This window comes from Corvus hawaiiensis, chromosome 23 (genome assembly GCF_020740725.1).
Source record: "Corvus hawaiiensis isolate bCorHaw1 chromosome 23, bCorHaw1.pri.cur, whole genome shotgun sequence".
In the NCBI taxonomy this organism is placed as follows: Eukaryota; Metazoa; Chordata; class Aves; order Passeriformes; family Corvidae; genus Corvus; species Corvus hawaiiensis.
In genome coordinates, this window is record NC_063235.1 from 3,772,062 (window position 1) to 3,887,843 (window position 115,782).

At 47.1% G+C, this 115,782-nt stretch overlaps 4 protein-coding genes across 7 annotated transcripts; 3 read left to right on the plus strand and 1 right to left on the minus strand.

Moving 5' to 3' along the window:
- Positions 1-46,083: 46,083 nt before the first annotated feature.
- POU3F1 (POU class 3 homeobox 1) lies at positions 46,084-48,838 on the plus strand. The gene has a single exon (XM_048327372.1). It carries the CDS (start codon positions 46,103-46,105, stop codon positions 47,216-47,218), a length of 1,116 nt encoding a protein of 371 aa, XP_048183329.1. The 5' UTR covers positions 46,084-46,102; the 3' UTR covers positions 47,219-48,838.
- Positions 48,839-73,090: 24,252 nt separating this feature from the next.
- Positions 73,091-78,401, minus strand: UTP11 (UTP11 small subunit processome component). The gene is made up of 8 exons (XM_048326777.1): positions 78,270-78,401; positions 78,069-78,130; positions 77,793-77,895; positions 77,432-77,545; positions 75,738-75,831; positions 75,358-75,488; positions 73,916-74,026; positions 73,091-73,348 (listed from the first exon to the last, which is right to left on the minus strand). Exons 1-8 carry the CDS (start codon positions 78,330-78,332, stop codon positions 73,265-73,267), a joined length of 762 nt encoding a protein of 253 aa, XP_048182734.1. The 5' UTR covers positions 78,333-78,401; the 3' UTR covers positions 73,091-73,264.
- Positions 78,402-78,563: 162 nt separating this feature from the next.
- Positions 78,564-103,834, plus strand: FHL3 (four and a half LIM domains 3). Of its 4 annotated transcripts, none has more exons than XM_048326775.1 (6): positions 78,564-78,941; positions 99,377-99,561; positions 99,639-99,813; positions 100,468-100,637; positions 100,799-100,985; positions 101,943-103,834. In XM_048326775.1, the coding sequence occupies exons 2-6, from the start codon at positions 99,406-99,408 to the stop codon at positions 102,092-102,094; spliced, it is 840 nt and encodes a 279-aa protein (XP_048182732.1). In that variant the 5' UTR covers positions 78,564-78,941; positions 99,377-99,405; the 3' UTR covers positions 102,095-103,834. The 4 variants fall into 4 exon arrangements, with proteins under 4 accessions (XP_048182732.1, XP_048182733.1, XP_048182730.1 ...); XM_048326776.1 differs by having other exon boundaries at positions 99,380-99,561; XM_048326773.1 differs by lacking the exon at positions 78,564-78,941 and adding an exon at positions 90,434-90,570.
- A 2,660-nt stretch (positions 103,835-106,494) lies between these two features.
- Positions 106,495-113,432, plus strand: SF3A3 (splicing factor 3a subunit 3). The gene is made up of 17 exons (XM_048327289.1): positions 106,495-106,670; positions 106,745-106,792; positions 106,919-106,971; positions 107,319-107,424; positions 107,839-107,911; positions 108,263-108,354; positions 108,506-108,588; positions 108,952-109,090; positions 109,424-109,492; positions 109,846-109,913; positions 110,255-110,362; positions 110,566-110,635; positions 111,554-111,718; positions 111,827-111,937; positions 112,359-112,449; positions 112,763-112,818; positions 113,150-113,432. The coding sequence occupies exons 1-17, from the start codon at positions 106,575-106,577 to the stop codon at positions 113,225-113,227; spliced, it is 1,506 nt and encodes a 501-aa protein (XP_048183246.1). The 5' UTR covers positions 106,495-106,574; the 3' UTR covers positions 113,228-113,432.
- Positions 113,433-115,782: the final 2,350 nt, after the last annotated feature.

The window sequence follows — 115,782 nt, forward strand, 5'->3', positions numbered from 1 at the left end:
ACCCTTGTCACAAAGACAAACCAGGCTGGGCGTGGTGCTGGCAAAACTGATTTGAACTTGAAGAATTTCAGAAATGCTAGAAGTGTGAAGCAAACTTTCTCCTCAAATTACTGTAAGATTGCATCACAACTTAAAGTTTTCTTAATTTCTGCTTTGAAGTTGTGATTCATATTTAGCATTTCTGTAGCATCTTTCAGTTTAAAATTGATTAGCAGTGTTTGCTCAAATGTTTCACTTGGGGGTTTTTTTGAAAATTCCTACATAGGTGTTGACTGGGGAGAAGCAGTAAGAGTGAGTAGAGTGGCAGCTGCTTATTGACAGTCTTGCTCTGCTGCTTTAGACCATAAGGTTGCATGTGGCTGGCAGTGTGACATTGTTCCTTGGTGTGCACCAATATGAGTCCTGCTCTAGAGATGGGTGTGACCTATGAATGCTCCAGGCTACAGCAGGGCCTTTGGCTAGTGGTCACACTGGTGGTCAGAGCAGAGGGGTAGTCCCTGGGCATGAGCTGGGAGCTTTCACTGTCACTTGGCTACAAAAAGCAGAAGCAGCAGCTTTGAGATGGGGAAAGTTCTTACCATCCACCCGCCAAGAGAACTACCATTGTACCTCTGTGGTTTCAGGCTACTTGTCATATTGACTGGTACTGTGCAGTTGTGGCTCATTATCATCTCATCTTGGGTTATTTTTTGCAGCCTGCCAAAAGGCAGTGTCTTGTGACATTATATCAATGTTATTAAACATATGTACCCTGAGACGGTATCACAAAATTACATCCTGTCTTGGGGTGATTTGATGATGATTAGTCTATTCCCTGATCATCTACTTTATGCCCCAAAAATGGTTGCTGTAGCTTTAAGGTGGGTCTGGGGGGAGGGGGGAGCCTTCGGGCTCTTCGGCAGGTTTTTTCAAAGCCTCACTCCCCAGGTGTCCGGTGTGCCGTGTGGTCGGGGTTTTTTTTTACTTGGCTAGCTTGGCTTTTTGTTCGTTTAAGCAAGAAGGTTTTTTTTTCCTTTCCCTGGCCTTGGAGAGGCTGCAGCAGCAATCCTTCGGCAGCTTTTTCAAAGTGAACTGGATGGCTTGGTTTTGGTCTGAGATCAGAGACCAGCGGGAAAGGCAAGGGGCTGCTTCCTTTTGGCCCCACACCTCGGAAAAGCCGAGCCAGCGAGAGAAAAGCACACCAAACCCACCTGCTTCATCTGCTGTGAAGAGGGGACCAACACTAGAGATTCACCAAGTTCCCATCTGTTTGCCCAAGCTGCTGCGTGAATCTTTTGGGTTTTGGGGGTTTTTTTCTCCCTGAGACAGGAGCCGGCACCATCTTTCTCCCCACAATCATGGCCAGCCGTTGTGGGTCTTTTTCTTTCCCTGGCATTTTGGGTTTTTCTTCCGGGGTGGGGGGAGGTAAGGCCTGACAGTTCAATATCTAGCATTTATTTACCTTTTTTTTTCCCGTGCTGTGTGGGGCACTCTGTCAATAAACGGTTGGGTTTTTTTCACTTTCATCCACTAGTATTCATTTCTTACTGGTGGAAAGGGGTTGTTGGAACCCTTTTTTTTAAGAGGAAACACTCATTCCAGAGTGTTTTTGTCCTAAACTTGTCTCCAAACCGAGACACATCCTCTGAGTAGTGAATTCTAAGACAGCCCAGACAAATACGTGAAAACACAATGCTGTAGAGCTTTTTAAGGTCATGTTAGATCCCAGACCTTGGGCAATGCTCCCAGACTGTCACACTTAAAACCAGGAAAGGATGATGCATGCAATTATACCAATGCATTGCTGTAAATCCAGTGGGTGCTGATGAGTTATCTGTGCAAGAAGCTACCTTAAAGCACTCTAATAAGAAGGCATTTGTCCTTTGCTTTGCCTCCCTTAAGTAAGTCCCATAAAGCTTTAGCAACATCTGTCTGAGCTTTTCAGCTCTGCCAGCGGCCCTTAGGGAGTTTGTGGTTGCTGGAAGGATACCTGCTCCCCTGCAAGGCATCGTGCACACACAGGGGTCTGAGAAGTCCATGCGTATTTGTGCACAACTGCCTTTCTGCCAGGTGATTTTCATGTCAGAAAATTCCATCTTGCTTAACTGTAACCTCATCACGATGGGGAAGTAGAAACACATGCTTGGTTTGATGTTCCTACAAATACAATATGATTTACTGTCTTGGAGAAACTAGCTAGGACTTATTTTCCTGCTGTGACTTCCTTCTTCCAGGGCTTCACAAGCTCTTGGCGCAGCTTTGAAATCAAACCTGGAGAGTCAGGGCACTTTTGAGAAAGGCAAAAACAATGGCAGAGCCCTTGAGCTTGCTCTTCCTTCTGATGCTAGACAGCCAAATAAAAAGGAAAAGAAAGCTGGGAGGAGTTCCTTTATGTCCTGACTTCAGAGATCACGAGAATGGTTTTGCTTCGGCATTGTTTACAATAGAACTGGGAATATCTTGGCAGTTGACTATTGATTTTGAAGGTGTAGTATAAACAAATGAGCCTTTAAAAATCAAGGGGACATTTATCCTATGACCATTGCTGCTACGTTTTCCTCAGGCATCATCATCTGAAACAAGTTTATTGTGTGAAACACTGTCTGCTGCCTGGGATATGTTACACATCAGCTGCAGCTGATGCCTGTAAGTAGCTATGCATAGCAGCTGCACGTGTAATTCATCTTTAATAGTATATTTATGATTCAAACTGGGTCTTTCTGTCTTTTTTTTTTCTCAGGCTATTTTTAAATTGCTCAAATGTCAGGGCATTATTTCTACTAGATGACTACATTGTTTTGTTCCCTAGTAGATGTTTCAAAAAGGAGTGTAGTGGTTTACTGTCTACTGAAAGTGGCTAATTAAGAATTATATTTCTCAAATTAGTACTTGGAGCAGTTTCCCTGGACTGTCATGTGAAGAAAATTATTTTAGTAATTTTCCCAGAAGGTGAGAAAGCTGTAACATAATGCAAACTTTCCCTGTAGTTTCCTATAGGTGAAGGTTGTTGGTAGATAAGCCTTGTCTTGTGATCTAATTAGTCTGTGCTTCAGGAGTGTCTTTTTGAAAGTCTGTGTGTCTCTGTGTGTGTGTATTATATATAAAATATATAATTTTATTTTTAAAGGTGAACACACTGTATGCCAGCTGAAGAACATACATTCCACTTAATGTTATGGAAATCTGTTGTGAACAAACTTGTTCAGGAGAAAAACATAGTGTGCTGGTGACTGAATAATGATTAATGTGTTGGCAAAATCACTGTTCTTGGGTAAAATCACTCAGCAAAGAACTACCGTGTTTAAGAACAGTCTTTACAATGGAATAGATAGATCATACTTTGACTTGCATTATCAATATGCTAACAACTGCTTTTCTTCTCACATTTTGTGATAAGAAAGCCACTGTGACCTAACCTCTGAAGTGTCTGCACTGTCTTTTAAAATATGAACTAAGACCCATAATTACACAGAAATTCAGTAAGTTTTTACAGCAAGTTTCCACTTCATTCCACACTTTATTAGTTATCATGAAAAACCCCTTCTCTCTCATCTGTACGTTTTCAGACACTGAGTGACAGCCTTCACTTGAAAGCAAATTATTTCCTCTGTCAAATAAAGGGAGAGTCCTGTGGGGAACTTTCCAGGATAAGCAGGACTCATCCCCAGCTGTGCCCTTCTTTCTTTGAAAAACAAACTTTGTTTCTTCAAACAAAATGGTAACACTTATGCTCCCAATTCTGCTTACCTCCTGGCCCAGGCTTTGTAAATGTAAGTGTAGATTATGAATGCATGTGCAGTGTCTGATATTTCTAGGAAGAATACTTTATAACTGAAATCTTTCTTCTCCTGGGGTTGAAAGCAAAACAAATTTAAGGATTAAATCACACAGAGGCATAATCCTCAAGGGAAACTTACTTTAGTTATTATGATTATATTACAATGTACACTTCAGTACAGCAGAAGCTGTGTGAATACCATTTCAGTGGGGAATAATTTTTAGTCTTACAGCCTATAGTACATTATAATGCATTTCTGGAAGCTTGATGAATCATAACTGCAATTCTCAGACATCTTTGCTTTCTGATATTCCTAACCTTCTCTTCTAAAAGAGAAAGGAAAAGAGCATGAGATTCTGTTGTGGTTTGACACTGGGCAAACACCAGGTACCCAAGAAAGCTGTTTGCTCACCCTCTCTTGCTCTCAGCTGGGCAGAGGAGGAGGAAAAAATATTAATGAAGGGCTCATGAGTTGAGATGAGAACTGGAAGAAAACAATCCAAGGACAAAACAGGTTCAAATTAAAAAGTATAAAGTAAATTTATTATTAACAGAGTCAGAGGAGGATAATGAGAAGTAAAAGAAGCCTTTAAAACACCTTTTTTTTTCCCCCAGCCCCTCCTTCCTTCCCACCAACAGCACAGGGAGACAGGGTGTGGGGGTTTTGGTCAGTTTGTCACTTGAGATCTTCTTCTGTTCGCTCAGGGAGAGGAGTCTTTCCTCTGCTATGCTGTGGGGTCTCTCCCACGGGAGACAGTTCTCCATGAACTTCTCCAGTGTGGCTCTAATCTCATGAGCAGCAGTCCTGCCAAAACTGCTGCAACGTGAGTCCCTCCCACGGGCGAACAGTCTTCCCATAATTGTTGTGGTGTGGGTCACTTGTCCATGGGGTGCAGTCCTTTAAGGATCACGGCTCTCCCTGGTATCCACCTGCTCCGGTGTGAGCACTTCTTCCACAGGCTGCCAGTGGATCTCTGCATCCCCCGTGGACTTCATGGGCTGCAGGGGGACAGCTTGCTTCACCATGGTACTTACCATGGCTTGCAGAGGAATCTCGGCTGTGGTGCTTGGGGCACCTCCTCCCCCTCTTTCTCCACTGACCTTGGTGCTGCCATGTTCTTCTTCACATGTTCTCACTTCCTCCTCTTCTCTGACTAGAAGAAAAACTGCTGCCTGTAGGTATCATTGCCAACAAGTTCCACCAATTCAAAGATTCTTGCAAGATCCCACAGCACTGAGAGGTTGATCTCGTCTAGGTGCTGCGAGGGAGTCGCTTGTTATGTTTCCACCTCTGGCCAGGCCACCCCAGCAGCACTGCGCAGGTGCTATTTAACACCTCTCTTTCATGGGTGTCATAGGTTAGCAAGGAGAGTCCCGGAAGGGATGTCCTTGCTAAAGGGTGCTTACAGTTTCCTCTGGGACCTGATAGAACCTATCAGCTGGCCAGTTTGAATATGGACAATTCTCTAAGCCACTTAAGGTTGTGACCGCCTCTGTGATCCACACTTAAGAATAGATGAACTCCCCCTCCAAGCTCTCTCTCGTTTCTGGCGCTGGGACAGGTGGCTGCAGGCCCCGTGTGGGGGCCAGCGGGCCCGGCCCAGGCCCTGCTCGGGCCAGGCCGGCCCGGGCCACGGCCATCCTGAAGCCATGGACCTGTTCCAGCCGTGGAACTCCCCCACCACTGCCTTGCCGTGGGCAGCCGGAGCGGCTTGGCTCTCCCCTCTCTCCACTTCGATAAGAAAAATTCAACATTCCAGCTGCAAAGCTGCAAGGCCGAGGTGAGAGTAACCCTTTTATTGCTGTGAAGAGCTGAAAACCTGAGGGAAGAGAGAGAGGAGATGCTTAAAGCTGAAAGTCTGTTGTGAAGCTCTGATATATCAGAGTATCCTGTTGTAATTTCATGAAGATATGGGGGGTGGAGTGTTCAACTCGTAAGCAAAAGCACCTGCGCCGAGATAGGCAGATGCTGATGCAGCTGTAATTTCATGAGAAGTTTGGACAGGGAGAGATGGAAGCGATGAGGACTTTTGCTCCAAATGGGAAAGGAGAAAACCTCAGTTCCTAGAGATGCTCCCAGAGATAGTCCTAACGATGAAGATGATGAAGACCCTTTGCTCCCAGGGAAGGAGAAGGGCCTCTGTTTTTGTTTCTGAACGGCTCAACCTTAAAACTGTACCCCAAAAAACTTCAAGAGTGGATCCTCGAAAGCAGTTGCGGGAAAAGCTGCAAGTGGGGGGAAGGGACTCACATGCGGGCAGAGAGACTCCTCTTCCTAAATGGACTGAACAATATTTGGAAGTGGGCGGCTGTCTCGTTGTGATAATGTTTTCATAGCATGAGCAAGAAGATACTTCTCTTTCTAAATGGACTGAACAAGGTTATTATGGAAGTGGTAAACAGACTGAACATCTTAAGGGTTGTCTTTTTACATTGTCAGTGGGAGAAGGGAGGAAGGTGGGGGGAGGAGGAGAGCTCTGAAGGTGGTATAATTTTTTTTTTTTTCCTCTTTTAGGTCTGTTAATAAACTTCTTTATAGTCTTTCAAGTTTGGTGCCTGCTTTGCATTTCTCCTAATTCTTATCTCACAGAAGATAAACAGTAATGAGTATTTTGGACCAAACCACTACAATGGGGGACGCTGGGAAGGAGAAGCTGCTGCTGCCGCCCCTGCCCTTCTGCCCGTGGCGCAGCTAGCTAGGGGCGCCCACGCAGGCAAGGCTCGCCGCGGGCCGCACCAAGATGGCAGCGGCCATGGCGCATCGCCGTGCGCTGCTCCGAGATGGCCCTGGCGGCGGGGCCTCACCACCCCCGGAAAAAACCTGCCCCTGTGCTGTTTTGATTTTCTTCTTAAATATGTCATCCCAGAGGTGTTACCAACCTCTCTAACTGGGCCAGCAGCATGTCCATCCTCAGAGCCATCAGAGACTGGCTCTGTCGGACATGGTGGAAGCTTCTAGCAGCTTCTCACAGAAGCTACTTCTGTAGCCCTCCCCTGCTACCAAAAAACCAGGCTGTGCCAAATGAACACAGATTTGTAAAAGAAAAACTTAAAACAATTTAGTTAGACAAGTTTTAATCATACATTAATTCATGATGCTTCATGGTATGCAGTGTTTATGCAGTTTATGGAAAAATAACAGGGTGAAGTATTTCAGAGAGTCTAGTGCTGCTATTTACTGGTGTAAGACCTGAGCGATCAATGCAGGTCAGCTTCTGTGCTTATGCTGGGGAAGTCGCTTGTGCAAGGTGTGAGACGTGGGAAATTAGGTCCTCCTGCACACAGTGGCTGAATGCTTTTGCATGCTGTTGCGCATGTGGTGTGCCTTGAGGCAGCAGATCAACCCCCAGAGTCTACTCTAGACCCAATACTGGGGTACAGGACTGTACTCATAGCTGTGTTAAGACTCTATTTTGCATCCCACTGTGCCAAATAAAATAAATATGCAACTAAACTGTTGGAGAACAGAAGTTCACAGATTTCAAATTACTTTATTTTTTTTGGAAGGTGCAATAGAAACTGGTCCTGATGTTTGAGTGAATATGCAATAAATGGGACTAGCTAAAAGTAAAACAAAATTATATGGTCACAATATAACAAATGCTACAAGTCCCATGTACAATAACTGGCAAGCCACTGCTGTCTGGTGGTGTTTAACAGCACTGTAGCAAGGAACAGCTACATGTCCTTCCATATCAATAGTGAATGAACTACACTAGAAGACTGCTATTTGGTTGAGTATTAGGGTTTCCTGTCTACACAGCCAGATCCTTATTCTGCCACACATACCATCTAATTTCACTGTTTGTGTGTACCAAACAATACATTGTTTATAGATGCTTAACTAAAGAAGAGACTAAATTACTAGCCCAAGGTCACACAAAGAGTCCCTCAGAGTAAGAACATGAACCCAGGTCTTCAAAACCCTAGTCTGGTGCCCTTACCATGAGATCAACCTTCCTGTGAAGACTGAAAATCCATATTGGTTGCATTGTTGCACTGTATACAGCTGCCTCTAGAATACTGTGCTCTTTACAGAGCACTTCATTACCAAGAAGGTATTGATTGACAAATTGAAGGGAGTTCAGAGAACAGCAAGAAAAATAATTAGAGAGTGAAGAGATTGACTGGAAAGATTGATTTAAGAGAGAAGATTAAGTGAGATAAATATGTATAGCTTGGCTTACCTGCAGCATGGTGCATAAGTCCACAAATATTTAAAGGATATAAACAATCAGGAGGAAGAACTACCAATAGTGGTCCAGTCTATTTGTAATTTGGTGATGCCACATGCTGTTGTTGTACAGAGCTTTCTCAGAGCATGACTGGATCACAAAGCCTGCCTCTCAACATCCTCAGGGGGAAAATGGCTATTGGAGCTATGGGACCAGTGTGACAATACAGTAGGATTCTCTTCTGGGCAATGGCAGGCACTGGGGAGGGGGCCGAGGTGTCACTTAACAGTCATGGACACTGTCCTGCCTAAGTTTGGAGGGTGTTTCTTGATCTAGAACAGCAGGACTCATACCAAATGTGTGATACACTGTAGAAGGAGACATTGTAGTTAATACCTTTGTATCAGTTAATGTCAGTTGCCTCAGTAACTATGAGACTTGATTACTGTGGAATAGCACAGCAAGAAGCCAGGTAAAGATTGTGGAAGTTCTTAGTAAGTCTGGATTGGACCATCCCAGCTTTGATCAAATATAGAATGAGTTGGAAACAAGCTACTTCAAATAAATCCTAAAATAACATTTGGGATTCAATTTTTCTTCAAGGAGAAAGTGGATTTCCTAATAATAATAAACCCTCCATGACCCTGTAGCTTTAATAGTTTCAGGTGGCATTCAGTGGCTGCCATTAAATAATCATGGTACAGAGTTTACTGGATGTCATTGCTTATCCAAGAAAGTTTCTACATCATTCTACAAATATAACGGGCATGTTGTCCTGTTGTCCTTGTAGCAGGACAGGGATGATGTTCCCATGTTCTGAGGCAACCCACACCCAGTTGTGCCCATTGGTGTTGGTGCACAATAAATAGATCAAGATGGGGATGGGGGAGGATGTTGTGTGAGATGCGGTTTTTTCAACAGCATATCGTTTTGCAAAGACAGAATGTGTTGATCTGTGAATTTATGCCTGGGAATTAAACATATCTACGACAGAATCACATTGATGTGTGCAGCTGTGAGAAGATGCCAATGCATAGTTGCATGTACAGAACTTTTCGGGTGAGCTTCCCTGCCCTCCTTTTCTTCCTATGCAAGTAAAAGAAAAGACACAGTTTGTTCTCCCATTACAACCACTGGCTTGTACATTCCCTTTTTCTTTTCTTTGCAGGCTCTGTTTGTAGTTATACAGTCAGGTCTCCACAGAGTAATTTACTGGCTGAATCTCTCCCAGAATCCAGCTTGAAACCAAGCTGTAAAAACAGCTGAGAGTGTAAATAATTCATGCAGACAATATGACTTTTTTATGTAAATTCGGTGCATTAACCCTCTATTATAATGATGGACGACAGATATGGGCGACGTTGCCTTGGTAAGAGCTAATGGATGGCCGCCATAAATTCACTGCACATTTTATTGTGTTGCTGGAAATTGTGCCTTCAGGCAATGCTGTTTACTTTTATGTAAAACTCAGGGTTCCCTAAATATTACAAATATTTTACATCCGACTCCTCAGCATTTGGGTACAGCACACAAATCAAGCCTTCTTCATCTGAGCTGTAATTAAAGGTTTGGGTTTTTTTCAGGAACAATTATCTAAAACTATAAAGAGAAATATGTTTTCCCCTTTAGATGTTCAGTCATTGATGTATTAACAAAACCTTTGAAGAAAGATACTAAATAGCTGCAACATAAAACTTTGCATTAGGCTATATGCTGTATGCATACATAACATATTTGGAAATAGTTTCTTGTTACTGGGTTTTATTTTTTACTATTTCTTGTGCTTAGTTATACATAAAAGATTCTTTTTTTCCCCACACATATGCTTCTCTCTATAATTCATATCTGTTTTATCAGTGTAATTCTCTGAACAGTGTCCTTGAGGAATTCTCTCAGTAAACATGGCAACTTCAGTTCATTTCAGGGAATTTTAAATAAAGAATTCCTGGTTACTTTTTGTTTCTACATGTTACTGTTTTGTACAGACCTTAAGCAAATTGGCATGACACAGGTAATTCTTCTCACAAAAAATTATCTCAGCAAAACAGAAACTTACTGTATACACTTAAGTATAATGTTTTCTTTATAAGATTTTAATACATAATTATTAATATAAGTATACAACTAATGCAGCTTAATCAAATGTTCAATTTAGTCTCATAGTACACTGTGGCTTTGGAAGATGAAAACAAGCAAAAAGCAGTCATATGTAGAAAAGGATCCTACTGCTTCTGAGAGTGTGAACAGGATCTCATTCACAAAGGTAATGCCAAGAACAATGGCATGTTTGTCCCTCGGCATGTTGGCTAAAAACCAGTTGGCCAGAGGACCCTGATGACTAGAGCAGTCTCTGGGAAAGGACCTATGTGAGAGTTTATTGAAATCTCTTTTGGAATTTTTGAGGGAAATCATGTAATCACTGCTAATCGCAGTGATAAAAGCATGTTCACACAGTCTTCGTCTTTCAATGGAATGTGCCAGTTTGGGCAGTTTTGTTTTGATATCTCTAGGAAAAAAATGCTGCACAAAGTTGACTGGGAGTGACCACAATTGAGCTAGCTCCAATAGAAATGCATTACACCTTCCAAAACACCCCAGTTCCCTGAGGACTAAAGAGAAGGCACACTGTAAGAGAGGTAAAAACCACTGAATAGAAGGGGAATGCAACAACTGTGCAGGGGAAAAAGGGCTAACAAAATTAATCACATGTAGTATTAAGTAAAGTCTAGCAGTTTAATTGTACATAAACCTATTTAATAATTGGGTTTATTTTGTATCCTGGCTATGCATGCTCCATTCAACTATATTAGGAATGTCATAAGATAAAAGGACAAAATCTGTTACCAAGGCCATTTACATATTCTTGGTCTTCAGTATTGACTGAGACTCCTAAATTTGGACTTTCAGATTTTGCACTTTATTCTTCTGACAGGCTCTGACGTGCTCTACTGCCCTGAAGCCACTTTGCAAAATTCATAGCAGCTTTCACATGCTCTGATGCTTCTTGGGACCAATTCAATCTTGAACAATAGATGTGTGTGCAGTTGAGCCAGGAAATGTTACACAGGAGATCATAGGCTTATTCCCCAATAACATTTTGATTTGTAAAGTATTCCACTACACAAAACACACACAGGAGACAGCATTAAAAAGCATTAGAGACCATAGCCAGCAAGACAGAAAGGTGTCTTAAAATACAGATTGACAGCAAGGCCTGGGATATGAGCAGGACACACTAATGAATCAGTGGAAATGTTATATAAAGAGTTTTCAATATTTTTCATTATTCAGCTATTTAAAAAATCTCTCCTGGGACAGAATTTGGCCTTCAAAAAAAAACCAAACCAAACAAAAAAAAAAAAAAAAAAAAAAAAAAAAAAAAAAAAAAAAAAAAAAACCAAGAAAACCCCCCAAACAAACAAAACTACAAAACCCAAAAAAACCCATAAAAAACCCACAAAAAAACCCAACAAAAGAACCCCCAACCAACCAACCCAACCCTGAAAACAAAAACAAAACCCCTGACTTTTGACTTTTTTTCCCTACTGTTTAAAATAAAGGTGTTTTTGTAATTCATATATCAAGAGAAGGCCAGTTTTCCAGTCTTGTTCCTTGTCCAGTGCATTTCCATGCAGAGCAGACACAGACATGGATTGCTGGGAGGAGTTATAGGGCAGGTTTGATCTGTTTGAAGGAAGTATTGTCTGTGATACAGGACATAACATTTTCCAGTGTGATCCCGCTTTCTCTTCCTTATGTACAGCGGAGTATTCCTCTAGTTAATGACATGTAGACCATAAGGCATCATACTGTCCAGGTATGCAGTTTAAATGTCAAATGTTCTGAACTCTTAAATAGTAATTTATGGCTGTCACCCTGTCTTGGATGGTTTGCTTCTATGGAAATTGTTGCAAGGATTACAGTCCTTGGTTGCACAGAAGTTTGGGGAAACAGTACTTTCTTTCCTGTGCTGTGGTACCAGCTGTGTCACTGTGTATCTCACAGGTGATAAAATGAAAGGGAAGTGTATTTTGAGATGGAAGCAGAGCTTGAAAGCATATGGGCTGCCTTGTAGAATTATGAAGAGAACATTTCTCTTCCTCATGGTGAACACATCCCTGGGTCAGTCCAAATACAGTCTGTAATTACAGATTGCTACAAATTGGAGTCCATAACGAGCTTCCTTAATTTCCTCTAGAATAGTAATGTTCTTATATTCTTCATAGAACCATGGTTTGTGTTGGAAGGGACTTTTGAAGATCGTCTAATCAGACACTGCTGCCATGGGCAGGAACGCCTTTCACTTGACAGTGGAATAGGTTTCACAGAGAAGTTGTGGATGCCCTATTCCTGGAAGTGTTCAAGGCCAGGTTTCAAGCAACCTGGTCTGGTAGAATGTTGGAACTGGGAGTTGGAACTGGATGATCTTTAAGGTTGTTTCTAACCCAAACCATTTCTGGATTCTATGAACAGAATGCTCCACATACTCTGTGGAGCAGGTTTCACTTTGGTTAATTTAGGGCTCATGAAAAGAATGAGGCCCAGATTGCCCACCCATTTCTCATGTCTAAATGCAGCATTGTCAATAAAAAGATTTTTGTTAGCCCCCTTCTTCTGTTTAATACATTTAAGTACTGCACTCTGCATATGAAGAATAGTGATGTTATCAGAAAGCATTCAAAAACATATGTTTTAATGAAATGTGTTGACAACTGCTGAAGTAAAGTTTTTGTTAAGTCTCAAGAGTTTATCCATGACAAGCAGTATTAATAAATTGAATTAATTAAAAAGCATTTCAAGATGAAACAGGACCTGTTCTATGTAAAATGCTCTATACATTAGACAAGCATTATGGAAATCACTGCTTTGTACTACACTGTAATGCAGCCATTTATAAAAGCTTCTCAAGATCCATGGATAGCAGTAATTTGGGTTTAGCATGTCTTTGAAATTCATTGAATACAGCATGTGCTATTTAAAAGCATGAAATCTGGATGGTTACACTGCTATCAACGTTTATTTGGCTTGGAGAGGGAAACAAGAGCTCAACATTACTGGAATGAGTGAGTGGGCATGGGAACAGGGTGAAACGATGGAGGACCTGGCAAGCCCTGGCAGAGGCTGGTGCTGACATTTTTAAGGAGCAGACTTGTCTGGCAATAACTCAGGGTCCTGAGCTGGTTTGAAATGGGAGTTATTTTACTAAAAGAGTAATTTCTCATCTCTGCTGTTCCTCTGCCGTAAACTCCTCTCCTTTATGGACCAGGCTTGTTCTTCACCATGTCTTCTTTTTACGTTGTCTTTGTGCCCTCTCTAAGAGTGATATCATCAGCAGTGACCACTGGCATTACAAAATAATCTGTATTCTACATCATGAATTGCTACAATGGGCAAAATAGCCTTATGAGTGTGTGCAGTGTGGTTTGTATGAGCTTCTGGCCATGACCCTGAGAAGCCAAGCATGAGCAAGGGTAGTGCAGTCCTACAACAGGACCACAGAGATGGGTGTGCACTGGCAGTCAGGAGTAAAGGGCAATTCTGCCTCACTGGGCCAAAATCAATCATAAAATGAGAGTTCTAGGCAGGAAGCTTACCTCAGAGGGAAATGTCTATCTGTTTGCACACAGGGAGAATTCTTACTTAGGTTGAGTTAGGATTGTGTCTTGGATTTGGATGAGTAAGTACCCACACACAGCACATTAAAACAATATATCTTTAAAATATCATTATGTAACATATTTGTAAATAAAAATATAAAGGGTGAAAGATGAAAAACAGTATGATTTCATACATGCATGGTGAAGTTTGTTTCACTTTATGTGTCTCAAGATTTGACTTGTAGGAGATTATTTCCAATGCATCCACCTTTAGCTATCTGTTTTGTAATTTCTCCAGATCTTAATAAAGGAAATTACATCCTTCAAGGAGAACTAGCCAAAAAACTGTTGGTACATTTGAAATATTGTAATATATTAATACTCACAATTCAATCAAGAATATGGCTGTGCAGTAGAGAAGAAAAAAATCCTAAATACAAAATGAAGGTCAGGTTCCTCAAGCAATGTACACAGGTATTTAAAGGATGGTAATATTTGCTACTTAGCTACTGCATATGCTTCTAAAAATTAATTTGAGACATTGCTTGGAATATCAGTAAACCTGACAGGCAGTCTCATTGGTTAGAAAAAGGGATAATTCATTTGGCCCTTAGTGTATTAGGAAAAGAGCAGCTAAAATTGCATCCCAAAATCCTTTGGGAGATTCATCCTATAAGCAGGTATGAATCTGCTCTGTAAAAAAAATAAGAGAGCTTGTTCTGCTACTTCACTATAACATGAGCAATATGTTTGCACTTGTCACAGGTAACGTTTGCATTTATTATCTGCATGTAGAGAACTTCTAAGCTTTCTTATACCTGCTAAACCGGCCTAGGTAGCATTTGGGCCTGACCAAAAGAAGTCTCTCGCCACCGGCTAGATGCTGTGCTACCTGTAGAGCAGTATCTGCTAAAATGAAGTCTTGCATTTCCTCTTTCCCTTCAGACTCTTCTTGCCAAGTAGATTCCAGGAAGGACCAAAAGGTCTTTTCTGTGCAATCATTTTTGAGGGCTGAAATAGCCTGGCTCCTCCTTAGTCTGTCTAGAGTGCCTGGCACACTCTCTGTCAGGCTGAGTGACCAGACAAGACCACAATATGCAGCACAGATGGGGTGATGGAAGTAAAAGTCTAAGATGCTGGGAAAAAACTGGTTACTGCTGACTGATGGTTTACATTGAAGTGTCTTATGGAGGTGGTGGTTGTGGAAGACCTGTGTTTGTAAGAGCCATACATTGTAAAATTCTGTCCATGAGCTCAACCATGAGCCTGGGCTCCCAGAAGACAGATTTTTTAACCAGCTACTTGCATAGCCAAATGGTCATCTCTGGGGTTACTTAACCAGCTGATCCTAGAAATTACTTGAAGATATAAAGATCAAGGCAAATTCTGTCTGTTTCTATTACCAGGAATATTTGCTAATTTTTAAATGATCAGTCTGTCTGCATATAGGTGCATGTTTCTTCTCTGTTGTTTTTCCACTTAGTAAACTGTTTTTGTTGTGATTCAGCTCAGTTCTGTGCTGTTGGACCAGCATGTTTAAGTCAAAATATCCAAATTTTTCCTAATCAAATTTTTACAGCATTTTAAAATCCAAATTGTGACTTGCTCTGTGCACAGGTGAGAAGGTAAATAAAATTGAAGAGGGAGACTTTTGTGGAAGAAACAGCAATAAGAAGGGCAAATAGATATGGTGGTAATGGAATAAGAAATATTGCTTGTGCCATTTCATTATAGAGGAAAATAAACATATTTAAACTAGACAAGATATGCTGTAATGAGAAGGAAAGAAAATTGGTGTTTGACTTCTTCTTATTGCCAGAAGTTCAAGATGGTATTGCAGCAGCCCTGAGACGCTTGGTCAGACATGATGCCTTGTATTTTCATTTACTTCTAAGAGTAGCAGAATGATTCTTGTTATTGGAAAATTATTTTCTCTGACTCTTGGGAAGGATGGCTGGCTTTGAAAAAGTTTCTAAAATACAAATTGGGGAACAGTCTCATGCACTTGATTTTTTTTTTTTTGTTACAGCTGAGAATAGTATCTGTAGTAGTTAAATGAATATGACTATTCACTTCAAATGATGCAACTTACCCAGACTATGTAAAAACTACTGTTTGAATTATGTTTTGCAAGTAGTGATATTGTTGGACTTCACCCTGAAATTGTCTGGAACCTATATCTAGTTGCAGGTGGAGTAATTTTGTATTCTCCGTTCTACATGAAGTAGAATGGTAATCAGAATTGTGATGTCATGACTGAACTGCTTATAAGGCACTGGAATTTAATGAGTGTTAAATAGAAACAAAATAAATCATTGTAGTCTTCTCCAAGGAGAAATTGCTCTATATAACAAGGCAAAAAGTAACACTTCAAATCCCAGGGCACCACCCAACCTGGCATGTTTGAGATGGGGCAAGTGGGTTCTCTAGACAGACACAGTCTCTCTCCTACACATGCAATGTACTCCTGAGAAGAAGGAAGGCTGATTCCTTGCTGAAATACTGGCAGGGAGGGTCATCTTAGGGGCTCTTTCTTCAAAGGAGCTAATAAGCAGCCTTGCCACACAAACTTGAAGGTAAACCACAGTAGAGTTACCAGTTCTAAATAGTCCACAGCCTCACAATAATACAACAAAAGTCTAGTCAACAGCCTTCAAAAGAGGGTGAAGATATTCATCAAACCTGATGAAGCTCCTATTAATTAGTGTTGTTAAGTGTTGTTACACTTTTTTTACTATTACTATTTTGAGATTTAACTAAGAAACCTAATGGGGCTACTTCTGCACAATGTTAATTAGATATGGCAATTCCACTTACTCATACAGCCTCGGCACAGAACCATCACATATCAATATTTAATTTCATTACTGATGTTGTGGTGCAAGTCACATCCGATTGAAGAGATAAATATGCTTAATTAATAATGAGATAAAATACATACAGTATGTCACCTTTTGTCATTTGAGCTTTATTAGGTATAGTAAAAAAAGACACACATGGACATTGGAGAGGCCATGACATGGTGCTCTGTGCCTCTGCATTATCTTTGTCCTTGGATTTACCTGAGCTCACACTGCACTGTAAATATGACAAAGACATCTGCAAGTGTCAAGGGCACCAGCCTACATAAAGTCACACTCGTGTCTTGAGTAATTCATCATTTGCTTCCATTTTTCTGCATAATTAAAAAACTGAACTTTCATCTTGGATTATACATAGCATCTATAGAAATTCATTTTATCAGATTTGATCACAGTATTCTCATCTGTGTTGAATGTGGCCTGGTACAGAGGCTGGGTGTGCAAGAATTCATTCTGCATCAGCATCCTTTGGAAGTGAGCCTTCTTCCCATTGGCACTGGACATCCTCTACTCAGAGCTTTCTGCAAGACCCTGTTGGGAATAGTGTATATGACTGTTGTACCACAAGGTAGAGTTCTGGATAGGTATATGCAGAAAGATTGCTTACCACTTTGTAAAGCCCGGGGGGAGAAGAGGACAGACAGCCAGGCCTTGAGGCTGTTTATGATGATGAACCATATTAAAGCAGCTTCCAGGCAGAACTAGGTCCCCATTTCATAAAGGGCTTTGTAACAAGTCTTAGCCTCAAAGACTTACAGCGAAATTCAAAACAGATGGATAAACAGGTACCACACAACCAGTGCACCAGATCTGCTGAAGTAAAGGAAACTACTTCTGTTCATTTTTGATAGAAGATCAAAGCCTTAGCGGGTCCCCCTCTGTTTGCAGTGTCCTTTGTAGGCCTGTGTTTCCAGGGGTTCACAAGCTAGCACTAGAAGTTTGTGTGGGCTGAAACTTGCTATGCAAGATCTTTACCTGGGGGCCATTTGGTTTGATGTTTTTGACAAAATTTTAAGAGCTCCTAAGTTAACTGTGCCAAACAAATGGTTTCCTAGAGGCTGAGAAGGTTTTTGAAACTTCCTTCAGGGAAAATTCCCAGTTGGCAGAAAACCTATGAAAGCAAAAGCAACTCACAACATTGTAACCTACTGAAACACATACTGCTCTCAGATCCGTTTTGGTCCTTTCCTCTATGTTATATATAACTATTCTTATATTAGTATTGATAGTAACTAGTACAATGGGAACCTGTTGGGCTATCAGGAATGATTAGGGAAGGAGATGATCTCAGTATGGTTTGAAAGCTTCCCTTAAAAACAAAAAGAGCCAACCAAAAAATCAAGAGTGGGAAAGCCTTCCACTGTCCAAGCCTGCCTTAAAACCCACTCATCCAAAAGAAAACACTAGAGAGGGGAAGACTAATGCATGAAACATCAGTGTTTTACTGCTAATAGGCAGGGAGAAATGGAAATGCCAGTGACTGCAAGTGAGGGAGACTCTTCTTCGAGGATAATAAAATAGGACTGCTGTTCTTTTCAGCACCATGACTGGTATTGTAGGTGGTCACCATGCCTGGCACTGTGATCTATTGGTATGATGGATGTACTGCAGAGTTTCCAAAGGGTGTGACTGAGGTGTGGAATTCAGCTGTGCTGAACTCACACCTTCTGTCAGCTGCCAGAAGTGGGAGAGGCATCCTGGGACCTGTTCCCTCTAATTAGATTCCCTGGTCTTGACAAGTAAATACATTCAGAATAGGAGAATGGGGGATGGATGAATTTGTGGAACCCATAGTTCCATCAGCCAAACGGAACAGTGAGAAGTGGTGTGTTAGGAACATTTTCCCCATGAGACCAGCAGCCTGGATGAGTACCTAAGAAATATATGGGAAATGAGAATTAATCCTCTTTGAGAAGAATCTTCCTCCAGAAGAGAAAGTGTGCCACAGCTGGAAGGGCAGGTAAGAGCAGCACTGCTTCCAGCTCTGTCTGAGCATACTGCTTGCACAGTAACACTGTGGCCAAACATCACCATAATGTACACGATAGTGTGTTCTTATCTGAAGAGAGAATGGCAGAGATAACGCAGCATCTCTAACAGTGATTGGCTTCCAGAGAATATGGAACACATGGTATTGGTTATACCAATACCATGGGTATACCCTGGGTAGAGACAGGATGTGGTAGTTGTACCAGGATCAGTAGCTAAAATGAAAGTGTAGCATAAAATTAAGTTCTTGTAATGGAGATACACAGGTTGAGGCTTTCTCCTACTATGTGCTTAGCAGTTGTATTGATATGTGAGGCACAAGCTTCCCATTCCATCTTCCTTACAGGGTGCTTTGGTAAACATTCATTTCTTCCAGGTTTATATTGTCATGGGAAAGTTTTCTAAGTTCTCTTGTGGCAGTGTGGATTCTGTGTGCTATGAATTACACCCATGAGCTGAGCGGATTAGAAAATTGGCTGCCCCTTCACAGAGCCAAAGGCATGCAGGAAAGTATTAATATTCTTAGTCTCTTCTTTCCTCTTCTTCCTTCCGAATTCATACCTGTCCTCACTGAGGAGCAGCTGAGAACAGTCTGGCCCAGACCAATGATTCCAGTAAGTACATGTAATGCCACTAGCACCTACACCAGTGAAATTCCCCTCTCCCTCTTTCTGCAGAGCACTCCTCCTGCACAGGGCCCATGACTCTGTTACGGTGTAGCAGCAGCAGCCACTTAGCACAGGCAATTGAAGTATTTCTCACCTGCCCAGCCTGCCTGAGTGTCCTAGGCTTGCCTGTGGGATATGAACTCGTGTCTCCAGATCTCCTTGTCATTCACATGCTTCTTTAAGGCTTGCTTTTGTATTAAAGTGCCTGAATCTGGTCTCAGGATTCATAAAGGCAGCATGTCACTGGTGGTTACTAATAGCAATTACTGCAAATTAGGATATACACCCACATGACATCCAGCAATATAGGCTGAAGCAGATTAACGATTAAAACAGTAATTTGACAAGGAAATAACAGTCACCCCATCCTTTCAGTACATAACTGTGTCTGGTTGCTGCACTTTAGAACACCTGCCCAAAAATCTCCCTGTTTTGGTCATTTATACTTGGACATGGTTTTGAGAAGCCACAACTTATTTAGCCCCCCTTTTCTGTGAATGAGTAGTTAAAAATTGTTTCTTCCGATATTCATTATTTTGCACTTGTCTATACTAGTAGGTAATGGAATTGTGTTGCAGAAGACTCACAGCTGGATATGACAGCCAGAACCAGATGTTCACACAACAGGCCAGACACAGCTGGTTCTCTGTAGCTGGCAAGGGATGTAGAACAAGTAAGTGCAGAGACAGCAAGCCTGAAAAAAATCTAAGGTAATCAAGCTGAATATGCCTGGAGTTTTAGGCCATCTGGAAGATTTCCAGAAGGCTATTTATTCTGATGTCTACACCTGCTGAATGGGAATGCTTTGTATGAACTCAGAGCTTGAAGTAATAGTGTCTCTCTCCCTTTTTCAGCACTCCACTCCCTCTAGGCAGTGTTTCTTGCTTGATAAATTGTGCTTTACAACTTAGGTTTGATTAAAAAAAAAAAAAAAAACCAAACCTTAAACTTATTTCCTGGCTATTGATGAGCATAGAAGGAAAGTAGCAACACTGGAGAACAGAAAGGGAGCACAGTGTCACAGATTGCCCCTTGGAGAGTTAAAGTCTATAGGGAGTGCAATCTGCTAGATAGGTTGAGAGCCACTGGAAAGATTTTCTTTGTCCATTTATAGTGAACTGGGAGAGAAATTCCCACAAGCACTTTTACTTACGGTTGTATGCACACTCACCTTTCTGTGCTCAGTGAAACAGATTGATCCAACAATGCCCCATCTGGCTCAGCCCTGCTGGCTGCAGTCTTCTCTTCACAGCCAAGCAGCACCTGCTTTGCTGTCAACATGAAAGCTCTTGGGACTTCCATTTTACAAAAAATTTTGGTGTTGATAGTGGTGATGAGCATGTTCCTACGGTGATGAACATTTGACTATGATGATTTCTCAGTGTCAAGGGAGGATTTTTGGATAAACAAGACCAGGAAGATCAGACATAGAAAGACCACTATTTTGAAGTTGCTGACAGGGTAGAGGTCTCTTTGAAGACACTGGTTTCCCCAAGCCTCTGTGCCTCTGTAAAGAAATGAGAGCACCTCACATGTGAGACACCAGTTACCTTAAGGAATGATGTCCACTGCTGCAATAGTAAGCTCTTATAAACACACAAAAATCTGTCTTTTCTTGTATTTGGTTTTTATCAATATTTTCCTGATCATTGTACTGATGCATTCAGTATAATTCAGTATAATTCTCTGAGAAACCTCGGGCTCTCACACTCTCCTCAGCAAGCAGCAACACAGATTTTGCCACCTCCCCACCTCAGTGTGTGCTGAGCAGTAACCATGCTATAGCTGACATGCAGCATATGCAGCTGCACTGGTGATGATTGTGCCCATTCCTGGTTCTCAGATGCAGAAAATGATCATTTTTTTTTTTGTTCATGCATGTGATAGTTCTTCCAGTGTTATTACTGTTCTGAACCAGTTTTGGTGGGACTAGAGTTAATTTTCTTCATTGTAGCTCATATGGTGCTGCCTTTTGCAGTTGAGAGGAAAAGAGTGCTGATAACACACTGATGTTTTAGTTATTGCCAAACATTGCTTACACAGCATCAAGGCCTTTTCTGCCTCTCAAACTGCTCCTTCCCTGTGAGGAGGCTGGAGGTGAAGGAGAAGCTGAGAAGGACACAGCTGACCCTGACTGATCAAAGAGATATTCCACAATATATGACATCATGCTCTGCAGTAAAAGCTGTGGGGAGGAAGGAAGAAGGGGGGACATTCAGAGAAATGGTGTTTGCGTTCCCAAGTCACTATTAGGTGTGCCAGAGAACTGCTGTCCTGGCGATTGCAAATACCTGCCTGCCCATGGGAAGTGGGGAATGAATTCCTTGTTTTGTTTTGTTTGCACATACACTTCTTGCTTTACCTCTTAAACTATCGTTATCTCAACACATGAGTTTTCACATTTTTCCTCTTCTGGATTGTTTCCCCCATCTCACTGTGGCAAAGTGAGTAAGCTGCAGCATGATGCTGAGCCGCCTGCCAAGGCTGAACCACAACATGTCCCAAAGGCATGATCAGTTCAGCAGGTTCTCTGTAAATGCACCATAGTTCTCTCTCAATTTCCCCGCCTTTGCTGAAGGATACACTGGACTTCCTAAAATTCTTATGGAATATTTGTTCCTTAACCTGACCCAGATAACTGATGTGTTATGCTATGATGCTTTGCCAGAAAGAAGTTACAGTTTTTCTTTGATTATTTGTTTGGTTTCCATTAGCAGAGAGGTGAACTACAGAGAGTACTCAAGCTGATACCTTTGAAGGACATGAGATTTAAAAACAAATAAAAGATTTACTGTGTGTTATAAGCAATAATCAATAATTTAAACCTTGTTAAAACATTGTTGAAGAGTATTTCAAAAGGAAAGTAGTTATACTGCATTTCATGCTTAATTCAATGTCAATTAGCTGATTGTTAACTTCCCTCCAGCTAAATCTTGTTCAGCACAGAGAAGAGAAATCAAAAGCATTCTAGCTTTAACAAGCCTAGTGTTTCAATCATTCATCTCTGCCCGCAGGCTCAAAATCAATGTCAACAGACGTTTCATTGCAATTTTATCAGCCATTTCTTCATGTCACTGTTTTCTTGGTTGCCCTGATTGTCCCTAAAAACCGTTTGTGGGAATCAGAATTCATCTTGAGCAAAAAACCAAACAGACCACACTTACTCTTACCTAACCCATGGTAGGGTTCGCTTTCACCGAGATAGTACGAGGGCTGCTGTACGCCCGAACTCCCTAAACGGTTCAGTGCATTCGGTTGACCTGGAAGGGCAGCCGGGCGTCGGGGCCGGCCCTTCAGCACCGCGGACAGCGCCAGCAGCGACTCTGCCCGACCCGGCGCTGAGCGGCCCTTGAATAAGCCCTCCTCCTCCTCAGCCCTACCCCTCCTCAGCCCTCCTCCTCCTCAGCCCTTTCTTTCCTCAGCCTTTCTCCTCCTCAACCCTTCTGCTCCTCAGTCTTCCTCCTCCTCAGCCTTCCTCCACAGCTCTCCTCTTCCTCCGCCCTGCTCCTTCTCAGACTTCCTCCTCCTCAGCCCTCCTCTGCCTCGGGTACCAGTCGAATTCACACACACCAGAATAGCTTTACGTGTGTGAACAACTCTTAAAAGACAAAGAAATTGAGGAGCTCTCAGGCACAGAAGTTTTTCTGCCTACATATGCTTGAATTGGCTGTAGAAAAATGTGTCAAAAAATAGCAGGTGACCGCATAAAATTTATAAAGCATCACAGGAATTCCTATTTGCTTCACAATGATATCACATCAATAAATTGTGAGATGCAGTTCTGTGAAAAGCATCAAGAACAAGAGCTAGGCTGAAGGCTGAATTCAGATGCCAGTGGTGTTTCGGTCTTGTCAAGCTCTTACAGAAATTGAATTGATAAAACCAGGGTGTCTGATTGCTGCACTTACACCGCAAGCAATGTAGTAAGGTATGTTACACTCAGGAATGACACGGGAGTGGTATTTCATACTTCTTGCTGTTTCCAGACCTGGTCCATGGTGCTTTGGCTTCAGCTCACACTTTTGAAAGAACTGATTCGCTTTTGGTATCTGTGGTTTTCTGCCTACTTGCTTCAGGAACAGGGTGCACTAGCCCAGCATCCGGTGAGAAGAGTAGATCCACCATCATTACCCTTAACACCCAAATTGGTTCTTCAGCCATTATCCTCATTCACCTTGGACAAATAACTTAGTTAAATGATGTGATCTAAATGTCTTCACCAAGACTAAGAGAAACTTGGTATCTGTCCAGGCAGCATTTGATCAATGCTGTTTCTGAGGTAAATGGGAGACAAGCCAAAAAAATTAAAGTTATTTCCATGGCTCAGAGATGTTTGCAAGCACTGACACAATGCCCATGGATCAGATAGAAATTATAGAAGTTCATTCATTTAAATAATGATCAGGAGCTTCACTCTGTTCCTCCAGTTCGTGTCATGTTGTTGTGGAGGCATCTACAGACAGGCAGAATAAAGTACAGGTTGTGACAAGCCCACGCTGTTTACCACATGTGGCTGAAGACCTGAATTCTACAGCTGATCTTCTGATAGTTTCAAGCATATTTGCCTTATGAGTTAATACTAAATTTCTGTTTCTGTTTTCCCAATTTTACTGCAGGTTTGATGACTACTTTTGTGACACTTCTGTTTCAACAGATGTGTTTTTTCTCTTCATGAAACAATGATATTCACTAGGTAATTTTACAAACATTCCTTCACTGGAATGGTATTACACCTTAGCTTGTTCCTGGGAGCATGTGAATCCTCTTTTAGTTTTTCTCATTTTTGTTTTCCAGTGCAGCATCTCATTTCAAACTGTGACTGCATGTTCTTTGTCAGGAGCTGCTTCTGGTGTTGACAGAATCATGTAGAACCTAGCAGGATGGGAAATGGATGGCTGAGGCTGACAAGTGCCACCGGAACACCAACAATACCAGTGATGTTACACAAGGTTGATTGTCAGAGTTCCAGTTCTCCTTGATTCTGTCTCAGAAACAGCTAAAATCAAGGCTTTTTATAAGAAGTTGTGTTAAGAGAAAGCTGAAAGTGCAACACTAACTACTAACAAAACTACTCCAAAATTCAAAAATGTTTTTCTTCAGGAAGATCCCAATCTTGCTGTCACCAGTGGAACCAGCAGTTTACTCTGAACTTGATACTGCATCGATCTCTCTGTAGGCACATATCTGTGCCCTCATGCAGAGACATCAAAATGAGTATTTGTTTTTCTAGTATAAACTTTTAAAAGAAAGAACCAGTCCCCTGTGAAGAGGCATTCATATGAGCTGGCAAGAGCCATCCTCTCTTTTCAGGTTCCAGGAAGTGGTGATTACAGTGCAAGAAGGTGAGCCTTGTTTCCAAGACCTTTTTCTCTTGGGGCTGCAGAAACAACAGCCAACTTTTTTTTTAGTCTAAATTAGCTGAGGATAAAGGAAAAGAAACACTCTGGGGAAAATTCTGAGAGAAACATAAAGGGGGAGAGAAAAAATCTTCATCTGAAAAAACCAAACATTTTAGAATAGAATAGATTTTTCAATTTCTGAAACTTTTAGGCTTTAAAAAAAGTGTCTTTTCCTATTCAGAAAATTGGTTTCACTTTCATGCAGTGAACAGAGTTCTGTTTCTAACGATGGAAGAACTTGAGTGTAGCTGCTGAGTAGCTGAACTGGAGATCCGACTACCAATGTGTCACCAGCTAAATGCGATCTGAGATGCAGTTTGCTTTTCTGTATCTCAGATCTCAGGGCTAAACCACAAACTGTACATGACACAACTAAATTAATATTTAAAAATAATTACTTGCTGCCTGAAGGTAAACAGAAAAAGGATAAATAATTGATAGCACTGGGACTGCCACACTGTAACTCTGCTGAGCGTTTATGATGTGCTGTGAAGGTTCAAAGGGATTGCTCGTCTGATGCCTCTGAAGAAGGGTTTTTGTTAATCATTCCAGGGCTTGTTTTGTCAGCCAGCAATGTTTTCAGAGTTTGAAGCCCCAGAATAGAAAGCCAGCTTAATTTAGGTGAATCTCTAGTTTAATTTACTAACTTTCATTCCAAGATTTGCATTGTAAATGATAAGGTGATTTTCATATAATTTTTTTTTTAATTTTTTTTTTTAGCCCATCAACATCTGAAGGGAAATTTTATGTGGTCTGCTGCCAAGAATGTAGAGTAGCTTGCATTTAAGGAGTTCTTAAATAACATGCCACCCTATGACAATACCTGTCTGCAGAGCCTGGTGATGCCTTGAGAGTGGGTAGCTCTTCTCTTTTCAGTGGTAAATATCTGTCCTCTTACAGCCCAACATGAGAATAATCAGTATTCAAAGTGGCAGATGACTGTTAAGAAAGGTCAGTGATTTCAAACTGATCAATTTTCTCCCTCAGTCAGAAAACTTCTCACACTGATTATTATGATTAGTTTTATTATTATTATATGTGCTGTCTCCACAAAGGACATCACTGTTTTTTGATGTTAAAGGAAAGCCTAAGCAAATACACCGGTAGTGTGTATGGGGAGTCAATAGTTACAGGTCTACAGTATATTTAGATACAGTGCCATGCACCTCTATGGGGAAACGATCATTAGGTGAAACTTCAAAAAGAGAACAAAACTGTGATCAATGCCAGCTGGGTTGGGTGAGCCAACCACTCACAAAGTTTTATTTGCAATAGATATCTTTGTGTTAGGGGTGGGAATGTGCGTTCTTGTCTTTGTATCCAGTCAGACCTTCAGTAATGGCAGCTTCTCTAATGCTTTGCTCTGCCTAACACTTTAGTTTCATTGCTTGAAAATTCAACCTAAGCTTTTGCTTAGATTTTGGAAAAATAAAAAAAAATCACATTCTGTACTCAGGTGCCCAAGCATAAGGGTCATGTGAAGGCACAAAGTAATTAATACACTCCACTGAACAGTAGCCAGTATTTCAGTGAAATCTGGGAGACTTTTTCCAGCTCCTGTGCATCTGGAAATGATCAGTAAGGATGACTAAATAGAAAACATGAAAACATATGGAATCTCTGTCACTGGAGATTGGCAACATGTTAAAAAAAAAAAAAATTGTCTGTTGTTTAAGAATACCTCAGTCCTCTCTCTCTTTCAGCTCCAGAAGCCCAGGTCTATATAATTGAGACACATAAAAATTGAGCACTGAGTCTCAAGTGGGACATACGGGTTTGTGTATATTAGGTCCAAGCTCAGTGTTTATAGCCAGAAAATCAGGTTGCCAGTTTTCATATTTTAAAACTATTATTGCAGCCTTTGAATAGTCCTGTATGTCCTAGCTCCACAGGTCCTCACTTACATGAGAACCCCCATTCTTGTTGAAAAAAATAATACTATTTCTAGTCCTCATTGTTTCAGAGGAAGGCCTAAAAGTGTGGCTGTCTACAGCCAGGGGGCTCATAAAGCAGAAGGTGACACATTGCCAGTATGCTTTCATTCCATTACTGCTAGGACAGGGAACTCCTGCATTTTCATGCTTGGGGTTCCCATTGCAAGGAAAGGCAAAACAAAAACAAACAAACAAAAAAAAAAACAACAAAAAAAAAAAAAAAAAACCAAAAAACAAAAAGGAAACCAAAAAAAGTCTGTTCTGAACTCCATTCCAACATTCAGGTCACCACCCTTCTCCTTTCTTCCCCACACCCAAGACCACACACTTGCACTTGCACCTCCAGGCACACGTCTGCCTGCCAACACAGTGGAGGTTACAATCTCATTGCAGTTCTGGTTATCTTTCAAAGAAAAATGTCCTAAAACAAACCCCAGGAGCTCAATGGTGCAGCCCCACCCCCTGCCACGGAGCATGACCACACTGGCAGCTCACAGGCTGTGGAGAGAAGGGCTTTCTTCTTGCTGGGAAAGTGGCCAGTGGGTGTTATAGGAAGCAGCTGTTTGGAGGCAAGTCATTGCTGTTAAAGCATTTGCTGCTGTGAGGGAATAAGAAGCATTGAGACAGACTGGGGCATCTCTGTCCAGTACAAGAATCACTGGGGAATTTCAGTTTTCTTCTCTGAATTTATGTTAACTGTAGGAGTGTTTCATGAGACCAAGGCCTTTGTTGTATTATCAGCTTGAGAAATAGGAAAAGGGGGATTCTTTCTTGAACACTGATGTCTTCATTCTGCAGGACTAGTAACATTAGTTTTAGTTTAAAAATCTCTGTGAATATCTACTGGGCTGACTGCTGTGTTGGTTTGTCTTAATGGGGGATAAATTGGCATGTCTAGAAACAGAGAATGGTATTGCTAATGTGAATTTTGTTTGATGAGGAGATTTCTGCCAGGGTAGTAATTTGGTGTATTATGAGGTTAGCTCTGTAGAAAGGACAGAAGTGAAAATAACTACTGAGCACTGACTGAACTAAAACCTAAAAGCTTTCACCTTAAAGAGAACTTGGCTTGAAAACATTTATTCTTTCAGAGGTATATGCCAGCAGCAGAGAAGCTGTCCCAGTGAAGCTTCCTGAAGAATGCAGTAATACGTGCAATAAAGAGATTTTGCTAGTGAAATATCCACTTGTGAACTGTTCATGAATATAAGAAAAATGGATCTGAGGTCTTGCCACCTGAGTTCCCTTCCTCTCCCTCAGTAGGTTATCAGCATGAAAACAGGAAATGAATTGGACACCATTAATAAAACATGAAGCCTTCGTGTTCAGGTTCTGTGCTCTGTCGTTCAAGTGTAGAAGACACTGTGTGAGAAGGAAACAGAGGAGTCACATCCACAAGTTCATTTACTCTTTGTAACTACACAGCAAACTTCAGCATAGACTTAGAACTAAACCATTCCTTTCTTCCCCTGAATTTATTGAAAAGTTTTTAAGCCCTCATACAGAAAACCTGAGGGATTGTTACTGAACTGTGAGTAGCCTTTCAGAACATAAAATGTTTTCCTAATAGATTTCATCAATAAGTAGATATTAGCAATATTGTTTTTTTACTCAGAAGCGTCTTTCACTGTGATATAACATTTTCGACTTTGTTTTCCTGCATTTGTTTTTGGAGCTGTTTGCATGGCACATATTTCTTTCACTGTGATAGATGTCCTTTATTTGCCAGTTGCTTGTTTGTGGTTTTAGCAACATCCCAAGATATGTACCTTGCTCTCTTTTGGCGGCTCATTTTGCTAGAGGAAAATGTATGATTCACCCATCTCATAAAATTGTTGTTTTTCACCAAAGAACAAATTATTAACCTCAAAGAATAGAGGCCTATATGAAGTAGACTGAAACACCCCCCCACCGCCAGCACTACCACCTTTTCTGTCTGTACTTTAAAAACATCCCATGAAAGCTTATGGTCCCAGCAACAATCTAGGGATGAGAGCTTGCAAACTTGTTAGGAAAAAGTCATGGGAACAGAAGTAGAAGACCCGGTTCAGCCAGACAAAGAAGCCTTCTGCAGCTGTAATAAAGGCTTGGTTTGCTCTATGGGGGAGTTTAATTGCAAAATACTTAACATAGGTGAATCATAAGAAGCCTAACTATAGGAAGAGGTTAACCACAGTTATAGGAAAGATTCAGCTGAGGCTACAATAAACAAGTTTTTTGGTGGGAAGGAACCAGAAGACTCTCCTCAGCTGTGGACAGGCCCACTCCCGAAACTCAAAGGTTGAGTTGTGAGTCCAATGCAGATCCTCCTGAATTTAGACAGTTCTTTTAGGAAGTTAGCTAAGTACAAGGTCAGGTGGAAAGATAAGATATTTCTTGTTAGTGGGAATTATTATCAGGTTGCTGTGGCTGGAACCACTAGTTCATCTCCCATGGGAGACAGTGCTTCTCATTAAAGCCTACCACAACTATAAGTGTAACCTTGAGATTATTAGAACTTCCATATTTTTGAACAAACTGGTATGTTCTCACTGTTAAATAAATATGGAAGCACTGCTTCCTGGATCCTGTCAGGAAAGGGAGGCCCCAGTCTCAGAGACTTTAGGCCAGGCCCAAATTCCTTCAATTATTTCTGTGTAGTCTTCTTCAAAATAACCCGTTTGCTAGATGTGCCTCTTGCTTAATTCCTGAAATGCAGAAGTAAGACCTCAAACTAGGGGAGAAACCTGGACAGTGAAACAATCCACAATCAGCAAACTTAAAAATTCAGTGTTATAGTTCAACTCAATTAAACATTTTTCTTTGCGGCCATCTACAAGTTTGATGATAGGAAATTGGATTTGACTCATTACATGCAAAGGGACAGTCTGGTAAATGTACATTCTCAGCCGAAACCATTAGTTCACTAACAGAGTAGGATTATGTTTTCACTGAAATTTATGTTACCATTTGGTTTACTTATTTTTGTTGTCTGGCTCCATCCACAACAAGTGCAGCCAAGCTCTAATTCTCAACTGTTTGAAGTTAGTCTCATGAGAGATAGGCCAGACAATTCACTGGAAAATATTCAAAGTATTACTAAGGTTGCTCCTAATTGCGCAAAAGGTTCTATATTAAGATTTTTATTTTAGCATATCTTTTGTTGCTTGGGGTTTGGGTCATACTATTTGTTTTTCTACATTATTTCATCCATCGTAACTAGGAGCCACCTTCTGTTTGCAGTCTGAAGTTATTGGAAACAAAAATTGTAAACATCTCTGGACACTGAAGAATAATGCAGTTGAAGGCTGGCTGTCTGGGATCGGCTGAGTGGAAGTCCGAGCGAACACGATCAGTTGAGTGGATGTCTAACTGGATGTGCTCATGGAGAGGTGCCTTGATATGATGGAGGGGATGTGAGACTGAGCATGATTTATGGAGAGTAATCAGTACTGGAGCTTGAACAGGAGTCCTTAGATTAAAACACAGCAGCACCTGGTGCTTGCTGCAAATACATTTTTCCCAGAAAAAGAGAGTGTTACCCTTCTTTCTAAAGAACAAATCTCTGTTCTTTTTTAAATATTAGTATGTTAAATGTCCAAAGAATTCTTGCTGAAAATGATGCTTTGGTTACCTGATCAAAGCCCACTCATTTTCGCAGTAGAGGCACTGAGTACCCAGGGCTGTTTGGAAGCCACTAGCAATGACTAGCTAGGGTGGACTGGGATGGACAACTGGGTCCTGCCAGAACTCTGAGCCAGGCCCTTTGCTGAATCATTCATGGAAACTTCCCTGCTCAAATTGCATCTGACTTTTATGTAAATATTTCCTGTGACTACATTTTTAGCCCCCTGCCTGTAGGAATGTCTTACACCAGTCATTTTTAAGGCCGTTTTTTTCCACTTGCATCTAGCCTGAACTTTCTCTTCCCTAGTTCCACATCAGTGCTTCTCATGCTCGTGTCTCCTGCCCCTCCCTGTCTTCATCCTCCTGCATATTCACATTAGCTGCAAGGTAATTAGGGACTGATCCTGTCCTCTGAGTCTTTGCTTTGCCAGACTATGACTTAAATTCCACCCTCCTGCAGCAAACTCCACTGAGATCTTCAGGACTGGTCCTTTTGGGGCTGCACTTGCTGTTGTATCTAGCTCTCAACAGAAAGTTCTTTGATATTATAATGTTGTAATGGCAGGAGACCCTGGTTAAGCTAAACCAGAACTGGCTGTCCCTCCCTCCCTTGGGGGTTTCAGGTTATTAACAGGGCTTTGCTCAGCTGAGCTACAGGGATCCGTCAGGTCTCTGCCCACATTCCTGTCTTGCAGCTTCACAATTCTTGTATTATTTTAAAAAGCAGGAACAAGGCAGCTTGTATGATCCCAGCAGATTCTCCACCTATCATAACCTTTGAAGTTAGAGGCTCACAAAATCCTGCTGTCCATCTCTGCCGCACAAGAGGAATGTGTCTGTGAACTAGATCCTCTGTGGGTTCAGTTTGCACCCCACTAGTGGCTTGGCAATGCCAGCTCCAAGGGTAGGCAGACCCTGATGATGAACCTGGATGCCTGCCTGCTCACCAGCCCCTGCTGCTCTGCCCCCTGGGAACTGTGCGCTGAGTTCTCTGCTTTAAGCTCATTATGCAGCATTACATCAACCGTTTTATTGCAATAAAAATTAATTCTAACAAAGTCGTTGTCCTGGGTGAAACAGTCTTTTGGAATTTCTTGGCACAACCTAATTTTAGTAAGCCCCTGTTACACAGGTGTTTCACACTGTTTACTCCACTGTGTAATGTGGAACTGATACCAGCATGAATGGTTTGCAATATCTTGCTTCTCCCTTTCCTGAGCATCCTCACAAGCAGCAAAGTTGCTTCATGTGCTCACTGAAAACCCTCCAAAACTTGTGTTGGAGCATTCCCTTTTCTGGAAATCTTACCAGACCTCCATTCCCATTCTGTGCTCTTCTTTTCAGTGTGCACACTGCTCTTTAAGTCACATCAACAAAAGCTAGCAGATCTATGATACTTCTCAGCCCTGTAGCAGGGAAAAGAAGTGGTGTTGGAGCCAGAAAAAGAGTTTGGTTCTTTAGAATCACGTCTTGGTTTGGGATCTTTTCATTTGCCTCTGGCAGTTTATGAGCCCTCCCCTGAGTTTTTCATCCTCTTTCAAGGTGCTGTTAAAAACCTCCTTTTCAGCTGGCTCAGCTTGTAGTCTGTGGTGGGTCTCTTGCACTGTGCACAGGTGTGCCCTGAGACTGGAACAAGCATCACCTGGCACACATGGCTGAGAGGCTGCTGGCCTATGCTGTACTGCAGCACTGAGTGGATCTGGCAGCAGCATCTGAATGACTGAAAGCTTCGTGTCCCAGATGCCACCCGCCACGCTCCTGCTCTGCTGGAGTTGTGCAGCACCAAGCCTTTGTAAGCAGACTGGGTGGTGACGCTCAGGAGTACATAAACTGGGTGCAGTCCAAGACTTCGACATCTGCAGCTGTAGCATAACCAAGAGAGGAAATTCAGGTGGCTGCATCTCCCTGCTCCACTTATAGCCTGGCCTCATATGCCAGGCTGGAGCCAGGGCCACAGGGCAGCACTCGTCCAGCACCAGGGAGAGGGCTGGGATCTGTTTTTCCAGTGTGCCTCAGGATTAGTCCACCACAGCCAAACATGCCCAGATCCTACTCAGTGGCATCTGTGCCCAGCACCATTCTGTGCTGAAGATAGTCTCTGCTGGGTGGCTCTTCAAGCTGGGGCTCAGCAGGGTCCCCAAGCCCTGGGCAGAGTCTGGAGTGGAGCAGTGATCAGAGCTACTTAAAAAGTCTCCTTGGAGAGCTTCTATATCGCTGTTTGTGTCTTGGTGTACCATATCTAGGACAGTGGCCTGCCAGGCACTGGGCATAATTTCTGGTGTAAACTTGAGATATCTGGAAAGGAGAGTCAGACTTCAGCATCTTCCAGACAATCCCAGTGGCAGAAAGTATCTGAGGAATCCCACAGACTCACACCCAATTTTCAAGGCCAGCATTTCTCCCAGCATCCACAGCCCTGCCCAGGAGGCTAGCCAGGCTACATTATCTGGAGTTTGAATCTGGACATGAGGAGGCAGGTGCTAGGAAAAACAGGCAGGCACATGAGTAGTCAAAGGCAAGAGCAAGTGTTTCAGGTCTGCACACTCAGCACATTGTACCCCATCCAAACTGGGCTGGGGATGTTGAAGCAGGGAAACAGGGAACAATAAGGAATGTTGCAGGGCTTCTGCCAGACTGAGCACAAGGCAGCACTAATGCTCTGTGAGATGGGAAAGGGAATTTGTAACAGTAAGATTCAAAGATCAAGAGGAAAATTATAGGGAAAAAGCCAAACACATTGGGCTGAAATTCCTGAGGGCTGTGATGAGAGACCCTCTGCCCCTTCAGTGGCAGGCCAAGGGGTCAGCATTCCACACCAGAAGAGGTGTCACTATGGGATGCCCGGCTGCAGCCAGTGCCTGGAGAGCTGGACTGGGACTTGGCACCCTTTGAGGCCTCTGTGAGTGAGTGTTCATCTTCCACATAGAGCCTCATCAAGGAGAAAAGTTGATAGAATTTTAATTGGAGGAGCTAAGGGCTGATCTGTGCTGAGAAGGGTCTCAGGCCATGGCCAGGAAACATCAGGTGCGTGGCAGGGGAGTTGGTTCCTGTGCTGGAAGGTGCCGCCAGCACAAATCTCTTAATAGTTTTTTAGTCTCAGCAAGGCCTTAAAATCAATCAGAGGATTAACTAAGCAAATCTGGTTTTGTGGTACATGATCCAGCTTTGTGCAATTGGATCTAGCATTGCTCAGACTCTCCGTGGTGACAAGGCTTGCTCCTCTGCCACCTGCAGCTGCAGAGCTGTGGAGGAACAGCTGCAGCTGGCAGGGAGCAGGGAGAGCCCTGGCCAGGGCAGCTGGAGGAGTGGGGTCCCACCACTGGCATAATGTGCTCAGGAGCTGGAATGCCGGAGCACAGCAGCACAGCATGGCTTGTGCCAGTCCATCAATCCCCTCCCACCAGTGTGTTCTCTTAACTCTGTGTTTCTTCCTGCAGAAGCTCTCAGAAGGTAACGTGAGCCACTGACCCCTTCCCATAAGCTACTAGCTTCATGTGGCTTCTGTAACACTTTATTCTCAGGGACATTGTGATCCCTATTCTCTTACAGTGGTGCCTCCCTGGCTTCAGAGCTGAGCTGTAGACAGGGAGCAGATGGACCTTTCTACCACATGCACTGGTAAGCCTCATCCCCAGAGGACTATTTTTGAGCTGCCACCAGTGAGGGAAACGACAAGTCTCCCTTGACATTCTGGCTCCTGGCAGATCAATACTTTAATTCATTTGATGACAACAGCAGCAATCCACCCAGCTGACACCTGGCAGCATCTGTTTCCAGCCTGGTATAGGAGTGTTTGTGTAGCTTCTGACAAAGCAGTTTGCTTTCTCTCAAGCTGAAAGTTACTCCAGGTGACAACATGAGACCTCAGCCCCCTGACAGGGCCTGAATCCCCCAAATACACTGTGGCTGCACAGCACTGGCAGATCTGGATGTGGTCACTGGACTTGCTAAGCAGTCATAATGGCAAAGTGATGTGAGGAATCATGACATATCGCCTCCAGAACTCAGTCTCAGTTTTCTGGCAAAATTTTCCACTGCCCCTTTTTTCCAGACTCTTCCACAATCTGTGGCCAGGTTGGTTCAGCCTTGGTGCAACATAACACAAAGTGATGCCCGGATTATCCCACTCCCTGTAACCATGCTGACTCGCAAGCCTCACAGCTCTGGCCTGTCATCTACTGGGAACTCATCTATGCAAATTTGCTACAAGAAAATGAGGTCTATAAATAATGGATACCTTGGGCCTGCATGTCGGTACAAGGTAATCCATTGCCTTGCTTGAAATATATCCAGCTATATTCCATGCTTCCATGTGAAAGTTACAAGGAATAAAAAGTACCCAGGACAAAATCGAACCTGTACTCACCTTCTGACCTAAAAAATAGAAGCAAAAAGTTCCTCAGTGCAAACTGGAACTGGTGGGCCAGGAGGCCAGTCCTTGGACTCTCTGCTGAGGGGGGCAGTGATGAACACTCCTGCTGCTTCTGCAGTGCCTGCCCACCTCCCCACTGATTTATTCAGAAGGAATGTGAGAAAGCTTATTGACACCATTTGCCCAGCAAAGGGGTAGTTTAGATGCTAAAAAACCCCACACTGTTCAGTTTTGTTGCCTTTAAATATTTTCAAATGGAATGTATTTGCCCCACAGCAGCCTTGACTCCTGAGAGACACTTCTCTCCTGACTGCTGCTTTGGGTGGCCCAGCGGTCTTGGAAATACAGGTCACAGAAATTCAGTTAAATTGTTCAATTCTTTCTCTCTCCTAGTTGACAAAGAATTTATATACACTGAAAATATTCAGAAATGTGCACCAAGGTTGATGTGGGATGTAGAACAGCATCCACAGGAGGCACAGCTCCACAGACTGTGATTCCTCAGCGTGAGAAGATGTGACTGCAGGACAAAATGTGAGCGGTCTCTGGAATTGTGAGTAGCATGAAGAAGTCACCCAGAGGTGACTTGTTCACTGGCTCTGGTTCTTCAAACAGAAGAAGGTGGCTCTTTGCACAGTGTGTCATTTATCTGCAGAAATCTTTGCTGCAGAATGTTGTGCATGCTGAAGGCTTATATAAACAGAAAACAAAATAAACTGGACAAAGTTGTGGAAGGATTAAAAAAAGCTAGTGGCTATTGAATAACAAACCTCACTTCTGTCATGGGAGATCTCTGCAAGCTGTCAGGCCCTGGGACTATTCTGGAGAGGCATTGGTGCGAGCTTTGTGCTGTCCTGACAGTCCTACCTACGCCTCTGCTGCTGGACAGAGTATCTTTCCTCTGACTTCCTATAGGTATTTGATGTTATGTTCCTGTGCCTCTCCTCACCCATGATTTCTACCCCGATTATCTTTTTCTAAAACTCACAGATTTAGTATTGCAATTCTGCACTGAATATATTTTTTACTTTGAAAAGTGTCTGGACAATTCTTTCTGAAAGCACCTTCTGGCTACCCATAGAGCATTCTGAAAAGGATGAGCCTTTAGATAGGCTGGCAAGTCATATAAATAGTAAATACTATTGGTTCTGAGAATTGAATTTTCCCTGGGAAGTCTGAATCTCTAGTTCTATAATGGTTTGGTTATCAAATAGATGATTTATATCTTATTAGGTATTTCCATCTGTGGATGGAAAAATGTTCTATTGCATAATGTTCCTTATGCTCCTGCTTCATCTCTCATCATTGCCAGAAGTGCTTTTGGGCCCCCACATCAGCCTATTTAAATAATCAGCTCAGAGCCAGTAGTGGCAGTTTGGGGTGCTCAGTCTGGTGGGTGTGCAGGGAGGGCCTTTGGCAGGACCACCCGCTCTGGGCCACTGTCATCAGGCACCGTCTGCACACCCCAAGGACAGCATCTGCCAGCCACTCAGCCCCAGAGCTCCTGCCTCTTCTCAGAATGTTTTTTTCCAAGTTTGGATACAAATCTCAGTTGCCTCTTTTTCAGCATATGTTTGTTCACTTTTGATCAAGTTTGACCAAACGACAGAATCTGGGTTTCTTGCAGTTGCGGGAGAGTTTTGCAGTGCAGTTGCCCGCAGATGTTCAACCTTGCAGGTGCCAGAGGAAAAGGATGGTATCTGCAAACCCAAGTGCATTCCCACATTGCTCTCCCCATGTTCCACGTTGTCTGTCTGCATGTGGACTGCTCTGCTTCTGGAGAGTGAACTGGAAAACAGCAGTGCCAGTGGTAATCATTTGTTGAGAGAAATTCACATTGCTAAAGAACCCTCAGAGTTTTAATTACTCACAACTACCACAGGATGCATTGCTTTGAGCAGTCACTGGGAATAGACTATCCTTACATGTACAACGAAGAACCTGGAAACTGTATTCACAGGCAGGTAAAACAGGCAATATTTAAAGAGTAAAATGAGGGAGAGTGTTGACATGAGTGAAAAGAGGAGGGAAATACTGGGCTTAGTGCCTGATTCCTAATCCCTAAATTGTCTTACTATAATATTGTGAAAGCAAGGAGGAATAAACCCAATACCACAGTTCTTTGCCATCAAGAAACTATGTATTAATACAGTACTGCTAAGGTAATTAACCAGATCAGGCTTAGTCCAGTGCTGAAAGGGATTTCTTCCCCCAGGGATAAGCAGATGTCTCAATCTAATTATACAAGTTATTTAATCAGAACCAGAGGTCGGGTATCTAATGAAAATACTACTTAGTGCTGGGGGGAGCTGTTGCAGCTCTGAAGCAGTGCAAGCAAAGGGGGTATATAAGCTTCCACACCAGTGCAGCTTCTAATGTTTTACCTTTAAGTTACTGTATGTAACTTCAGGATCTCAGAATAGGAATTTGAAAGAGAAAAGAACCCATTCTAGCAAAAGTCAGTTTCACTGCCTGGTATGGAAAGAAAATTCTTCTAATAATGTCACTGGTGCCCCACCCACCCACAGTGCGGACACAGGAACAAACAACTGTTTTGTTTGAGGCAGCTGATAGGTCTGTAGTACCATTTTGTGAGCCTTGCCTCACCCAGATAAGAACTGTAACAGGTGTCTAAACCTGCCCATAGTCCAATCTAGCCAACAGTGGGGGTGCAGTTGTTAACAGCGCAGGCTAACAGGAAAGTGCTCACTGTGTTCTCAGGAACAGGCAGAGCCCCGAACCCATGATTCCCAGGATATACAGGTGTCTGAAAAGCAAGTGGAGTATCATTCCCACTGGGAAGGCTGTATTGCTATCATCAGCACCAGTGTATAGGCTTACTGACAATCACAGAGTGGGACACATCCAAGCTGCAAACTATAGCAAGTAGAAAACAAGTCTTCAGTGTTGCTGCTGAGAATTTTGTTGAGAAGGTTGTAGGAAATGTTGACTCAAATAAGTGGGACTTGGAAGTAAAGAATTCAGAACAGCAGTCAGAGTGAAGTGATGACACATCATTGCACCATGACTGGAGAGAAAGACCAGATCCTGAGGGCCTGTTGACTGCAGTGGGAGTTTGATGGCCCACAATACAGTTAAACAAAATACAAGAAATACAAGTTGTGGCACTAGCTTGGATGAGACAGTCCTGTAACGAGTCTGAGAAGTACTGGGTCCATGCCAGTAAGCTACTTGCAACACACAGGAACAAAGAGAAATTTGACTTTGAACTCTGCTGTTCCATATCCACAGCTACAGAATCACAGAATAAACTGAGCTGTAAGGGACCCACAAGGACCATGGAGTCCAACTCCTGGCCCCACACAGGACCATCCCCAAGAGTCACAGTATCTGCCTGAGAATGTTGTCCAAATGCTTCTTGAACTCTGTCAGGTTTGGTGCTGTAACCAGTGCCCTGGGGAGCCTGTGCCAGTGCCCAGCCACTCTCTGGGTGAAGAACCTTCTCCTAATATCCAACCAAAACCTCCCCTGACACAACTTCAGGCCATTCCCTCAGGTCCTGTCACTGGTCACCAGAGAGAAGAGATCAGTGCCTGCCCCCCCTGTTCCCTTCCCAAGCAAGTTGTAACTGTGAAGAGTCTCCCCTCAGCTTCCTCCCACGGAACAGACCAAGTGACTTTAGTTGCTTCTCATACAGCTTCCCCTCAAGGCCCTTTACCTTCTTCGTTGCCCTCCTTTGGACGCTCTTTAATAGCTTAATATCTTTCTTATATTGTGGTGACCAAAACTGCACACAGACCAGTTGCATTTTCATATGCTGTATAAATAATATCACTTCTTCCATCACCTTGTACCTATTCCACACCAAAAACTAGCAGCTTATGCAGAGTACATATGGCTTCAGAACCCATGCAAAGACGTCTGTAGTGTTGTAGCACTAGGTGATGAACAACTTAAGTTGTTCTTGTAACACAGCAGGAACCACTCCTGTCTCGTCAACAACGTAGTCCAGTGGGACACAGACAACCTACATTCAGTCCTCTGCCTTCTTTGAACCACAAGTAGTTTATGAAAAGGAGATTGAAGAACAGTTCTTTTCTAAGATTTGCCCACCTGCCAGCTTTGTGGAGCTGTTACAGTCTCTGCTTCTGAAGATTTCTCTTGAGAAGCAAAACTGTAAGTGTGATATCTGTCATTTCAGATATCATGATCAATTAACTAAAAAATTCAATTAACTGAAGTCAGTTCAGTTGGAAAGGTGAACAGCTCAGGGTTTGTCTTTACAGGGAGCAGCAGAATGGAAGTTTGAGATCAGGCAGGGGAGCAAGGTTTTGATAGTAACTACAGTGTACGGCCACTTAGTGCATTGTCACTGGAACCAGCAGAAATCTTTCTCTGAAGGCAATGCATCTCCCTAAGGCAGGTGCTGATTTGGAAGAGGGGCTACATTCAGAGGCACAGCCCTCTTGGCAGTGCCATGCTCCAGGCTGAAAGCAAACATGGAATTCATGTCTCTTCCCATCCAAGTCTGTGGAGAGATTTTACAGGCGTCAGTGGCAACAGGATCAGAGTAGAATCTTAAGGCTCTTCCCCTTAAGCTTAGAGGAGTTTAATGGAATAAAGTCTAAGTTGTAATTAATTGGCTTCTATGTCTCCTACAGGAAAGAGTTAATGAAGGCAAATCTTGTCTGGCCAAGGGGCTGGTGCAGCTTCTGTAGAGCTGTGACTCACAGATAGAAGATCCTGTCAAAGCACTAAGCAGGCTCCTCATCCTCAGCTCCTCCTGAGCAGCAGGAGTCCCAACAGCAGTAGTGTGAATTTGTCCAGTATCATGGCTGGAAAGGTTTATCCCTTACAGCACCTGCTCTTCCCACTCAGTTCAATGCTGTTTGTTTCCACAAGAAAACACTGTCTTCCCGGCAGGACCCTACACATCCAGCTATGTTTTGATGTTTCCATGGTGCTGACCACCTGTAAGTACTCTCTATGGGACTGAAGGAAGTACAAGTTAATAGAAATATTTAAATGATTAAGGAAATGGCCAAAGGCAGAAATCTGTAGGTTGCTGAGAAGCAACACACAAAGAGAAGTTACTGGATGAGTTGGTCAAAGATGAACCTCAGAACTGGCTAGGTTTGATATTTCCATCTTTGAGCTTCGCTCAAAAAGAGATGAAAAAATGAAATTTGTTGGTGGCATCATCATTACAAAAGAGCACTTACTTAATGGGATGCTGTCTCAGGCATTATCTTCTACCCCAGTTGCTCACTACTTCCCTTTCTCTGAAGAGAATGGGACCAGTGAAGAGCCACCAGCAGCATCAGCTCTCTACAGCTGAATTCCAGGTCCCTGTTCTCAGTGTGAGAAGAGCCAGATACATGGGGTACTCGGTGTGCCGGGGTGCAGGCAGGAAGAAGCAGAGTAGTCTTGAAAGCTGGTGCCTAATTCCTGTTCTCCAGAAGCACATAATCACCCGAGAAGTTAATTTCATTAAAAATTTATGTTTTCCTTCCTTCTGAACTCACCTTCTGCCTCAGTTATCACAAAAGGACTGATGACAAGTCACCAAAAGTGCAAGAATTATGACACAGTGATAGTGCAGGCAGAAGATAGGAAGTAGGTCTTGACTCTTGGTCTTGACAATGAGCTGAATTATACCGCTTTAAATCCATACTAGCAAAGCATAAATATATGGAGTAGCACAACTATAGCAGATCAAAGCCTGAGGTGGAGAGTTTAAACGAGGCATAATTTGTAGTAACAACAAAATTACAGGGATTCATCCCTTCATCTCCCAATACTTGCACCTCAGCCTTGCCACAAACAAAATTTCTGCCTGTTTTTCTGTATCTGTACATTTCTCAAAACATCTCAGTTTGAGAAGCCAACCTGGGAAGCGTGGCCTGTCAATATGGACAGATCAGCTCTGGAACAGTGCATCATTAGAGGAATCAATGTGGAGTGGGGTGAATAAAGGAACACTCGTATCCTACACCAAATCTGATTGGAAAATGTAAAAATGAAGCATTCTCTGTACAATTTCCCTTCCTCAGCAACTCGTCTTTGCAGATGCTGTGCTGGCTGCAGAGGGACAAGGACAAGAGAATTCCTGAGTCTGACCAGATGCAGGTGTGGTGATTCCCAAGATCCTGTTACTGCACTGCAGTAAAATAACAGCTGCTTCTGCTCCATGTTCGAGTTGATACTAGATTGACAAGATCAAGTGATGCCACTTGACCCATAGACTTGAACCATAGACACCTTTTACTGCTGAATGCATAATCTTTCTTGCTGAACCCCCACCAAACACACCTCCAGGTCTTATCTGTTCTAAACTGAGTATTTATTCATGTGGTTGCTTTATGTAAAGTGCAAAGATCCTCATTAAATGGAAACCAAAAAGCTTCATTATTAAGGTGGAACTGAGCTGGGAACACACAGGGTGAAATTACCAACCTTCTGTGTTATTTTGGAAAGAAACACTTAGTGCCTCAGGCAGCTGGTGCAGTGTGGTGCTAAGGCCTCCTGTTACCCCTGACCTCACTCAGGGAATGACTCTGGGTTTAAGGTGCAGATTTTTTCTGGCCGTTATGCAGAGATAGAAGAGATGCCCCAGGCTGAGGGGAGCAGAGCTCTCCGGGAGTGGCAGGCAGGGACACCAGCAGCAGCAAAGGAGCAGAGAAGACACCAGACGCAGCAAACCAGAAAAATACCATTTGGCTTTTGGAGAAGGTCTAGGCCAGATGGGAAGAGGCTAGGGCATGCAGCTGCACACTGGCTATCACTCTTGTTTCTGCCTGCAGCACCACCACAGCTGGATGACCACACGGGAGTTCTGGGCAGGGATGAGTTTTGTGCACACAAAACTCCACAGCACTTGAATGCTGGCATTCACTGCAGGTAAATACAAATATTCCTGTGCTTCTATGTTCTCATTTATATTATAAATGCTACTCAAAGAGTTTGATGCAAAAGACATACAGAGAATTCAGAATGTACAGGCAGCAAAGGTATTTGTCTAAAGCTGGAAATTAACTCTGTTTTCCCTTTCTTATATTCACTGAATCCAGTAGAGATTTTACCCAACCACCAGGACTGCAAATCTCAGACTACACCAGACAAGACTCATAACATTTTGTTCCTAAGTAATAGGTGGTTGCAAAGACAAGGTAAAATTACAGAGGGTAAGAAATCAGTCTCCAAAATTCACACTTCTGAATAATCAGCTTTTCAGAAGCAGCTTGTTTTCCACAGTAAAGAACAGCTCTTTTTTTATTTCAAACCCTTCAGGAACATTAACATGCTTGGTGCAGATCAGTACCCTGACAGGTATGACATACCTCTTATCTCAAGGACAGCACCTCAAAGGCAAAATGCCACATCTGTCACATGGGAATATCAACAATTGTCCAGTCATCTTGAGTACGAATAAAGTACACAACCCACCAGTTCCATGTCCGATCAGCTGCTTTCTAAAGCTGCTACATTCACCTCAATACATGCGTTAAGACTGTTTGTTTCATTATGGTACTTACTGGGCATACAGGATGGACCAAGATTGTATTTCTGAAGGAAGACCAGGAAAGCCAGGAGAGACATAATGCAGAGAGACACTGCGGTACCATGCACATGCTCGAAGTCATGCAGAGCCACTTGTAGAGATGGGCATGTGCAGGTATTCATGTCTGTGCACATGCACAAATCCTGCTGGAGGTGGAGTGGGGTGAGGAGAGCTGGTGGGTTATCCCTGCCTCCTCCTGCGTGTGATAATTCTAAAGGCTGTGGTGCATGTTGGTGGATGTGTGTATATCTTTTTCCCTTTGTTTTGTTTATTACTTTTAATCCCCTGGGGCGTATCTCTGAGCTGAAGAACTCTAGAGCTGATATAGCTTTTTAAAGTGGGGATTATGTAAATGCATATTATGGGGCTTTCATAAATAGGGATTATTTTTTGACTACATTTGAGCGCTTCCTTTGGAGCCATTAAGGTCTGTTGTGTAAACAGGAATTTAGTGACTGCCTAATCTAAATTTCATTGATTCAATAAAAGATCACAACATCATTTTTTGCATTCATTTTGGTCTCATGAGAACACATTTCTGGACAATTTTCAAATAATTACAGGACTGCATATGACTACAGCTAATCACAGTGAGCGTACCTCGCACATTTATATTAACTGTTCTCTCTGATTCATTCTCTAGTTCTCTTCCTCTCTAGTTTTATGGCTAAATTCAGTTGTACCAGCCACTAACTTTTCTAACTGTCACTCACCAAATTAAGAATTCTGCAAGTTTAAATGAGCAAAGCAAAAATAAATTTTTGCCAAAAGGTACAGCCACCCAAAAAGTTGTAAAAATTTCTTATCTGTGCTCCTAGATGTCCTAGATGAAAGACATTTAGGCATCATGCTAAAAATTCTGAGAAATGCTGCCTCTTCTCAGGGCAGTTTCACACTTACAGACAGATTCTACTTTGACTCTTGGCCTCCTCTCAACTGACAGGTAATGCTGGTGTCTTTCCTTGATACAGAAATGGTGTGGAGCCCCTGTTCCAATGGTCAATCCAGTTATTTCAACTGGTGTCTGAGATGGGCCCAGACAGGAGCAGCAGCTGTTCACTGAGTGCAGGAGGCCCAGATGTTTCTGCCCAGAGGCAGTTTCCCAGTGACTAGATGTCCTGACACAACACAGCTGCTCATCGCAGACCATTCCCAAGCAATCCTGAGCCTCCCTGTTCCCTGGGCCTGGTCGAGGGAGCAGAGCATGCGCTGCACTGCCAGCAGATCCCTCGCTGTGCACAGCAGTCCCAGCTCTGCTCCCTCCATGCCGAGCCTCCTCGTTATTTCAGTCCTCCCACTGGCCTCAGATCCAGCTGCATTCAGCAGGTTCTGATGCTGTCACAGTCACACAGAGAATGAATAATATCGAACATTGCCCATGGGGTTGTTTATTCCTTGAAGAGGGAATGGACTGCATGCCAATATCCCTGGCAAGGCTTAATGAAGGAGCTAGCTTTTGCTAGGAAACCTGGATGCCCTCCTACAGGGATTTGCTGGATGATATGGCTCTGAAAAGCTATGTAAAAATAAGAACAGATCTAATAAAAATTTTTTTTCTAAAAATGGGAAGACACTTTCAACATAATGAAATCTTGGCAGGGTCTTTCAAGCGGCACAACTCCGCAGTCCCAGACCTCAGTGGAGACAGGGATACCAGAAACACAAATATGCAGGTCTGGCTCTTGAAATTAGTGCTTATGTTATTTAATAAAAGACAGAACTTTGCCACCCGGCTCTCACTTCTGGAGTTGGGAATCACTGAGGGAGGAGTTAAATGGGAATTTCTCATCTTCCTCTGCTGTTTGCTGTTCCCAGTCTTTAAGTTCTACTTCTATTAAGCAGAACAAGCCAAAAGCATAATCTAAGCACAATGCCTCGGTTTACAAAGATCATTTGATCAAACATAAACCATCACTACTGTGTAAACAGTCCATGATGGGGACCTCAGTTATCACACATGATGTGTTTTCCCCTTCGGTAATTTCTGAAATATATAAAACAGATGAAAGTTTGAAATGCAATCCAGTCTTCAGCCTTTGGAAATGATTTATTCTATTAATGATTTACTGATTTATATACAGCTTATTTTGCATAAAGTTAGAGCTGGGCACATTTATTCATTGTGATTCCCTTAAAAATGGATATAAATATCAAAAGCAATTGGCTACCAAAAATTTGAATATTACAGCACTGCATCATGGAGAGTTGACATGAATATGAGTCTAGGTCAGAAAAAATATACAGAAAAAGCTTAACCAAGTATGATATTTTGCAGCATGTCACTGAATAATTTGAAAGGCTTCTATTCATTACAAACGTATGCAGTGTGTGCAAAGGATTCCTCAGGAAAGTAAGAAAGATGGCATTATTCTCCTAATGACATATGCTCCATGATCTATTGGAACCCATCTCTCCTACAAAGTCCAGCCTTTCTCTAGGGCTGTATACCTGAAAAGAGACACTGGGTTCAGTGAAAGAACTAATTACACATAATTCCACAGCCAAAAATGCACATGTTCAGTCCCAAACTTGTCCCCAAGGACAGTGGATAGCTGAGACTGCCAGCAGCAAGGTGTGTCACTCTTGTAGCTGGTCTTTCCATTATTCAGCGAAACAAAGCCCATTAGCTACCCAGGCTCCTGACGGGATGCTGAGCTCTCGGCATGGACCAGCATCAATCCTGAGGCTGCAGTTTTGGCCCTTGACTGCTCAAAGGCAGGAGCAGTTCCTGTGGGGCCAGGTGTTGCCACCATCCCACTGCAAGCCTGGAGGAGGAGACAGACCTTTCCAGCCCTGTGTAATCCCACCCAGCTAGCTGCTCTAGAAGCTGGGTAAACCAGGACAAGGGTCAGTGTGCACCAAATCAGAGTGATCACAGGGTGGTTGTGGGCAGCACTTTCATCCTGTGGCACCAGGGGCTTGATGCATCACAGCCCACAGGTCCACCGCTGCACTGGGAGGTGGGCAGTGCAGGCAGAGGTGGGCACTGTGCTGTGCACTGAGCTGCACATGTGCTGATGTGGGGTGTTGCAGCAGCTGTACTTGGTCCCCTCAAGCCCAGAAGCCAACTAGTTCTTCTGTCTGCTGGCTCCAATAGTCCCAGCATGGAGGGCTGGAGTACCCAAGTCCAAATCAGTGCTTTGGTGCACAGAAATGACCAAGTGCCTCCAATGCAGAGGGAAGGGATGTGGGCCACCTCACGAAAAGCCTTTCAGGAGGCTGCAGTTAATGTCCTTAACAGCAGCGAGCCACCCTGCCCAGATGAGGAGATCTGTGTGTGGCCATTGACATGTTGTACTCGTACACATATTGATCCGACGGTTCATTGTTCACCCAAGCCCTTGGCAAAGGTCACTGTCTCTGCTCCCATTTTACAAATGGAGCACAGAGACAAAGATTAATTTTTAGAAGTGATTAATTTCCTGGTGCCCACCCTGATTCACTTTGGGCCTCAAGCCCCAGATGAAGTCTGGAGCTGGCTTAATTAAGACATCCCTTGCCCCTCTCCCAGCATTGCCAGACATGTCTGTTTCTTGTTGTCCTTGTCTTTTCCCACAAATTCCTCCACCCTTTATCCTGTGCCAACCCTCAAACCGGCTCAGAGACTTGCCTCTGAGGCAGCATCCAAGACCCACACTTCCCATGACGCCCGAACAATCTCAGATCCTCATTTTTTGGCCCTTGGTGCTCTAAACTGTGGAGTGCTTAGGAAGGAGGTCCCCCCTTTGCAGGGTCCAAGTTTACCATAAAGGTCATTTTTAATGTCCCAGGTTGGTCTTGATTACCACGCAGTCCAGTGGCTAAGGACTAACTGGCCACCTCCGCACACCAGCTGCAGGAGCCAACGTGCCCCACCTGCCTTACAGCAGCCAAAACCCAACGGGCAGAGGGGCCGAGCCGCCCCCGCGCCCGGCCCATGTGGCCGGGGGCAGCTCGGCATGAATGAACCGCCCTCCTCCAATCGGCGGCCGCTCCGCCGCGGGCTGCCCCGCCGAGCGCCTCCGCCGGCCAATCCCGTCGGCAGCGGCCGCCCGCCGCCGGCCAATGGCGACGGGGAGCGCGGGGCGGTGCCCCCCGCCGGCGGCGCCCTATGGCGGAGCGGCGCGGGCCACCCGCGGCAGCGGGCGGGCCAATGGGGCGCGGGGGCGGGGCCGGCGCGCGGCGGCCCCGCGCCCCGGCGCGCGGCTCTAAAGCGCGGCGCACACGGCGCGGCGCACACGCGATGGCCGCCGCCGCGCAATACTTGCCGCGCTCCGCCGCGCTCATGCACCCCGACGGGGACCGGCTGCACCAGGGCACCACGTACCGCGAAGTGCAGAAGATGATGCACCACGAGTACCTGCAGGGACTGGCCCCCGCCGCCGGGCACGCCGTCGGGCTGGCGCACCACCAGTGGCTGCCCAGCGCCGGCACGGACTGGGGCAGCGGTGGGGGTGGTGGGGGCGCGCACCTTCCGCCCGCCGAGCACGCCAAGGGTGGCCCGCCGGGGCCCCGCGAGGACCTGTCCGCCGCCGCTTTCCACCACCGCCCGCACCTGGTGCACCAGCCGGCGGCGGGCAGCGCGGCGGGTGGCTGGGCGCAGGGCGGTGCGCACCACCTGCCGCCCATGTCACCGCCGTCGGGGCAGCCGCTGCTCTATGCGCAACCCTATGCGGGCCTCAACGGAATGCTGGGCCCGCCGGCGCCAGCGCTGCACCACGGGTTACGCGACCCGCTGGGCGCCGAGGAGGCGGGCGGCCACGAGCTGGCGGCCTCGCCGCCGCCGCTGGGGCCTCCCGAGCCGTCGGACGAGGACGCGCCCAGCTCCGACGACCTAGAGCAATTCGCCAAGCAGTTCAAGCAGCGGCGCATCAAGCTGGGCTTCACGCAGGCCGATGTGGGGCTGGCGCTGGGCACTCTCTACGGCAACGTCTTCTCGCAAACCACGATCTGCCGGTTCGAGGCGCTGCAGCTGAGCTTCAAGAACATGTGCAAGCTGAAGCCGCTGCTCAACAAGTGGCTGGAGGAGACGGACTCCAGCACGGGCAGCCCCACCAACCTGGACAAGATTGCGGCACAGGGCCGGAAGCGCAAGAAGCGGACGTCCATCGAGGTGGGCGTCAAGGGCGCCCTGGAGAACCACTTCCTCAAGTGCCCCAAGCCCTCGGCGCACGAGATCACCTCCCTGGCGGACTCCCTGCAGCTGGAGAAAGAGGTGGTGCGGGTCTGGTTCTGCAACCGGCGGCAGAAGGAGAAGCGGATGACGCCGGCCGGGGTCCCGCATCCCCCCATGGAGGACGTTTACGCACAGGCGGACACGTCGCCGTTGCACCACGCGCTGCCCGGCGCCGTGCAGTGACTGCCCGGCCCCCCGCGGCCCCGACGGCGGCGCAGCGGGCGCGGGCAGCGGGGGACGCGCTTTAATTTATTCTCAGACTGGCCCGGCCGCCCGCTCCGCGCCCCGCGCTCTATTTATTCGCCCGCCGGAGCCGCAGCGGCCGCCGCAGCAGTAGCCAAAGGTTTGCGATCTCTAATTTATTCCCTTCCTCGCGCAGCCGGGGGGCGGCGGCGTCCCCGGCTCGGCCCCTCCCGCTCTGCCCGGCCCGCCCGGGGGGACACTTCCAAACCATTTCCCGGCCCGTCTCTATTTATTTCTAACCGTGCGCGGAGCTCGCACCCTCCCGTTGGTGGGTTCAGTCCGGTCCATTCCCTTGGGTTTCGGTTTTTGTTTGTATCTCTATTGCAAAACCAATGTAGACTGCGAGGGTACGTTTCTATTTATGTTATAGTAAATATTTTATTACTTACATAAACCATTTACCCAGGAACCGGTCTCGTGTCGTCTTTGCAGGCTCAGCGCCCGGCCGGGAGCGGTGCTGCCGGGGGAGGCTGGCCGTCGGGGCCGGTGGCGGCGCCGCTGCCTTGGCGGGGCCCCGCCGAGCTCCCCTGCGGCGGCCGCCGAGCCCCCCCGAGGAGCCCCATCCCGGGCGCGGGCGGTGCGGTGCGGTTCGCACCAGCGGTGCTCGGCGGGATTTGCCCGCCCGGTGCTCTTGTGCCCTGCCGTGTCCCCGCACCTTCTGCAGTGTTTTACCGATCCGAGCGTAACTCTCCGCAGTGTGAGCAGAAAACAGCCCGCACGTAACTTTTCTCCCACATATCGCAGCGGTAATACGTGCACACTGGTGTTGCTAAGTAGATTCCTTCTACTCAAACCACGCTCTCGGGTTTTCTGATGTCACCAGCTTTCCTTTTCGTGGTTTCATGCCCGAATATTTTGTGGTTATGCCAAGAAAGGCTGAAAGTACAGGGTTTTCATTCTCATTTCTTGGGGGGAATGGTCCTGCACCTTTACTTTAAACCTTCTCTTGCAGCACCAAGAAAAGTTGCATGTGAGGGTTGTTTGCCTTTGCAGGTCCTTGGATTCCTGCGGTGTTTTGTGTGTTGGGAGAACTTTTGAAATATGTTCCCATACAGAGGTCTTGCACTGATTAAATACTTCATTGAAATCTCATAGTAAAGAACCAAATTCTTTCTTTTTAGTTGGCAAAGAATTTACTAATGTTCTCGGACATCTGGCACTGGATAGTTTCCCCACTTTACTCAGTACAAATTATGTGCTGTGAAAATAGAAGCTTTAAAAGGGATTATTTTATCAAAAGCGCTGCATTGTGCATTGCAATTTGTGTATAATTCTTTTTAATATATATAAAAAATTCTAACATTCCAAATGTAACTTACTCTTGAAAATTTATACTTGAAAATTCTTGTCTTCGCAGCAGTTTGATTTTTTTGCATTTTGTGCCTTTGGTGGGGGTGTATATTACTTGTCTAAGCAATGTCACATTTGCCATTGATAATGTTATAATTTATTTCATTTTCAATGTTTCTTATAATGTAGCTATTCTGCATCAGCTAATATAAGACTATCAAGTTCTCATTCAAAATTCTAGTAAACTGATTTTTGAGATTTTAAAATAAAGTCACTTTGAGCAGTTATTTCATCAAATACCCTGTAAAGAAGTGGTTCACTTTGTGATACAAACAAGATAGTAAATGCTGTGGGTTAGGGTATTAATAACTTCCCTTGGCATGAAGAGCATAATATGAAATCTCGCTTAAAGGGTTTAGTGTGTGGTGTGTGTTCTGTCAGCTTTTGCTACAGCATTAGTTTCCTTTTTTTGTAATGGGACTGGTTTTTATGGAAGAGCAGAGGATGGTAGGGCTGTTGTAGAGATCCTGAATTCGAAAAGTTTTGCCGTTTTTACGGAATATTTACTAATTTCTAAATAGCCAAGCAGATGTAGTAGCTTAGATGATACACTCCAGTAAAAAAGTAAGAGGATGATGATTCAAGGGTTTGAGTCAATGTATCGTGACAGCATTTAAATTAATTTCCAACTCTGAGAATCTGTCCTTAGCTGTTACCTCATGTGTTCCCCACACATGTACCATTGTTTTTAGTGTTTGGTCATGCTGTAACTGGAGCCTTTGCTTCAGAATTTCTGTGTGACAGCCAGCCTTTAAGGGCAGAAGAAACAAAATCAAAAATGAACAAAAGACGGGTTTGGGTTTTTTTTTTTTTTTTTAAAGAAAACAAACTTGTTTGCATTGAATGTTTAATTGTGCTGATTTTCTATAGTAGGAGACATTTCAGTAACCTCTTCATTCTGAACTAACCTGGATGGCAAACAGGATTTATATTGATACTCAGAAGGGAAGGGTCAGTTTTCACATTGCGTTCTTCTAATGGATGAGATGTGCTGTGAGTGCTGGGGAGGATGAGCACCCTTGGGTTGTTTGGTGTGTCAGATTGTATAAGGTGCTGGCAGCCCCACTGCATTAGCTCTTTTTATGCTGTTGAGCAGCAAAAATAAAATACTCTTTGTATCTCTCATTTCTGCAGTGCTGCAGTGCTCAGCTGTTCTAAAAATCAAATGCCCCAAAGGTTTGCCTATCTTAGAATAACTTGTTAGTTTTCCTGGTCAGGGATTAAATAGCAATTACTAGAGGGAGACTTTTTTTGTTGTTGTTGGTTGTTTCTCACTAAGGTAAAAGCATTACCTCATACTACTACATCAATAGTAAAGCAGGAGTAAGGTAGGACTGTGCTATTGGTACATTAAAGAAAAGCAGATGTACAAATACTTATTTAACAATGCTCCAACAAAGTAAATATACAAAGTAGGAAGTGTAGATAAGGAACGGGAGCACTGCCAGTGTGAGAGGGGTTTAGGTCTGTGCTGATGGGAAATCCTTGCTCTAACCCAGGAGCACTCTGCTGCTGAGCAGTGCCTGGCCCCAGCAGATGCTCTAAAGAGCATTCGGGCTCTGGTCAGTCCTATGGTCGCACCGGGCTGTGTTTGTCATTCTTGGGGCAGGTGTCATCCATCACCAGGGACTGGGATGATCTGCTTGCCTTGCCCACAGTCCAGAGGGGCTGGTGACCCAGGGCTTATCATCTCAGACTGTTGAGGAGAGCTGAGGTAGTGACCAAGGAGTCTTTGGCCAGATGGCGAAGTTGGTACCCGGCAAATGCAGCCCTGGTGTGGGCTCTGCGCTTCTCACGCTCACAGAAGGGCATGAGCTGTGCTGTGCCACCCTTTGCCTGGGCAGAGAGACTGCCCGTGTGCTCCAGGTACATGGGGAGGGCAGCTGTGCTTCCCAAATGCTATTGCTAAAATTACTGATAACCCAAATGCTGTCATCTTATAAACTGGTTATTGGTAATTTTAGGACACTGCTGTTTTCTGTAAGGCAGACAACATTCAGTAGGGTATCACTTTTTCCCTTTTACTTGTAGAAAGGTGAACAGTTGCCAATTAGCTTTCCTGCGTGCTTAGGAAAAGTCGTAGTATTCCAGTATCCATTTTCTTCCAGATTTCTTGTATTAGACTATTATTGCTGCCACTTGCAAGAGCAGGGAGTGCTTGCTATATAACAACTGCAGAAGTGACTACAGCACAGCAGTTCGCCTAGTGAAGCACAGTCACTCGTAATTAGTAATGCCATGTTCATCTTATGCTTTCCACTGAAGCTGGTCTCTTCTGACTGCTGCCCAGCCAGAGCCATGCCTGATCCCAGCACAGTGCTGCGATGCAACTGGCCCCTAATGAGCTAAGGCAGCAGCTGAAACACTATAATCTCTTTACATGAAGATTCAGAGCATCAGCATTAGCGCCATAGTCTTGTTCCCAATTTTGCCCACTCCTGCTTGCTCTCTTCCCTAGAAGGAGAGATTTCAGTACCATTGGGTTAAGCAAATCTTGTAATTCTGTGATAATGTTGTTTGCATATATTTTAATTTTATGCTAATTATACCGTTGGTTGTTTGGAGCTGGATCAGCCCCAGGACAGCTCAGAGTTATCATTTCACAGGTACCAGAAGCAGACTTGGGTCCTGCCCCAGGGCAGAACTCCACAATTCTGGATTTACTTCTCCTTAGCTGCCTCATATTTTTCTTACAGTTGGGTTGTTTGAAATGAGCACATCCTGGCTGGTGACTTGGAGCTGATGCTTGCTGCTTGTCATGTGCTGAGGATGGGTGCTCAGTGGCTGTGGCTCCCATGGGGGCTCTGTCTACTGCCAGCGGCTGCTGCCCTCTTGTCCTCCAGAGCAGATCAGCCCCAGCAAGGGCAGGAGCAAGTGGAGGTGGTGTGGGGGGTGTTCTAGTTTTATTTTAAAGTGCTAAATGTCCGTAGATGACAGTGTCTGGTCTCATTAAGAGTAATATTGCTGCTCAGCAGGACCAAGACCAATGTACCTTCCTGAAATGGGCAGCTCCAAAAAAACAGGCTTTCTGTAGGCTTACACCAGCAAGTACAATGTGGGCTCTGAGCAGCATCATCCCTGTTTTGTGTGTATGTGCGCATATAGGAAACACACAGAGAAGGAACTCGTTAAAATCTCTCATGGGAACTGCCACTGCGCTTTGCCAAGCTGATTTATGGGCATTCAGCATTCCTCCCACTTGTGATTTGTTGCAAGTGTAGTTGCACACGCAGCTCTCACCTGGGCACAGCAGTAGAGATATGGCCAACTGCACTTCCTCAGGTGTTTTCCTCTGTCACTGAAGGAAGCTCTGCCAATGGAAGTTCCCCCTGGTTTCAGTTTGAACTAACACAACCCGGTGTCTGTGCCATGTGTGGGGATTACAAGATTGCAAAGGCTGTGTTAAAGCACATGATGCTGTACACATGATATAATGTGCATGTTAGATCAGACCTTATGAATATTTCATATTCCTTGATATTACATTATTTTTGGTGTTGGGCAAATTGAGTGTTATTTCTTGTAAGCCTTGCAAAGGTGTTCTGGTTACATTGTTTCCCTGGCTCATAAACTGCTGAGAGCACTCGCTGCAATGAAGAATGCTTTTCGTGCCAAACTTAAAAGACATTTCTTTATTTTCCTTTTTCCCACCTTTCTTCAGGAGCATTCTGCCTGGTCAAGGCATTTGTGTAGTACCACCAGCATCCAGGACCTGTTTCTTTGTGGGCATTGGCTTCTCTCAGCTCCACAGGGGCAATCTGCTTTCTATCACTGTACCAGATTCTCTAGGGCCAAAACTCTTAGCAGTTACCACAGCCAGAGAACAGTGTTTCCCACAGAATATCTCTAAGCTGGCTATTCTGTCAGCATGTTTAAGGAAGGTGGATGGCTCACTGAAGCTGCTCAGCTCTGTCTCAGGAGCTGCACCCCTAACAGCTGTGTCCTTCAAAGTAAATCAATGAACAAGTGCACAAAAGTCTTCTTCCAGATATCATATATATGCACAAGAGGTGTTGGATGCTCCATAGAAATACCAGCTCTGCAGTCAGGGATCAGTAGAAGGTATCAGAGAGCCAATAGGCAAATGGAGATCTTTAAATTTTACTGTACTTTTCTGGGTTTGTTTGGTTTGGGGTTTTGGGGGTTTTTTTGAGAAAATCTGTTCTGTAATTTTTATTACCTGGACTCGCTGTGTATTAGTACCTCTCAATCACACTAAAGGCTATGCAACTGAGATCATGCTGGATCATAAATTTGTAGCCAGACAAAACTCTAGGAAATGAATTTACACATTTGCATCTTTTGCAGTCATTTGCAGAATAAAGAGTCAGACTATTGCGTTAGATGTCTTTATGTTTGGGGATTTTTAAAATATATAATTAGTTTTAAATTGGAGATGGTTTTTTCAGTCACATTTGAGACTAACCTGGTTACGGACAAACCAACAGAAGGACGGGCAATGAGGGAAACGTAGTACACGAGGGCGATTAGGAGAAGTGCTACAACGCAGGCTTTCCTCTAAAATGCTATCAGAGCTCCTGAATTTTACTCCCAGATCCCCTGTTCACTTTCTTAAGGGTTATGAGAAATGTTTAGGATTTTTTTCCCCAGTGTTCTTACTTCTCATGAAGTGATATCATAAGATACGACATTAAGTTGCAAGATTTAATTTACATGGATTGCTGAGGCACTTCAGCAAAAAGAGCTGCAGCAGTGTGAGATGCTGCCTGTGCGCACAGTGAGGGATGCAGAGGGATTTTTCAGTCGCTCTAGTGGGAAGAGCATTCCTGTGTGCTGGGCTCAGTGGTGCGGTGCGGGCAGAGGTGTCCTGTGGGGACCAAACATCGCTGCCCTGCTTCCCACTCTCACTGGTATGGGTATGTTCCTGATCTGGGAAAAGTGCTCTTAACCCTGCTGCCCAGGGCTGTGAAAAGCAGGATAGGCTGCTTTGGGCATTGAGGATAAGTGCTGTGGAAGGGCATCACCTACTGCTGGAACACTCCCCATCAGCTGGGAGCCACATGGAGCTCCAGCTCATGCTGACAAGTGCAGTCGAGTGTTGTGTCTTCAGCTCCTGGCTGACTTGCAGCAGCATGGGGTTATTTTTATGCACATGGCCTGTGGTATGAATCTGGCAGAGCTGTCTGGAGGAGCAATGACATGCCGTGGTGTTGGACATTGTCCCCTGCCCTCATTCCTGCCAGGTGGGGGTTAGGGTGCAACTCTGAATTTCTCTTCTTCAGGATTAAGGTCCATGTCCCTTATGCCTTTGTGTCCTCTGCAGAGTGCCAGGAGCTTGAGAATACTCAGTGTTCAGGACAGTTTTCATCATGTTTTTTCCATGCCATGACATGGGCTGAGGTGTCAAAGCATTTGGGAGCAAAGGGATGAAAAGTGTTGTCAAACGTGACCTGACATCTTGCTTCCCTTGTACTCCCCCCATGGTGCTCCTCTCACTCAGTCCAGGTCTGTGCGACAGGCTCACAGGATGGGCCAAGTAGTGAGGCTCAGAGAGTGACTTGGACCTGACAGCTAAATATTGCCTGTCCCAGAACACTGTGCAGTTCTCCATCTGCCCAGGGCAGGGCTGGCTCTGCTGCCAGGAGGGCTCTCGCTTCCCCAACCCTGGCTGCTGGGAGCAACCTTGCAGGCTGGCCCAGCCTTGCTGGTGCTGGGGACAGGTGCAGGTCAACGTCATTAAGAGGGAGAGAATTTAATCAATATCTGGAGTGTTTGATATTCGTCCTAGTGGAACACTTGTTATGTCTTTAATTACTATTTCTAAAAGCACCATGGAATGGAAAGCAAAAGGCAGAAATAAATAGTGAGAGGTGATCAATTGGGCATGAAACCCTTGTTATTGATCACCTTTAACCTCTGCTTAAACTAATGACAGAGCTACCATTTAACTGTCCCCAGGCACAAAGCGCATCAATTGTACAAGTGCCACATAAATCATGGTGGGCTGCAGTGCGTTGTGAATGGCCCCTGGGGCTAGCCAGCCCATGGGGAGGGCAGGGTCCCCCAGGAGATGTAGGGGGGCACTCCCAGGGGAGTGCCACTGGAGCACCCGCTGCAGGTGTGTTTAGGTGAGGTGCTGCTCTGATGTTTTGCACAAAAAAGCTCCTGAGAGCAAAGCCACATCACAGCTCTGAGGGCAGTGCAGAGCTGAAGAAATGACAGTATTTCTCTTCCATACCTCTTGCCCCATGGAGCTAAAAGAAGATTTATGCTGTTGAGGATCCCCTTGATGCCTGCTCCTAACTTCCATGTGCCATGGCTGGGCCAGCGCTACTGAGGCTGGGTAAGTTTGCAGGAAGAAGGACAGACAGGACTCAAGTAAAACAACGATCCTGTGTCAGCAAGTGTTTGAAGCAGCAGAGTTCGGGGAGGCAGTGACATAGGCACAGAAAGAATCACCTTTTCCCATGTGTCTTCACCTGGCTTCCTGACTTACCAGCTGTGCTGGAATTGCCTATGCTGCTTGTTATGGGGGTAAAAAACGTAAAAATCAAGATGTGCAATGGGCAGCAGAGTGAAGTCACCACAGCCTTGCAAGATAACAACAATAATATTTATTAACATTCAATCTACAAATTATCCCTTGAAACTCCAGCCTGGAGATTTGCCAATTTTCAATACATGACAATGTTGTCTAATATGTTTCCAGCACAATGGCATTTCCAAGACTGTGCTGGATATGTGGCATCACAAAACCATCAGCTGTATGTCCTGCCACGCACAGGGCAAGGGCTGTGCCTGCCTTTTGAGGGGAATGTTTGTGTATGTTTAAGACAGGATGCCTGTTCTGCAAATTCAGTTCCCCAAAGAATTAGGAGGTGATTTTTTTCTTGATGTTCCCTACTCTTCATGTTAGTGAAAGCAGAGGGCTTTAAGGGCAGCTTTCAGAAAGCTGCTTGTTTCCAGAGCTGTTTAGGAAGCATTTGCACTGAGCCCTGGGAAGGAAAAGGGTGGCAGGAGTCCCATTGAGCAGTGTGTCTGTCTGTTCATCCGTCTTGGAACGCTCTCAGGATCACTCCTGTCTCTGCAGGAACAAGGAAAAGATCCTGTCTCATCTGCTGTTAAATGGGCTACATGATGCTGAGCACACATTTGGCGCATGCCTGGCATGGCTGCGCACATCCCTGGAGGATTTTCTCAGGAGAGCCTAGGTTAATACACATTTTGCCTTTGTGCTGCCATTTGGAGGGTTTCTACTGAAATCTTAAAAATCATTTGGGTGTCCTCATCCATCAGCTACTGGAAACATTATTGGTAATACAATCATTCCTTTTTTGGTCACTCTGTTTCGCTTTTTTTCTGCTGAGGATCCTGTAATTTGCCACTGCTGAAATTGAGAGATGATTGGAATCTGCCAGGTGCAGCACGGGAGCCTTGCAGAGGCAGTCCAGGGAGGGGAGGCCTCTTGCATCCCTCTTACAGCGAGGGCTGTGCTGTGCCTGCCCACAGCTGAGGGACAGTCTGACACAGCCCTGGGGAGACTGAGCAGGCTTGACATCTCAAGCTCTGCACTGGCCAGACTGGGGTTCTGGTCTGTACCAGGCAGTCTCCCTCTGGGGTGTCACCAGTTTGGGTCTCTGAAGCACCTTGTCCCATCAGCTGTGGGTATTTCACAGTGACCTGAATGATATGTGGTTTCCCAGGCATGTCTGCTGACCCCAGTGACAGGGCTGTGGTGGGGGAAGCATGAGCCAGCAGAACACCAGCTGCATTGCCCCCACAGCCTTCAGGGATGGTGACTCCACTGCTGCACTGAGCAGCCTGTGCCAGAACTTGTATTGATACAGGCAGTGCTGCTGCTCCTCCATGAAGGAATAAGCCATGGGTGCCATTAGCTTCAAGGTGGTAGCTAGCTTCCACTCTAGGGGCTTCTAAGACCTGGGAATCTTAGAGCACAGGGACAGTGAGTGTCATCCCACAGAACCTGTACTGGACCTTGCTTTTGCTATGGAGGATTCACCTGGATGTTTGTGGCCATGGAGGACACCAGAGGCTGCAGTCCCTGTGCAGTGAGTGGCTGCTGGTCTGGCAGAGAGAGCGTCTCAGTGCGCAATAAAATCTTCTTCCATGTCAGTCCAGAGGGGCAGAGCTCCCCACTGACAGCAGCTGCACTGAGAGCTTGGCATGGATTTGCATAGATGAAATTTCTCCTGCCATTCATGCAGTCTTTCTATCTGCCAGCTTCCCTGCTCCTCTCTGGAATCTGAAGTCCACACAGGGAGCATTCAGCTGGCCACGAGCTCTTTACTGAGCGTTTCTTTGCACAGATGTCCCCAAGCAATTCCATGAATTGTTGCTCTATAGTCACTAAGCTGTTTGGGAAAACATTTCAGATAACTGTCCTACGCATTGGGGTGACTGAATTAATGGCATTTGAACGGTCAAAAAGATAGTGTGAATTGAAAACAATGCTGTCCCTGTCACAGGCAGCAGGAGAATTCCAGCTGGTATTTTCATTGTTAATGAGCAAACCCAGGGCACTGTGTGGCCTTAATACCTTAGAGGGGGGCTGGAGAAATGCACAAACCAGCCTGTCACTTCCCCTTCTGGATTTTCCAAATGCCAGGGAAGGAATGCTTTTAAAATTGTCTTTCAGAGCTCCACAAGTGACACTGTAGCTTGGCTGTGGGGAGGGAAGGAAAGGGATGACAGTTGTGGTAGTTGCCCAAATGTGTGTTTGCCAGAGAACTGTGATGTACGCCAAGTTTGGGAGCTCCCCCACCCTTGGGTGGCAAGGTAGCACCTCTGCCTGAGGATGCCCACAAAGGTGGGAGCAAGTAGCCAGTGCATCCCATGAAGTGGCAGACAGCACTCCCAGAGGTGCTTGGCAGTCAGGAGAGCTTTGCTGCATCTGGGCTTGGCGGAGCACAGCCATCCTAACCATACATCATCCGGAGGAATGGGCACTTGGGTAACACATTAGAATAATACATCATTAGAGCACTGTTGCTATGGTGATGTATTAGGGCAATGCATCATTAGATACCTTCCATTGATGATGTATTACTCCAAACATGGCTCCTGCCAGCACCAGCACAAGGGCCACAGAGGAAGTCTTGTCTTTTTGCAGAAACTCTACCCTTTCCCTAAGGAAAAAAATCTGAGAGTAGTGGCTTCACTGAGGAGACACAGGGCAGGGGCTGGCCCATCTGTCCTGAGCCTCTTTACTATGTGACTTGCTCCATGTTGAGCCTTATGCTGTTTTCTGAGGACCCAGTACCTGCATTTTAGTGCATTGTGGGCAAAAGGATCTGCCAGTGCTGCTGGGCAGAGGGACAGGGTCTGTCCAGACCCTGCCTGAGCTAGAGGGTCTGAGACATTTGTGGGTGCATCCTGCAGTGCTGCTGGAGGGCTGGCAGTGCCTGCTGAGACCCTCCCGTGAGGGGGCTGCTCTGGGCTTGTGCTCTCCGTGTCCTTCACACTGTGCCCTCATGCAGGGACTGGATCACTCTGAGGAAACTCATCCTCTTCTGTTCCCCAGGCAGACAAACATGCTGGTGTCATGTGCTGGTGCCCAAGCCTATGGCAGAGGAGACAGATGGACCCAAAATGGAGCCCAGGGCAAGGGTGACTGCTGCTGCTCACCTTCCCATGAGCCTCTGTCAGGGTTTGATGCTAGCTAAGTGCCAGGCACTCACAAAAAACCCCCATTTACTTATTTTCCTCTGCTATAGCTAAGCAGAGGAGGGGAAATTAAAACTTCATTTTCATGAGTTGAGATAAGGATTATTGAAAAAAAAACCCAAAACACTTTAAGGCAAAACAGGTTTAAAACTTAAACCTTATAAAGAAGATTTATTATTAACAGAATTAAAATTAAAATTAAAATGAGAACCAAATCGAACTTTCAGAACACTTTCTTTCCCAGTCCCTCCCTCTTTCTACCAACTGCACATGGAAACAAAACATGGGGGTTTGGTCAGTATTTCACTTCTTAAAAACCTTTCTTCAGTATGCTTAAGAAAAAGAGTTTCTTCTGCTGTGTTGTGGGATCCTTCCCATGGGAGATAGTTCTCTGTGAACTTTTCTATCATGATTTTAACTTCCACAAGCAGCAGTCCCGCCCAAACCTGCTGCAATGTGAGTCCTTTCCACAGGCCAAGCAGTCTTCCCACAACTGCCTAGCGTGGGTCATTTTAGTTCATGGGGTTTAATCTTTTAAGGATGAGCTGTTCCAGTTTGGAAGCGAAGGCTCTCTCCCTCTATCTCTAAAAGCAAGGGTCATCTCTCTCTGTTCAAGTTCCTCACTAGATTACAGCTTCTCAGCACCCACGCACTCCAGCATGAGTACTCTTCTTCACAGGCTGCACGTGGATCTCTGCACCTCCCCATGCACCTCATGAATTACAGGGAAACAGTTTGTTGTATTATAGTCCTCACCATGGCTCACAGGAGAATCTCAGCTCTGGTGCTTGGAGCACCTCCTCCCTCTCCTTTTTTTTTTCATTGACCTCGGTGCCGCCATGTTGGTTTTCCTCACATGTCCTCACTTTTGTTTTTCCTCTGACTTGGAAGAAAGTTGGCATCTGTAAATTGTAGTTGAGAGGTTGATCTCGTCCAGGCTCCGCATCGGGGAATTGCTTGCCATGTCTCTCACTGCTGACCATGTGGTCCCTGCTGGCACTGCACGGGCGGCTCCGGCCTTGGGAGGGCCCTGGCCGTGAAGTCCTGGCCTCGGGAGGGCTTTGGCTGTGTGGTCCTGGCCTCAGGAGGGCTCTGGCCTCGCAGTCCTGGCCTCAGGAAGGCCTCCACCGGCCCCCGCCAGGATGGGCCCTGGTGGCCCCCCACCGGGATGGGTCCCAGCGGCTGCCTCACCCCCCCTCGGAAGAAGAAAGAGTTTCCCGTGGTTTTTCCTTTCTTAAATATGTCATCACAGAGGCGTTACCAACTTGTCTAATTAGGCTAGTAACCTGCCCATTGTCAGAGCCTTCAGCGATTGGCTCTGTGCCGGACATAGAAGTTTCGAGCAGCTTTTCTCCTGCCCACTAAAACCAGGCTGTGTAAAACCAACACAGCCTCGTTGTGTGCTATCAGCTGGGCTCAGTTCCCTTGGGATCACTTTTTCCTTGCTCTTCCCCTCAGCCATGGGCAACCCTGGCCCTAGCCTGGAATGAAACCAAAAAGTTGAGCCCAGGAGAATTTCCAGCCAGCTGGGTCCTCAGCATCCCTGGGGTCTTTGCAGGGCTGCACTTTTTGCAGCTCAGCGGGCTAAATAAATTGCTTCAGAGAGCAGACTGGGAAAGCAGGTTTCTTTCACTGCAAAGTATGCTGTGTGCATCAGATATAATTTGATTTTAATTAGTGGACAAGAAAGCAGCATAGTTAATAAAGTATGCACTGCCTTTTGCAGGAATGCCAGTCTTGAATTTTTGGAAAATTCAATCAAATCAGAAAGATCAGTGCAAGGTGAGCCAAGGCTGAGAATGTCTGGGCAGGAGCATTGTAAACAGAGTCCCAGGAGAGATCCCTGACCCCTGTAATATCCCATGGTCAGGATCACAGCAGAAAAGCAGTTTGTGGAGCTCGCGCTGTTATCTGGTGTGGAGATGCCCCAGTAGCCTCAGGCAGTGTGCCAGCTGCATCCAGGGACTTTTCAGCTGACTCCCCTGCCTGCTCTCAGCTCAGGCATGGGCAAAGGTGGAGCTGCCCATTGCTTCCCTCCCTGTTTTTTCCTGCATCTGGAGGGACCTCAGTGCCTGTCCCACTTCCCTCATAGGGGACAGCTGTGACAGGGCTGCTCCTGGGTCCTTCCATCTCTAGCACTGCTTGGGGGATGCAGGATCACAAGCAGCCCTGCATGCAGCTGCTCATACACAGAAGCTTGTGTTTGGGCAGCAGGTCTTCTGGGCTCCATTCCCAGCAGTGTGGGCTCGTGGTTAGACCACTTAAGAGCCAGGCTGCCCCCACATCGCCCTGCAGATGCACACTTCCTTCCCCTGAAATCTCTGTGGGAGCAGAGTCTGCCCACTGAGGGCAGAAGGGCAAGAATAAGAGGCTGGTTGTGCAGACTTGAAGTGTGATAAATAATATCCCCTGGAACTGCCCTGCTGCTGGTTACTGATCATCATAAAGTATGAGACACTTTAGGAGAGCAAGTCTGTGTCTGCCCTTGATGCCAATGCTTTTAAGGGTTCAGGATGCTGCCCTGCTCCCAGGCACCATCTGCAGTACTGTAAGCCAAGGCTGCTTTTAGCTTCTCAATCAATTGGATTCAATTAAGTGATAACATGAACCTATGGGTAGAGCAGTGATTGCTTATCCCTGTATCAGCAAATTATCCCCAGGTAGTGCAGAGAGGTTTGTGTGCCCTGGGCAGGAGTTGGGGTGTGAGGCCCTGGTGAACCCTCTGCCATTGGGGTTCCTGGGAGAGGGGACCCGCAGCAGGAGCCAAGGTGGGGCTGCCCAGCACTCCCTGACAGGAGCAGCCCCCGAGGAAGCCAAGGTACGGTTATTTAAAACACTGTTTTCACTCTGTCCTCAGCTCAGTGTTCCCACCAGGAGACTCAGCCAGCACGCACCCTGACATGTCTGGAAGCAAATGTTTTTGGGAGGCTGTGGGCATGTTAAAGAAGCAGAGCTGCCTCTGCCACTCTCCCCCTGCACTATGGCCATGGGGTGTGCAGGGCACCACAGCTCTCTGAGGCCAGACCTGGCTGTGAGGGATGTCAGACATCAATAAACATCACTGTCAAAAAGGACAGGAAAAGGTTATTTATCAAAAAACAGGCCAAAAAGTAGGACTGCAGCTGTGGTGACATGTGCTGTGGCCACGCTGCCAGGGCTGCATCCCGTGGTGGCTCAGAGGGGTCAGAGCCACCGCTGCAGTGCCACTCACATCCCCACACCACTGATTACCATGGCTCAGCTCAGCAGCCCCATGCTGTGCCTGTGGCCAGCCTGGTGCCACCAGCCATGAGAGCAGCCCAGTATTTCTCTCACTTCCCCTGGTGCAATTAGGACTGTGTAGGAGTGACAGTCTCCTCGGAGAAAGCCAGGCTTGGAAGGGGCTGAGATTTCGGACCAAGCACAGATGCCCTGTAGTGTTCCCCGGACTGCTGAGCTCCTGGGCTTGAGGAGCTTCTGTCTCTGTGCAGAGACAGGCAGCTCTTCATCTGCTGGGGCTGCAGGAAACTGTGTGCGCGCATGGGACTGTGCTTCTGTGTGACGTGCTGGGGATTTGAGAACAATGTTTTGCAAAACAAAACCAGACAAGGTTATTAATTTTCAAGATAACACAAACAAGAACAGTGAGTTGCTGTTGAGTTGGTGATCACTTGCTGGTGACTGCAGTGAAGACATCTGTATGCCATGTTCACATGTGGCCTCATCTACCTGCTCTGCCTCCACAGGTGATGCACAGGTGGTGCTGGAGCTGTGTGGGGCTGGGGCTGGTGAGAGCTGGTCTGAGCCTGGTGGGGCAAGAAGACCCAGTACCACAGACCTGGGCTCAGGAGCAGCGCCAGGGACAGGCACAGGACATCTGGTGGTAGTCCTGATGCCAGGGCTGTTCCCAGAGGAGTACTAAGGCCTCAGGGATGCCCTCAGCACATCCCTGGCACAGCTGGGAAGTTTTGCATCCTTCAAACCTGTCCTGACGTTGCAGTTCAAGGTACAGCCCCGGTGCTGTACCCTCCCTCTCCCCATCGCCTACCTCTGATTAGAGCCCTCAGAACAAACCTGCTAATGCCTTTCCCAAGCTCTCGCCCCCACACTTTTGCCATATAAATCACTATAATTAAAGTGTTTGGAAAATGCTTTGGGAGCCCAGACAAGCATCCCCACATGCTACACACCCAGCTTGGCAAGTCCAACTTCCTGCTGCACCCACCCTGCTGCCCCGGGCGCTGCATCCCTTCCCTCCCAAAACACCCAGCAGGACAGAAGAGAGTACCGTTCCCAGGCTGTGCTCGCCACAGGCTGCGAACATGCCTTCGGCTCAGCGTCTGGCCAAGGCAGTGCATTGAGCAGCCTCCCAGACAGAGAGAGGCCAGAGAGATGGGACAGGACCCCTGCCAGCCCCTGGCACCACAAGCAAAACCTGGGCAAGGCTGTCTGTGAGGGGAGACAAGGGTGCTCGTGGTGCTAGGGGAATCACTGCTGTTCACACCTCTCTGTCACCAGCTCAGAGAAACAGTGCTTTCTGCTGGCTGCTGGCACCTGGGTGTAGAGAAACTTGGGGAGAAAGCCACTTCAAGAGAGCATGGAGGGCACAGCACACTCCACCTGGCACTGGCCCTTCTGCTAATCTCAGGGGAATAAGCCCACAGGCCTGTCCACACCAATGCAGAGGAGGCAGTGGAGGTGAGCCCTGGTGGAGCAGGTGGGGCTGGTGGGGCCCAGGCAGGAGGACAGGGCTGCTCTGGGGACTGGCAGAGACTGCTGAGATGGCCTGGCACCATGATGTGGTGCCAGCTTTCCCCTCCAGCACAGCTCTACTGGGCAGGAGCAGGTCCCATCCTGCCCTAAACCAAGGCATGAAGAACCCAAGAGGTTTTGGCCTGTCTTTTTAACTTGGAGCAGAACAGACCTTCAGGAGCTGGTGTGAGCCACCACCTGCGGGAAAAAAAGCCATTTTTCAAGCCATGGGCAGCAACATCCATGAAACATTACTTTTTAACAGTGAACCCCTGGAGTGCAGATCAAAGCAACTGTGTGAACAGGCAAAGGCAAAGGGAAGGAACAGAGCAGCAGGTGAGGAGACAGAGCTGCCTGAATGGGAGTGGCGCAGGCATGCAGCGACTCTCAGGAGCCCTGTGGACGCGGCCAAGCAGGCACAGTGGCCCAAGCAGAGCAGCTCCTGACAGGGGGTGAGTCTCTCAGGACACCGGTGTCCAGGCAGAGTGTGGCTCCTCGTGTCACCGTTTCTGGACCCACCACCACCTGGTGCCCTGGCCCCCTCCTGGCCTTCCTCCAGTGACTCCCCGTGACCACTTTTGGTGGTGGCCCCTCATTCCCACTCTTGTGCTCCACAGTTCTCTGCCTAGACTCCTTCAGTGGGTCGCTGCCTGTTTGTCCTCCTCTCTCCCACTGTGCTCAGCTGGGACCCGCTGTGCCCTGTGACAGGAATATTTGAGTCACCTGGACTTTCCTGTTCTATTCCCAACAGCCATGCTGCTCCCTGGTGCCAGCACTGCTGGCCCTGCCACAGTAGCCCAGGTGCCAGCCCGCAGCAAGGGCACCTTCCCACCCAGCACACTGGCCACTGCAGCTGTTTGAGGCTGGGGAACTGAACACCCCAGTTTCTTCCTAGGGTTCGGCTCCAGAGCTGGGTCCCAGTTCCACTCCAGCCCTGTGCTGACTGGCAGGAGCTGGTGGCTCTGCTGCAGGCAGCACCTTCTGGCAAGTGGCTGCTGTCCCAGGGGTGCGGTGCCAGATGATCACTCCAGCCCCTGCCCACCTGCACCAGGATATCTGTGCAGGGGCATTGCTGCATCTCCTGCACCTTGACGCTCTCCCTCTGCTTTCCCAGTCACCCAACAAGACCAAGATCCACATGCAAGGATCTGCAACTGTCCTTGAACAGTGGCCATTGTGGGGATTTCACAGGCTGACAGAGCCTGTGACCATGGGAAGGTCTGTTGTTTCCTGCCACTTATTCTTCCTCAGCAGGGAGGGTTTGGCAGCCCTGCTCTCTGTGCAGACAGAGCTCAGTCCTGCTCCCAGCTCCTGCTCAGCATGTATTTTTACCTTTTAATGAAAGCAACTGATCTGCCTGAAATTGCCTCTCAACTCTTCTCTGGGGCTTGGATTGCCAAGAAATGATTGACGCATTTAATAGAGGCAGTGGGTGCAGAGGAATTTGGCAGGAGCCCAGGCTCATGATACACAAAGGATACTGCCGTTCCTGCTTAGGTTTTCTGAGTCCCTGCTCTCAGAACACACTGTCCTGTGGGGGGCAACTGCACTCCGGCTAAGTGAGCTCAGGAGCCCTAGGAACAGGGCAGGGGCTGAGCCATGGGGACGGGGAGAAGGTTTTGGGGCAGGGAGGGCTGTGTAGGGGCTGCAGTGCATACCCCTGAGTGCAGGCTGGAGAAGCCAAACCTCTGTCAGTGCCTATTTGGTTTTTCTACTGCTTTGAGCTGTACGGGGTTTGTCCCCACAATGTGGTTGAATGTGTACAGCAGATACTTGCCTGGTTTTGCATATACACGCTCATGAACCTGCATGTGAAAGGGGCTTTTTCTTACATTTCCTGGAGAGAAACCCCCCTGCCATGCATAGACTAGTTTGGTAACGGCCCACACAGATTGCATTTAGCACACATTCCTGTGCATGAGTGCTCCTAAACACTCACGTGCACACATATGAGCTCACCTGCACCTGCAGGTGTTCACCCTGCTCCCTGTCCCACACCTGAGCACTGGCATATGCCATGTGACACCCACATGCGAGACAGGTGTCAGTCGAAACAAACCCATCACTTGGCACTAAGTAACAGTTGCTACAGCCTCCCCTTCACACTGGAACACTGTATCAGCCAACTCCAAGGTTTAGACCAGTACAGTCTGAAGGCTTTTGTCTCTGCAGCCTTCTGGGAGGTATCAGAGAGTGACCCTTGGCCGTTTCCTAAGCTCAGGAGTGGGGTTAGAGGAACAAAGCCGCCTGTCAGTCCCTGATCATGGGGTCTGACCTCGGCTTAGCTTTGTCCCATTTGAAAGGCACTGTGAAGCCACCACTGAAGTTACTAATACCTCTCCCCTGGGTGTCTTCAGAGGGACACCCATTCCAGATAACTCTAGAGAGTGATTTCCAGGAGCAGGCTAGGTTCCTTGTATATTCAATGTATACATTGCTCATCCCCTGGAGCTTCCCTTGTCCTGCTGATATAAAGGGCAATTTGTAGAGCTTACAAAGTCTTATTAAAGTATCATTGTGAAAGGGTACCTGAACAGAAAAGAACAGAATATATTTGTCTCATTAACCAGAAACTTAAAAGTCGTGTTTCCTCTTCCTTGCATTTTCTTCCCATAGGAGGGTAACAGTCATTTATTATCATGCGTGGAGAGAAAAGCCTCACTCCTTGGAGGATGTGCTGATTTCTGCGAAGCCTCTGCACCTGGCTTGTGCTCTGGGGCGGGCAGGTTGGGAGTGAGCATGCCTGGTGCTCAGAGGCCTGGCACATTCTTTCAAATAATGCCAAAAGAGCAGCATTATCTGAAAGCAGCGCAGCCTGAGTCCTGTTTGTGTGGCCACAGCCAGTGTGGGCTGGAACACAGCACAGGCTATTAGCATGTAATGAACACAACAATTACTCTGTAAGGGGGAGAAAGGGTTAGGGCCAGACAGAGTTTTAAGAATAAAGGCTTGTTTAGGAGAATTATTCACTGGGTCCCTGCTGTAGGTGGACGGCAGCAGATTAGAAGGAAACATTATCTCTCAGGGCAAGTTCAGAAGGACAAATGAAGCCAAACTGGCACGGGTTGAGTCTCAATACATTATTCTCTTTGCTCTACAAATCTGTGAGAACAAAGTGCTCAGTGTAAGTGCTCACCAGGGCCATTTTTACCCCTGTAGGACCACAAAAGTTCAGCATGAGATGAAGTTGGCTATTAGTCCACTAAAAGAGCATTTGAGTTTAGAATTTAGAGTCTCATAAAAACATTATTGTCTGTATCCCAGGACATTTGTTTGTTAGGGCAACATGGACTGAAAAAATGTGCCCCTCTGTACAGCTGTGTGCCTCACCAGCCTCACCACGGCTAGCCCACCTCAGGGACTACCTCAGGCCAGCCTCCCAGCCCAGCATCACCCTGAGGACAGCCCCTGAGCCTCAGCCTCAACACCAGTCTTGTCATCTCTGCAGGTGAAGAAGGATCGTTGCTCCAAAGAACACTTGGCCTGATGTGTTTTGTTGCGGCAGGAGGTTGTATCTTGCTCACCCAACATGCAGTACAGCGCAGGTTCCCTGAAGCCTCCATTGACATTTCTGGCTCTGCTCTGCTCACATGTGTCTGTAGTTTATATGTTCACCTCACCAGGTCCAAGGCAAGGAAGAAGTTTATGTCCAAGTGAAAATGCCAAGGACCATAGAATTCTTGCCTTCCTCTGCCCCAGAGATCACAGTTTGGCTCTTGGGAACACTGAGGCATCTTTCCCCTCAGCACTCCTCTGCCATCAGGAAGCCCTCTGTCATCTGACAGGAGCCCTCCTTCCTGAGGCTGATGTGGCTCAGCCTGCTCAGGACCAAAACCCAGCTGGAGCTGCTGGACTTGGTCTTGGCTCTCTGAGTGAAGTGCAGTGGGTGGCAGCATAGAGACGATCAGAGCACAGGATCTGACAGTCCCTCCTGGACTTGCAGACTGGAATAAACAAAATTATGGACAAGCCATCACGAGTGCGTCTACGACACTTCTGGGTTGTGAGCTGCTTGCTGCCTTCCTGGTTTAGAATGATTTTGACAAAAAGCATCCATATGATTTTGATATATTTAAGCCCATGGCCAGGCTTTATAAGATGCTTGGCAATCTATGGGACAGGTTTTAGAAGCATTTTTTTTGCATTTGGATTGTCTTCCAGCTACCAAGATGATCAGCTTTGGGCTTAAGTCAGTAGTGGGAGGAAGGTTCTAAGGACTTCTGCAGTAGGAGACGTGGGACTCGGCAGGGCCACCCCAGGACTGCAGCTGCCCCAGGACACTGCTAGGAGCTGTGGGCAGGCAGTGAGCATGGCTCAGAGCAATCTCCATCTCCCCCAGACGTTTGTTCTCCCAACCCTCAAAGGCAGCCGGCACACATCCACTGCTTCCTCCAACTGCACAAGGAGCATGTGCTTTTAAAAGGCTAAAAAAAAGGTGGAATGTATTATCTGTTTACAAAGTCATTGTAAATATTAAAGAGCCAATGAGGGGAAATGTCCCTGATGATGTCTTTTCAGGAGTGCGGGAGAAAAATCCATGCAAAGCCACTATTGAGGGGTATGGCCAAAAGGCAAGTGATGCTTTGAACCTGATCAAAGCCACAGGGATCGGCCATCTTCCTGGCACTGCAGTGGGAAGGAGCTACCCATCTCTCCTCAGAGTCAGCTGAAAGGTCACTTCAGCAAATCCACAATTTAAATAAAAGATAGTAAGTCCCAGAGAGAGTTATTTGAAAATAAAAGGCATCAAAAGCAAGATAGATGCATCTATCTGAGCGGCAGAAGTCCTGGAGAGCTTTGGTTTAGTAACAGAGTGTCTGTGCAGTGCAGGGAAAGGACAGATACCCCAGGTGCTTCTGAGGGGTGCACCTGCAAGCACCTGTCACAGCAGGGATGAAAAGGGAGCCTCCATCCCCCTGTCTCCATCCCCCCTCAAGCCCCCTCTGCTGCACAGAGCAGCCTGGGCCCTGGGAGCCCCTCCTGCCCTGCCCCACCAGTACACCTGGGCTGGAGAACCGTGTCCCTGCTGCCACAGTGGGTGTCATGGCCAGGAGGAAAGAAGCATCTCTGGAGAGGCCAAGACCTGGGAGAGAGTTGTGGCTTTGGAGGACTTGTCTCCTGTGCTCCTGAGATGTCCCAGGAAAGGACAGGAAATCATTAAAAACTCTGAGGAGATACTTTGATTGGAAAGGCAAGCAAAGCAAAGCAGTCCATGGTGTTATGTAATGCAGCTCTGTTGAAACAGTGCAGGAAAGTTGCCTTGTGCCAATAAATCAGACGGCCATGGAGGAGCAGATGTGAATCACACCTTGCTTCATATGCCCTGCAGTGTTTTCACTTATTGTTCCAGTTTTAAAGATTAATGGCACTCAGAGATGAGTATTATCTACACTTCCATTTCATACTCATTATCAGAAGAGCTTTTTTCAGCATAATTAGCATGGATCAAATTTTCCAAATGGCTCGGCAGACTTGCTGCTGTTCCTTGGCTGCTAAGAATGCCTGGGACGTCCCACTGCTGCTGCTGGGTGCACTGGACCCTCAACTCCCCATAGCACCATGTAGCCTTTAAATGTGGAGAGAAGGGGCACTACTGAGATGACAGCTGCTGCGACCCAGAAACAGGGGTTCCCTGACCTGGCCTGCCAGGAACGCCCATGTTCTGACACAGCTGGTGAGGGTTGAGGGGCTGAGGGGCTGGCAGCCTCTCTGTCACTAAACAGGAGGGCAGGAGGCTCTGGCTGCAGTGGGTAAGCCAGGGGCAGGTGTTGGTGCTCACCAGCCCAGGCAGCAGCAGCCCTGAAGCCCCAGTGCTGGGGCATGGGCCAATCGCTGCTCCAGGCTGCTTTATATTATCTGGGCACTTGTGCCTGTTGCCCAGCATATCAGGGCATTAAGTATTTGATACCTGGAGAAGTAATGGAGGTGAGTTACCTGCACCAGGAGCCAAGCCTGGCTGTGAGGCAGGAGGTCTGGGAGAGAGTGAAGGTGGCGTGGAAAGGCTGAAGGAAGTGGTGGCTGGGGATGGGAAAACTTGCTGGCATCTTTCAGGGCTTATCTGGGACTGCCAGTGCATGTGTGGGGCTGGTGCACGCTGTCCATGCTGTGTTCCCCGCAGGGCTGTGTGTGAAGAGCGAGCTGTGGGTGCTGTGCCCACAGGGGAAGGCATTGGCAGTGTTGGGGGGAGATCAGTGGCAAGCAAGTAAGCTGTGGGTGCTTGTGTGGGCCTGCCAGTGGTCTGGAGAAAGCCAGGGAGCACAGTGCTGAGCTCCCTGCTACATCCAATCAATCTGTGATCGTTTCTATCATGAAGATAAACTGGCCATTGTTGCCAAAAATAAATGTTAGCATTCCAAATCCACACTTCAATAGCACCAGCTCATTAGAGATGCATATCATTTGGCTCCGGTCCCACACCTTCTAGCTCGTTATAAATATGCAGTTGCTGCTGGCTCTACCCCAATCATCTCTGCAATCAGAGCTTTTAATTAGGTTAATTAAATTGTATCAAACCTCGCAGGGACGCTGTTCACTGATGCTGATGAGGCAGCCAAAACAGACCTTAACTCTAGCTCTAATGAAGGCCCTGCTGCAGCTAATAACAATGCATAATAAATTAGTGCTTCCCTAGAAAGGTGCATCAGGGCTTGCATTTCAGTAAATGATGATCTATATGCACTAATTCACTATTGCAGTCTTTAGGTCTGCCAAGCCAGGGACATCCTGGGAATAGGTTCTCACTAAATAATGGGCTCCTGACTGCTTAAAGCAATGCTGCTCACCTGGGTTCTCTCAAGGCACTAACGGCTTCAGGTACAGAACTGGGAGATGGCAAAGCAATTATTTGCTGCTTTCACCTTGCCCAGCCCTGGGTCCACTCTTGATGCCTGGCATCTCCCAACAGAAGCAGCAGCAGGTATTTATTTACTTGAAACCTTCTGTAATGGAATTTGGAGAGGAACATTTTGTTTGGAGGGAAATGGGTGGCTGTGTCCAAATGTGGCAGCATGAACAGGGATGGTATCCTGTGCCCAGGCTCTTCCTAGACGTTAGCAGCCCCGTGTTGCTCCTAATCAGATGGGGAAAGGTCCGGGTGGCCAAGGAGCTGTGGAACAGAGAGGTTTAGGGCAGCCATGCTGAGCAGCAATTAGTCATTCCTGATTTACATTCTGCTCTTTCAACTCCCTGCTGTGAAGCTGCTCAGGCTTGAGTGGAGGAACTTCACCACCCTTTTCTCCTTGGCGCCCTTGGGCAAGACACCTCAGCTGAACCTGGCTGTAGGGTCCTAGGGAACAGCAGGGCCAGGGCAGCCAGTCCTGCAGCTGGAGACACCTGCAACCCTGCACCAGTCCACAGTCCCACTGGGGACCCTGGAATGGCAGCATCTGGAGGGTGAGTGGTGGGAGGGCTCATGGAGAGCAGACGGTAAAAAGCAGGGCAGCACCTGTGAGCAGTGGGATGGGTGGGATCAAGCCTCCCTGCTCTTCTCTGTTGAAAGAACACAGCCAGGGGGACCTCCAGAGGCTCTGGGGGGTCCCTCTGGCTGCCACAGCACATGGCCACTGATGGAGACCTCACAGTGGCTGTCCTGAGGGGGGGTCCAGAGCCTCCCCAAGCAAGTCAGCTTCTGTTGCCATGCCCCAGGCACCTCACTGTGGTCTCCAGTCTGGTTCAGACTTGGAAAATGGGGCCTACAGGAAAGCAGCTGAGAAGCCTAAGGGCTAGTGATGGTTCTTCTGCTAGTAAAATATATTGTTGCAGCTGCCTAGAGATAATCCTGCAAGCGTAGTCTGCTATTAATGTTTACAGACAATCACTATCAATTGAGTTGTTCAGGACTTGAACAAGGAATTACATGAAATTATTATACAGCACGATATTATTGAATCGCCTAAAACCTGAGCTGTGAATCTGCGGAGTATTTTGATATCTGTATCTTTCAAGCTGCAGGGAATCTCCTTGCTAAAGAACCTGTTGGTTCAGCTTTTGATGCTATAATTATCACAAACAAAAAATAGCTGTGGGCATTTTCTCGCTGTCCTTCCCCACGAGGGCCCAGCTAGAGGATGGCGATCCCACCCATGTCTCACTTTAAATCCTGTGCTGTGGCCAAGTGGGCTGGGGTTTTGATTCAGTTGTAAGGTATTGGCTCTTTCCAGACCCTTGCAGAAACATTTCAGTGCTTTAGGATGAGGATACCAAGCTAAAGGCTTTGGGAGTCAAAGAGCAAGGTCTTTGAGGTGTGGATTTTTTTCCTGGATACCATTGGGAACTCTGCAGGTGTAAGTCAGTCCTATCTGCTAAGGTAGAAGTTCAGAGATCAGCACCCACCAAATCCTTCACACCACTGCAGGCAGGAATAGGTGAAAAAAGTTTGTGGACAAGAGCTGGCACCTCCTTTTAGTCTGTTATGGCCACAAGATCATAAACCACTCCACAGGCTATGGGATTTGTACCCAGACTTTGGAGGTCAGGGTCAAGCAAGAAGCCCGATCAATGTGACCACCACAGATGTAACAATGCTCTGGTTTTCCTTTGTTCAGACCTTCATGGTTTCCCAGGGAAAAGTAAGTCAGAACAGGCACAGCTTTTGCTACCCAGACCCTATATTGTGATCACGAGACTGTGTCCTGGCTGGTACCTCAGCTCCCAGCAGACAACCACCACCCCTAGGACAAACAGTGTGGCCCTCAACCAGTGACTGCTCAAAGAAAGACTTGCAGCTGCCTACTGCATCCCATAATACCTCACTCCATACCGGGAAGAGATGCCTTTCTTCCAGGGAATAGGTCACTTGTGCCCATGCCAGCACTCGCTCTGCAGTGGGACAGAGATGGACAAGGCAAATGCTGGGCCTGGCCAGGTTGTTGCTTTTCAATTCCTACCACAGGATTCCTTGAGGGTCTCCCAGCAGAATCGCTGCTTTTCTTTCCCATCCTTTTCAGTAATGTTCCCGATGCAGGTAAAATTAATCAAGGGCAAGGATTAAATATTTACCTATCTAAATCTCAGTCTAAAAGAGGTTTCCTTTCACAGACACCGGCCGTTGCGCGGGGACGCCGAGGTGCGCCGTGAAACCATTGAAGGGTCCCGAACACCCAGGGCGGGCACGGGGACGCGGCCCCGCTCCCGGCCCCGCCGCGCGGCGCTGCTGCCCCCTGCCGGCCGGGCCCAGCACTGCGGCTGCTCCACTGCCACGGGAAAAAGGCTGCGCGCCTTTCTCTCGAGCGAACCGAACCGTTCTCACACACGGGGCTTTGTTTTCCCTCCTGCTCACCCGGCGGTTTACAGCCGTTACAGAATCTGCAGACTCCGGGTTCTGCAGACTCCGTGGATGCTCCCCTGAAAAATTTACCCCACGTTTATCTTTGCAATGGCAAGAACAACCTCTGAAGCTGCATTTAAGCATGTAAAAATATCGTGTTTCATCACCAAGATGCTGGAAAAGCTCCAAAGTAGGTAGGGCCTGAGAACAGCATCTTTTTTTCTTACCCCCTTGCAGACCATGTGCTTATTGCTGGCAGCGACAGGACGATGGAGAGAGATAAGAAAAGGAATGTTTACACGGAGGCTTCTCTGAACATGCCTGTGCCGCTCCAGGACACTCAGGATATGTCTGCACATCCCCCATCCCTGGCAATGCAACCGGCCCAAGGAAAACCCAGAAGACAAAACTCTTGTCTCACACTTGGTTGCTGCATTGTCCCTCCCTACAGAGAATTTTGGCACTGCCTCAATTTGAACTGAAGCAACTCTGGAGGAAAAGCACACAATGGAATAGTGCAAATAGGAAAATGAGAGGGATTTGGGGATGCTGGGGAAACGACTAGTGAGTAATTTACCTTCAACCTGCCTGAAAAGACAGCTGAAAAAGCTGACCTCCACTCCTGTGGACTTGGACAGGTCCTGCTCAGCCCCAGAGCTGACAATCCCCAATTATCTTCCCTGTCCCTGGGCTGTGCTCAACCCACCTCCCCCTAGCATTCCACTACAACCTTGACTGCTCATGGATTGCTTATGGTGCATCTTACCAGGACACTCAAGCAAATCTCATGGCTTCCCACTGTAAATATTAAGAGAACAAACTCTGATTGATTAATCAATTAATTAGATGAAACACACTGATGGCTGCCACAGGCCCACAGTAATTTGTTATAACAAAGTGCTGAGGTTCAGTCAAAAGCAGGCTGGCACCAGCCCTCCAAGGGAGATGCCTTCTCCTTTCTGAGCAAAGACTGTAACAATTATTCAATGAAATGGCTAACGTTTCCGCTGAAACTTGAATTTGTAAATAGCTGGACCAGTTGTTGTTTCTTTCTTCACCTTTACTTTATGAGTTTTGTCCTGGAAAAAAGAACAAGTACAAATATTTGCTGCCATGCAAGAAGGAGAAAAAACCCCACCCATGTAAATAAGAGTCCCTGTCTGGGTCTGACCATAAAAGAAAAACGGTCACTTTGCACTGTTTAGGTAGGGATTTTCATTTTATCTGCTCTTTTCCCCTTCAGGCTGTCAGGCATAATCTGCTTTGCTCACAAGCACCAGAGAACAGGAGTCCCATTCAGAGAAGTAATTACAGATTTTTAAGACGTTCTCATAACTTAGAGAAATGGTTCCCTGCTTCTGACTCCTAGTGACACTGTTTTGGAGAAGACTTGTGACCACCACTTCACAGCTGAGTCTTAGTCCTTGCTTACAAGGTGACACTTGGAATAGGAGATATCATTTACTGAAATGCTTAATTTCCTTATTTTTTCCATACTAAAAGAGGATTACTTATCTTCAGGCATTATCTGGAGGTGTCATTATAAAACCAGAATGAAGAAACAAATACAACATATACAACACATACAATACCAGACCTAATGACTTAACAGAACAGACTTGGAGAACCAGAACCAAGTCCCTCACCAGAAGATCTTTCCGTGTCTGGATTTTCTGTGTGATGACAAACATGGCCTTCTCTCTCTCAATGCGCTGCCTCAGGAGGTCATACTGGTTCTTCCTCTGCTGGGCTAATTTCTGGAAACAAAAAAAAAAAAAGCTGTATTAAGACAGAGATGAGTAAGACACTATGGTCTAAATCCTCTGAATTTCAATGTCGAATGCAAGAGAACATTTAACTCCCTAATGAAAATCCACTTTATAAAGAGGAGGGAAAACAAAAAAAGAGACAGACCAGAGATCAATTCCTGAAGTGCTCAGAGCCTGCAGAGGCCTCTCAAAATGCAACTTGTTGGGTCAAGTTTGCCTAATGAGAGTGGATAGCTTTCCCAGCACAGAAACAGTATTATTGCAGGTGTGATTTAAGTAATTAAATTAAGGAGAACAGATCCCAACATGCTTAAAATATGACTCAGACATTTAGGAGAAAACTAGTCAGTCTACGACTCGTCCAACTGCTTTACTGACAAGTCAAACTGAGACAGCTGGCAGGAGGAAAGGGACCACAGGGTGTTTATTATCTGACATCTGAGTCAGAAAAAACAGGTTACAAATTTACCAGTCGGCAATTTTAAGACAGCTATTTTTACCTTACACACAACCGACTCATACTCCGAACACTGTTCAACAGATCTGAATTACCCGAGCAGAATCTACAGCCGTAAAGCCAAGTGTAGTTACTTCTAGGACAAAAGTGCTGTGATACTAAAACATCAGAATCAAAGCTGATGGCATAAGCAATTCACGCTGAAGAATCATGAAACAACTCAAATTAGAAAAGCCAGGAAGTGAGACTACAGTGTAAATGGCTTTAAGAAGGAAAGCGAGGAGACAAATCTCAAGCCACTTTGGGCTCAGAACCGAACTGAAGAATACTGTAAGATCAGGAATACGGCAACAGAGACATCTGTGTTAGAATAAGCTTCTTCCTATATACCTAATTCAGGGGTGCAAGTGGTTTTGGGGAAGTGTGAGGGGAGACTTAACAGTGGGTGCTGAAAAAAATTACACTTGAAACTATAGCAGTCTAATGAAACAATAGTCCCATAGGTATATGTTCCTTTATAGAGGAGAAATATCTCAGTTTTGCAGGGACACTGCCTAATCAGATCCACACCACTCTTTTCTGGCCTGTACATCACAACTTATGGTGGTCTGCCCACAGTGGACTGGTATGCACTGAAAGAATACTCTGTGTTAGTCCAGGAAAAGATGTGACTGCAGGCTCACCAGGCACTTGGTGATTAAGTGCCTTCCACTACTGAATTAAGTACTTCCACTACTACCTTTAAAAGTTTTAAGAGAACAATTTTGTTCACCTCCACAATGGTGCAATTAATCCTTTTTAGTGCTTGTCATATAAAAGATGTAAAACATGAAGAACGCTGTAAGACAAACCGCAGCAGTACCTTTAGGTGGGCAGGATCAGTAGGTCCCTTCACCGTCTCTCTCTGCAACATTGCAATGGTAGGTCGGTTGTACACTCTATCTACAAGCTCAGGAACGGTGTCCAGCTGTGTGGCAATATCAAACTCCTGAACTATACATAAAAAAAAAGTTAGGAATAAACTCCCATGGACTCCTTTGATAAGCAAACCTTTCAAACATGTTGCTACAGTCAGCAACAGGAGCCCCAGCAGCACAGCTCCTGCAGAAGTGATGTCTCAGTTAGTAACCAATAGGGATTTCTAGAGCACCTGAATTCCTGGGGGAAAAAAGTGTCCTTCTTTTATGACAGTCCACATTAACACGTGACAGAACAAGTTCTGTCACCCGGTTCAAGCCTCACCTTCCCGCTCCGTATCCACGAAGAAGACATGCCGGCCCCGGCCGCTCCCCGCCGCGTCCAGCAGGTGGAGCTCTGCCTTCAAGCGCTCGATTTTCTGTGGAAAGTCCAAGTTTGGCCAAATTCGGACCGAGTAAAATCAAGTCTCCCCCGAGGACATTTCTGTCTGTTCCTCGAGGTTACATATAGCTGAACTCCTTCCTTTTTTCATCTCTGAAAACACATCTAGTCTATATTTATGACATGCCTTCACAACTTTTCCAGACAAGAGGGTCACGGTGACTGTTGCTGTTACCCAGACAAAGTGCACACATCCACCTGCAAAGCTCAGTTCCCTGTATGGCAAAGGGGAATGATTGCCATGGAACCACCAGCAAAAGCATGAAGGAAAGTTTAAAGCTGGCTTTGATTTTTTATCTGCAGTGATGATTCTGCTTTGTGAATCAACATCAGAGCATACAACATCTTCAGAAAAGGATCGTATTTCTGTGGATTGCCTGCCTACCATACTCCAACAACCCACTTCAGATTATTCTCCTCAACTGGGAGACCTTCTCATACTCTATAACTCCCTGACAGGAGAGCGTAGCCAGGTGGCAGTTAGTCACTTCTCTCAAGTAACAAGTGTTTTCCCCTGTGCTCAGCACTGGTTAGGCCACACCCTGAGTGATGCACCCAGTTCTGGGCCCCTCAGTTTAGGAAGGATGTTGAAATGCTCTAATGTGTCCAGAGAAGGGCAACAAGCCTGGTGAAAGAGTCTGGAACACAAGCCCTATGAAGAATGGCTGAGGGAGCTGGGGTTGTTTAGCCTGGAAAAAAGGAGGCTCGGGGGAGACCTGATCACACTCTACACCTCCCTGAAAGAAGGCTGTAGCCAGGTGGGGACAGTCTCTTCTCCCAGGCAACCACTGACAGAACGAGAGGACACAGCCTTAAGCTGCGCCAGGGGAAGTTTAGGATGGACACTAGGAAAAAATTCTCTGGGCACTGGAATGAGCTGCCCAGGGAGGTGGTGGAGTCACTGTCCCTGGAGGTGTTTAAAAAAAGTACTGGATGTGATGCTCAGTGCCATGGTCTGGTTGAGAAGGTGGTGTTAGATCATAGGTTGAACTTGATGATCTCAAAGGTCTTTTCCAACCTAGTTAATTCTGTGATTCTGTGACAGGACAAGAGGAAACAGCCTCAAGCTATGCTGGGGGAGGTTCAAGTTTGGTATTAGGAAAAATTTCTTCCCTGAAAGGGTAGTCAAGCATTGGAACAGGCTGCCCAGAGAAATGGTAGAATCACCATCCTTAGAAGTGCTCAAAAGGCATGTGGCTGTGGCACCTGGGAACACACAGGGTAGTGGTGACCATGGTGGTGGCTGGGTGAACAGCTGGACTTCATGAGAGTGCTCTTCCAATCTCAGTGATTTCATGATTTCTCTATAAACATGCTAAGCAGAAATACATGTTTAATGTCTTGAAATTTACATAAAAATCACTGCATTTTATAACAATACACAGTGTAATTTTTGATAGTCATCACACCTTTAGGCTCTATATCCAGCACTCCACTGACACTTCCATTGTCCTTTCCAGCATTGTACAAATCAGATTTCACTGAATGAACACAACAGCCAGCAGCAACAATAAGAACAACACAATAAAATAACTATTCTGAGCAAACTAGAAAACACTAAAAGTGTGAGTTATTACCTTGGCTTCTGCAACTCTTTTCATTTCTACATATTTAATATCCTGTGTCCTCATCAACTTCATCTGCTCCGGGGTCACTTCGTCCTTTGGCTGCTTTATTACATGGACTCCATCCTACAACCAGATGAACACGGCACTTACAGACAGCCCATCCCACCTGGAGAGCACTGTGGGGCCTGCTAACAGCAGAAGAACTTTGTTCCTTGTCCCTCATTTTCTTCAAAGCCTTCTACAGGCACCAAACCAATTTTTCTCATTTATCTAAAAATTCATAAATTTAAATAAAAACAAGGTAGGGGAAAAAAAATGTTACTTAGAGCAACAGAGTGTCATCCTGCTTGAAAGCAATGGAGGTTCTCACCTTGACCTCTGCACGTATCATTTTAAAGTAGAACTCATCGGGGTTCTTGTCCAGAGCTTTCTTCTGCAGCGCTCTGAGAGCATTCTGCTTCTTGTGGTAGTCACTGGGGAGGATAAAGCCAACAATCACGAGCTGTTCAGCAGCTTCTCCGTGTTCACCTCTACTGAGGTGCCGAGTCTTTTCCAGCGATGCTCAGCGCTCGAAGATAGCCCAAGGAAACCCTCTGGACGCGGGGAGACCCACCCAGCGCTGCCCGCCCCTCGCGGCCGCACTCACTGGGCGCGGAGCCGGTAGTCCTTCTTCTTCTCCAGCAAGCCCAGCTTCGTCCGGGCGGCGGGCTACGGGAGAGACGGGGCGCGTGAGCGGGAGAGAATGCGGGGAGGGAGCGCGCAGGGCCCCGCGAGGGGCCGGGGCCGGGGCCGGGGCCGGGGCCGAGGCCGAGGCCGGGGCCGGCGGGACCCAGCCCGACGCACTGACCTGGGCCCGCTCACGGTGCGGACGCTGCCGCGCCTTGGCGGCTTTCCTGAAGGCGGCCGACATGGCTGCGATGGCGGCTCCGAGCGCCGCTCCCGGGGCCGCGCGGCGACACGCGGGGCGCGCGCCGGAAGAGGCGGGGCCCGGAGTCAGAGGTCAGAGGACGCAACGCACCCCCGCCAGGCGGCGCCGTGTCCATAGCGACGGCGGGAACGCGCGCGCGGCCCCAGCACAGCCCCGCCCGACCCCGCGGGGACCCCGGGCATGGGCGGGTCCGGCCGCCGCCGCCGGGACAGCCCCACGGGGCGGGCACTGCCGGTCCCTCCGCCGCCTCCCGGAGCCCTCCCGCGGAGCTCCCGTCCTCGACCTGGGGAGGCGAAGCGCCGGAGCCGCCGGCTCGAGACAGGGCTCATCCCGCTGCCGGACGCACGGGGAGCATCGCGGGCGGGACCGTCCCGCTCCCCCGGTGGTGGCGGCGGCGCAGCGCCTCCCGGCGCCCGAGCGCTGTGCTGGGCGGGCACTGGCCGAGCCGGCCCCGAGCCACCTCCGGGCCGCCCCCGGCCCCGCCCCGGGCCGGGCTCCGCGCTCCTGGCTGGGGAGCACTGCCGAGCTGAGCCGAATCTGCCCATCGCCGGGGCACTGAGGGCGGCAGCGCGGCCCCGGGACGCCGACCAGGTGAGTCGGGCCGGGCCGGGCCGGGCCAGGCCGGGCCGCGGGAGCCGAGCCGGGACTGGGAACCGCCGCCCGCTGTGTCCCCGCAGCCCTGGGCGAGTCGGGCGGTGGCGGGGGTGCCTTGGGGGGCTGAAGGGAGGGCGCCGTATCCTCGGTGCCGTCTGGGGTCGGGGCATCCGCCGGGACCCTACCGGGGTCACGGTGGCGGTACCGGGACGTCTCTAGCCGGAGAGCTCTGCTCCGGCAGCACGGCGCACACCGCTTTTCAAAAGGAGAAAACCACAATCTTTGGGCCGTGCCCCTTTCCCAGACTGTGAAGTTGAGAGTTTGAGCAATGCTTTATGAAGAGACTAATGAGACTTTACCCAACCAACAGACCCGGGAGTAAACTATAATCAAATGCTCAAATGTAGCACAAGAAAATTTTCAACACCTCCGGACTGATTGCTGTTTTTCCAGACAATCTCAGGGTAGCTATGGGAAAAGGCTCTAAGCCTTGCTTTGTGTGTGTGTTAGACAAAGACTCGGAAGTCACAGTTTGAATCTCACATTAAAAAATAGCTCAAGATCCTTGCAATTTTCTTTCCTCCACACAGTTATGTTTCAGATTTTGTTCTCTTACAGGTAACTTCTTACTGTTTTCTTTATCTGTTTCCAGTTCTGTACCTGTGGTTATGTTAACCACTGACACTTTCATGAGAACTCATGGAGATGTTGGATATACTTTCCAGTTAGCCTGGGTGAAGCATGGTGGTAGGAATTTCTCTCCGCAGACTTGCAACACAAACAGATGGTGTGTGCCAAGGTTATGTATCTTCACAGGGCGGTATTTGATACTGAGGTCTCTTTACTTAAATCCGAACTTGCTATGTTCAGTGTTTCCCAGTTTTGAAAATGATAAAGGAATCTTTCCAGAGTAGAAAACCTATTCCTAGGAGCAGAGGGAAGGGCGAAGCTCTGGTGGATGCAGCATCCTGGTGGCAGCACAGGCCTCTAGGGAAGAGTGTAGGGACATTCCTTTTACTTTTCTGACTCCTTTACCAAGCATTAGAAATCTGTGGCTCCCCTAGCTGCCCAGGCGTTGAACCACCTTATTTCCCTAACTTGCTTTGTCAATATGTGGTTTAACTTCATGGTAGGCAAGACAGCAGAAAGAGGAAGTCTACATTTCTCCTGTCTTATTTTTGTGCCATCCTCTTTCCTTTTCCTGACATGGAGACTGTATTGTTCCCTTGCTTTTCTTGCTGACCACTTCCTTTGAGGCATGGAATTGTCAGCAGTAGTTTCATTCTTACCCAGCCTGGTCTGTAATTTTGTACACTTTTAAAAATGGTGGCATAGCACAGGAGACAAAAATATAGGTGATATGGTTAGTTGTGGGCACTAATTATAACAGATGCTCTACAGCAAAAGGTATGTTTTGGAATATGAACTCCATAAACCTGTGCATAGGGGGTGGTGGGACACACTTAAGGCAGGGCATTGTTTAGAAACAGCCAGAATTCCTTAGCAGGAGGCCCTTGAACTGTTCCATGATCTCAGCTTCTGGAGCATCCCTGTGTCTCTGTGTTGGATTTTTTGAGATGCCTCTTGGAGTAAAATCTGTCCTTTTCCCCTGCCTGCGGAACAGCATCTGAAGAGCTGAGTGGTGAGTAGATTGCTGAAGGTGACTGTGGTTCCCCAGTCTTTGGGAGGACAGTAGGTCACTGCTGTTCCTGCAGCACATCTGCCCTCGGCTCAGCTCCTGGTTTGCGCTGTGGTCCCTTTTAGAGCAGGTGCTGGAACAGCCATGCTGTCCAAGAACACAGCTGGCAGCAACATAGCTCAGCTTTCCCAGGTCATCCTGGGGAGGAAAAGCAGGAGTCTCTTTCCTGGCTGGTGTCATCATGGTGTCCATGATGACACATGGTTTTTTGTCTGTAGTGTGCCTTGTATGACTGTAGGCAGTATTCACTGGTTGTCAATTTATTTCTGAGGGGTATGAGTTCAGCTATGTTATTTTCTGGTTTTGGACATAGCAACTTCAAGACTGAGGTTAACCCTTAACTGATGGAGCCAGAAGAAACTTCCCTGCAGGCAGGTTACCAAAATTCCCAGTGCACCAACTTTGGAAGCACTGAGTTCTGTTCCCAGCCAGGACTTGCTTGCTCTATTGCTTGCCTGATGAGGTAAAGTGCTTTCTGCTGTGTTTCTAATTGCGACTGAGTTGATACTGTTACACGGCTGGCTGGTGTTTGAAATGCCAGCAGAAAGATGGAAAAAATTGACTACTCTTGGGGCTCCAAGTGTTACCAATGCCCTCTCCCTTAAAAAGGACTTTTATGGTAATTGCAGCACTGATGCACAAGATTTTCTTGGTGGTCCACCAGGATACTCATTGATGTCTGCAGGATTTTTGCTGCCTGTAGCTTGCATGAGGTTATGCTTGAAGAGCTGCAGGTGCAGCAGTAACCTCAGGAGAGAGGAGTTAAACCTTGTTGCTCTGCGACACCTTTTGCGTGATAAAGAAGGTACCCAGAAAACTGGGGTGTGGCTGCTCTGAATAAAAACCAAACCTCTTACCTGGACAAACAGCTCCATAATTCCTTTTAATTGCTCAAGTAAGAAATCATTTCTCCTCTGGCATTCAGTGCTCAGTAACCTTGGTTGACATGGGCTGTTCTCAGATTGCCTGTGCCCATCACGGTGCCCACGTGCTCTGGCAGGAAGGTGCTGCCAATGATGTTTGCAGTTTTGCTCAGAGTGCAAGTGGCTACGCCTCATTCCTTAGGGGACTTTGGCTGCTTCTGCTGAAATAGGTGCAATTTTTATGGCCAGAATGGACAAATTCAGGGAGAACTTTGTAATGTTTTGCCTTGGTGATGTCATCAAAATCAATTTAAGCATTTTACTCAGGTGGGGTTTTTTTTCCAAAAGGAGTGGATAGCTATAATCCTAGATGCCAGCTGTATCTAGAAAAGGGAGAAGACCAGTTGTTAGGGGGCAGAAAAGCTTTACGAGTAGTATTTAATCTTCAGATTACTACTACCAAGAGCTTTAGGGTCACTTTTAAAGTGAGTGTGAGGGCTGGGAGGTTGTGGGCAGAAGGGCCAAACTGCATGGGCTGTGTTAGTTTCATGGCTGCTCTCTGAGAAGCTGCAGCCACTTGCCAGTGAGGACAGGGCATTTTCCACAAAGGCTGAGGTGTGTTTACTGAACTCTGTCTGCTCTGAAGTGGGGAAGGGAAAATACTTCATTCTGTGGAGATGTAGTTGCTGAGAAAAATCCTTAGTCTTTGTTTCTTCTCTTCCTTCCGTTTTGCTCTGGTTTTACCAGGTGTAAAATACAATTGTCAGCAGTTTACATGGAGGCGGAGTGTCAGTTTTCCTGTTGAAGAAAATATCAAGGGTCTGATTGTGAAAGGAAGGGGGAAATTGAAGAATGCCACATGGCTTGCACCTTCCTGTATTTCACCCCAGCAGAAGTGCCTGTGCTGAGTAACCACTTTGTGTCTGTTGATATTTGCTAGATGGAGAACAATTTTAACAAATGATTCTGCCCTTACTCACAGGGGCCCGTCAAGAGGATAATATTACTCTGGGAGGAATCAGAAGGACACATCCATTAGGGCTAAATGAATAGTTACTCAAGAGTTATTTAGAAATGTCTTAACACAGAATCCAAAGAGCAATGGAATAAAAATCCTGAAATTTACATTCTTGTTCTTAGTGTAGTCTCACTTTGACTTGATTTGGCCTGTGGTCATCTGATTGTTAATATTAATACATTTCATTTTTTATTTGCCTCTGAATATGTTACTGTAGATTGTCTCATACTTGCAAACTGCAGAGTTCTTTTATGTGAAGTATTTTGAACTTCTCAAATACAAAAAAAAATACTAAATCAGCAGCATAGATAGATATTAATTCTGGACCCTTCTGATTGGTATCATGGCTGCAACAACAGTTTGTTGATGTTTATGGCCAATCTGCCCAGTGCCAGTTCTGCTCAGGAATATAAATTATCTTCCAGCACCAATGTGGTGCTGATGCCAAGGACATGATCTTGACTGCTTCCTAACTTAGCTTTGAACATCTGAGCTGCGAAGAATGAGGAATGTGCTGCATCTAACCTGGAGCTGTTGGCAGCCACCAATGTCATTAATCCAGTGAGTGGAGAAGCCAGCGCAGGTGACTGGACAGCTGGAGCTGTTTTCTCTACACAGGAGGGGCAAAGAGACCTCTGAATAGCTCAAGGAAATGCTTGGTGGTGTTGGAACAGTCAGAGATCTGCTTCCCTAGTGCTTCCTTCAGTACATGTTACACTTGACCCTGCCAGCACTACACGCCAGTAGGAGTCAAGTCATTGTCCCCAGTGGCAGATTAAACTGCTTGGCCATTGTTGAGAGACCAAGATTTTCCTCTCTCACCGTGTTTAAGTGACTGCTTGGATGTGCAGCCAAAGTAAATACGAGCTAATAAAAACTAGAGATAACACATGCAGACTAGTTGTTATGGACTAACTGTAGCACAAAGATGCACAAGTTTTGCTGGCAGCTTTTCTGCTTAAGTTTTGGAGCTCAATTACCTAAGGTAACACTGAGATCCATAGTCTGCTAGAGTTTGGAAGGATAGGAGATATCTATGTGTCTCTTGGAAGTGCCCCAGCTTACAGTAAAGGGAAGAATGAGGTTGAGAGAGTATCACTGTGGAGTAACGGGGATGGGATTGCCCCTGTATTCCTGTGATGCAGTGCTGTTGGACACCAGAGTTACAGATGGTGCGGCAGTGAAGAGCTGGAGAGGTCTGTAACTGTCTGGGAATAAAGCTGGTTTAAGTGCCTAACAGCACACATACTCACTGTGTGTCTGGAGAGGGCTGACCTACTGAAGTCCTTTTACAGTGGCTTTCTTCGCTTTTCCCTTCCTGAGGCCTTTGGCTCTGGAGGGACAGTGTGGTCCTGCACCCTGTCCTTCAGTCCCTTCTGCAGTGGAATGGTCTGTGGTGACCAAAAGGTTAGAGAGAGCTGAGGGCTGAGAGTGTGATATGGCATTAAAGAATTAATGTCTACTGAGCAATAATTACCATAAATTATGCAGACTAAGTCCAGATCTAGGAACAGTTTTACTTCTTTTGTTCCAAGCCAGTCATGGCTTATGCTGACAGCACACCTGGAAATGAGGTAACTGAGTTAATCTGCCTGCATTGTTCAGATCTGCTGGGGCTTGGGCACAGACGTAGTATATGTTTTCCCTGCTCCTGGGCAACCTTTGTTCTCCTGCAGCCAGGAAGTCTCACTGATGGGATAAGACAGGGTGCTTCTGTTCCTTTCTTGAGAAGGATGCTGTTAATGGAAGTGGTGTGACTTCCCTGAGAGATTCCCTTTCCAGATGCGAAGATCTCACTGTTACTGCAGTATGAGATGGAAACACTTCCAGTGCTGCCTGAACATGTTATTTAGGTCAGTTGCAAGAAAGATGGCAACGTGAATCAGAGGAGTTGGAAGAGAAAGAAAGTCATTAGACAGCACCTTGACAGCCCCTGCTAAGGCGGGGATTTTCTCTGCTGATGTGGAAGCCCGGCTGGAGCATGCATTCGTTGTCTTGTGCTTTTGGTACGGTCCTATGGCTGGGAGACTGGCAATGAACAAGTGGGCTGCAAAGACAGACCTTGCTTTGCCACTCTGTATCAGCACCTAGATCCCGGTGGGTATATGAACTAATCTCTGAAAGAGAGAGAACAAGGTCTTCTCCTTATCTCTCTGGAAAACAATATATATCTGGAAAACAGTTATATAAACTGACTGCATCCAGCTTGGGTGAATGAGCCTCCAGAAGATGGTTTTACAAAGGCACATTCATCGTGTTGTTGTTGTAACGTTGACCAGAGCAGCTTGGGGGATATTCCCACCCCAGTAATCAGCGTGTGGTGCCCAGTGCACTACAGCAGCTCTGAGGGGGCCTGCGGGTGCACGGGGAATACAGCAGAGCCAATGGCCTTAGTGTGCTGGGCCAGCCTTAGGCTGGAGGGCTGTCAGTGATGGTGGGAAACCCCTGAAAATATCCCGTTGGGCAGGGCTCTGCCAGACGCTCCATTTCCCTTCCCAAAGGAAGTAGCCTGAATTTACCCAATGCTCTGTAGAGACCTGTAGGCTAAAACAAATTATTTTTGCACAGTAGAAAACGTTGAGACCAACCTTAACTGATGAAGCAATTTGCCAGCTCTTAGCCTCAAGGTCCCTAGTTCCTCAGGGCTTTCCAGCGTAATGGCTTGGGTCGGTTTCCCAGAAAGATTCTCTTGGATATGTGCTGTTGGCAATACTCTGGCTCATTACTAGCTGTTTTATTTTTCCAAGACCCAGCTCTCGTTAGCTTCGTTCTCACAGTATTGTTTTCTTTCTAGAAGAAGCTTTTGCTGGCTCTCCTAAACTATCGCATGGGAATTGCTTACTAGCTTAGATTTTTTTTGTTTGTTTTGACCCAAAGCTGTGCTTTGCTCCCCTCTGTAACACTGCCAACATAATTTCCAGTCTCTTTTAAGCATATGTTTTGCAATAATATCCAAAGTCTTGGCTCCAAGTAACTGCCGTAAAGAGAGATTAGTATCTTCTAACGAAGGAATTGAGAAGCAAATAGTGAGAACAAAAGCAGTATCTTGAGAGCCTGTAAGACTATCCTGACCTTTCCCAAAGGCCTCAGCCTGGCCCTCGGTGTTTAGCAGATGGCAGAAATCAGGGTGGACTTTGATTTGCAGAGGCCTCTGCCTCTCCGTTGTGTTTGCGGGAAATGTGCTCAGCACATTGTGGCCATCTGGGCTTGACTGTACTATTCTGATAATCCCTAGGGAGCCTTCTCCAGCAAAGCTCATCCCTGATGGAAGTCCTCTTTGGCTGACCTTGTAGAAGGCTAGTATTAGCAGTGTGGATTTTTGAGATTTGACAGCAGCATTCCTTATAGGAAGAAAATGGGTTTGGGACATGCTTTGTCCTGCCCAGGAAGGAAGGTGCTGCTCACCAGGTATCCACCTGGGCACACAGCTGGAATTACACAAGAGAGTGAGGAGGTTAGTGTTAACGTTTTCTTAACTTCAGGACAATGTGTTACAGGAATGCAAAGGTCATCAGAAAACCAACTGGAAAATTGCCTTGCTTTAGATGGGAGAACCAGATGTGGGGGAGGTTGAACCTGGAGCCGAGAGTCTCAAAATTGCAAGGGAGCTGAGTAACTGGCCACTCACAGGGAGGCAAGAGTCAGATGAGGGGGTCCTGACAGGAGCTGGAATCTTCATCTGGATCTAAATGAAGGTCTGCTTTTCAGAAGAACTGAGCTGGCTTTGTGTGAAATCAAAAGAATGATTGGGTGCTCAGCATACCTGGAAGTGAGAGGGCAAAATACAGGCTGCCAAATTCAAGAAACAAGGCAAGAACAAAACCAAACAGTCTCCCAGGCTGTGTTCTGAGGCTGTAACTGCTCTGCCTCAGATAGTTAGCATTTCAGGTGTGGGAGGGTGTATCGCAGCTTGAGTGGCCAGTCCCACGGGCTGTGCTGTCCTCAGGGAGCAGGATGTCTGCATTGCACTGCGCATCTCGCAGTGTGTCTGCAGGCTTGCGTTCGCTTCTAAATCACACACACTGTGCTCGTCCCACTCATGATGGGCTGTTGGACCTGTGGCACCCATTTGTATTCTGCTCCCTCCTGCCTGTCCCTGGCCATCCATACTGACAAGTCTCAACCCTTTTCTGGGCCTTTTACCTCCTCAGCTGGGCAGTGTGTGGAGCTTGCTCCAGGCTGCTTGTGAATCAAACTCCCAGGAGAGTTTGTGTGATGGTACCACAGAGGCTCCTTTCCACATCTGTCCCATTGCAGTTTGTCCCTGTGTTGCCCAGGCAAAAGGGACTCTCGTGCCTCTCATGCCATGCCGGCTCTGCTGGCCAGCCCTCATCAGCCACACTCTTGAGAAATCTTAGTGGAGATGTCGACCTGGCAGATGGAGGCTGTTACCTCATTCCACAAAAATGCTTTGTTATTGAGAAAATGGAAACTGTCTGAGGTTTGGGAGCTGAACAGAGTCATTGGTGTCTGTTTTAACCGCAGTTTGGTGGTGACTGCTCAAAAGTTCCCCTCTCTGAGCATTCCCTTTTCCTACACCCGTAATCTTCAAGCCATTGGAGAGCTGCGATGACTTAACTCATTAGCTGAGCAAATGTTGAATGCTGTTACATGCTCTGCAGAAACTTCACTAAAACTTCAGCATCTTCCAGCAAAACAAAAATGATGAGCCAAGAAATAACCCTTCGCAAGCTGTTGGGCAGAGAAGTGATCCCTGTGGATACTAAGCTAAATTCAACCCTTTTTACAGTTTCAGCTGTGCCTCTTGTTTACTTGACTTTGAAAAGCTCTATGAAGATTATGCAGGAACTTCTTGGAGAGAAAAGACATGCTTGGAGACTTAGGTCTTGTAATTCTTAAACACAGGTGTCTGAACCCGAGTCCTGAAGACAAATTTCTTTTCATCAATTTTTAAAAGCAGATTTTAGCATTGTGTATTTGAGAGCATAGGAAAAAGACTAAAAATAGGGATGGAAGTGTTTGCAAGCTGGTTTTCATATTGCTGTGAATAATGAGTTGGGTTAGTCCAGAAGACCATTAACTTAAACACAGGCCTTGTTTTACTTAACAGATATTTGTGAAACTGGCATCTGATGCCTCTTTTTGAGAACCTTCCATAATCATTAATCACCAGCACCCTAAGAGAACCAAGAACAGCAGCTTTTCGGAAATAAAATGAACACTTTATTTATGTATTTTTAATTAATCTTGGCAGGCCAAATGAATGTCTTCCAGCTGCTACAGATGGTTTCACATGACTAAATATTTTGATGTGTAGAAAAATCTAGAATAGTGGAACCATAAGATATTACGTATTTAATTATTACCCTGGAATGTAAATACGACCTTGGTATTTTAAATTTGTTTGCCCAAATTTCAAGTGTTCTCTTAGAAATCCATCAAGTAATACAGTTCTGATCTTGTCATCTGTGAAGCAGAGTGACTACTCAGCATCTTCTCCAAATTTATTTAAATATCAGAGTGGGTTTTAGTAATAGGAATTTGCTTAACTGGAGAAATAATCCCAGCTGCTTGAGGCAGAACCCAGGATCAAGGTTTGAGATGTAATGTAGTTCTGTTCTAGATCCCTGCTTTCGGGTTTACAGTGTAACCATAAAAATCCTTTCTAGGCTCAGCTCTGCCTCCTAATGTCTTAAGGAGGTTTTTTAATATAAAATACAAATTGTAAAGACAATCAGCAGTTGATTTCCAGCCTGTATCTTACCTGTTTAGAACTAATTCTGGCCATGTGTTGTTCCTGTGGCTGTAAAGCAACCTTATTTCTTGAATGATCCAAGCCCACAAGATTTCCCTCATGTGAGTGTTGTCAGAGGTAATTTCTGTTGTGATTCAGGTCTGTGTGGCAGCAGATCGTACACAACCAGCATGTACACTCAGACTTCTTGTAAAAAATGTCTTTTTGTAGTTCTTCTAATGACACAAAAGAAAGGGAATCATATAAAATATGTACCTGAAAGGCCTAACCTTCAGCATGGTTGAAGACAAAAATTCCTCTCTAAGGTCCACGCCTGATGGCACTGTTCCTGGATATTGCTCAGGATGGGAAGACAACAAAAAAAAGAATAGCAACAAAAAACATGGGTCCTTAGCTGTCCCTGAGTGCAAGGACTGCTTTTGTCAGCATCATGAGCCCCAGTACCAGCCTAAACTCCTGACTTTTGCCAGACTTTTGACCTCACCTTGGAATTCCACTACCCTCATTTAAGGAAAACATGGCTTTTTCCTTTTTTAAAAACTAACCCATTTTGAACTGGTGCATAACTTCCTGGTGCCGTCCTATTCCAGTTCTGCCTGCCAGCTCAGCCTGCTCACTGCTAAACCCCCAAGTTTAAATAGCAGGAGCAGCTAGCAGAGGCATGGTGTTGGTTGAGAGTCTGGATTAGCTGTGCTTTGTAACAGTACAGCACTGTGTCTGTCTGTTACAGGGTTGGAAGGGACCTTAAAGATCATGTCCCTCGCTTCTTTCTCCTCCTCCCTTTTCTCTGCCTTCTCACAGAGTTAGGGTTGTGTAATCAATAGATGCAGGTCTGTAAAACCTGGGTGTCACAGTTTCCACTGACGGGGATATGTGCTGCATCTCAGAAGGAGAAGAAAGATGGAACTTGGATCTTGGTTCCATTTTTAGTTCTACAGGCCTTGCCTTGTGCCAGAACCCTCTGAGGTGCAAATCCCAGGAGGGAGATAACGTTACTCCCTGACCTGCAGGTATTACAAGGATAAATAATGTTTTTGCTGCTGACAGCTGTTAGGGAATTGAGAAAGCCACAATCCAATGAGAAGTGTGGGATGTCAGCTCTGTAGAAACTGAGGACTTTCATCTTGATAATCTTGCTCTCGATCATCACATATGTTTGTGTTACTGGCAGTAGAGTGTCAGGGAGCTGAACTGCTTCCCAGGTAAATCTTTAGTTTGTGTCCTTAAATTTGGATTATTTATTCTCATCTACCTCTTTCCTTGGCACATGGATATTTTCAAAAAGAAAAGTCAGCATTAAATGTAAAGGCATTTCAGTGGCTCCTTTTAGCTTGGTGAACAGTTCACATCAAGAAAATTGCTGTGTGCCTAACTCAGATCAGTCTGGGATACCTAGACTACAGTAGTACTCACCAAGAGTCACTAAAAGCAAAAAGTGCACAGCATGTTGCATGTACCTCATCCAAGAGAAGTTTTATTTCTACTATTTCTCAACTCTATGCAAACACCATATAACGCACAGAAGGATTAAATCTGGTCCAATGTGCATGTGTAGAAGTCTTGGATGTGTTGCTTTTGGAGAGCCCAGAGCTGAGTGTGGGAAATCATAACTGCATGTCAGGTTGGTGAAGGTGCACAGATTGTGTTGTGCTTCGTGCTGTGTGATACAGCAACAACTACAAGTTGATGAAATAATGCTTTCAGGTCCTTGATAGCTTTGAGTTTTAATTTTAGAAGAAGATGTAGAGCAGACTTTAAATAAGAATGGAAGAGGGCAATGCAGAGACCTGGAATATGGGGTCCCGAGTAGATCACACTGTTGGAGCCACGCTGATCCTTTCAAGTGACAATCCAGAGTTCTCCTGTTCACCTTGTTAGCACCTGACTTGGTAAGTCAGGCTAATAATGGTGTTCATGCGTTTTTCACTTTATGTTAGGAGTTTTGCTTATTCTCTTTTGTTTTTTTCTGTCATCATGACATTGAGCAACAGAAAGGCTTTGGAAATGAAATATGTCTACATGAAACTGGAATTATGTCCCTTGTGAAAATTTAGAGTAACTTTTATTGCAAGTGTCCGATTTCTAGTCACAAGTAATGACATTTAAACCTCTGTAGGAAATACAATCCCCATGCTGATGTCACCCTTGGTTTATGATGTGACTGCTTTTGTTCCTGGACAAGCACTTGAGTGTTTGCTAGTGAAGTGATGATTTACTTGTGAGAGTCTCTGGCTGGTGGCACCTGCTGTAGCTGACTGTGAAGTGGGGGGCTAGAGGAGCACCCTGGCAGAGCTGGGTTCACGCTGCTCCATTGCTTTCAGCAATGCAAGGTAACAGAATTGGGCTGAGCTTTTATTTCCAGTTTGGGAAAAATAGCTTGTAAATGGAGCACTTATGTTCTGATCAGTTCGAGAACAGAGGGAGGGTCGTTGACATTGATGGTGTCTCCTTGCAGTGAGGCTCCTGACCCTCGGGCTGCCTGAGCATGTGAACAGCTTTAGGAAATTTTTCCTGCTAGTCAGAGCGCAGGTTGCTGCTGCTTCCATCAGCATGAATGAGTGTGGAAATGAGGCATTGCTTCACATCTGCTGCTTCAAGGGCTGAGACAGCAGCTCTTCTTGGTTTTTAGCTGAAAGTTGCCAAGAGAGGAGCCTCTGTTAGTGAAAATTCTGGTCTTTCTGACCCTTTTTAACTTGTGGGAGATGTGTTTCATGTAGGTTTCCTTGTAAATCTCAGACTGGAATGAGAGAATGAGGTTCTGTAAAGGAGCCACAGACCTGGATCAGGGACTCTTGATATTGTTACTTCTTTTCTGTTCATGTGGGATTTTTTTCTGTAAAGGAACAACTTTTCCTCACTTTCTGAGTTTTTAGGCACAGTCAGTCCACGTGTTTACTGAGCTGCTTGCCAGCAGCAGCTCCAGTTCTGAGATAGACATGTCCAGTGGGCAGGGGCATGGGGGTGGAAACTCCATGTGTAGCTGCGTGATATAAAGGCATTGATACATTTTGTGAGTATTTGTGTCCTTTAAAACAGCTGTTTCCACATAAGTCTTTTGGATGTGGCAGTTTTCCCCTTCATGGTTGCTACCAAAGATTATCTCTGCACAGCAGAAACAGGAGCACATCTTGCATCTTGCAAATTTCTTTTTAGTACTTGCAAGGACTTATTTTGTAGAGATTTTGTGTGAAATATGTGACAGTTGCAACTGATGGCTTCTATTATTTAAATTTGCAGTACTAATGAGTAATTTTTAAAGGTGTCAGTGAGAATGGTTTGAAGATAACCAGTTCTGTATCATGAAGGTTAAGACACCTGATGACCTGATCACCTGGCAGAGAAGTCTTCAGCTACAGAAGGGAACTTGTTTCACTTCTATGCTGGCAAAGCAGTGACTGGATGATGTTCTCTTCCCCTCTCAGCGATCCCATCTGTCCCCATTCTGCACTTTCCTTGGCTGTGCTGCCCTTGAGAGCACTGCCTTGTTTCGGGAAGGTTGCAGCTGGCACACACAGCATCTCCCGGGCAACAAATGATCCTAGTTTTTGTTTCGGAGAACTGTCAAGCTGTTCCCGGGGTGGTAACATGAGACAATTTGTCTTTGCCAGGATTCAGTCCTCCCCCAGAATTAGAAGCTGCTCGCATGCTTTGTGCTGCAGGGCCGGCATTGCCTTTGCTTGCAAGGGACACCAGCAGCTGTAAAAAGTGCTTTATAGGGAGACTGTCCATATTCCTTGGGCAAAGAGCCAGTGCAGGTGGAGAGGCCCTCAGTGATCGGACTGTGGGAGCGGGGGTGTGCACAAGTGTCACTGCAGCATCTCCTTTCACCTTCCTGGCTTTCTCTTCCCTCTGCAGATTTCAGAGAGCCCCAAAAGGCACAAAACTGCCAGGGCTCAGATACACGTTACCTCTCTCCATCAATTGATCTGCTTATATGAAAGAAACCAACTGCAAATACTTGTGTTTGGGAGACAAAGAATCAAAGCGGAAGAGGGAGTATTTTGACTAAATTTGGTGAAAAAATTCGCTTTGCCCTTTAAGTAATAGGCATGCATTAAATAAAGCATGTCTGGCGTATGTGTCTTTTCCTGCTACTGGAAGTCAAAGTTGCTTTGTTTATTGAAAAGAAACATGAAGTTGAGCAGAGCCTTAATCAGCAAAAGAGCTTTCAGGCTTGCTGGGGAGACAGGGAGTAGGGGACTGGGCTCAAATTGTACAGGTTGGTTTTCAGCATGAGCACAAAACACGTTCACTAGGGCTGCCTCCGATGATTGTGGCAGTCCCTTGATTGCCTTTTTGGGCAAAACAGAGGTATAATCTCATAAGTATATTTTTTTAAGGACTGCAAAAAGCTTTGGAAACACTAACTTAAATTATGTATCAACTCAGAAATAAGATTGGCTTCATCCTCAATTTAAAAAGCAGCTGGCTCTAAGGGAAGGAAAAGTGCAAACTACAGTGTAAGGATTCAGTTGTGAGAGAATTTCAGGGAAATAGAGCGGAATTACATTATTTTGCAGTAATATCTATGCTGAGATACACAGGCCCCAAGAACTGGCAACTAGAGCAGTCAGATTATTTTTTCTGCATATAGGCTGTGATGTCTGTTTGAGTTGCAAGATTCTTGTTTGCTGAGCTGATACAAGATGAAGGTACGTTGGCCTCAGTGTGCAGTTAGTCATTTCCTGTCACGCTATCATGTTTGAATTCTGTTGTACTGCATATGACCTTTATTTTGTGGGGCAAAGAGATTTTGAAAGCATTATGGCCAGAAGTCCTCGGATTGTTAAATTGGATAAGCAGTGAGGCATTTATATGGCTGTGGGTTACATGGGCATAAACCAATTCAGTCCAAAATTAAACTTTCAGTGCTAGATTGTAACATGCTCACAACATGCTTATTGAGGGTAATTTCAGACCTTGTTCCTTGCTCCTTTTTAAGAACTGACAGATGCAGTCCTTTCCCTGGATTGCAGCTCTTACTCCTCTGATCATACTGAAGCTCCTGTGATCAGTCACATTCCCTGAAACTTGGCTTCAGCATCTTTCTTCCTCTTATGGCCACCATGACCATGTGTGCAGCTGCTGCCCTCAGCCAGTCACCTGCCTCAGTGGTAGCTGTGCCTGGCTGCCAGCATCCTCTGCTTGTCACTGGCATGTGGCAGGAAAGGTACCTGTCATGTAGAGTTTTGGCCAGGCTGTCTCTCTTTTCTCTGAAGCCTCCTCAGAGACAAGCCAGAATCTCTCCTGGCATGTTTTTAAGCCATGGGTTTCTTAACTTCCTGACAGAAGGGTCTGTGTTGAGCTGGGCAGAAGTTTCTGGTGTGTTCCTATCTTGCTCCTCTGCTCTCAGACTTCCTCCATCAATTAATGGTCTGTTGGAATGTGATGGGTCCAAACTGCCCAAATTATTTCAATTCCTGATTTCCTGTTGAGTGCACAGAATTTGCTTACTTTGTGCTCATTTTGAATAAGATTAACAGTTGATCTCTTGAGCAAACATTCCAGTTTAATGTCAGCAGAGTGACATAGGCTGCCTGCTTTGTGTGTTCCCAAACAGTTTTACTGCTGTTAGCTATACCTCTGAAGGGCCAGGATTTTGTTCAGAACCTAAAATAGTTAGTTAACCCCTGCAGATGTTTAGTGATAGATTTTTAACTCTGAAACCATTCCCTCCTTTTATTACTAGGCAGAGTTTTTCATTTTATGGTTGCATAGTAGGGACTCTTCAGCTTCTTTCTCAGACCCTGGTAGAATTAGCTTTCCTTAAAGAAGGTAAGTCCAGAGTAAGGGCTGAATTGTCTCTTCTGCCTCTGCCTGTGCTGCTGGTACTTCACAAGTCCAGCGCAGCGGTGGTGGCGGTTTGCCGTTGTTCACCTTGGACCAGGTGTGATGTCTCCATCACAGCTGTGCAAACAGCACAATGTTTCCTGCAGGCACCTCCAGGCAGGTTGGGGGCTGGAAGCAGGTGTGATTTTCTTACTGATTGTACTCTGTTTAAGAGTACAATCAGACATTTGTGGGATAGGTGTGTTTTGGCACTGTCCTTTATCTATATGCAGAGCTGTCAGGAGCAGTCTGTGATACGGCTTTGTTCTTTGGATGGGGCACCTCAGAGATCCCTTCTGAACAACGGGAAACCCTTATTTTGTCATTCTAAGACTGCATTCAAATCATGCAACAGTTTACATCTTGTGGCTTGTGAGATGCTTTAACAGATTCTGCTACTTCTCCCTCACAAAATTGTGGGCATTTCCAGGAAGCTGCTTACCTTGCTGACTGCAAGTTATTTTATTTGACATGCAACGTGTTTCTTTACAATGCTGCCAGCTGTTTCACTCAATCTGTTGCAGAGCCTGGAGCAACCCGTGACTGCTCTGGGCAGGAGGGTGTCCTGCCCGTGCTTGGGGAAAAGGCTGATGTACAGCTTGCTCAGCAGAGCTCAGTGTATGGACATGCATAAGCACAACACCCCAGTGGTGCAGGGAGGCTGATCTGCTTATCTGCTGATCTGTACACCCAGCTGATCTGCTTATCTCCTGCCTCTGAGGCTGACTGTGAGAACCAAAGTTTCCCTGTGTGTTGGAGAAATGACCTGCAGCATCCTCTGGTTGTGCTGGTGATGGGGAAGCTGCTGTGTGAGGCCTGTGGCTGCCCTGATGGTCCCTGCAAGGAATCTACTCCATGCCATGCTGGAGCACCCCTTCCTACTTAAGATTTCAGAGCTGTCCCGTGGAAGGCTGAGACTGGAAGGCAGCTTGGAGGCGAGAGCTGAGGGCAGGAAGTGACTCACTGGTGCTGCAAGCTGGCGGGTGAAGGCTTGATGCAACACAGCTCCCAAGGGTGCCCCATGCAGGCTGGGTCACCCTGAAGGAGCAGTGGGACCTCTACCCAGCTGCCTCAAGCCCTCTTCTAACAGCCCCAGGGATGCTCTTCCTGCTGCACTGGGTCTGCAGCAGTGCTGGTGGGTTTGGGAGCAGAGTGACAGGGTACAGGTAGGCAGCAACAAGAGGAAGTATGGAGGAACCCCCATCCCACAGCACCCCAGGGAGCTGGACCCCCACTCCCGAAGAACCTGGGCTGGCAGGGCCAGCCTGGGGTCAGGGTGCACAGTGACCCTGTGCAGATCCACAGAAGTGGTGTCAGGAAACGTGGAATAAAAGCACTCTCAGCATAATGGAGGGGCTGGAGCTGCTCCTCAGAGCAAGCAGCTGGTTTGCCTTTTAGGGTCGGCAGCAGGCAGAAACAATTTCATGCAGATTCCAGGACCCATAATGGTTCTGGAAAGCTAGCAGGAGCAAAAAGCGTTCTTCTCCCCTGCTGACCTTGGAGTGCTTTGAGGACCGTCTTTCAAAGCCATGTCCCTGAATGGTTTCATCCTTACATGGGGAATACTTGCCTGCCCCTGTGCTTTCTCTTCTGCGTGTCTGTTTAGGTGTAAACTGCAACTGCTTATATTTATGCTCAGGCAACCCTGGGGAGGTGAGAATAGGCAGGGACCTGACAGGCAGTCAGAAGCAGATCTCTTCCTGTGTCCTGGAAAGATGAAGTGTTTCGCTAGGAACAGCCCCCTGGGTTACTCTAGGATGACTCTGTGGAGCAGCTGATTGTGACCTGACAACAAACAAGAAACTGGTGTGAAGTTAGATGAGGTTACAGGTTCACCACACACACAAGACTCTACACCAAAGGAGTTCATTGTAGGAGGAACAGTCTCAAAAGGCCAGTTAAACTCTTCAGTGATTGTGTGGATTGGGCCCTGGTCTGTCTGTATTGCCTCCTTTGCATAACAAATCCCCTGTTTATTGGTGCTAAAATTAATGTAATAATCTCCTGGGGCTGTTGCTAAGCCATTGGCTTCGGACAATGACACCAGGGTGGTGTTGGGTGCATGTTACTCTCTAATTAGAAAGTGGACTTTGCTGTGCGTCCTTGACAAATTGCTGACCTTTCCCATATGTGGGGCTATTCTGAGCTCTGCTCCAGACTGATCAGATTTGCATCCTGGAGCACTTTAAATGTTGTTTGTGAGTGGAGCTCTTGTTCCTAAAGCTGTTTGTTCATGGGCACAGGAGAGAAACTGAACTTCCTTTGCTCCGTGAGCACAACTACATCTGTCAGAGGGAAAGAGTAGGCAGCTGGCAGGCATATATCTGTGTTTATTTTTGCCCTCCAACAGCTAGTGAGACAGCTGAGCAATATCCCACATCCAGCTCCGCCATCACCCTGTACAAGGGACCTGCTTCAGCAAGCCTTGTCCCTCCGGACCTGAGCCATCTGGCAATGGGCAAACACTATTTGCAGTTGCAATCCCATCATTATAGGGCAACACCTTGGTTAGCATTTGAGGTGTTCCTGACATCAGCCCAGCACACCCAACACACAGCTGATGTTTACTGGGTGGTGCAGACTGCAAAGGATGAGCACATGCTCATTAGCACAAGAGCAATGGCCTGTATTGTACCTTCTATATCTGAGCTTCAATTAAAGGGATTTTTAATGCATTTTAAAACTCTACCTCTTTCCTTCATAAGGAAGGGAATTTCCAGGTTCATCATTACAATCACAGTAAGAATTGTGGGCTTTTCTACTATTTTTTTTTTACTCCATTTCTTTTGTCCCACCTTCTTCTTCCTGGTGTGCTTGGTCTCACAGTGCCACATCTTAGGATCGAAGATGCTGCGTTTGCTTTGGTGCTGCCCAGGCTTTAATGCCCCTGCCCAGCTCTGCATGTGAGACCAGAACAAAGGGAGCAAACAGCTTATCTAACACAAATAACTCCGAGCAAACTTCCTGGGCCTGTTCTTGTTCTGTTGAAAAGGCAGCGCAAAGTCTGCTCCCATGTGTGCTGACTGCAGCCTTGGCCACGTGAGGCTCCCGGGCCTGGCTCTGCTGCACCCACAGCCTGGGGAGCAGCACTCAGCTCGCAGTGTGCAGCAGGCATACAGAGACTTTGGGGAGGAACTACTCGAAGTGGAGGCAAGCCTGCCCCACCACTTTAGGGTCCTCCTTGGTATATCATTTCTGGAGGGTTTGTTTTTCACTTCCTCTTCTGACAGCATCAGGGACAGGGTAGTGGTGCTCAGGAGGCTTATTCCTTGTCATTTGTAAAACCCCAGCCTTCTTCATTCAAGTCATTTTTTCTTCCTTTGTGTTTTCTGATGTCCTCTGAGCCTGTATTACTGGACCACAGAGCTAAAGTGCAGCCCACTGAGAAACATGGAAGTTCCCTGCTCTGGCGGTGCCTTAGCTCCCAGGCCAGGAGTGCTCATTAGAGGTCCTTTTATTACAGACACACCTTGGAAAGTTCCCTTCACCAGGGCTGGGAGGAGGTGGAGGAGAGTTGGAAATTTCATTTAATTATTTGCCAGAGAGAAAGGTCCCAGGTGGCTTCAGGGAGAGAAGGCAAGTGGGGTGGCAGAGAAGGCAGCAGTGGGTGAGAAGCAGCCAGGAGCTGTGTGGGGATCAGGGGAGCTGCTGCCCAGTCACGGGAGCGCCTTGGGGTGCCCCAGAGTAGAGGGACACTGGGGGGGGCCAGCACAAGCTGGAGCAAAACTGGGGCAAGTCCAGTTCAACACCTTGCAGCAAACCACCATGTGCCTCCTTGCATCCAGTAACAGACTGGACATTGCCTTGTTCTGCAGACAGCACACAGAGCTGCTGCTTGGAGCTTTGGGAGAGGCCTAGTGGAGCATTGGCCCCAGCCCACGTTGCTCGCAGGGACATGCTGTGGAGCTGCTCCCGTGGCCGCAGCCACACACGCTGGCCTGCCACGCTGGAGGGCATGGAGCGGGCAGTGGCCTGGGTGGCAGCTGGTAACAAGTGTCTGAAAAGGGACTTTGTTCCCCCTCGGTTGGTCACGTAGCCATGTGGGAACACTGGATTTATTCTCTGTCAGTCCTATCGGCACATACCAGGCTTGACAACAGCTGGGAGCTGTGTGGCTTGGCCAAGAATAGCCCTGGGGAGCTCTGGGCTGTGAGTCAGAGCTGTCTGGATCAGCTCCTGGCCTGGAGGCTGCCTCCCAACCTACAGCCGGCCATGGGGAGGGGTGCAGGGGCTGGTAGGGAGCTCCCTGATCATTAAATGCTTAACAGCAGATTGAGCTGTAATTGCTTTCTGAAGTGGGTGGGTTCGTGAAGAACACGGAAGTGGGGGTGCTCTGCAGCTGACAGCTCCGATGTAACTCAGTGGGCTGTAACTCAGTGGGCTCATCTACGCTTGACAGCAACCTGGGTTAAAGAAAGGTGTGATTTTGCCAGTGAAAAACTCCATGTTTAGGAATAACCAAGCTAAACTAAACAAGAGGAAGATACTCTTGTTCTGGAGTTAGTGCTCCAAAGCAAAATAGTTCCACAAACCTGTTGTCTGTGAGGGAGATAAGGGGCAAGGAGAGATGTCAGGTCTCCTTCATGCCAGGCCCCAACAGGTGCTTGTGGAACACACACCTAGCCCTATAGCTTCTCCTTGGAGAGTGTTTGTAGTTGGAGCAACACATGCAGAACAGTTTGCTGGGATGAGGCTCCACAGCCAAGGCACAGTGCAAATTGCCTGATTCCTGCTTCCCTATGGAGCAGCTGCTTTAAACCTCTGGAGAAGTTCCAGGGTTTGAGCTGCTAGCAGCCCCTCAGGCAGAGCTTTCAGCCATCAGGAGGAATCCTGCTATGGACCATTCTGAGGACTGAGAGTGGGTCTCTGAAATGCAGCTGGGCAGACAGATCTCCCTTAGGGTGCCTGGCTCTCAGATATAACAGTGGACACACAACCACATGGCCAAACCAAAACTTTTCATGCAGGAAATTTCTCACTTTTGGTCTTACTTATGCTTCACTTCCCAGGAAGGTAGCAAAGAGTGAGGAGCTTAGCGGCATGCTGACATGTCCAGGTTTTCTGAGGGGTGACAAAGTGCTCCAGCTGTGAACTGGAGTATAAGCCTGAAGCAAGGTTCACTGCAGGCCTTAATGTCTGCAGGCTCATTGGGAAGAGCATGCAGCCCCAGGGCAGGAGCACACTGCTGACAGCAGCCATTGGCTCAGTGCAGGGACTCTGGTCCTTGGCCTCTGGAGGTGGCAGGGTTGTGCAGGGACATCTTGGACACCGTAAGCTGACACTGACCCACACCTGCCCTGATCTCAGCAGGTGAAAGAGGGCCTCAGACCAGCACCATGACAGAGTGCTTTGACTGTGACAACTGCAAGGAGTCCTTATATGGGCGCAAGTACATCCAGATGGACAGTGGCCCATACTGCATCCCCTGCTACGATGCACACTTTGCCAACACCTGCGATGAGTGCAAGGAGCTGATCGGCCATGACTGCAGGGTGAGTAGGGGCCCTGCAGACAAGCAGGTCGGTTCCCAGGGCCATTGGTCCCCTCCTCATCCTGGCTGTACTCCCAGGAGCTGTACTACGAGGATCGCCATTACCATGAGCATTGCTTCCGTTGCTTCCGCTGCGACCGCTCTCTGGCTGATGAGCCGTTCACCTGCCAGGGCGAGGAGCTGCTGTGCAATGACTGCTACTGCAGCGAGTTCTCCTCCAAATGTATCGCCTGTGAGAAGACCGTCATGCCAGGTAGGAGCAGGCGGACTTGAGCATTGCAGTTTGTTCCTGGTCCCTTGGTGTCAATTGGGGCTGTAGGTCCAGCATGAGAACAGCATGAAAGAGAGTTGGATCTCTGTTCTCCTGCCCTCCTGTCACTGTATGGAGAGTGCTAGGTCCTTTGCTTGTCCAGCAAGACAGCATGATCCCAAGCTGTGATCACCACAGCAGCCCCATCTGTCTGTTCCCTTTTTTCATGGGGAAGTGAATGAGGGTGGAGATAACAAAGGGTTTCCTGGGCATTTTCTGCTGTGTGCTGACAAGAAGAGACAGAATGACTGAAGGTGTATGAGTGTCTCTGGAGACAGCCTGAGGCAAAGGTGTGTGTGTCTTTGCTTGGCTACTTTGGCACCATCTTCAGATGTAGGTTACGTCAGGCATCTCTGCCGTCAAGCATCTGTGCCATGGCCTTTTTGCCAGTGCTGGGGACGTGTTCCTGCAGCCCTCCCCTTGTGGCTGTGGTATGGGCCTGAGGCCCCCTCTCCAGCTGCCCATGGTCCTGAACTGCCATGGGGAGGGGAAGCATAGAGCCAGGTGTGCAGGACCACAGTTCATCCTGCCCAGCCCCCCACATCCCTGTGTGCACATGTGCTGCTCCCTTCTGTCACTGCAGGGCTCTCTTTGCAGGCTCCCGTAAGCTGGAGTACAATGGACAGACCTGGCATGAGCATTGCTTCATATGCAGCAGCTGCCAGCAGCCCATTGGGTCACGGTCCTTCATCCCAGACAAGAAGGATTATTACTGTGTCCCCTGTTATGAGAGCAAGTTTGCTCCTCGCTGCACTAGATGCAAAAAGGTAAGTGTGGCCTGACAGCCCAGAGCCCCCAGCTCTGATCCAGGGATAGGGAACTCCCTGCTCCTGCCTGAGCCCTATCTAAGGAGGGTTCAGGTGCCAGCACCCCGGCTATGCTGTTTCCCTTCACTTGTGTGTCACCAGCATATGCTCTCTTTCTGCAGACCCTCACCAAGGGAGGAGTGACCTACCGGGATGAGCCCTGGCACAAGGAGTGCTTTGTCTGCACAGGCTGCAAGACCCCCTTGGCTGGGCAGCAGTTCACCTCCCAGGATGACAACCCGTACTGCATCAAGTGCTTTGGGAACCTCTATGCCAAGAAGTGCAGCGCCTGCACAAAGCCCATCACAGGTGAGCAGAACAGCTCTCTGAGGAACCCCATGAGGGAGGAGCTCTTTGATGCAGCAGTCCTGGGGCTACTTCTGTCCCTTTGTCTGCATCTTTCAAACTGGTGAACTGTGTCCTGTGGGAGGAATTCCCTCTACCCACAGGTAAAGGCTCCAAAGTGACCCCTGAAAGCATGATCTCATGTCTCTAGCTTGCCTTTTTTGATACTGATTGCCATGTCCTGTGAAAAGGTTGTTCACAGATAGGGAAAGCCTAGAGCAGCGCCTGGTGCAGGGGAGTCTGGATCTGCTGTACCTGCCTAAGGCAGGGGAAGTAAGGGATCCTCTTCTGCAGAACCCCCAAGAGAGTCTGGCTTCCTTCCTGCCATCCCCCACTTGACCTTCCCCCTTGCAACTCCCAGGTTCTTGCTGCTGGAGAGGCAGGAGAAGCCCTCCATCAGCTGGTGACTCAGAGGATGATTCTGGCTGAGGACAGCTCCCGGACACCCACTTCCCCTCTGGTCCTTATCAGTTTGTTGCAGTCCTGGGGAGAAGAGGGTCACAGCTCACCAGTCCAACAACTGCCAGTAGAGGAAGGAAACTCCTGTGGAGCCTCTGCAGGAGCCTGGGCCTGAGCTGATGGCAGAATGGCTCTTCTCAGGATTCCAGTAGTTCTGTCTGCCTTCATCCATGGGATGGTGCAGCTCGTCTCCCTGCTCCTCCCAGGGGAGAAAATCGTGATTCTGGTCCAAATATGTCAACCCTGCAAAGTCTGTTCTGAAGCAATTCTAGTGCTTTTCCCCCACAAGAGTGGAGATTTGCATTTCAGATGTATTTGATCCTGGGGGGTGTTTTGGGTGCCACCACCAGTGCCATGTGTGAAGACCTGACCTGGAGATGAGCAGGCCAGGACTCGGTCTGTGCAGGAAGCTCAGCCCAGTTTCCCCAGAGACTCTGACATTGCCCTCTGTCCCTCCCACAGGCTTTGGCGGTGGCAAATACGTCTCCTTTGAGGACCGCCACTGGCACCACAACTGCTTCAACTGCGCTCGCTGCAGCACTTCGCTGGTGGGGAAAGGCTTCATCCCCGACAACGATGAGATCCTGTGCCGCGACTGCAGCAGCGACCTATGAGCCCCCGAGGACACCGTGGGGCAGGGGCTTCCTCTATTCTTCAGGGCCTTTGTGTCAGATTCCCCAGCAGCATTTCAGGGGCGGAACACAAGGCGCAGGAGATGAGGGCTGAGCCCAAACTGCAGTGTGTTTAGGGGGTTCCTGTGCCCCCTCCCTGAAGGCTAGAATACGCTGTGCTATGGCTCTGAGCAGTCAAAGCTAAACAAAGCTGAAAAAGGAGCTTCAAGACCCCCCATTATTTACTCTTTCTTTTTGCTTCCAGTCTAACCAGGCACAAGCCCAGGGCCCCAGCTGAGCAAAGGGCAGGAGCGGGTTCAGCACTGGGCTGCTGGACCTGCACACTGGCAGCATGTATTCACTCCTCAGCACAGCGCTGACTTCTCTTTTTTCTCTATGTGCTTCCCTTGCTCTATGTGACCCAAGGCAGTAGCTCAGGGCCGTGCAGCTTGGCTGTGCTGGCCTGTGTTGCAGCTGGCTTTGCACAGCCTTCCCATATGCACAGCTGACCCAGGCATGAAGGGCACTCTCTTCTGGAGACACCAGGCTGGAATGTAGCCAGGAGAAGAGCATACATCCTGTCAGATGGGATCCACCTCTGGAATTCTATAGCATCTCGCTCTTTGCAGGCCAGAGGTGCTCTCTTAGCTGTGAATGAGGAGTTCAAGTCACTTGTAGGTATGGGGCATTCTGCCTACCCACACCTACCCCATTCCCATCCACCTGTGCCATGACCTCCCATGGCTGGGGTGGCTGAGCTGGAGCTAGGAGCGTTGGCCTGCTGATGCTCAGATGCATCTGGCTGAGCCCTAGAGAAGGGCATGCTGAAGGCTGTGAGCACTCAGGGCTTTATTCCTGCTCCATCCCTCTCATGAGGATCCATGGGATGGGCACTGCTATACAGAGCCCAGCTGCCAGCAGCACTGGAAACACCAGAGACCTCCATTAATTCAGGTAAGGGAGCATTGCCCACAGACTGTGCCTGCAATTGGTAGCTGCTAGGAGCACTGAGAGGGTCTGCAGGAGCACAGCATAGAGAGCAGCTGAGGGGGCAGCAGGATGTCCACAACCTGCTCCTCCAGGGCTGCCTGTGTCCCCCAGTGGTAGACAGGGAGTGGTGGCTCTCTCCAGCCACACTCATCCTTCACTGTGTCCCAAACAAGAACCAAAGCAAAGGTGGCACCTGTAGGGGGGGGGACTTTGCATTGCCCAGGTCCCAGTTGGCCCTAACTGCAAAATAGGGTATCTTGAGCCATCTCAGACTCACATGAGGCCTTGACCAATCCTTGCCCAATGGCTGAGCTGGCCCTGGGCTAAGGCCCCTCTGTTCATGCCTGCCTTGTCTCTACATCCTTCTGCTTCTGTCTCGCTGGGGCACTTTCGCCAAGCCTGCTTTCCTGCTTAGTCAGCCACATGCTTTTCTGAAAACTTGTTCTTGTAGGCTTTTTCCCTTTTGTACTCATTTGTCATGAATATCCATCATTTTGTACACAACTACAGGATGAAGGGGCTAGCCCCCTGCCCGGGCTTCATTTAGGAACAGAAAATGTTATGCATGTTGAGGTGTTATTACTCTGTGTTCAGATCCTTGTTGAATCCTTGTTTGGAAGCTTTGATGACAGCAAATCAGTTTGTGTGTTTGCTATTATGAGGAGCTTGGAGCCATCTCCAGAACGAATTGTCCTAAACCTCAGCGTCCTCTGTATTTCTTACTGCTTTATACAATAAACCGTTTTCGTGACACTTGCTCTTCTGTGTCTCTTGAACAGCAGGCACAGGGCAGAGCACTGAGTTGGTGCTGGGCTCTGCTCAACCCTGTTGCACTCCTAATATCATTCTGGGGACAGCCAACCTCTGCAGTGCTCATGCTTGCTTTCCTAAACCACAGCCCAACATCAGCTGTGCCGGTCCTGTGGTTGTGGCAGAGGAACAGCATCTCCCTCCTCTCCTCCTGCTGGGTGGCTGCAGTGGGTTCCTGGGGCTGGGGGTGCCCATCTATCCGTGCCTGCTGTCTGTACAGGCAGGCAGTTGTGCGGGACAGGCCCCAGCAGCACTCGAGGTGCTGGTCCTGAGTGGGCACCTCTCCGTGCTTCCAGGCTGGCTGCAGGACTGTCCAGATCGCTGCAGTACCGAGCCATTCCTGCTGTGCAGACCAGCCTCCCTGCCCTGAGTGTGCACTGCCTGGCCATGCCACAACATTCCAAGGGAGCTCGGGTAGATGTTGCTGTAGCCTCCAGCCAGGGTATCCATGGTCTCTCTTTGCAGCCTTCCTTGAAGTGCTGCATGCTCATTACTCATGTTTATCAGCCAGGGAGCCATTTATTCCCTAACATATGAAACTATTTTCCGCAGATCTTTTACATGTACTAACAGCTGCCATGATTTCCTCTGGACTTGCCCGCTGTGGCTCCAGCAGCTGGCTCCGGGCCCCGCCCTCGGCGCAGTTGCTGGGCTCCCGTGGGTGCTGGTCCAGTGGCAGGATAGGCACAATGCAGGGGGTGCCTCTGTGTAGGACCGTGGCAGTGGCTCAGCATGCACACATTCCTGGCTGCTTCAAAGGCTCCTGCTCTGGTGGCTGATGGAGTTCTAGCACAATTTTTGTTGCTATTGCTGCCCTATGACCTGGACTGGGCTCTGCTGCTGTGCTGGGCCTTGGAGGGTGAGTGAGCAGCTCCAGCCCAGAGGTTCCCAGCTGAGCCTGTCCTCCAGTGGCAGCACCACAACCCGGGCTTTCTGCAGTGCTGTTTCCAGGGATTAACCACAAAAGGTTTCTGTACAAAGGGCCCCCGGGCTCCTCTTTCAGTCAGCCTCCAGAGCCTCACGTTTTTAGCCAAAAAAGGAAATGATCCAGCTGCACGTAGCACTGGAACATCTGGATTTTATCCCTGTCATGAATGGGTCATGGCTGTACATGGCCCAGTGCCTGATTTACAGGAGGGGGAGGGTGATGTCATCCACAAACATCCCCCGAGACTCTGGAGTGTGGGTCTGAAATAGTCATGGAAATTTTATAAAGCACAAGGAGCAGTGTGAGGGGGGTCAGGCCAGGGCTGTTGTGCTGGTGAGGTGGGAGTGGGGAAGCTGCTAAGGACATGGGGCAGCACTGCAGGGGTAGAAAGAGACCCTGGCATTGACCAAATCTGCCCAAGCTTTGCTCTCCTGCACCACTGTGGATCAGGGACAGCATTTGCAGCCCCGATGGGCATAGGCAGGTCCAAGTCACTGACTGGGGAGTCCTGTGCAGGGCCAGGAGTTGGACTTTGATGATCCTCATGGGTCTCTTCCAGTTCAAGATATTCTGTGATTCTATGAATTTCAGCTCCCAGCCCCTGACAGGCTGTGCTGCTGCCCTGGAATGAAACGGCATCTCTTGGACCAACCGTCTCCTACTTTCTCCCACCTCCTCCTATGTACACTGCCATTTGTGGGGTGAGGAGGAGGAAGGTCATGCAAGGGCTGGTCTTGTCCCACCTCGATCCTCCTGATGCCAGCAGCCCAAAATAAGGAGGCCATGTGGCTGGATGGGACATTGTTGGATTTCAACTCCTTTCCTTCCCAGAGATGAAGTTTCACGCAAAGAGAAATGGAAGAACACTAAGTTCAGAATCTTATCTCTGTTTTTATTTTTAGACAGGCATTCCTGAAGAAAGGTGATGTACCTTGGGGCAGCCTATAGTGCAAGGGAGTAATTAAAGACAGTATTCTTACTGCTGCATCATCCTCTCCTCAGTGAAGGATCATCTTTGTCTGCCATTAATTAAGATAAATTTTCTTCTTGCTTTTGGCTTAGAGTAATTTATCGTGCATGGCAGAAAAAACCGAATAATTTATTAGTGACTTAAAATTTAATTACAGCTTTGCATTTGGCAATGTGGGGGCAAGGCACGGGTATGATCCGTCCTTGGATTTAAGGTGGATCTGACGAAGGCAGTTGAAACGCAAGTGGAATGTTGCAGCCGGGGTGTCTGCGGGAGGACTTGCACCGCGACCGTGTCGCTCGGGCGCACCCGTATTGCTGAAAGCAAAGTCTGAGCTGCCGCCGCACCGAGGCACCGGACCCGGGGAGCTGCGGGCGCGTCCCACACGGTACGTCCCAGCTCGGCCGGGGCTCGGCACCGGGTAACGCTGCTGCAGACGGGCAACCGCAGAGAAGCCGTTGTGCCTCCAGGCTGGGGCAGCCCTGGCCCCAAATCCAAACCGGCATCTCGGGCCGCTCAGTGCCACCAAGCACCGCGCTCGGACACGGCCCCGCGCTCGGACACGGCCCCGCGCGCAGCGGTGCCAGACGAGGCCGCGCCGCAGCGGTCGCTGAAAGGGCCCGGCCGGGCCGCAGCCGCCGCCTGCCGGCCGCCCCGGGGCACCGCGCACTGCACCGGAACTGCCGCGCGGGGCGCGGGCGGCTCCGGAACCTTCCCGCCGGCACACCCGGGCTGTGCCGCGGCCTTCCGGCGGTGGTGGAAGCGGTGCGCGAGGCAGGCGCGGGATGGAGACGATCCTGGAGCAGCAGCGGCGGTACCACGAGGAGCGGGAGCGGCTTATGGACGTGATGGTGAAGGAGATGCTCACCAAGAAGTCCACGGTGCGCCCGGGGCCTTGGGGGGTAGGGGAGGCCGCCTCCCGGGCCCGCGCTCACCCCCTCGCCTCTCCCCGCAGCTCCGCGACCAGATCAACTCGGACCACCGGACTCGTGCCATGCAGGACGTGAGTGCGCCGGGGCCGGGGCCGGGGCCGCGAGCGGGGCTGGGGGCGGGCCGGGCTCCCGGGAGCGAACGGGGCCCGTCCCAGTAACGGGCTCTGCGGCGCTCGGGCCTTTCCTTTGTTCCGCAGAGGTACATGGAAGTGAGCGGCAACCTGCGGGACTTGTACGACGATAAGGACGGGTGAGTGTGCCTGGGGCCCTCGTGTGCCTGAGCGTGTACTGCTGGTGAGGAGCTTGGGGCTGTTTTAAGTCAGTGTAAATGTCTAAAGAATAACACACGAATAGAGATGTGGTGACTAAATGCAGGGCAGGACCCGAATGCACATGGGAAGTGTCCGTCTTGGATGGACATTTTGTTATGCATGTGGTTCGAGTTGTGGGGAGGCCCTGAGCCAGCTGGGCTGCGAGGTCCCCCATGACTCGTAGGTCTGCAGTTAGACACTGCAGCATAGACCTGGACTAAGGCTGTGTCAGCATCACCTTGTATTCCCTTCTCTTCATAATCTGTTGCTGCCCATGAACTCGTAGCCTACGTAAGGAAGAACTCAGTGCCATTTCCGGGCCAAATGAATTTGCGGAGTTTTACAACAGACTGAAGCAAATTAAGGAATTTCACCGGAAGCACCCAAATGAGGTGAGTAGTTACCTGCTCCATAGGAACAGGTGAGATGTGCTCTGTTGGATCTCATTCCTACATATAACAGAGCTTTTGTTTCCCCAGTTTAATAGCCTTAACACACAAGTACTGAGAACACTCAGCAGTCATTTAAGCACAGCTGCTCAGGGTCAGGCAACATGTGAGGGAGCAGTGCAGGACACTCGCCCTGTTCCTTGCAAGGGAATGTTCAGCTGAGCTGGGGTCAGATCTCACCTTTCTCATGTTGGTTAAAGCCACACTTTTGCCTTTGTGTGGAAAAAAAGGTGACAAAGCTTTGAGTCTCCTTTCTGTTTGCAGTTTCATTATTTGCCACCTCGTGTGATTTTATATTAGTTATTCTGGGACAGGAGCTGAAGTAAATCACTGTGTGGCTTGTATCTGCCCATGCAGATCTGTGTTCCTATGTCAGTGGAGTTTGAGGAGCTGCTGAAGGCCAGAGACAACCCAAGTGAAGAAGCTCAGAGTAAGTTTGTAGTTTGCTTGAGCTCTGACATTATTTAATAGGTTGTTTGATCTGGTTTGCATGTTTCAGGGCTTCACCTCCCCTTTTACTAAAAGAATTCTGAAAACTCTTCTGTCATCTAAGTTCTTCTGAACTGCAGTCCCTGGATTGTTCCCCAGTGAGGCTGCTGTTCCTGAGGAATGTTGTGGACAGAGCCGCAGTTGGGGCTGTTCAATGAGTATCGAAGGCATTGTAGCACTTTCCTTAAGCATAAATGACTTTACAGCTAATCCTTTTCCAGTTCAAAAACAGTTGTATAATAAGCAGGGAATACTAAGCTCATAATAAAGGTTTTCATGATCTTTCCTACAGATCTGGTGGAGTTCACAGATGAAGAAGGGTATGGACGATACTTGGATTTGCATGATTGTTACCTCAAGTACATTAACCTGAAATCATCAGAGGTGAGTGGCTGCTGTGTGTGGGCACCTCCAATACTTGGTACGTCAGGGCCCAGGGATCCCCAGGCCCTGCAGAGGCTGAGGGTTCTCTTTTCTGGGAACTGGATGTTAATTTGGCTGTATATGAACTCTGACTCAGACCTTCTGTTCTTAGAAATTGGATTATATCACTTACTTATCCACATTTGACCAACTCTTCGATATTCCCAAGGAGAGAAAAAATGCTGAATATAAGAGGTGAGCCTGTGTGCCTGCCTGCTTCCTTCATGGCACTTGGTGAGAAGGAATTTGCTTCTGAAGTGTTCAGCTGCTAAGATTATAATTAACAGCCAAACTTAACTCACATAAATTGGGTGTCTGAGCTCAGTCATGTGTCTGAGCCCCAAGAAAACTTGCAGCGCAGCAGAGATGTGGAGAGCCACATTTGGCTCTGAGGAAGAGCTTTAATGTACCCTTGGAACTGCTATGTTAAGAAATCCTGTGTGGAAAAACTGGCCTGACCTTGGTCACGTCCCTCTGCAGTACTGGAGGGTAGTGACTGTCCAAAGATGTGGTTAGAGGGTGATAGTGAATTACTTGTGCTCATGATTCCCCTGCCAGGTATCTTGAAATGCTCCTTGAGTACCTGCAGGATTACACAGATCGAGTGAAACCATTACTGGACCAGAATGAACTTTTTGGGAAAATTCAGACGGAGTTTGAGAAGAAGTGGGAGAACGGCACATTCCCGGGCTGGCCAGTGAGTAGCCTGAGCCTGGGTGATGCTCCTGTGTTTGTGAGGGGGTTGTGTGAGTCATTTGTGTAGTCACTGTTGATCATGACAGGGAGGGCTGCAGCTCTGTGTCACCAGGGTGCAGGGTGATACTGACCTGAATTTAAAACCCAGCGTAACAGTTTAAAGCGTGCATTGTTTCAGGTTGGCTTATTTTGCATCTTTACTACTGTTCCATTTTCAGTTTAGTAAGAGGATTTTTCTCTGTGAAATGATCTGCTTTTCTTGAGGTTAAAATATTCTATGGCCAGAAGTGTTGTAGTATGTCATGCAGCTCTTTCATGTGGTTTTTTTTGGCAGAAAGAGACCAGCAGTGCCCTCACCCATGCTGGTGCCCACCTGGACCTCTCAGCCTTCTCCTCCTGGGAGGTACATTTCCAGTGCTCTGCACTTATTGCCACGTTTTGAACAGGTGGAAGTTCAGTCATTTGGGTTTTTTGTGTAATTTTAGTACTCTGTTTTCGTCTTTGTGTCTGTGCTTTCTGAGTAAAACTTTGATGGTGCTGATGGTGTCATTTCTCCCACTGGGGGATGTAACTTGAAAGACCTGGTTAGATTTGTCACATCCGTCATTTTCCAGGGAGGAGGGGTACACTGTTGACAGTCCTTTCTTGAATACTGTTCACCAGGGTTTTTTCTTCATTAATAAGCTAAAGTGGACTATATCCATAGTGTATGTGTTGAACAGCTTGTCTCTTACAGTAGTTTATTTAATTGAACAGGAGTTGGCCTCCCTGGGACTGGACAGGTTAAAATCAGCTTTGCTGGCTCTTGGGCTGAAGTGTGGTGGGTAAGGTGCAGTCTTTGTAGAGTTCCTTTCAGTTTCTGAGGTCTTCCTGTATCACATTTCTTTCTGGGATACTTGTGTGGTTCTCTGTTGTACTAGAATTACCTTAGTGCTGTTTGAAAGCTAGAACTTTAAGAACCAAGCAGTGGGATCTGGTGCTCTGAACCGGTCCTGTATGGGAGTCTCTGGTACAGTAGACTTCGACTTGAGGAATGAAGACAAAGATAAAGGGAATCTCATGATTTCCTAAAAGCTACATTTAGAATTTTGTTGCATGAATTCAAATAGTTCTCAGGAAATGTAAAACTGTGGTCTAGACTAATCCGCTCCCTACTTCTCTGCAGGACTCTGGAGGAGCGTGCTCAGAGGCTTTTTAGCACTAAAGGCAAATCCCTGGAAGCACTTGATCCTTCCTTGTTTGCTAAGAATCCAAAGACAAAAGGAAGCAAAAGGTGAGTTCTTAGAGGTCATTCTGAGGCTGGCAATGTTCTCTCCTCTTGGATGAGGAGTGTTCTGTAGTCACCACTCTTGTGTAGTTAGGACAGAGATTCTGGAGTATTAGAAGCTTTACATGTTGGACCAAATAGTGCTGAACCAAATGGAAGGTATCAGAGCTGAACTTGTGCGTTTAATGAAGATACCTCATCTGTTTCAGAGACACTGAAAGAAATAAAGATCTTGCATTCCTGGAAGCTCAGATTTATGAGTATGTGGAAGTTCTCGGGGTAAGGATTTTATGTTGGTTTTGAGCTTTTTATTTCAGAGCTGTCAAATAGTGACTGGAAGGTTGTCCTAATCTTTAACTAGTGCTTTCATAGACAGCAGCACATCAGTGTGCTGCACCACATCTGTTTTGTGCGTAAGTCACACAGTATTGCAAACCGTTAGTTGATCTGCCTTGCTCCTTGCCTTCAGTTTTGGGGGACTGCTTTCAGGAGGATGGCTGCTGCTGTAGTAACATTGGAAGTGCTAATAGGTCATACAAGGTTTCATTCTTTGCAAATAGGAGATGTCAGGATACTAAAAACTGAAATTGTTTGGCTGAGTAAGGTGGAAATTCTCTGCTTCACACTCGTCTTCTGTTTCCTCCCTCTGTACACTGAGGAAGTTTTTCGCGACAAGAGTTTGACCTGACTTTTGCTGTCATGGTGATGCCTTTTCCTGGTTTTAAAATCAAGAGTCAAACACGGTTAGAAGGGGAAAAGGGATTTTACCTTGGTATTTATTTTAAGGATCCTTAGGTGCACACGTCCAGGTGGAATGCACCGAAATGCACCCTACAATGCACCCACACAATAGATCGGGTATAACATTCTAGGTGTTACTAATTAGCAGATCTATCAAAGATTCCAATGAGAGGCTCAAGTGAGCCCCCCTCCCCAAGGAGCCTTCCCCTGGATGGTTCTATCTTAGTTTACAGAATGTGTTCTGGAGAGGACCTTGGGGTCTGGGACACACTGATCCCTAGCCACGAAGCTTCTAAAATGTTTAGTCTCTCAGCTTGACAAACAAGTCCAAGAATGTAGGCAAAAGCACTAGGAATACAGAAGTTACAAAAAGGTATAACGGGTATAAAAGAAAAGGCAAAAAGTCTTCATGGCATCAATGGTATGTGGACAATTCCTTCTCTTCTCTCACCCCAGGAGCAAAGACACCTCACCCACGAGAACGTGCAGCGTAAGCAGGCACGGACAGGGGAGGAGAGAGAGGAGGAGGAGGAAGAGCAGATCAGTGAGAGTGAGAGTGAAGATGAAGAAAATGAAATCATTTATAATCCTAAAAATCTGCCTCTTGGTTGGGATGGGAAGGTAACTGAGACTATCAGGCCTGAAGAAGTGGGAGAGGTCACTGACTCCACACTGCTCCTCTGTTTGAGCTGCTTTGCTATGCGACCTAATCCTCATGTCTCCTTGCAGCCCATCCCGTACTGGTTGTATAAACTCCATGGTTTGAACATCAACTACAATTGTGAGATTTGTGGTAACTACACCTACCGAGGGCCCAAGGCATTCCAGCGGCACTTTGCAGTAAGTGACATTCACTGCAGGAACAGCCCTGCTGGGTTCAGACAGTCATTGTAATGAGTCACTGGTGAGTCCCTAGGGTCCCCGAGCAGCACTTTTGCGGTGTGGGTCTGAGCTGGTGCTGCAGGACTATGCAGCAGGACCCAGAGATTGTGTTGGGCATACAGCTGATGCTGTACCATCCCTGCCCATTTGATCACCCATTCCAGTGCTCAGGTCTGATGGGTACAGGGTGCCTATTGATGGCTGGTATGGTGTTAACTGTCTACAGGACAAAAAAATAATATTTTTGTAGAGGACTGGTAGATTTGAACTTTGATAGTATGTGTTGCACCCTGTTCAGATGTTCATGTCTTTTGTGCTCTTTGGCATTGTGGAGGATGTGATGTTCCCTCTCACACTGATTCTCATCTCTTTCCCCAAGGAGTGGAGGCATGCCCATGGAATGCGGTGCCTGGGCATTCCCAACACAGCACACTTTGCCAACGTCACACAGATTGAGGATGCAGTCTCGTGTAAGTGGTGATGGCAGAACAGGAAACATGTTAAAGAACACTACCTTTCCTGAAGGAGTGGCTTTGGATCTTGGTCTCATGTCCCATCACGAACAATTCGTTTTAAGTCTTGTTTGCTGCAGTTCAGTGCCTTTCAGTAGCTGTACAGTGGAACAGTAACTTTGTAATGAATGTTAGATACATTCCTGGACTGCTGACGTGAGGGTGTTTCAAAAGAAGAGAGGGAAAAAGCTCATGTGTATATTTTTTACTGGATTAAAAACAAGTATCTCGAGGGAAGTGGCATAGATCCTGTTTAACTTTGTGTTTGCAGTGTGGGCAAAGCTGAAACAGCAGAAGGCTTCAGAGAGGTGGCAGCCCGATACAGAGGTGAGCAGTGAGAGGCATTCGGTGTCTCCACTCCTGTGTTCATGGATACCCTTTGTTCCTGGGTGTAAGCAGTGTCCTCACTTATGCTGGTGCCTTTTCCTAAACTTCTGTTCCAAAGCCATTTTTCAACAGTGTGCAGGTCAATGGTGGGAAGTAAAATCTGTAGTACAACCTGTAACGACTTTGGCTCTGGGTGAGCTCTTCTCCCAGAACCTGCTGGCAGATCCACTGCCTGCCTTCTCCACAGAGGTTCTGGCAGGGTGCTTATGTTCAGTGGCTGCTCTTGGAGCTAAATTTGAGTGCTGTCTCTAAACTCTTGGTTCTGTTCCAGGAGGAATATGAGGATTCCAGCGGGAATGTGGTGAATAAAAAGACCTACGAAGACTTGAAGCGCCAAGGGCTGCTGTAGCTGTCCCCGGGTGAAGGATCACACGTCTGCAGAGAGAGTGGATGTGGCAGCAGCTCTGACTCCTTCATTGTCTGGATTTTATATGTGCATGAATACAGATTTCAAGAATACTTTATAGAGTCACTTTCTAGTAAACCCCTTAGAGTTGTGACATTGTTTTATATTAAAAAATACCTTGAAAAATAAAGTCACTGTAATTTAGGAAGTGCTGAGAGACTTGTCTTCTTTCGTGTGCTGGAAGGATTTGATTACAGTATGTTTAAAATGCTTTTTACACAGCTGTCAGAAACAATTCCTTCTCTCATTTCCACTCTGATGGAAATGTTTATGGTGAGGGTTGACTCTCTGAAACACGTAGACACTGTGCTGATGGCTACTGGTCTTGTTTCTAGATCTTGCTGTGAACTTGTGGTTTTCTTTGCACTCCTTTACAAAACAAGCTCACCTGGCTTAGAGGCCTGCTTTTACCTTGGGTCTGTCCCCCTGGGGAGCTTTGGCCATTGTTTTTTTCAGAGAATTACCAAATGAGCTTTGGGCTCGGCTCTGTGGTGATTTCTCTGGCACTGCTGTTGGCTTGAATGACCTGGTAGATAATTTGTGTGCAGATCCTTCTGTGGTGCAGGAGGATGGAGATGGGAACAGATAGTGTGTTTAGAGGTGCCTCTTGTGGCTTCAGGAGCATCCTTGGCCCCTGGTGTCACGCTCGGAGATGTCTGTACATACCCCATGGATTCATGCTGCCTCAAGAATTGCAGGTCCATTGTCCAGAGGCCACTCACATCACGTGTGGCAGTGGCAGTTGTGCCCTCCAGTCCCCTGAGAGCAGTGGTGGCTTGTGTGACATCTCCAGCTTCGCAAGCCCTTTCTCCATTGCTGTACAGGGCCGTTTGTGTCTCTGCTGCTGTGGAGCTGCATGTGACGCTTCCCTGGGGGGGTGGCTGACACGGGTGGGGCTGGGCTGTGAGGCAGGTGCCACAGCAGCTGCTCAGAGGTGCTCCAGTGCTGGCACTGCCTGCAGGTGCGCTGGGGCTTCGGGAATAGGCAGACAGGTGAGTCAATGCTGTGGGCTCTTTCCCTGCCTGGGGGGAAGGTTGTCCTGGGATGAGGCTGTGTCAGGCAGATGTTAGTTCCTTGCCCCACCTGGAGCTGGGCTGGGCTGGTACTGGGCTCAGTAGGATTTCCAGAGCTGTTCTGGGTGGTGGCTGTGCTGGTTTGCAGGGTGAGGTGCCAGCTGGCACTGTCTTTTCTGTCACTCTGAGGGAATGGCCTTGGAGGTCTTTTCGTGGGCTTCAGCCCCTCCGGGTCCTGGGGGAATGGTGACTCAGCCTAAATCATAAAACAGGAGGGTAGTATTGCCATTCTCCTTGGAGAATTTGGCTTTGGAGCCTATTTGGAGTCATATCTCCACCATTTCCTTAGCAAAACAAGTAAATGTTCGGAATGAAAATAGAGAATGGAGAGCCAGGTCGCATCTTCACTTGCAGCAGCAAACTGCTGCATGGTGGCACTTTTTCACTGTGTCACCCTGACTCCTGCTCCTGGTAGCTGCCTGCAGGGCTGTGCTGTCTGTGAGCTCTGGGGAGGGTTGTTGCCACACCAACAGCACACACAGTTCCCCATGGCTCCTGCTCCCCATCAGCCACCACAGCAGCCTCGGTGGATTTGGGGAGTCTCTCAGGAGGGGGTGACTGGTTGTCCCAGGGCTGAGCACTGGAGGTAGAGCACAGACCTGTACTGGGCTGTCTGCCCTGCACCTTAGGGGAGCAGCTCTGACTGTGCCTCCTTCTGCCAGGTCTGGGTGCAGCTGCTGGTGGATAAGGATGGCTAAACACCAATGGCTCGTCCCCTGCTTTCAAGGTAATGGGGCTCTTGTGCAGCACAGAGAGCAGTGCCTGTCCATCCCCCATCCTGGCTCCATCGCTGCTTCAGTTGTTGGGGGCTGTGCCAGAGGCCTCCCTGGGGTGAAGGGTGGCTGCTGGTCACCTGGGGCTTTGGGAAGGTGGAGGAGTATCCCTGCTTATCTGTTTCAAGGATGAGTTGCCTGTGCTGCTGGGGAGGCTCTTTGGGCTGTGGGTAAAGCAGACAGCAGGTGTGGTGGTCTCAGTCATTCCCACTTGGTTCCAGGCTTGCTGCTCTGCATCTTGGCTCTGCAACTCTGTCTTCAAGACTCTCTTGCCACAGTAGGTGAGTTCTGTATCCCAAGGGGAAATCTGGGGGCCTGTGGGGAGTGGGACAAAGGCAGTGTGGTGCACCAGGGACTTTGTGTTTGTCCTCTCCAGGCTGTGCTCTGTAGGACAGAGCTGCTGGACAGGTGAGGAATCTTTCCTCATGGTTTAACCCCCCATAAAAGCCTGTTCTTCCCAGGCAATATGGCTGGAAGTGGGAGGAAGAAGCTGTTGTAACATCTGTCCATAGTGCTGCTGTGGTGGGCTGTTGGCTCTGACCTGCTTCTTGGGCTGCCTAGTTGGTGGCTGCAAGTGGACCCTATTGGGGACATTCTGTCACTGACTGCCATTTCACCTCCTAATCACAGTGTGACAGATGCTTCCCACAGG

Coding starts and splice junctions, on each gene's coding strand:
- SF3A3 (XM_048327289.1), top strand. CDS start 106,575: ATGGAGACGATCCTGGAGCAGCAGCGGCGGTACCACGAGGAGCGGGAG. Junction 106,671..106,744: donor TGCTCACCAAGAAGTCCACG/GTGCGCCCGGGG, acceptor CTCTCCCCGCAG/CTCCGCGACCAGATCAACTC. Junction 110,363..110,565: donor AAGACAAAAGGAAGCAAAAG/GTGAGTTCTTAG, acceptor CATCTGTTTCAG/AGACACTGAAAGAAATAAAG.
- FHL3 (XM_048326773.1), top strand. Junction 99,562..99,638: donor TGATCGGCCATGACTGCAGG/GTGAGTAGGGGC, acceptor CTGTACTCCCAG/GAGCTGTACTACGAGGATCG. Junction 99,814..100,467: donor TGAGAAGACCGTCATGCCAG/GTAGGAGCAGGC, acceptor CTCTCTTTGCAG/GCTCCCGTAAGCTGGAGTAC.
- UTP11 (XM_048326777.1), bottom strand. CDS start 78,332: ATGTCGGCCGCCTTCAGGAAAGCCGCCAAGGCGCGGCAGCGTCCGCAC. Junction 78,131..78,269: donor CGCACCGTGAGCGGGCCCAG/GTCAGTGCGTCG, acceptor TCTCTCCCGTAG/CCCGCCGCCCGGACGAAGCT. Junction 75,489..75,737: donor CGTGGATACGGAGCGGGAAG/GTGAGGCTTGAA, acceptor TTTTATGTATAG/TTCAGGAGTTTGATATTGCC.
- POU3F1 (XM_048327372.1), top strand. CDS start 46,103: ATGGCCGCCGCCGCGCAATACTTGCCGCGCTCCGCCGCGCTCATGCAC.